A 137,000-nucleotide genomic window follows, 5' to 3' on the forward strand; every position below is an offset into this window, starting at 1 on the left:
GACCCAGGTGATTTCTTTTGAAGTTTTGTTATATAGCTTCTATTCACATAAACTCTTTAATAACATCTTTCACTGTTGATTCCGAACTTATAGACCAGATCGAGGCAGTCAACCACTTGGAAAGTCAAAGTAAGCAACCCTTGCTTTGAAAACTTTTTTTTTTTTTTTAAATCTATTTCTGGTTTCTAATTCAAAGATTTGTCTTTATCATGTCTGCTCGACCTCGGACTCGTAGTGAATCAAGGAAACGAGCTAGTACAACCGACCTTGCAAGTGACCAACGAAGCGAGGCCGGTGAGTCAACCAATTGCCCAGGAGGACCAAGCCATGCCAGTGGATCAACCGGGCGGGGGAGACCGCGGACCAGAGGTAAGAAAGTCCTCCCTATTACATCAACACCTATCAGATCAGCAACTGATCCGTTGATTGCAGGTGAACCAGGCCCATCAACCAGTACCTCAGCAGATTGACCCAGAGGTGACCTACCTATGGACTTCGCTGAACGCACAATACGTGCGTTGGGAAGGGGCCAGGTGTTATGAACTGGTTCTATTTCACTTGAGTGACATATTCACATTACATGTCACAAGCTCGAGAACCATCTTATAGTTGTAGATACATTGCCTGTACAGATTTTCCCTCATCCGACAATCCACATAGGAAGACTGGTAATAGATACAAATCCTCACCAGAACTCCCTTGACCCTCGTCGCCAAAAACCCCCAAGTCTGTCCATAACATATTGTCGGATCTATAGACGAGACTCAAGGACTATAGATAGATCACCAAGAAGAAACAAGTAGAATTGACTTAAATCGAAAGAAAACCAAACCTCAAGATTCAGAATACTAGCGAATCTCGACCTCATTAGAAAACCTTATCTAGATCTCAGAAATTCAAAGTTGAAAAGACCCAAGAAACTATTCGAAATCGAAAACCTTATTAACTAATCTGCATACGCTGAAACCGAATCCACCAGAACCTTATCTTACTTACTAAAAACTCTGTCGATCCCGACTGTGATCCCTGGACTAGCAAACGCAACCACGTCTCCATCTTACCGTGCTCCTTTAGAGGAGGAGGACTCTGATAGTGAAACTCCGATCCCTTTTCTCGACGCCGATTCTAGCCTTACCGGTAGCGAGATCGATATGTCTGACACCAACATGACCTCTCTCGAAGACATACAACGCAAGCTTGCGGAGCTTTCCACCTCATTGGCTGAAGAACGCCTGATGCAAGGACAAGCTGAAGCCAGATACCAGCAGTCCGAAGCTCGTTTAGCGGCGTTGGAATCCCGAGGCCCATCTGCACCTGCTGCAGCCACTCAACCACCCACTGCGCCACAGCCACCACCAGCTGAACCGGTCCTGAAGGGCCCCAAAGTCTCGACGCCCGATAAATTCAACGGCGCTCGAGGCGAACCCGCAGAGATCTTTGCGAGTCAAGTCCAGCTCTATATGCTGGCACACCCCTACCTCTTCCCCGACGACCGAAGTAAGGTGGTTTTCTCGCTGTCTTACCTCACGGGAGCAGCCAGCAGTTGGGCGCAACCCTTGACAAAGGAGTTATTCGACCCCGCTACCGCCCACCTCGTAACCTTTGAACGCTTCGTTACAAATTTTAAAGCTATGTATTTCGATACTGAGAAGAAATCGAAGGCGGAATGCGCGCTGCGAAACTTATCGCAGAAGACCACCGTGGCCGCGTATACCCATGAATTTAACATTCACGCAACTTCTACTGGCTGGGAAACTCCGACGCTCATTAGTCAATACGAGCAAGGTTTGAAAAAGGAGATTAGAGTGGCAATGGTTATGACGCAAGAGGATTTCACGTCAATTGAACAAATCACTAATTTAGCTATCAAGATAGACAGTAAATTACACGGCGCGACCAACCCAACCTTCCATACGCCAAGCACGAGTGCAGGAATCTCAGACCCCAATGCATGGACTTATCAGCCGCCTACGTTAGATTGTCCGAAGAGGAACGAGCACGACGTATGCGAGCGGGTTTATGCTTCCGCTGCAATGGCCAGGGTCACATCTCCAGCGCATGTCCCGATCGTAGAGCTAGTAGGAAAGGGAAGGGTCGAGGTGGTTATCAATCAAAAATAGCTGGATTGGAAATTAAAGTCGCAGAGTTGAGTAATCAGAGGGTGAATCATACCAGTAGTTTAGAAGGAGTAGGACGAGCTGAAACTTCAAAAAATGGAGAAGCTCAGGATTGAAGGTTGTGCCCATCCTGAGCCACCTGGAGAATTTGTCATCAATTAATGTGGGATCTAGTAGAATGAACTTGTGCAATACAAACGACCCGCGCATTTTTTTACACACCACATTATCCATGTCCCAAATTCCCCGAGCCACACCGTCCCAAACATTTCCCGCTACGTTCCTCATTGATTCAGGTGCTACGCACGATGTGCTCAGTGAATCATTTGCCTACCACGCTGGCTTGATAGCCGGTGCTGATCGACATGACCAATTGATCACTGGATTCGACGGCTCTGAGAGCCGATCTTCCTTCAAGACCCACCTTTTTATCAAATCCGACCCATTACCGACCCCATTCATCATTACAAGACTCAAAGACTCGTACGACGGCATACTTGGCATGCCATGGATCAAGAAAAACTTTCACCTGATTGACTGGAGTAAAAGTATGGTACACCCAGCCGAGACTCACGTTGCAACCACTTCATTGGTTTCGTATTGGCCGAAAACACCCTTATCTGGCCACTCGTTGGACCCCATGAGGGACGCTAGGCACAATTACGAGGGGATGTGTGTCAATTCTGACACGTTAGCATCCCCGCAATGTGAGTTCGAGAGTCCAGTTAATCCTAATCACCTTGAAACAGATGACAACCCTCTATCTCCCGATAGTTCCCCCCTTATCACGATTACACCCACCACGAACAACGAAAACCACGAACACATCACGACACAAGACCCGGATACGAGCATTGCGGCCGTAGTGAATACGGCCTCGTCCGTCCCGCCACAGAACCCCGACGATCCCAAGGAGGAGCCTCAGGGGCACGCAAGGAACAGTGACGAGGGGGCTAATGTCTTTTTAGATATATCAACGCCCCCGCAATGTGAGTTTATTACTGATTCCAACCCATGTTCAACCCGAACAGCTGGCAAGCCTGTTTCTCCCTTGAATAACACATCAATCCAGGTCACAGCAGCCAAGACGTCCTGGTCAACCTCAGCACGACTCGCCGCCGACAAAAAGAAACTCGAACCCGTCAAAGCTCTAGAGGAAATTGTCCCGTCTAGGTATCATAGGCACTTACACATGTTTAGGAAGTCCAATGCCCAACGCCTACCCCCGAGACGCCGCTACGACTTTCGTGTCGAACTGATACCGGGAGCTCAACCGCAGGCTAGCAGGATAATTCCATTATCACCAGCCGAGGACGCTGCTTTGGAGGAATTGGTGAATTCAGGCTTAGCCAACGGGACTATCCGTCGAACCACTTCGCCATGGGCTGCCCCTGTGTTATTCACAGGGAAGAAGGACGGCAATCTGCGCCCTTGTTTTGATTACCGTAAGCTCAACGCCCTAACCGTCAAGAACAAATACCCACTACCGTTGACTATGGACTTAGTCGACAGTTTGCTGGATGCCGAAGACTTTACCAAGCTTGATATGCGCAATGCGTACGGTAATCTTCGAGTAGCAGAGGGTGATGAGGATAAACTGGCCTTTATATGCAAACAAGGCCAGTTTGCACCTCTGACTATGCCTTTTGGGCCAACAGGCGCCCCTGGTTATTTCCAATACTTTATTCAAGATATCTTATTGGGACGTATAGGTAAAGACACCGCGGCCTTCTTGGATGACATTATGATTTATACAAAGCCTAAAGTAGATCACGAAGGCGCTGTTGATGGCGTACTTGACGTCCTATCCAAGCATACACTCTGGCTGAAACCCGAAAAATGCGAGTTCTCGAAGAAGGAAATTGAATACCTTGGCCTTATTATCTCTAAGAATAAAATCAGAATGGACCCGACGAAAGTGAAAGCCGTCAAAGAATGGCCAGCACCCCAATCAGTATCTGAACTCCAACGCTTCATTGGATTCGCCAATTTTTACCGACGTTTCATCGACCAATTTTCAAGAACCACAAGACCACTTCATAATCTGACCAAGCTCAACGCGCACTATGTCTGGGATGAAAAATGCGAAAAAGCCTTTGAGAGCCTGAAGACCTCCTTCACCACCGCACCCGTACTGAAGATAGCCGATCCATACAAGCCGTTTACTCTGGAATGTGACTGCTCCGATTTTGCATTAGGAGCAGTGCTATCACAACGCAGCGAGGACGATGGAGAACTCCACCCAGTAGCTTACCTGTCCAGATCACTAGTCCAAGCTGAAAGGAACTACGAGATCTTTGATAAGGAACTACTGGCGATTGTCGCGTCTTTCAAAGAGTGGCGCCACTACCTGGAGGGAAACCCCAACCGCCTAGATGTGATAGTCTACACGGACCATCGTAACCTGGAGTCTTTCATGACAACCAAGCAGCTTACCCGCAGACAGGCTCGATGGGCGGAGACACTGGGCTGTTTCGATTTCGTGATTAAATTCCGACCCGGCAGTAAAGCTACCAAACCAGATGCCTTATCTAGAAGACCGGACCTGGCGCCTACTAACGAGGAAAAATTGACCTTTGGCCAGTTGTTAAGACCCGAAAACATCGGCCCAGACACGTTCCCGGTCGAGCTTGCTAGCGTAGAGGGGTTCTTCGAAGATGAAGTGGTTGCACTCGACAATTCTGAGCACTGGTTTGAGGTGGATGTATTGGGCATCGCTGAAACTGACACTAAGGCACCGGACATTCCTACGGATGATCAAATTATACAACGAATCAGAGACGCAAGCAAAGAGTGTGACAGGATAGGGGAACTGATGAACGCAACCTTGAACCCGATATCAGCCAAGACGAAAGCAGCTTTGAAGCATTACAAAGTACAAGATGGTATCCTCTACAACCAAGGTAGAATAGAGGTACCTGACGTCGACGACATCAAATACTCAATACTAAGAAGCAGACACGACTCATTGCTTGCGGGCCACCCAGGTCGAGCAAAGACTCTCGGATTGGTCAGGAGAAGCTTCATCTGGCCATCTCAGAAAGCGTACGTCAACAGGTACGTGGACGGTTGTGACTCTTGTCTAAGGGTTAAATCAACCACACAGAAACCCTTTGGGACTCTGGAGCCATTACCGATACCGGCTGGCCCGTGGACGGATATCTCATATGACCTTATCACCGGCCTCCCTGCATCAAACGGCTACGACAGCATATTAACCGTGGTGGATAGATTAACGAAAATGAGTCATTTCATTGCTTGTACTGAATCAATGTCGGCTGAAGACCTAGCAGATCTCATGATGAAGAACGTATGGAAGCTTCATGGAACTCCCAAGACGATAATCTCAGATAGGGGTAGTATTTTCATTTCACAGATCACGGAAGAAATTGACAAACGCCTAGGTATACGCCTTCACCCGTCAACCGCTTTCCACCCACGTACAGACGGTCAAAGCGAGATCGTCAATAAAGTAATCGAACAATATTTACGACATTTCGTTAAATATCGACAAGACGATTGGGAAAGTCTACTGCCCACAGCTGAGTTCTCGTATAACAACAAAGACCATGAATCCACGGGCATTTCACCGTTTAAAGCTAACTATGGATTTAACCCATCATTCAACAAAGTACCATCAGCTGAACAGTGTGTGCCAGCAGTAGAGAAGAGGATGCAAACACTCGCCGAAGTGCAATCTGAATTAAATCAATGTTTAGAATTAACTCAAGAGAAGATGAAAGAACAATTTGACAAAAGAGTACAACAAACACCAAGATGGGAAGTAGGAGACCAAGTCTGGTTGAACGGACGAAACATTTCGACAACTAGGCCAAGCCCAAAATTAGAAAATAGATGGCTAGGTCCTTTCTTCATTATCCAAAAGATATCAAATTCTACTTATAAATTGAATCTCCCTCTTTCCATGAAAAGCGTCCATCCTGTATTTCATGTCTCTGTACTCAGGAAACATAACCCGGATACAATACATCAACGAAAACAACCCCCAGTCGAACCAATCATAATACAGGATGAAGAAGAATGGGAAGTCAACGAGATACTAGATTGTAGAAGAAGGTACAACAAGAAGGAATACTTTGTGAGTTGGAAAGGATTTGGCAAGGAAAACAATTCATGGGAACCCGAAATCAACCTCAAGAATAGTCAAGATTTAGTTAATGAGTTTAATTTAAAATATCCCGACGCAACAAATAAGTACAAAAGGAGAAGGCGGAAGAAGTGAGAGGGCTATGCTTTTTCCCACTGGGTTTTTTAACGCAGCCCGTGGAAAGAATGCAGAGCTTGCAAGAGGAAGCTTGGGCATTAAAGGGGGGATAATGTTATGAACTGGTTCTATTTCACTTGAGTGACATATTCACATTACATGTCACAAGCTCGAGAACCATCTTATAGTTGTAGATACATTGCCTGTACAGATTTTCCCTCATCCGACAATCCACATAGGAAGACTGGTAATAGATACAAATCCTCACCAGAACTCCCTTGACCCTCGTCGCCGAAAACCCCCAAGTCTGTCCATAACACCAGGGAGTTAGGGAAGGATCACCCCGACGCCAAGAAGATGTGGAAGAACGCCATCTTCGAGGCTCGAAGGATCTGGAAGCGACTGATGTTTCAATTCAGGTACCCAGACGAAACAATCCACAACCATATCACGAGATGGTTTCAACCGGGCACAACCTCATGGAGACCGTTCTGGATCGATCCGTTCGACTTCAGGGTCTTGCCAGAGGATCAAGTTCGCATGCCTCAACCTCAAACAAACCATCCCAAGCAGTTCAACAAGAGAACTACCAACGGTCAATCCAATCAATGGGACAACAACCGCAAGAAGAAGTCCTCGATTTCGACCTCCAAAGCTGTAGTGAAAGCCCAAGTAGCCATGGGTCAGTACCTCATTCGTCAAGAGACTCGGGAGCGTTTCGGACGGGGTCATCAAGGCAACTGACTCTAGAGGATGAACGGTTAGTTCACCTTTTTCATTCTATTCTTCATCATGAATTGATTCAACCATGGACTAATCAGATTATATCCACTTTGCACCCTGTAGTCCATAGGTTGTCTAAAGATAAAGAACAACTAGCTTATTTCAGTGAATGTGTTAAGAAGATGCATGAGAATATTAAAGTTGTTCATGGTAAACTTGGATTTGGTTTAAATAATTACAATTCAATCTTGTCAGACCTTGTCCACCATCTTGAAATACAACACAATGAATTGATCAGTGAGAACCAAAAGTGCCACAGTGAGTTGATTGAGTTATTGGATATTAAAAAGATCCCTTTAGACAAAGAATCTCTAAAAGAGATGAGTGATTTAGTGAGTAATAGAGTACAGAAATTACTCGAAGAAAAAATTGAGTCTACTCTACAAAATAATAATACCTTGAGTGTAAAACAAGAACCTTACAATTTTGAAAAGAATTTAGACGCAAAACTTGATCAGAAATTTGATCAACTCTTTGAAAACTTGAGCAATAAATTAGAAGCAGGTATTACAAACAAAGATCTGCTTACGCAACAATTGCAAGCTGAAAGAATTTTACATTCCAGGTTGGATTCTTTGGAAAATTTCCTTAAAGATATGGATCATGAGGGACGGATTCAAAGAGAAAAGATTTTATCTGAAGTTATACAGATCAAAGAAACTATTGCGGCAAGTCCGTGTGTAGAAAAAATACAACCTGAAGTAGTAAAGCCACTGCCCCTTAGGGACTTTGGAAGAGAAAGTCTTTTAAGAAAAGACATTGAAATGACTGTTTCACCAGCACCTGGGAAGAATCCTGAGGATGTAAGACACTTACTCAGTGATCTTAAAGAACAGATTGCAGCCCTTGAGCGTGGAGGGAAAGAACAATCAGTAGTGGTTAGAGAAAACAATGACGCACTTGAGTACAAAGAAGCAGTTAGTAAAGCGTTACGCAGAGACTGGCCTAAAGATTGGCCAACTTTTGATGGTGGGGGTGAATACAATCACCATGAATTTATTGATTGGGTTGACAGAACATCCAAAACTATGCAAATACCTGATGAACTTATAGTAGCCAAACTGGGCATTGTGTTCCAAGGTGTAGCCCGACAATGGTTCATAGATTTGGCCAAAGACAAAGATCTTCGGACTTGGACGGAATGGAAAGCAGCCATGCATGAAAGATTTGGTAACCAAGCATGGAAGAACAAAATGCAAAAATTATACATGGCTGACCACTTTATACCACGGTCAAACGTGGACTGTGTTAAGTGGGCGAATAAACAAAAGCAGAGAGTACAGGCCTTCCTGCCTACAGCAACACAAGAGGAACTTGTTGAAAAAGTTATGTGGCAGTTACCAGGTAACATGCGAATTTTTGTCACGAGCAAACTCAAGGAGCCAGCCAGATGGACTGACTTTTTATTAGCTTTGGAGGACATTTGCAAGACACTGTCGGAAAGAAGGAATACACAAGTGGTAAACAAGGGTAGACCCTTCATTCCACGGACAGCAGAGCCTCCAACCAACAGCAGTGCAAAAGCGACTGTTGGATCAACTGATAAGAAAAGCAGTAAAGCATGTCACACATGTGGGAGTACAGATCCTACACATGTGTGGAAAACCTGTAAAGGCAAAAACAGAGCTATAAATGAGGTTGATGCAACGGAGGAGACACATGATCAAGACATTGCGGAAGTAGGCATGGAGTTTGTTGAATATGTTAGTGATGAAGAAGATATCTTTGGGTTACTACAGGACGTAGAAGTGGAAGTCATTGAAAGTAATTTTTGCACTGACATAGATATTTCTCAGTTACAAGCGGAAGCAGACATGCCCATAATTGGCCATACTAAAGACGGTATACAACACATCTCAGATGCTAAGTTGCTCAAATCAAAACCATCAGCAGGCAGAGCTCACACATTAGGCTTCCATAGTCTTACAAGAGTGATTGTCGAAGGTGTAGAAGCGGAGATGCTTTTGGACAGCGGAGCATCTTGTTCTGTGGTGGGGAGCATTTATTTGGGCACCATTGTTCCTGATTGTAAACACAAACTTATGCCAAGTAATGATAACATGAAATTCTCCGGATGCGGAGGAAGTTTGTTTCCTTTAGGTGTTATTAACTTGAAAGCAATATTTCCCCATAAGCAAGGAGGGGTCCGCATTGATGCAGAGTTTGTAGTTATGGAAAACTCACACACAAAGTACTTCATCCTTGGAGATGATTACCTTGGTGCGTATGGTATTGATATTTTCCACAGCAGAGAAAAGTATTTCACCATTGGAAATGATGTTAAGAAAAAGAAGTTTGGACTACCACTCCAAAGACCAATTTTAGCAGGACTAAGGGTCACTCAGTCTGAAGACCGGCCGGAAATTGAACCTGTGGGGACACAGATGTCTCAAATGCAGAAGGTTGAAGAAGGAATCAAAGAAGCAGCTTTCTCACCTAAGCTTGAGCCAGAGCAAAAAGGAAAGATTGTAAAGCTTATTCATGAGTATTGTAAAGAATTTGGGCTAGGAGATTCCCCTTTAGGAAGCATCAAAAGCCATCCCGTCCATGTTCAACTCAATATTGAGAAGCCTTACCCGCCTATTCTGAGGAAAGCAGCTTATCCCGCTAGCCCCAGGAATAGAGTAGAGATTGAAAAGCATATTGAAGAGCTGCTGCAATATGGAGTTATCCGTAAAGTAGGAGAGGATGAAGAAGTAGATATAACTACACCAGTCATAATAGCCTGGCATAACGGTAAATCAAGGCTATGTGGTGATTTTCGAGCATTGAACACATACACAGTGCCAGATAGATACCCACTTCCTCGTATTGAGTATGCGCTCACGAACCTTGGAAAGGCTTTGTATATTACACTCATGGATGTAATGAAAGGTTTCCATCAAAATACAGTAGCAGAATACAGCAGAAAATTCCTGAGAATCATCTGCTATCTAGGTATTTTCGAATATCTGAGGATGCCATTTGGAATCAAGAATGCACCAGCATTTTTTCAGAGGATGATGGACATAGAGTTTTCTCAAGAATTACGGGAAGGCTGGGTCATCATATACATTGATGATATCATCATCTTTCATGATAACTGGGAGGATCATATCAAAGGAGTACAAAGGATCCTACAGAAAGTACGAGAGATGGGTATGACTATTTCCCTTAAAAAGAGTCATTTTGGTTTTAACAGTGTAAAAGCTTTGGGCCATATTGTGTCTGGTTTATGGATTGCCATAGATCAGAACAGAGTAGCAGCAGTTCTGAACAAACAATGTCCACAGAATATTAGTGAACTGCAAGCCTTTTTGGGATTTGCAAGCTACTATAGGAATTACTTGCAAGATTACGGGAAAATCTCCAGTAGTTTATACAAACTTTTAGGCAAGGGTGTTGCATTTGAAATGACCAAGGAAAGGACAGAGGTGTGGGCCACTATTAAACAGATGATTAGTAGTGCTCCGCTATTATTGCAACCAGATTTCACTAAACCTTTCAAACTCTATGTAGATGCTTCTTTTGATGGTTTAGGAGCAGCACTTCATCAATCCAGGATCATTGATGGGAAGTTGCAAGAGGGACCAATTGTGTTTATATCACGCAAACTGAAAGACAGTGAAACCAGATATGGGTCTCCACAACTTGAAGCTCTGGGATTAGTCTGGGCGCTTGAGAAACTCCACTATTATTTGGATGGAGCGTACTTTGAGGTCATCACTGACTGCACAGGAGTCAGGTCTTTGATGAATATCAAAACTCCAAATAGGCATATGCTTAGATGGATGCTTGCAATCCAGGAATACCGGCCTTATATGACCATTACACATAGACCTGGGAAAATGCACAACAATGCAGATGGATTGAGCAGAATGGCTTTACCCAATGATGAATCCAATCCAGCATGGGAGCCTGAGGAGGTAGAACTTGACATCCCAGTGATGGGATTGAGTTTGGCTGAACTTAGTGATGAATTTTTTGAAGAAATTCAGAAGAGTTATAATAACGATCCTAACACTACAAAGTTGATTAAGATTATGAGTCAAGATAAAATAGATATGTCTTTAGTTACCAGTTTGGATTCTCCATGGAAGGAACTTTACGCTGAAGGAAAATTTTCTTTGCAATCTGGATTACTCTATTACAGAGAAAAGCATACCTCCGTAATAGTACTTGTGGATAAAGCTCATAAAGAACAAGTGCTCAAAGTATGCCATGATGAGATACTTGCAGGACACATGGGTGAAGATAAAACACTAGAAAAAGTTTGTACTACGGCATGGTGGATCAAGAGAAACCTGGATACCAAGATGTATGTTAACAGCTGTGAAAGATGCCAGAAGGCTAATAAAGCTACTGGAAAGAGGTATGGCCTATTACAACACATCCAAGAGCCAACATACCCGTGGGAGATAATTAATATGGATTTTGTCACAGCACTTCCACCAGCAGGAGTAGAGAACTATAATGCTTGCCTGGTTATTGTTGATAGGTTTTCAAGACGAGCTAGATTTCTGCCGTGTTACAAGGAGTCTACCGCAATGGATATTGCCCTTTTGTTTTGGGAAAGACTGATTAGTGATGTGGGACTTCCTAAAGTCATAATCAGTGATAGAGATCCAAAGTTTACTTCAGAGTTCTGGAAAGGACTTTACAGTATAATGGGGACCAAATTAGCATTCTCTACGGCACACCATCCACAAACGGATGGGCTTGCAGAAAAAATGATTCAGACCTTATCAGAAATGGTAAGGAGGTACTGTGCGTTTGGGCTAGAATACAAAGACAAAGACGGGATTACGCATGACTGGAAAAGTCTATTGCCTGCTTTAGAAATAGCTTACAATAGCAGTATACACAGTAACACCAAGAAGAGCCCTTTTGAAGTAGAGAGAGGATTTTGTCCTAGGCTTCCCAGGGACAAATTTCGTAGTAGGGATGTGGATATTCACCCTACCTCGCTAAGTTTTGCCACACTGCTGAACAGAGCAAGGGAATATGCTACTAAGTGTGTCAGAGAATCAGTAGAGTATAACAAAGAGAGATGGGATAAGTCACATAGAGAACCTGAATTTTCTGTTGGAGAACAAGTACTGCTTTCCACTGTTAATTTCAATAATATCCAGGGACCAAAGAAATTAAGAGATCAATTTGTAGGCCCTTTTGTGATATCAAAACTAGTTGGCACGAATGCAGTGGAACTGATATTGCATGGCGAGTTAGAAAGGAGGCATCCTGTTTTTCCAGTTTCCCTGATTAAGAAGTACACTCCTCCTGAGGCTAGTGATATTCGACAAACAAGGACGGTACCAGTAGTAGTCATACCTCCATATGAGCCAGAAGGAGAGAAGAAATTTTTGAAGATACTCAAAGATAAACGGGTTAAAGATAAGGATGGTAAGGACACCATCTTATACCTGGTCAGGTATAAAGGTAAAGGAGCAGATGGGGATGAATGGCTCCCAGGAGATAAAGTACCTAACTCAAAGGTGACTCTTAGAGCTTTTTGAGCATCTAAGAGGGATACAGCAGTTCAGTAGAAGGATAACCTTCTCTGGTGGTGGGGAATGTCAGCCCTGAGCCCTGTGTACAGGACCACGGACTAACAAACACACATGTAAATATATGTAATACATATGTAATTATATGAAACTTGTCTAAAACCCTAAGAATTACAACTCATGGCTCAGTTTCAAGAGTCACTTAAGTAACAAGACTTACTAGGACTTAACTAGTAATAGTAAACCTAACCCAAACCTAACTCAAAGAAAAGCAAACCTAAGCGCCAACCACAAGTTGACGCCTAGATCTGGAATATATAAACTCCTCTTCTTCCCACTCTAGAAGAAGGACCAACTTATTATCATTCCACAATTCCACATCACAACTTACTTGATTCTTACCAAGAATATTGAGTATAGTGATTTTATTGTACTTGATCTTATAGTTCTACAACCTTCCTCAAGCCCTTGTAAGCTTTAAAGCGGTGGTTCTAAACTAGTGGGACTATATAGTTATAGAACCAAGCTTTAGAATTGCATAGGATACCTCCTGAGTTGAGTGTAAAGTATCCGGCGGAACCTTTGAGCAATCAGAGTGTAAAGTTCTGCAGGCTCTATCCCCAACAGAGCTCTTGAGTAAGCTCCTTTGAAGGATTACTCAGCCATCCCACTGGCTTTAAACCCTCTTCTTAGAGGTCAACTAACTGAAGTCTTTACTTGTTTATACCAAGTAAAGACTTTGTTAATCTTTATTCCACCCTTACTTCACCTTTTTTAGTGAAGAGTCAGCCAAAAAGTAGCTGACCCCTCACAGTTACTGTCAGGGACCTCCCGGTCCCCCATTGTTCCCGGTTGTTTGAGAGCTTGGGCTGCTGGGTAGTCCACACTCAACCTTGCTGAAACCCAAAGGTCATGGGTTTCGTGAAGGGAATAATCTGTACATAGAATAGTTCTACATCCTGTAAGCATTGATCTAAGATTGATCAATAGACTTTTGAGATTGTAACCATCATTGTCAATCACACTCAGTCTCATCCAAGATTCAAGCTATTTGAGCAGAGCAACAATCTCAAAGACAGCTGCTTGTCTTGACAGCCTTTAGTGCTGCTCCATACTACACCTCCTATTTACAATGTAGACCACTGACTGTATGGAGCAGCCCTGTGCGCTCCGGAAAACAATGGCTCAAGAAGGTTTTGGAATGAAACAATCCACATTGGCTTTACAATAAACTTGGAATGAAGCCTCACATCTTCCTTAAATTGATGGATGATCTTGAAAGCAGAGGGCTACCAAAGCCAAGTTGAAAGAATTTGAGAAACTCAAGACACCTTGGTATTGGCGAGAGATCAGGCTCAGACTACCAGCTCTGGGCACTGTAAACAAAATGTGACACACCTATAAAGGTAATAGTAATGACATGTATAATAATACACCTTTCTTCCCCAGTACAACTGGTGAGATCCATTGCATCATTGATAATGTTACTAAACTTTGCCCAGAAATAAGGCTCAGTCTACTGGTTCTAAACAAAATAGACTAAATATAACACACCTATAAAGGTGATAGCAAATGACACATATAATAATATAAACAATGTGATTATACTAATATTTCCGTGAAATGAATAAATGAGAAGATATGAGAATAATAAGAAAGTGCTTACACATGTTTCTTCCTCAGTACAACTGGTGAGGGAGAACAGTATTTGTGGAGATTGTGATCTCATCTGAAGGTGATACAATGATGAGATATAGTTAGGTTTTAGAAGATCTGGGTTAAAGATTTTGTACCGGTAGTTTTTGTATCAAAATCTAGGTTAGACAAACTGTAGCAGAGAATTCTAAGTTGATGACTGCTGTGTTTGAGATTCAGTATACTTAGGGCACATTAACTCAAGCAATTTCTGGAAATCACATTCTGCAAAATTTAAAGTGTCTATTTGGTGGTGCATGTTTCAATTTTTCATTAAAAATTTACAGCATGTGATTTCTGGTCAGAAATTCCTCAAGTGGACATGCCCTTAACATACTCTGAAACAAGTCTATGGAAGTAGGCAGGTCAAACTGCCGGAATAAAGAAAAACAGCCAACCTGCCGGGTTGACCAATCTGGCTGCTAGACCTGTGGGGCATGCACTGCACCCTTTTTGAAAGAGTTTGTACTAAACAGTGTAGAACTTGAAGCTCAACAAGAATTTTCCAGACATCAAGAGGGATATTCTACTAATATAATTAACTAGTAGAAGTTGCCTGAGGACTGCCTCTTTGGAAGAATCGCCACGGGCTCTGCTGACCTCTTTATTATAAAGCACCAAAGAAATGTTTTAACACTTGCTACAAGTATTGTCTCCGTAATTCAACGAAATAGAAGCAACACCTGCTATAAGGTGTTCACTAGGGGGTGTCACATGGTAATTTTTACACCAAAAAACTGCAAAATGGGAAGTTTTTTACATTCTATAGCTGTTCCAACAAGGGTTGATTTATTTTTTTGAGCTCCCATGCAAAACTTTGTTTTTTTTGCTTTTTTTCTTTTCACAAAGCATGAAGCAATATGGAAGGAAAATTATCCTCCAATGAGTATGTCCTTGTGACCATCCATCTGTAGATTGTTTGCAATACACTTGCTAAATACTTGATGATTGTTGTTCAGCTTTTGTGGCTAGTGGCAAGAACATCATTTTCTCATAAGTTGGTAAGATTTTATCACATGGCCACTCTGTGGCCTGGCCAACACACCAATCAGGTGTGGTTAATTTGATTCTAAAGAAAGCTGGCAAAACCTGTTACAGTTGTATTATCTGCTGCGCTGATGAATTGTTTACAAAGTGGTGATCAAGCATTAGGGGGGTTCAACTTCAAGTCAAGTTTTTTATGGTATTTTTATAGTACAACAATTTGTCCAAGACTGTAAAATTTACTGCAAACGTTGTAGAACTCCTACGCTGTGGAGCGTAGGCAGAGCCTCGAGGGGAAGAAACAACTCAAGTCGGGTAAACCGCCAAGAGCCGTAACTGAAACGCCGTTAAGCTGCCCTCAAAATACAGTGAGACACTTCCCGCCAACCTTTCTACCACCAGAATAAACTTTCCAACCTTGATTATCCAATCTACAAGCTTTAGTTCAGCTTTAAGAATCCCCGGAAAGGTCCTACGGTTCAAAAACAGATGTAAACAAGCTGTTTTTTTACTACGTTCCCCAATGCAGTTCTCCAAAAAACTTTCCCGCAGCAAGCAAAAAAAAATAACAGAACTTTGAAAATCCCTCCAAAACCTTGATTTTCAACTTCTACAGGTCCCAACAATACCCTACACACCCTGGTACCTTCAAAACCCAGTTATTTCCACCTGTAACTGCCCAAATACCCTTACTACCTTAGGACAAAACCCCTAAATAGTTAAGTAGGATATTGAAAATAAAAAAAATAAAATAATAAATCCAGAATTCAAACTCCCAGGAATAAGGGTTTGAGGAAATGACACCGATAACACTCTTTCTCCAACCCTTACAATTAATAAAAGTAAGTCTTTTTTTTTAACTCTTGTTTCCTTCTACTCGCGACTTCAACTATCAATATGATGAATCAAAGAAAGAAAACTAACACTCTATACAGCCTTTTTCTGCTTTCTTTTCTAGAAATCAACTCGATAACACAAAAAAAGAAGTAAAAACTATAGTGGTCTCGCTGCGATAACTCGATAACGATCAAAAATAGAAAAACACACACTCTCACAATAAGACACACAAAACTTCCAATTCAATCACTCCAACACTCCCTTTTATACTCCAGTCCTTCAAACCTAATTAAACCTATTGTAAGTTCGATTTTTTTGCTTTTATCATCCTCATCTTCTAATCTATTCTGATTTCTAATTGAACTGATTTTTCTTTCTAATTGATTGTTTCTAGATCTTTCCAGTTGTTTCAAGGACTCGGATCGGTCTCGATCGAGCAGATAGTCCTTAATAGAGCTATCGATCCAGTCCTCTCACAATCACCTCCCTCTCATTTCGCCACCAGCTTCATCTTATCTACTCAATCAAGCAATCTCCTCTGCATTCTTCCTCTTCAAGCTGTTCCTTCTACAAATAAAAAAAAACTCGATTTTTGAATCCTATTCTTTTGGTAAGTCCTTGATGTGTTTTCTGTTTTATTTATTGATCTCTAATTTTTCTATAAAGATTTTGATTATCTTCCATCCCTTTTAGCAGCCTTAATGAAATTCTATTTTTCAAACTAATCATAGGTGAACATAAAAAAAGAATTGAGATCCTGATTAAAAGATGGTGAAGTAATTGAAGGAGATAATGGATCACTAGATTGTAGGATTAAAACATTTGTATTTAGATTTTTTAGATTTTTGATTTGATTATTTTTGATTGTTATTGTAATTTATGTGACTTTATCAACTTTGAGTTATTTTAAACAAAGTAAATGGGATCCAATAAAATCCAACACTTTAAGATAGTGTAAAAAAATGAAGTAGAAGAGCTGTAAAGTTTGTTGTTGTTGTTTTTTGTTTGTTTTGTTTTTAATTTAGAGTTTTACAGATTAAATAAAAAATTAAGGGAAATTGATTGAGTTTGAGAAATTGAAAATGATAATCAATTTGATTGATAGGTGGTAACCTTTATAGACACTTGAAATGAATATTCTATTATTCTCAGTTTCTTCCTGAATTGTTTGGTTGATTGTTTGAGTTCTTTGTTCCTGATATTTCTTGTTCTTAGTGCAGATATTTTGATTACCACAACGTAAAAATTTGGGACACCTGAAAAGGTGTCCCAAATGCCGTCAACTGTATATTTGCAGAAAAAAAATACTGTAAAATGTCAAAAACTTGGTCCATTTTGTGAAGGTTTTACGCAAAGATATCCTAACTTGAAACCCCCTATTCTTAGAATGGCCGTAATCGCAAAAAATTTCAACTTTTTATAATCACCCGTAAAACACGATTTAAGCTTTTGTACACTCTTCCCTTGGCCATCGACCTAGTAATGAGAAAAGTACTGGTAATAGGATGCAAGGTCCTCTTTGCATCCCCTTGCATCCCCTTGCATCCAATATCAAGCAGTCAAGGTGAGGTCTTTCATTTTTTGTTGTACAATTTATGTAAACTTATGCTACAGCGGGAAAGTTTCTTATGGTAAGAACCGTAAAAAGTTCCAACTTGACACCCCTTACTGTTTTGTTTGCCTCTATCCTGATTTTCCGGTACATTTCAGAAGCCTACCCACCCTTTCCTTCCCTGGTATTCCCGAATTTTTATATGCAAAAGGCCTATTACGTTAACTTATTTGTGTGATCCTCATATTTCAGTTTTTAGTTCTTTTTAGTTATGCTCTTCTCAAATTTTATATTTTATCCTTTTTAAATTGGGTTTTCATTATCTTTCAATCTTTATTTTTCTGTTTATCATCAAGCATCCTATTGTACATTTTTTATATTTTTATATTTTGTTAGTGTTGCGTGATTTTTTGTTATTTTGTTGTTTCCGCTACCACCCCGTAGGGTTGACAAATGGCTCCTTTGGCGCAGAACTCAAAACATCACCAGAAGAATTGCGAGTTGAAGTGCGTACACTCTGGTATGTATCTGCAGAAGTTTTGGCTATGGTATTGTGTCCTATGGTGACTGTAATTTGATCATTGTCCCGTGTCGCGTCGAAGACCTCGATGAAGGCACCCCGTAGCTTATATACTATGGCAATGTCATCGCAGTTTATATCAGTGGACTGTGCAGTCGAGACTATGTTCTTTGTCTTTTGTCTTGAGATATGGCGTCTGCGGTGATCTTCTACAGCGTATGCTGTCGTGCTATATAAGTCGAATCTTCATGAGTAGGAGAGATAGTTTCTGATCTATCTTTGATTCCATAACTTTTTATCTCTGCTTCATCATGATAGCTCATAAGTCTTCTCCTAACCAGATTTCAGGAAGAGTGTTCATTTACTCGGGCTTGTTAATTACTCTACTGCTTCAGATATCAAAGTGTAGTGAGCTTACATTGTTATATCCACCACCAAGGAATAATAAATCTGGACACAAGAATGACTTCTGTGGAGGATAGTGAGTCCAATTTATTGCTAAGGACTGTTTTACAAAAACGTCTTGTCCAAACTTTCACTGAGATTTATATCTCTTAAAACAATTCACTCTGTTCGCCAATCAGTCTCGCAGCCTCCTCACACCGTACTCAGTTTCCTCTCTCTGGAGCAGCCTCAGTCATTGTTGATGTAGATCATAATCCCGCAAAAGTGGCAATCTCCTTGAGTTTATCACCTGATCCTAAAAGTCTCAAAGATTTTGAAACAAACGGTCAAATGAATTATCTCTTACCATTGGGTAAGAAAATCATCACTTCTTAAAAAAATCTACCCATCTCACACTACAAAACAAGCCCTAGCTGATAGATTTCAAAAAATCAGTTCCTACCCATGGTGAGGGACATTATTGCTTCAATGTTGATGTCTCTTCACTACCCAAACTTTCACCAAAGAATGGCACATTGGCAACATTACAAGTGGCCATATCTACTCACCACGGGCGCGAGTATCAGTGTACCGATATTATCTTAACAAAGGAGGCAAACACACCAAAGGTTTTACGTTGTTCCAGTAAGTATTTTTTGTGATTTGTTTCTGTGATTGAAAATTGAAGTATTCCTGAATTATTCTAGACCCTCCTATGACCGGATCACCTATGAGTTCTGACTCAATAGCAGAAGCTTGTACATTCAAACACTTGTTTCCTGAATGCTCACGCCCAAAGGCAAAATCTAATGCAGCCGTTCAGGATATGATCTCGTATCTAAAGATTGTAACTGGAATCTTGATTTGTACTGCAATCTTGATTCAGTGATTATAATACAACTACAAAGGCTCATTCTGGGGTGAAGACGCTATGATATCAAAACCTTCTTGGTTTGATGCTTGATTGATGTTCAACAATATCTGTTTTTCTCTGGAAAACATAGGCACTTTCATCACTTTCTTTTCCTAATGAGCAAGATGTAGGGGTTTTCATCAGGTTTTCATCGCAATCCAACATAACAGGTCTCTCTCTGTAGACTTCACCTCTTTGTTTGGTTTCTATATTTTCCTCTTTGTTTTCTTTTAAGTATGGTGTTTATTGTGAATTGAGCTAGTTATGAGTAGCTTTCATCACTTCAATGTTGGTCTTCTCGTTGTTTTTCTTGTTTTCTTACAAACATCTTGTTTCTGGTAGATCAACATAGGGCTAGTTTTCAGCTATCAACCAAGGATTTTACCTTAGTTGCTCGCTTTGAGTGCCACATGTAAGCCAATCCTTGGCCCTTGTCAATGCCTTGGATCAGCTCCTTAGATGCTCTGTTGCTTGAGGCCTAAACCCAATGACTCTTTGGCAAATATCTTGGCAGGATGTATGGCCATCTCAAAGGAACCCAGGCATCGAAACCTGGGTATAGCTTGAGTCTAGGTTGCCGAGTCTTCTGTATGATGCCATACTTTGTAGCATATTTTGTTCGTAATTATGCTTTTCATGGAGGCGAACATGTTTTTCCAGGTTTATCCTTAGAACATTCAGCAATGCCGCATCATGATCTGAAGGTGACATCATCTTTGTGTCAATTTCCATGATTAATGAACGACATGTTTTGCACTTGCTGGTGCCGCAAAAAGGAGAACCCGATCATAATGTATGCCCTTCACGTTATTCTGATGCACGCAGCAGGATCCATGAGAGGTCAATAGTTATCGTCATCAACTTGATTCGTGGTCACATCTCCTCGAGACATGTTTCTCTGATTGCCCCTTCTCTCGGTTTGAGCATATATGTGTACAGACAATTTTTGAATGTATCGACCCGAATTGAAACGATCCGGACCCACTTTAAAGTTTTTTTTTGAATTTCGATTTCCGAATTTCAAAAAAACTTCCTGCAACCCAGCAACTCTCATTCTCAACTCATTTACGATTCACTTCATAAAGGTAAATTCTTTATTTTCCTGTTAACTCTATTGTTTTCATCCTCATTTCCAATATAGTCAATGAAGCTGACGGATAGTTTGTTATCTGTTCTACTCCAATCTAAGCCTAATTAGGATAAGGTAGGCATCGTTGACCATCTTAAGCTTTGTCGATCGATCAACAGCTACTTGAAAGACGCTCCCAAATAACCATCACTAATCTTCTCTCGTCGCCAGTCACAGTATGGCCAATCGAGGATGTTACAATTGCGGGGAGGGCACGTTACATTTCTTTTTCATACGTTTAAACCAGTTTTAGTGAATGTCATACTAATCTCTGCACTTTATAATTTTGTTTTTTACACTATCTACTTCACTGACTTCTTTTGTCGATCGGCCTAACTTACATCTTTTTACTTGCAAACAATTCGCATCAATGGTCGATATCTGCTTACCGCAATAAATCAAAATTCAAAAAATAAACCGCTGGCGAACACATTTTGATCGCGTGTGGTGTTGTGTCTTTGATCGGTTAATTTTTCGGGCGTCGATGTTCTGGGCATGAATTGCAATGTTCTGTGACGGCATTTATCATGTCTCTTTCAAAAACACTCATGCTCATCTTCCACAATGCTCCCTTTATGCATTCCTTGTTACGTGTCGGTGGTTGAATTGATCTTTGTTCTCGTACCTTGTCGTGGGGAATCGTTTGGGGGTTGGTTTGGAATGATGGATCCGTGGATGCTTGTGGTGTTGGTGGTCGTGGTGCTATGATGGGGGTTGTGGTGGTGTGTCGTTGTTTACTACTCCTTGAACATTTCACCCTTTTTTGTGTTTTTCCCCCTGTCCGTCTATCATTCCACGTCACAATCATGATCTTGTGAATGCAAATGTTTCCAATCTCTACTTCGATCATCCGATACGCTGATCTTAATTTAACAGTGGGTCACATGGCTGCCGCCTGTCCCAAAGCCGGAACTCCCAGCTGCTACAACGTATGTGATGGATTGCATTGATTGTTGGTAATCCCCTGGGTCCAACTGATATGATCCTGCGCCGTGTAGTGTGGAGCCGATGGTCACATCTCTAAAGATTGTTCTAGCGCCCCCGTTCCTAAGAATTGTTACAATTGTGGCGAGAGCGGCCATATTGTGCGTAAATCTTGATTGTGTTAGACACTCATTGACCTTCCCTTCATTGACGCATACAATTTGGTTTCTAGAGCCGTGATTGTCCTCAACAGTATCATGGTAACTCCGGTGGTGGTGGTGGCCGCGGTGGCGGAAACGGTGGTGGTCCTCAATGCTATAAATGGTCTGCTTGACTTCATAAAAGCGGTTGAACCGCACTTGGACCTCGTGATTCAACTGATTGCCTTTGATTTCTCGTGTGTAGTGGTAAGGTTGGCCACATCTCTCGCACTTGCACTCAAGCTGGCGAAAATTCAGGTGGGAGCTACGGAGGCAATTATCAATCAGGACGCGGTGGTGGTGGCTACAACAGTTTCAACAACGGTTACGGTGGTGGAGGCGGTTCCACCAAATCCTGCTACGTTAGTCTTATTGTTCTGACTCTACTCTTGACCTAAATCCTCTCCGATCTTATGATAACGTTTTGTTGTTGGACTGACATGACCTTGCTATACTTGAATTAGACATGTGGTGGAGTGGGCCATCTATCTCGAGACTGCGTTCAAGCACAAAAATGCTTCAATTGCGGTGAAGTCGGTCACGTCAGTCGAGATTGCTCCCAACCCCAATCAAAGACCTGTTACAACGTAAGTATATCCCGTATCTCTGTCCAGCCTTGGCTGTGAGACATCAATTCTTGAGCTAATCGAAGCAAAACCTCACCTCCCCTCTCAGTGCGGTGAAGCTGGACATATCAGCAAGGATTGCCCAACTGCACCTTCTGGCGATACTACTGCTGCTTAAAATCATACCACTTGTTAAGTATCCTACCTTACTCGATAAAAAAAGACATAATGTCTATCATGTGTAGAGTGAAATAAGGGAATATCTTGAAGAATCAACTTGGCTGAATTGATGTCAAGGATCTTATTAGTTGAATGTTCATATATATCCAATCTCTTCTTCACTCTTTTCTTATTCCATGTGCTTTCTCTCTGGTCAATGTCCCAAAACTCAAGCAATTCCTTTTTTGAAAGTACATCAATTCAAAGCAAATTTTAACCCATACTCTTTCATGATGTCCTTGGCATTCAAAGCTTATGCTCATTGTTGCCATAGTATGGTACACTACCAGGTTCAGGGACGACTAGCCAGTCCAAAGAGTGAGTAAAATAATGAAGGGTGCATGAAAAAAGAGATCCCATCTCATATACTAAAGTGCACCAAGGCTTAGGGCATGGGGTACAGAGATGACTATGCTGTTTGTTTTGAGACCTTGAAAAAAAATGAAATATCAGCTTGTAATGTGACTTGTGAAAAACAAATTACATCACAGGTGGGTTCTGTGTCTGAGAATTGCCAGACACAGATCTGAGAATGGCTAGGTCCATATACACTGGTGTCCATATAAGGGTTGAGGACCTCCACCAACACTGAAACTTGGTGGCCTGTGGCCCGGTATCATTCAGGAAGACTTTGGCGCACCCAGCTTGACAGTCTAGCTGGACCATCAGATCATTTTTGACCACAGGCAGACCACCATTGACTGCCCTGGGTCAAACCAGGAGATATTCCCCAGGGCCAGTCCCTCAATTCCCAAACTTATTTTTTGCACAAGTCACCAATCTGCAAAAAACACTTGAAGGACCCCACCAACACAACTTCCTTCATGTAAGTCACCAGCTTCATAAACCACCCACTCATAAAACCCTGTGAATTTTACTGACACAATTGTTCAGCAGGCATATCCTCACACCCCCAACATCATGTGCCAACTAGATACCAATGCAGTGTGTGTAAAGGTGGACACAGCATGAGAATGTTGTAATCTCATGAGTCATGTGGCATCCAAGTCCCATCTAGACACAGTACAGGAATTGCCTGCTCAAGGGGTGGAATATAATACTTACCACCAGCAATTAAAAATGCTAGATCACAATCTCCATCACCACAATTGGACAACATCAACCACCATTTTGACTTACTCCCAGCCACATAAAACTTTCTGATCCACCTTCCCCCCACCATTCCCCTCACACTCATCTGTGGACTTGATCTCAATTAAGCCAAGTCATTTGACCTTGGCTGGGGTGAAAGATGGAGTTTGACAGGCTGTGTCAGCCTGAGACCTAAAACAGGTGGCTTTATGAGAATCATAGCTGAATAAATGTGTGCTTGCAATAGTTATTGAGGCTTTGTTACAGTATCTTACTGAAGTAAATTCAAGCCTAGAAGGTGAAGGTCAGTATTATTTGCACAAGGAGTGCGAATAGATTAAGAACCTAGTACTCACAATTATATTTGGTGATATAATTTTTGGTCTTCTTCAGACGGGTACGTTAGTACACCTGTCTCAGGGTAGATCTACTTCTACTTGAATTGATAAGTGTAACTTTATCAAAATAAGATCTGTGAAGATGTTCAATGGAAGGTTATAGGTTCAAATGTGATCATTAAACAGTGAGACTTTATATAATCAGAGCGATAAAACAATAACGGATTTTACAAGAAACCACGGTATACATGAAAAGAAGAAAGGTATCAAAGATGCATTTCTAATTTAAAAGTGTTTGGCTGGGGTTGGTTGTAAAAAGGTTATAGAGTTTTACGGTCTAATGTTTTAAAATGCGGGTTGGTGATAAGATGATCCTCTTTCTTGAGATGTGTAAGAACCACTACTTATATATCATTGTGCATACCTCTTTGTGATCTAACACACGAGGGATTGTTGCATGCGTTCATAAGGGTCCTTTTGTAACCAATGCAATGCTACTTGTTTCTGATCCCTTAGTCACATTCTTGGAATGTAACTAGGATCAAGGACTCAAGGAAACCTTCTTTGGATCAGGGTCTCCTGAAGTTCAAGTATGTCATCATGGATTCTTTCAAGCTGATGTACATATGTATTGATATCATAACCATCAACATTTACATAGGCTATCTTTGTTATGCCCGAGTCTTTTTGGATGATACTTATGACTGCCAATGGGAGTATTACCAAAATACTACTCATGGCTGACAGGCTGTGTCCAGCTTTTGCAGCACTTGCAAATGAAGTTGACAATGAACAGGCCCATGAATGCTTGGATGAAAAATGTCTTTAAGAAGACATTGCCAAGTATTGAGTCCAAGCTGCTGCCAAGTGGTATCAATTCCAAAAATTCAAGGTCAGTTTGACAATTACTTTTGTCACTCTGTCCCAGTATACTAAATTTTTAGAATGTGACAACAATTTTTGCTGCCTGGTTGATTAACTTGGTAGGGGTTTTTATTAGACCCTTCTTGGTTAGTTAAGTTTTGAATATATGAATTTTAATGATCACTAAATCCTCTTCGTCAATACCTTGTTCAACAAGGGTTTGACTAAGTTTTGATGTTTTTTTATCCACTCTTGAAACTTGAGTGTGAGATGTGAGGATCTTTCTTGTAACTTATGTGCAAGTTTCAAGAAAGTATATAGTGATTGTCTTTTAAATATCTTGTCTATCTGAGGAGTAAGTATGTTTACTCTCCAGGTTGACAATAAATCTGTACACACCTTGCAATGTGAATCAGAAATCATATGCCAGTAAACATCAATGTCATTAATATAATTGGAAATAATTGACAAGGGAAACATAAGTCTTCATTGTGTAATTAACTTCTAACAGGGTGAATTCAGATAATTAGTGTTCTATCAAGCTTATTTGTGACAAGAAGAGGTTGACATGGCTGCAAAACTACTGTGTACCAAAGCTTCCAAGGGTGTCCAAGTGCAGGCAGTAGCCAGAACAGGAGAATTTTGTGGAGGTTCCTTTTTACAGATCTTGAGGCAGGGATGCAGTGCTGTCCAAGTTTGATGCACTAGTTGGTTAAAAAGATTGTTTGTAATATGATCTCTCTTTGGGAGGTGCCTCGTGAAAATGGCAAATTTTGTTGTAAACGTATGTTTTGCAACTGTTGTGGCATGTGTGGTCTGCAATTTCATATCAAGTGGTTGTGCACAATGGTTTCAAAGTTTTCTTACAACAAAAACTTGCTGTATTGTTTCTCAAAGTTTGTGGAGGAAAGTGAGCCAGAACTGAGCAAATCAAGTTTTGACTCAACTGCAAAGTCTTGAGCAAATTGGGTGTTTGCAGGTAAGTTGTGGAGCTGTGGGGCTGTGGCAGGCATGCCTAAATGCTCTCCAGTATTACAAAATAACATAAACATACTGAAACAAAAGAATATGAATAGCTGCATAAGTTTACAGAAGCAAAATCAAATCTCAATGTTTCCTCCTTAAATCCCCTCTCTTATCCATGTTTACAACATCATTAAATATATACTTGTACTTCATTGAGCCATATCACTGTGCCCTTCTCAACCCTGCCAAATTTCATTTGCCTGTTTTGGCATTCACAAGAAACTCACATTGTCCAGACTGATAGACCTGAGTGATGGATCATTCCAATAAAGGTAGAGTAATTTTTATTCCAGATGAATTTTGACATGGAGTGTTGACCAAGTGTACTATTCAATTCAGCTGTGTGTTTTCTCAAACTGTTGAAGGCAATTTGAAAGTGCCCACAAGGTGCCCACTCAGCTGTCTGCTATCCTGGCAGGCAAAAGCTCAGTGGGTGAGCAGAAGGCCACCCATCAGTTCAGGGAAGTAGACAGTCTTCAGGCCAACAAGACCCTCCCGTGGTGTAGAGGTAAATGCAAATTCAAGGTATGTAGAAGTTCAGGCAGGTATCATATTTTTGTGTTGTGCAGTGGATATCTCCTGAAATGGGGTTTGTCCATGTTCTTCCATGAGACTATCCAAAGTATGTACAGTGTAATTGCAAGTGTATGCAAGTGTGAGTGTATGGTTTTTTCCTTTCTTAAAAGACTTTTATTCCAATTGTCTCTCTGTATTCTGCAACAATGATCAACTTTAACATTTTGCCTTGACAAACTGGCTTCATCACCTTCATTCACAATCACACTCTTGTAATCTTGTGGCACATCTAAACATTTCCGCTCATTAGGAATAGAGCTAGTAGGCTGAATTGTCTCAACAGTAGGGGTATGGTATTAGATCTTTCATCACTCCCATCAATCATGCCATCACAAAACATAGGACTTTAAATGAGGCACAAAATGTGGAGCTAGTCCACAAAGGTGTGCCTCAAGTAGCTGGGAGATAGGTTCAAAAGCGAAGTGTTGATCAATTTCACCAAGAACAATTAGTGATTCCCTTTTGAGCACCAATTAATCAATTAGCTGAATGACTTACCTCACTCCTGAACCAGAGTTCTGTGGATTGGAAATAGGAGAAGTTATAAAAGCAGCCAAGGCCTAAGTGCTTGTCCAAATTCTTTTCCTTTGCCTTGTCTATTTTTCATTACCCACTTTCACAACTTTTGCTAAACCTATCAAAGTACAAATCACCGATCTATCTTCCTGTCTGATCATTCTTTAGAGTCTGATCCAAGGATTAATTAACAGATTTAAATCAAAGATAGATTAAATTTTTATCCATCACTCCCTCCCTACAGACCTGGATTTCCCCCCCTTATATGGAAGAGTCTGGCTCCTGCCCACGTCTTTCTAAGAGGCTCCTCCCTTGAAGTTCTGCGATGGGGTAAGAAAACCCCCATCTGAGAACAAAGAGCCACTTGAACTAGCCATCTTTGAAAGAAAGATAAGAGAGGACTAGTGGACCACATCAAGTGTTTGATTTGAGTATTCATTCCTTGCAGCTTCGAATTCTCTGTCTCTATGACTTTCTTGCATCTCGTTGGGGCAAAGAAAGAATTCCAGATTTTCACGCATCTGTGACATCACACACAACATCGGCACTCCTGGGTTCATGTTTCGCAGGCTGGGCATCTATAGAAAAGCATGTGAAAGGCGTGCGCCTGTACCTGACACAGTGTGACAGGCAGTGAACAGACCACGGGTTTTATTCGGAAAGCAGATCGAACCCCCATTTTTTTGGTTGCTGTTGGACTTCCACCTTCTGCCAACTCGCCTCAGCCGAACGCTATAACTTGAAGATATACCGATAGACCAACTCCCCCGGTATACCGCATCTGGCCTTTCAAAAATCGATTCCGATCTCAAACGACCCTGATCTGCTTTGCCGGAACAAATCATCCTACCTAGCGAGAATGATTACACCTTTTGTCTTGAGAAGGGCCTCGTGCAATGTCTATGGCGGCATTCTTACTCGCCGGTCCGTTGCTCAAAAGCGTCAGTCTATCTCTGTGATAATTGTATCGTGGCGTTCACTGCTGTCTCATCGCATCCTGATATCTCAGCTCTTCTTTTTTCATCTTGACAGCATTTCATAGCTCTACGTCCCCTAGGGCAATTTCACCACTTCGGATGCCAGCTCTCTCTCCTACTATGGAAAGTGGTCAAATTTCGAAATGGAACCTCGACCCAGGAACAGCTTTTAGCGCTGGTGACATCCTGTTGACGGTTGAAACGGATAAGGCGGAGGTGGATGTTGAGGCTCAAGATGATGGTTATATGGGTCAACACCTTGTACCGGCCCGTACGGCGGTCAAGGTGGGTGAAGTGATTGCAGTATTGGGTGAAGAGGCGGAAGATGTCAATAAATCAGTTGAGGTGCCAGAGGCTTGGAAATCGACTGGTGATTCCTCCGGATCCATTAAAACAGAAGATTCACAAAATAAGATCAAATCAACCGGAACGTCCGACGGTGCATGTGCTTCAAGTTCATCGGACAACAAGAAATCCGCTGCTGAATTTGGAAATCTACATCCCACTGCAAAGATGCCGCTGAGTCCAGCTGTGTCACGCCTTCTGATCGAAAAGTAAGATTATATCACCATTCATGCACTCACAGTCGTTAATATTCCTCCCCTGTCATCACTGTAGCCAGATTAGCGATGCCACCGAGATTAAAGGTACAGGGTTGAATGGTCGGCTTACAAAAGGAGATGTTTTACTCCACCTTGGTAAAGTCTCTTCTCCTGTCGGCTCAGCACAGAATATGATAGACGATGATGCACGCTCAAGGGCCTTGGAGAAATCAAGCCTCTCTTCAGCCACGTCCACATCTGATTTGAAGCCTCAACCAGTTCAGTGTTCCTTTCTCGGCTCTAAAGTCTGAACTTTGAGTTGACAATGTTCCTTAATTTGCGTAGCCAATTGACGGACCTACACTTCGTCGACTCATTACTGAGGGTCTGGCACTTGTTTCTCAATCTACAGAAACTCCTATACGTGAGTCAAATATCTTATGATGCAAGATTGGTCTTGGTTACATAAACTGACATGTTATTGTACATTGAGGAATAGCTTCAAAACCCTCTGCAAGCTTCTCATCAATTCTTGGAGATTACCATTCTATGATTCCTTTATCTACTCCCACCTCTTCTATCCCACCTCCGCCGACAAGGGATACATATCTAGATGGACTCAGTTCTTAAATAGAGTTGACTTTTGGGCAGTTTACAACCTTGAATTTGAACAAACAATTGACCAGCTCATTGCGAAGCACCCAAAGTATAGCGGGTTACATTCTTGTGTATACCCTTCCTTTTTTGTAATGTAACATTCATTGATAGGCGATTCAGGTAGACTTATAGGATTAGGTCTAGTCGAACTGCATTGCTGAAAAGCATTCACAGTTTTCAATCCTGATATTAGACATATCAGCTGTCTATCGACTTATCACTCAAGATTGATCCTTACGTAGAACCCATGAGGAGCGGCATGTTTAAGACCGAAATGACCCTACAGTCAGTGACTTACAAAGTTCATCACTCTTTCTATACATTGCTTGGAGTGCTTTCGAGCCGTAGGACTATCAAACAATGGTCTACGTACTGTATGTGCACCTGTCCGATACAAACCCTGGCTGTTGGCACAAAAATGTCAAGCTGAGCTTGATGGGCTTGGTGCCTCGGGAACGTAAGATTGTATGATTTAGATTGACCTTGCTGGGTACTGTCTATCGAGGAAGCAAGTGATGTTGCAAGCCCTCATGCAAGGTACCCGAGATGGGATGAAGATGGTCACGATTCTATGAGCGTGCAGCGAGTTCCTAGCAGGATTCATCGACGACTTCAGTTGTACAAAACGTACAAATTCGTAGTCTCTGAATAATTGAAAGTATCCTTTTCAATCTTCTGTGCGTGGCTAATATCAGTAGACTATCTAGCTCAATAACCTACCCTTTGACGAGGAGAACCGGCCTTGGATCTTGCGTTGCTTTGCATCAACTGCCGCTACCTGGTAGGACCAACTGCATGTCGAGGTGGATAGCATACTCGCAACTCTTGCCGACTTGATACCTTCGTAGCTCACCAATCAAGTAGTCTTTGCAATAATATGTGCGATATAAATTTAGGTACAGCTAACTGGCCAGGTTATAACACCTTCGATCAGGGGGTTTGAAATAAAGACAACAGCTGATCGAGCTTCACATCCTTGATAAGAAGCGCACGATGGTCGCATTTTCGCTTTTACACTAAGTTGAGATCAGAGGAGCTTCAGAGCTTGCTAGTTGAGTGGGCCGATAGATAGGCGACCCCAATCAACCCTTATCACATTTCCCCAAAACTCGCTTTCAACTGACCAACAAAATGGTCGTTTTGCTCGATATAAAATCAGTATATAGCCCAAGAGAGTTGTGGGATGCCTGAGTGTCCTACACCCACTAGATCTAAGACCATCTACACAACAACGTCACCCAATCTTGGTCTCATCTGAGATAGACTTTCTATCGTGTTGGAATTATCTTGTCATGATGAATCGAGTGATCAGCATCGGCTTATTCATTTCATTTGCAATCCTTTGCGAGTATCAAGTCTCAGCTCTATGCCATGCACTTGGTCCAACTTGGGGAACTTTTCAACAAAGAACTGAATTAGATGATATCTTACCGGAAGTTTGTCGTCAATTATCAGGAATTTATCCACCGGAATCTTCGGCTTCGAGATGTATCAAAAGTACTATAACCGGGTATAGAAGATACGACTTTTATTGGAAAAATACTATGACGGAAGAACGTGAACTTGATTATAATGAATGTATCGAATTCATTAGATCTGATATCAGATTTTGTCCTAGAGGTGCTAGTAACTTTAGGTCACCTGATTGGTATTGGATGTCAGTTTCAAATTATAAAGCATCCTTTTTCTTTCTTCCCAATCCCAAAAAATTCTGAAGATGAAAGAAAACAGTCCCACTCGTTTTAACCGCCGAAGCATTCATACTACTCACGCTTGATTGTGTGTTCTGCTGTTTCATATAAAATTGGACACGAATAGCTCTGACCCGGCTGATGGAGATTGCGATTGAATGTGGAAGTGGATGACATTACCTTGGACGTGGGAACATACTCGGTATATAGACTCACCTCTCATTAGCTATATGTACGCAATGAGCCTGACTTTCTTTGTTACTTTTGTCTAGGTATCATCGATGTAGCATGGTCTGAATTCCTGATAGCGTGGCCTGCCCATCACAAGATTAGTGCAAACAATGATGAACTCTGGAATCACAGTCTATGTAGTAGAGTTTGTTAATCATTACAATTTTTGTTTATTTCTCTGAATTTATATCATTCATATGATGTGTTATATCTCTCTCTTTAAGTCTACCTATCTTTCTAATTTCTTCCAAGAATATGAGGAGAGGTGAAGTTGCAGTCATCACTCAGAATGCATACTAGAGAATCCAAATTTGATAGTCAGCTGAGTTTGAAGGAGTGTCATTTTCAATGACAATGACATGATTATGGAACTATATCTTTTCCACTTTTTAGGATATAGAAGTCATGTCATTCCAGATAAATCAGGATTTGTTTGTTATCTTCTGGGTTATCAGTCAGATCAGTTTTCAAGGCGTTGTTGAGGAGATCGAAGAGCACAATCACCACATTCAAGCATCCATTCAAGTGCACTTGAAGGTCTCGTTTTACCTGCTCCCTTCCATCTGCTTATCTTCTTCACAAAAATAAATCTCTTTGATGTTGGTGAAGTAGTTTTGAGCAAATTCTCACATCACCAGCAATTACATCACTACAAAATCCAAATCCATTGTGTTGATTCCTTTGGTTAGCTCGCAATGATCACCGGAGCTTTATTGCAATGTGTCAATAGATGAAGGAAATTTCATATGTATTCCCACATCATAACATAGATTATCAAGTTGTGTCAGCTTGAAAGTAATGCCAAGACATATTTTCTTGTTCTTGGTTTTGTGGAAGACTACTTCTGATTGTGATTGGAATGTTGCCTGAAATTATACACAGTAAATAATCGAGTGGCAAAGAGGGACTCAATGCGCACTGATCATCAGACAAAGCTGGTAGACGTCTTGTAGAATAGCTAATTTTAACATTTCCGCTTCTTATCATGCTAGATATATGTGCACGTGGAGTCATGGAGACTGGCAGTCTGCTAATTCCATAACGAGCTTATCATTTAGTTTTAACAGCTAATGCAAGATATATAAGGATCTGAGATATCTTATCCATATAAAATTAAAGAGAATCAAAGTAATCTTGAATGTGTTGTATTCCAAATGCAGGATAGCAGAGACTGATATCACAGTATTTAAAACAATCCTTGAGCTTGAAGGTGAGGGGACACTTCGTCGAGCACGAGGTATGCGGTCAAAGAAGCGGGGTGCTGAGTTGGAAGGAATGGAACGCCTCAGCTTGCGGAGGTCCTCTTTCATAACTGCAAGGCTGAAAACTGAAGAGGAGAAAGTTGGCAGTTAAGATGATCAGTACATACCAACATAATACCTAAGATCCTGTAACTATGTATCGTATCTCTCACATCGGAGTTGTTCTGAGATGATCAGGATATTGCTTGACCTCAGCAAGGCGTTTGATCAAATTCACTTCAGTTAGAGAATTGATTTGAATATTCAATGCAAGTCTTCACTGAGTCACATTTTTACTTTGAAAGTGCAAAAGTAATTGCTTTTGAACTGTTTACTGTACCTCAGGAGATGATCCGTTGGAGAAGTCTGTAAGAAATTTATCCTTCATAAGAGCATTTGGATGAGATGATACTCAGAATGGCCTGAAGAAGCTCACACATTGTTCAGGTTTGTTTCCCTTCCTACCACGGCAGGCATCAATTAAAGTGACATACTGTTGACGGAATCATTCAATTTCAAAATTAATGTAAGCAAAAGCAAATGTCAGTCAGCTTAAGCTAAATGCCGGACCTTCTTTATACAAAGACATCGGATATCATTCTAGAGCTTTTGGTATCATGCTTCTTGAGTGGAACGATGAAGCACGAGCGGCAAAAGCTGCAGTAGTTGAAAAGCTCGGCTGAAAGGAATTACGTTCTGATTACCCACAGAATGATTGAACATTACGTCCTATGTTGGAAAAGTGTTCCATAAGAAACAAAGCGTTGCATTCAAACAAATCCCACCTAGATGAAATGAAAATGTAAAAAACGCCTGCAGTAAAATATCAGCTTTTCAAGGCAAACAAACTTTTCAAATAGGTGTGATCAGCTTGTCCGCTTTTCCCAAGTGCTGAAGCGATCCCCTCATTTATGTCTATAAAGGAGCTACCTAATAGGCTTCATGTTACTCTTCACAGGCATTTGATTCAATTCTATTCCTTGACAAAGACTTACACATCAATCTTGGGACGTCAATTATCTTTAACCGACCAACCCTACTCAAATTTTACGATACGCAATGGCACAAAACAATGAACAGCTCGACGCTAGTTACCGTCAGCTTCTATCTCGAATGGAAGCGCACAGAAACCGACTTGCGGAGGCGATGGCAGGTCTAGATACTCTCGAAGTCATGCCTAAGTATATAGCTGGTGTCTTATCCGGGCAGTTATTGGGTGCGGTACTGCAGACTCGGCCTGAAAGTTCACAATGGGATTCGACTGCCGAACTATGGTCTCGATGTTCTCATCACAATGAACAAATGCTTGACATTCTCGTATTGATTTCACAAGTTTACAACGTGGATATATCTTTCATTCATCATCTTCCTCAGTTCCGATCTGCTGAATGGCGTGCGCTCTTCATACTCGTCCGGCTCTTGTCATACAATGTTCGTGATTCAATATGCCCGCTCCCTCAACCGGACACCATCGGCAACGGCGACATGCAAGACGCGAACACTGATGCCGAGGCTCTGATTCCATACAATCCAGAGACAGACTGTCCTGTCTGCCTCATGAGTTACCCAAGATTCGTTGAATTTCCCTGTTTTCAAACACACAAAATATGTGAGAGGTGCCTCTTTCACATGGTGTCCCGGGGCCGGGTGGCATGCCCGCTGTGTAGAGCCGCCCCATTTGCAGATATGTAATTTCACTGATATGAACCCTTGTCTTTATGTAAATAGAATAATAGATGAATGAAAACAGATTTTTGCATGAGATTCTGCACAAGTTATAAAAGTCCGACCTGTTTTTATAATGACCACAAGAATATGTTTCGCAAATACAACCTTGAGAGTCTCTAGCACAAAGGCTTGCTAGACATTGCAAGCAAAAGGGGAAAAGACATCAGCTCATGCTTACACTTCAAAGACAATGTATTTGCCCACAGTGAATAACAATTGCATTATGGAAAAATGGTGAACAAAAAAATCTTTCTAAAATTGAGGGCTCAGTTTGGGCCCAAAATTCTCAAAAGCAGGTCTGAGGAGAAATCAATAGTAATTTGACCTGGTTTCACAAAACCCGGTCAACCCAGCTGACTTTTTGGCTGTGAGCTGTCAAAAAACGTCAACTTGATACACAAATTGACTGCCAAAAATCAACTGGTTCTAATGTGTTCTCTTGAAACCAGGTCTACTTTGAGCACCACTGATTCTCTTTGTCCTGGAACATTTTATTTCAAGTGGCTTGAAGCATCTTACTCAGTATCAACTCAGCAAGAAATTCCTTATGCTTTTTCTGGCTTTTTAGAGCTCACAGGAGTTCAAAAAATCCAGAAAACTCAGGACAGATCATGTATGCCCTTTGTGATGTGTGGGGATTGATTTGGATTCTTTGGTACCTTTGTGTTGAATAGATGTGAGGTATAACATTAAAAGTTGTTCTCCGTTTGCCCCATAAATTGCAAATGCATTTTGGGTCACAAATGCATCAAATCTTGACAGATTGTCTCTAAAGCATGTCCAGATAATTTCACATCCTTTGTTGTGTTGCAAAAAATGTTTTTGGGTGGTTTTGGAGTCTTGTACATATGTCGGCAGGTTCAATTTTATAAATCTTTACACCATGAAGTTTTGATACCCACACGTGATGACTTACATGCCAAGCCAGAAACTTCCAAAAAGAATGATTGACAAAGGTGGAATTGTCCTTTGCTTGTCAATTTTTTTTTAGATTTTTTTTGTCACTTTTGGAGGCTGGATTGAGTGAGAAAGTCCTGCATTTTTATGCAGTATCTCATGAAAAGCTTGAAAATCACCAAACTGGGTGCTTTGATTTTTCTACATCAGCCAACATCCTCCAACAGGAAGAACATTGCACAATTTGAACTACCTGATTTTTTCCAGATTTTCTGGACCAATATCAAGCATACAATTGCACATATCAATTCCTAGTTTCAATCATTTTTCACTAGGGAGAAATACACCATCCTTGCAATGTTAGTGACATGGTCCAATAAAAATGAAAGCTTTTTGTGGGTGTCAAACTACGTCTGGGGATATTAACATACTGTGTGCCATATACAAGAAATATAGAATGTTCAATGTTCAATACTTTTAGGCAATGTTCACCGTGTCTGTGTAGGCTTGGCTAGTTGACAAGCGCACACCAAATGCCTTTGAGGCAGAAAGGGAAGTCGTGCGCGCTTGTCAACGAGTGAACACTACCCGGACACGGTGGTTGGTCTCTATGTCTGTCAACACATCCTTACAATCTTCTCCTTATGGAGAGGTGGCAAATGGAGTGCTTGCACCACATGTAGGGAAAGTGCTTCATTATGGTTGATGGTTGCAACTAGTATGGGAATCAGGGCCTTGTCACCACTGGTACAAATTGAAGGATATTGGATCAACTTGAGCTTGTGCGCTTTGATCAAATAAGGCATGGATCTGGCCTCTGAACTAGGGAGTGGTATGAGATATGTACTCACCCTGTCACAAGCAAGGTTTTCCACATCTCTGAGGTGTTTGTTATATTCTATGAAAGACTCTTCTACGCACTCCTGTATAACCAATTAGTTTGAGACAAAAAGAATCCACAGTAACAATACACATATTTGCAGAGTGAAACATTTTGTATGAACTGTTTTAATTTAAAAAAAATCAAAAGCCAGACTTAGTATGTCAGCCAACAGGCTACAGAAATCTCTCCATGTGGTGGCTTCAAAGAATATTGATACTTCATTCAAGTGGTGTACTTTAAGTTTTTTTCTAATGTTGACTAAGGGTTTTAGATAGGTCAATTTTGTCTGCAAGAAGATTACTGGATCTCACTTGTGTTGCCAAAAATTCAGAGGCTTTTGCAATGGATCCCACTATTTAGCGCCCCCTTGGCAGATATCCGGTGCCCCCCGGGTTTTGTTCAATACCCATGCGGCCCATTGATACTCAAGAATTTTGAGCCTAAATTTTGCACACTCGGACCTTGGGTGCTCCTTGAGGGCTCCCTAAGAGGGCACAACTTCACAGATGTGCCCTTAATCTACCTTTTTGATGCCCTTTCACCCTTGATGGGGCATCAAAAATCTTCAAAATCTTTGAAAGGGCGTCTAAGTTCTTTTGTGCCCGGACCGGCCCCATGACTGCACGGACATTGGCCCCTCAAGTCACTCTTTTCCCTTTTACACTTTTTCTGTCTTTCCTGTTCCCCCTACTGATAACATTTTCAAATTTCAAACAGCCACCTTCAACACATTCATCCAGCTGCAATCAATATAGCAGTTTCTCCTTGATAAACTCAAGCTTGTAAAACCATGGATTCTAAGAGCACCCACTATGGTGGGAGTGTTTTATCGTAAAGTTTGCGTTCCTGAGCGCGAAGTTTGATCATGCGTGTTTTACCAAAGTTGGTAACCGCGTGAAATCCACTATGGGATGATTTATCGTCTGCTTTCCCTAGTTCCTACGATACATCAAGTCGTAGGCTTGCGTAAATCTGAGCACACGAAGTGCAAGACTTGACGCAGCCGTACGGACCGCAGGTCTAAAACAGGTCCATAGTGGACATGTTGGTATTTTAGCGTTAGGGTAACGCTAAATCACCGAGTTAACGCAACCATAGTGGGTGCTCTAACAACGCTGGGCCGCTGCGTTGCGTTTCACGCAACGGAGGGTTGCATTGCACCGCAGCGGTGTTTTTTTGGCTCAAAAGGCGCAGCGAAGCGGGCAATGAAATTACCCGATGCGTTGCGTGTTGCGCAACGCCCGCAACGCCCGCAACGGCGGTGATGACCTTCAAAACCTCATTATGAAGGAGTAGTGCAAATATATTGTTATTGCATTGTTTACTACGTGTGTTAATATGGAAAAGCACTTGTAAAAAAAATAAAAAAATCCTAAGTTCCACCTTTTCTGCCACCAAAAGCCTGAATCGCTTTGTTCACCTCGGTGTACTTGTGCGCTAAAGGTACCCCTTGACGTATCCAGAGCCTCGCACCCACACAACACTCAATGGTCTTTGGCACGAGTGAAACACGATTGGATGAGCAGACATCTGCAGCAGCCGAAAATGTTCTTTCGACTGTAGCCGACCCGCTTGGAAGACTCATGTAATCTCGAGCTAGAGCTGCTAAGACCGGAAATGCCATACAGTTCGTCTGAAGAGATCAAGATTGTAAAACATATAAACAAATTGAGTAAAGACGTGTATGAAATCAAATGTCCACATACCTCCCACCATGGCAGAATAGCCTTGCTTTCCCGTGCGTCATCGGTGATAGCCATTGGTTGTGATCCTTTCATATAGGCTGTAACTTTGTCTAGCTGAACTTCGGGCTCTTGAGCTTTGAAAAGCTGGAAGACACTAGTGGTTGCAATTCGTGAGTTTTCCTTGGGTGGTGCAGGTGTCTCCTTAGGAGTGGCTAATGTGACCTCTTCCTTTCGCTTGTTGAATTTGCTTCAAAATAGATTTCCTGCACGGACGGTGTGCGGATGTTGGGGTCCAAAAGCCTGTTCATAGAATGCTAGTCGAAAGAAGGGATTGAGGAGGCTTGCCATGACCGTGGTGTCACATCACAAAGCCTCTTCAAGATACTTGTCGACACGAGCTTGCATCGACATGATCATAGGTAAGAGGGCATCCCCAATCTGAAGTTCCTTAGCCCGATTTGCAAGGTGAACCTTCAGCGCATAGAACTCTGGGATTACCATGGATCCTGTCGGTCCATTGCCCTCCATACGCTTGGTCAGATCAAGGAGCGGCTGTTAAAACAACTGTTTTAGAACACATGACAAGGTTAAAATGAAAGTTAGACTACTTACTTCAAGTTGCTAGTAAATTCCTCAAGCGAGTCCCAGTCATTGGGAGTAAAGTAAATCTCATGGAAATATCCGCGGGTTTTTTAGAAGACCTAGCTCTTTTTTTCTTGCTTCTAACTCGTTCGAGGTCCTTGGCAAGAAGTTTGTTGACAACCTATAATACAAATGCACAGTTGGATAAGTAATGATAGGTCAGGTGGATGCTGTTCACCAACTGACCTTGCGTGCCTGCACTAAACAATTGAGTGAGTCGAATTCGGCGTTCCATTGAGTCGCATTATATCCTGGTATCAGCGGTAACAACTTCAAGTTTAGACTTTTTGCTTTTTGAGCAAAATGTCTTCTCCATGCCTCAGATCAAGCAACTCTGCGTGAAACAAAATTGGCCTAAAGTAACCAAAAGACATAGTCAGAAAAGTAACCATGGAACTGCAGAATGTGAGATAGGGGAGGGAGAGGATGTGATTACCTTACCAATCAGAATATTAAGCTCGTTCGCATGCTTCCTGGAAGCACTATTTTTGAAAACATCAAGATTGGAGGCTTCAGTCGACTTAATGGGATCATCATTGTCCATTTGATCCTCCACATCTTCATCATAGTCTGGAGCACAGGCTACCAGATCTTCAACCTCTGAATCATGATTGGTTTTGTCTTCTTCTTCTGGTATGACTTCATCATCATCGTCTTCGGCTTCGATGACAATCGTCTTCTCTTGGTTTTTGTCTTCCTCCTCTTCTGCAATGACTGGCATCTTCTCAGATATTGGAAAAACTCCTAGAAGTGATTCGCGCTGTTGGTCTCGTGAGGGTGTGGAGCTTCCTAGTTCGGCCAGTCCACCTTTGACGTGGATGAAATCTTATGCAGGAAACAGCGATGATAGTCAGTTTTTGGATCCCAGGTGTAAGATTGACCGGGAGAGGGTGTGATTTTGTCTTTGGCAATTTGGAATTGAGTGTGCATCTCCTTGCTCATGGTTTTGTTATTTGATCCAGAGTCTGTGACCCGGCCTAACATGTGATAGTAGTGAAGACGATTTGATTAGGCTCAATTTTTTAGATAAATTGATTGGAGAGAAGATGAGAGAAGAAGTGAAAAAAACCTATCTTGTAATGAAGCTTGTGCTTCTTCATGAAATGAACCAGCGGCTGAGCAAGCCATTTTCCGTTATGATGCCAGGCTACGAGTTTTAGAGTGAGGTGCCGAACTTGATATGTCCATTTTTGATCGATGTATGTGTTACAATTCTGTCAGAGCAGGGAAGATATGGTTCAGAAGCAGAACCTTATGACTATATCAATTCCCACGATATGAGTTAAACTCACCTGTCAGAGCAGGGAAGATATGGTTCAGAAGCAGAACCTTATGACTATATCAATTCCCACGATATGAGTTAAACTCACCTTTCACCCAAGATGTAAGAAGAAGATCTTGGATCAGTTTTTATTCCATCACAATTGAATAAAGAAATGAACAAGATTAAAGATGAGAAACATAATTCAATACATACCTGTCAGAGAAGGGAAGATATGGTTCAGAAGCAGAACCTTATGACTATATCAATTCCCACGATATGAGTTAAACTCACCTTTCACCCAAGATGTAAGAAGAAGATCTTGGATCAGTTTTTATTCCATCACAATTGAATAAAGAAATGAACAAGATTAAAGATGAGAAACATAATTCAATACATACCTGTCAGAGCAGGGAAGATATGGTTCAGAAGCAGAACCTTATGACTATATCAATTCCCACAATATGAGTTAAACTCACCTTTCACCCAAGATGTAAGAAGAAGATCTTGGATGAAGAAGGGACACTCAGATCGCTGCTCTTTGAGGTTTAACATGAAACTTCTGAAACGGTACATAGGTTAACATTAATGATAACAAACAGATTGAAACCTAAACATAGACAAATGATACATATGTAAATGATTAAATGAGATTGAAATATTAAGTCCAAACTTGAATGTCAGTTATGTGATATGTAAATTATTACAGAAGTGATATGAAAACTTTAACAGTATGCAACCAAAACCCCTAAGAACGCATGAATGTTGTTTGCGGTTGTCCAACCGTCGTGGATGAGGGTACATTGGCCCTGGTTGCCCTACGTAAAATAAGAGTTCATTGTTAGTAAAGGAACTAATGTTATTAACTTGATGTCATTGTACATCAAAACTTACAACTATTTCTTTCAACCCAGTGTCTTGAAATGACATATACATCCCAGCTGCCTCTCTCGCGACCCATGTTCGCCCAAAGACCTTGATGTCGCGCCGGATGTAGCGGAAGGCAAGTCATAAGTAGTGATCTTCAATTCTGCTCCAAGGGAGCGCTCCAGTAAGAATCCAAACTGTTAGAATTTGATTGAGTGTGGTGTTGTCGAATTTTTTGGTTTCCTTCATGTCAAAAAACTCGGTCATAGAGTGCTGGTTCTTCTCATCGGCAGTCTTCTTATGCTTTTCAAAGGCTGTTGGTGGCAGGTTGCCTCCGGCGTCGATGGCCTTTTGGCGGGCTTTACATACAGGTCAAGTTCGACCTTTCTTGCCGACGTAACCGTCTCAGTGTGACTTAAGGTTGGAATAGGAATCGACTGAGGCTCAAGCCACAGTACCACACCATAGGCACTCATATGAAAGGGGTTTGAGTGTTCGATCCTGGTGATTCATTATTAATGTTAATAAATTGCAATAATATTGATTTAATATTACAAAAGGAACTTACACCACCCTGCTTATAGGTAGGTTCTGCAAAGTAATCTTGAACCTCATCGTACTCCATTTCCTCTTCGGATTGTTCTTCTAAAACCTTAGCTCGCTTAGTTTTTTGCTGATCGGTTAAACCGTCATCGGAATCTTGGTTCATCTCGCCCTCCAAAGGAACATCTTCTTCATTTGGCTATTTGAGAAAGTTGTCTTTGGTTAGCAAGTGGTACTCACAAAGCGATGAGTAAGATTCAGATATGAAATTCCAAAGTCACTCACTGCTGATGCTCTTGTCGGGCGTTCCTTTTGTTTCTTGGTTTGGGAGCCGTTGGAAGTCGATTTGTTAACTGAGCTTTGGGTTTCCTTGCTCCCACCTGCCTTCTTGCGCGATGTAGATTTGGACGATGGAAGAGCAATTGAAATGCGGCTATCAGAGGAAGGTTGAATCATGGTAGATAAGTCTTTATGAGGTGTTGGTGGACAAATGGAACGTCAAAGAGGGGTTGAAGGGACAATTTGAGTCAAAGATATATTGGTCTGGGAGTGAGAGTCAGACGGAGGAGGATTTGGATCATCGACTGGGCTACTAGCCATACTGAATGATGTGGAGAAGAAAAAAGTATAGAGTAGATGGAGAAATATGTCAAAAAAGACAGTGAAAATAGAAACTAAGTGGAGAAACAAGTAAACTGGGGCGAGTGATGGAGGAACTTGAACTGGAGTGTCCTGATGAAAACGGTGTTGAGATTGATAACTGATAAAAGAGTTGATTTGAGGGAGAATCCATGGTTCCGACCATCCAATACGAGCCATGGAATTACACAACGGATGGCCTGCTTTTGGTGATATTTCTTGACCTTCTGGGCTAGCTGATTGAGGTGGTTTCATCTTGCAGGTTGGTCCAAGCCGCATTGGTCCAGATGAGTCAAAGTCGATGAGTTGGTAATCTGATACATTGGTTACCAACAATATCAAACCCTTTACCCTAGTAAACCCCCGGCCCGGGCTGCTGCAGGGTTGCGCTGCGCGGTGCACCGCTGCATTTGCAACACAACCCCATGGGTTATGGGTCTTGAACCCCCAACGTACCGGGCATTGTAGTGACCTGGTGCGGTGTGGTGCGTTGCAGGCTAAACCCGGTGCGGTGCATTGTGGTGCGTTGCGCCTTTTTTGCAGCGCAGTGGCCCGGCGTTGATTCTAACAAAGGGTGATTTTCAGTTTCAATCACTCGCATTCCATGGCTACAACTACTAACTAGTCGGCAAGTCAAGGAACTATCTGACTTTGCCTGCTTGAAGCTTCACGTTGAAAAACTTGTTTATTTCACTCACGGATTCCTTCAAGAAAATTCATTGATAAATCCAAATTGTCAGGTTATTGAACCATTGACTACAACCGCAAAAGTGAAACAATAGCAACATCAAGCAACACAACAAACCACAATCACACTTGTTCACTATAGCAATCACAACTCGACTTATCACACTCACTCTCATGTCCTCAAACTCAAACTTAACCTCCTACACACTTGCTTTTGCTTGTCCTGAAGAAGCTCATTTAGGAACCACATAATAGGTATGATTCATGAGATCTTGTTCAAGGAATTGGTGATGGATTTGATCAAGCTGGTAAATTGTTTGATCATGACTCAATTAAATTATGTACTTGTGGATTACGGTTGGTTTTGAAAGAAGTTTATTGATTTTGTAGTACAAAGAATCTGTAAGTCGGGAAACAATGGTAAGAAAATCCAAAAGAACAAAGATACAAATTGCAAACTTGATTGTGTCATACAATCAAGTTTGCTCTCAATGAGGTGTCAAGATGATCAACTTTTACATAATCTTTGGTATCCTAGATGTTCTTCACATCATTATATCTTGATTGTTTTTGTAAAACAAAGATGATACTACATATGTTGATACAAAACAATTTGTAGTCAGTTTGATTTTTTCCTCTTGATGATTTAAAATTAGTTTCACCTTTCAGGAAGTAGATAGTATAGTATTGGTCGGTTTAATGATCAAATTGCTAAGTAATGGTCTAGTCCCAAATGTAATCAGATGTAATGACCAGATTAATGTCTTGGTGGAAATTGTCAAGAAATTTGCTGTCAACATGATGAGCTTAGATTCGATGATTGTGAAATAATCTCATGAGGTTTGGTTGGTGATGACAATTGTGATCAATTAAAGGCAAAGTTTTATGTTTACAGGTGTGTAAAGAGAGGAAATCTGTGTGAACAAGCAAGTGTGAAGGATAAATTGGGGACATGAAATAAACGACGTGTGGGAGCCCCTTGAGGAGCCCCTTTGAGGAGCCCCTTTTTTAAAAACAGGCGCCTGATTTGTTTGTAGCCTGGTGTCCGACCCAAGAGGGGGCGCCGGATACTGTTCCAAGGGCTCTAAATAGTAGGCAATCAAGTTGGATTGGACCTCTAAACCCATATTGCTGGGTACAGAATTTGCTGAAATGCGCTTCACACCTTGTGTACTTGCATGTGTGCTACACAAGAGGCAATTTTATATTTATACCTTTTCTGTTTGCTTTATATACAGATTTAATCACATTACCTGTGATCATTTGCTTTGACAGGTATTCAACAAGAATCTGTTGGCTGATTGCAAGAAAACACAATTTTTCAAGGGGACACTCATTCATCCTATTACTAATGACACTGACAGCATTAAAGAGGTTCCCAGATGAGAATATGGGTGCTAGGGACCAAATTCCCCTTGTGCTACTGTTAAACAGCTCCATGAATATTTCCCAAGTAGCCATTGTGATATATGTAGCCAATGTTTCAAAATGTGTGTCTCATCTGAACAAAGTTACAGAATGTATTGCATGTGATTAGCTTATCTAAATGAGCAGATAACTGAGTGGACCTGTGTGTAGCTGATAGCTAAGGATCTACTCCCCACTTTGCACATATGTAGCATATGCTTTGTGGCTCAGATGTACAGTGCAAGAAGATTTGATGACCCATTATACTCTCAATTGTGTTCCAGCCCAGGTCATATTCTCACCAAGGAACCTGTTCAATGCTGGCAGTGTGAATAAGAAGTGATTGAGGCCCTCAACAATATATTAGAGGCGTGTCCTCTTCTTTTCTTTTTTCTTTTCAATATTTTTTCAATATTGACTGTAACTTGTGACAGTTACATGTCATTGGATTCAAACACATGTAGGGGGACTTTCCCACTGGAGCTATGGTTCTTGTCAAATATAATTGATTGAAAATAGCCCTCTCACACCAAAACAAAAATGAGACCTCTCAAAGACATAATTGGTGTTATGTTAAATTAATTACACCTTGATCTAGATGGGCTCAGTAATGCAAGGCTTGTATACCTGCAAAGGCTTTGCACCCTTCATATTGACTTGCTTTTTTTCACGAGTTTCATTTGGATGAAAAATATAATGCAAAGACATCATCAACAAATAATTTGCTTCTTCATTGGAACTGCCAAGCAACAACAACAACCTGCACCATCACCATCCAATACTCCAGTGATCCCTACTGTTGGAGAAAAAAATGACTTCAATGGATTTACTGATAGTAAATCCTGTGCAAATAGCCCAAGGCGGAGAGCTTGAATCTCACTTGGCAGGTCAGCATAAATTTGCCAGAACAAAGACTGCTAAATTGGTGGGCAGTAATTATATAGTTACCTTTCATGAGCTTTGATCTACTCTGACTAAATTGAATTCTCATGGATTGTAACAGGAAAACCAAGCTGTATTCCCAGTATTTGCCAATATAGGATCATGCAGGGGGGGATCATCAAGCCTACCCTTGTCATCTGTGAATCACAGAATTTGCAGACTCCATGGAAAATACAGGGTGCATACAGGGTGCCCCTGAAACCCCTGGAGTAAGCACATTTGCCTGACAATCAAAAAGCAGATATGACTCTTGAAACCATGACAAATGAGGTTGTAGTTGTTTCCCAACACGTACAAGACCATCAAGCAAAACGTTGAAATGCACTCCTCAAAAAATCCCAACAATATACTAGCACAACTCATTATAGCAAGCTGTTATCAATTTTGGGACAGATTCATACTTCAAACCCTGTAAAAGTTTACATTGGCCCCAGATGCTGGAAATGTGTTCATCCCATTCTATATCCCATCATTGGCCGTCTTTCTGGACTGGCCTGTCCCAATTGTCCAAGTGACTCTGCTAGTCAAATACATTATGTTGTTCCTAATGTTCCTTATCCAGGAAATATGAACTGGAAGGTTAGTATACATGATTGATTCTCTTTGTCTCTGTCTTCCTCTCAAGTGTCACAAACCAACTCAAAAACAGACAGCAAGCCTTATGTTTGAAATCTCAATATGAAACATCTAATTAAGTATAGGTACCCAAACAACAAACTCACTTGCATAGAACTTTTCTTTGCACACTTGGGTTAGTGTTCAACAGGTGGATAAATTGATTGATGGACTATCTGGAAGGGTAGGCAGCCATCACTGAGTTTTTTCATTATACAATTTGAATTTATCTGCTGTTGAGCATTGATGTGGCAATATTTCAAGATGTTAAACAAGGCCTTCCAAAAACCTCCAAATAGTGATGTATTGTGTGTGGGACACTCACAGCTAGATATTTGTGAGATACAAAGTAGAAACCTGGAACTTGTCTGAGTTTCCCAACTTGTACTTGGCTGTAGTATTTGGGTTGCCCGGTTTCCCAGTTTCCCAACTACAGCAAAAAAGTGCAAGTTGGGAAACTCAGAGGATCTTGGGGTTTCTAATTGTATCCCATGATTGTATAGGACTTTGAGGTGTAGTGAGCAGGATAGAACTTTCAGAACAGACTACCACATTGAATGCAACACCTAAGAACTTGACCATGTCTTGAGTGAGTGATGTCATGATTTGGGCATCATGGGTGTCAAAAATCAAAATGGATGTTTTCAACAACATTGTTAGGATGTTCTGCTCCTTGTTTTTTGGTCCTGGTTCCATTTTTACTATTACCATGTCCAGTGTTCTCTCTTTCAGCCAATACACGTAAAATGAGGATGTATGATGAAACATGTCCAAAAGAAGACGGCTTCCCAAATCAACTGGTGCTCTTCAAGAGCTTCAGGATGGGGGCACAGCCTTGAAAAAAGAGTGCACACTGGCATTTTTTTGTGAAAACAGGCACATCTAGGCACCACTGGTGCATTAGGCGCGGCCCCCACAGTTCAAAACAAGAATAAAAATGGAAAAAATGGAAAAAAGTCCAAAAATTGCATTTTATCTAAACTTTGAGCCACTGCAGTTGCTGATGAGGTGGGAGATAGAATTTTTGAAGATTGAGTTTTACTTGAAGCCATAGAAGTTGAGAGACAAGCAAAATTGGAACCAAATAATTTTGAAGTTGATTCCCAAAGGGTATTGTTCACACAATTGGCATTGTGATAATTGAGTGAAAGACAAGGAGGAAACTTCATGAAATGGATTTTGAAACAACATAGACACAAGGAAAGCCCCACTTTCTCACTATGGGGCGTGGAGGCTTTTGGGCACGCCCACCTTATTTTCAAAATTTTTGGGTGCACCTGGCGTGTTCTTCTTTTGCGCCCTCATCCTGACAAGAGCTGTGTGTATAACTTTGTATGAGTTCTGCCTGTTCCACATCCGCTCAAAAACTTCCGCACTTTGCACAGGCTCCAATTCTTTGATGCAGGGCTTGTTTCACCCACCATGACCAGGTCAGTCTGTTCACGCAAGTGGCCTGAGGATCTTGTAGACCCCAGTGGTGATTATGGTTGGAGCTGGTGGTTAGATCCACAGCTTCAGAGATCCACTCTTTAAGAATCAAAAGTCAGGTGCAATAACCCAGAGTACCAGATTTTGGAGCTCTGATGTTATAATTTGAGCTTATTTTCAATTTCATTGCAAGTAGCAAGTGACATGTAAGTGTTATCAGATCTCACATAATTACTACACGGCATCAAACTTAACTAAGTCCCAACGCTGGACCTAACCACCAACTCCAGCAAGGGACTTACACCTAAAGTCAATTTTTTGGCGTGAGTTCTGTTGGGGCTTTCCACCAAAAACTAATGGCCTTATGAAACTTTTTTTTGTGATTTTAGCTTGCCTTCACATTCATTATAAATGATATGCGCCTTGAATCTGTCTACATTCTCCAACTCCAGGCTTCTTAATACTTTGAGTGGCTCCAACAATATCTAGAAAAGTTGGTATTTTGATGCCACACCAAATTTCAAATTTCAGAGACGGAGCAGTCCAAATTACTGTAAATTTTGCCTTTGGGCCCTATACAACTTTCATATTTATCTACAGAAACAATTGAGATAACAAGAAACCAAGCGTACGGGGTTGTAGAGGGAGTTCAGGCGCACAATCTTCATAATGAATGTGACACCGTGGGAATTATTGAGTTCAAAACCCGATTGAGCAGAATTGTGGTGTCCGAGTCTGCAACTTGTCTCAATCACAGATCTAGTTCACATTACGTTCAAAATACGTTCACAAGTTGCCCTCGAGCTGTAATCACGTGGGCTGACAGGCCAAGGACGGGTCAGGCTCCCTTGCCATCCTGACTCCATTGGATTTAAGGATGCCACAGTCATCAAATCTGGATTTGCCAAACATTCTTGAAGGCATGTCTATGGCAAGCGTAAATAGCGAGGACAGGGAATGTACTATGAAAGACACTTGTCGGTCTGAAAGGGGCCTTTGTATGTCTCACAACAAAGGGTTATCAGAAAAACCCGAGGGAAACTTGTGAACATATTGTGAACATACAGCCGTTCCAAGAAAGGTTGACAACTTTTCTTTGGAGAAAGTTGTCTCCGCAGCGGCTAAAACCAAAGACAAAACTTGGTTACAGGTTTATTATTTCCTGTATTCTTCCAATTAGCGGAGAGACAAAATCAAGTGAGAGACAAAACCCGGGTTTTGCACATTGGCGGGATTTCCAAAAAAATCAATCTTTGTTGGAACAGCTGTAATGTGAACTAGATCCACAATTGAGACAAGTTGCGGACTCGGACACCACAATTCTGCTCAACCGGGGTTTGAACTTAATAATTCCCGCAGTGTGAAGGCACAGCCATTCCGATATTGCTTGTCGCACCTGTTTGAAAAAGAAAAAGTTTGTGAGCTTGAAACCTAAGTTTTAACCGGCTAAAACCTGGAATTTGGCTGTATTGCCTTGAATTACAGCCAAGTTTGAAGTTTTATTGAGTAAAAACAGGTAAAAACTTAGGTTTCACTTTTTCTTTTTCAAACCGGAGCGACAAGCAATATCAGAATGGCTGCAAGTTTAAATCACAAAAAAAAGTTTTATAAGGCCACCAGTTTTTGGTGAAAAGCCCCGACAGAACTCACGCCAAAAAATCGACTTTAGGAGTAAGTCCCTCGCTGGAGTTGGTGGTTAGGTCCAGCATTGGGACTTAGTTAAGTTTGACACGGCATGCTCTCTTTCCTCAGCTCCATTTGAAACACGAGTTATCTCAGCTACACAACTTCAATCACACATGACTGTCATCAATTAGGTGGAATGTTTTGGGATTGATACTCAAACCTCAAGGGGTGCGTGATGTATGCAGGGTTCGGAAAAAATCAAGACAGAGATGCCTGACATATGCAGAATGGACGAAATGCGGCGGAACTGGTTTGCCATCATCACATGATAATTTCAAAGTCTTATCCGAGAGTGAGCGAGGAGCGCATCATTGACTTCATGCCAAAAATGGCAGAGTACCAGATCATGACTTGGGTTAATACATTCAAGCCGGTCAGAATACGCTCATACGGTGGCGTTCCGGGTAACCGGGGCGATATGGGGCACGGGCAGTGAGGTAACCTGGTGTAATTGGATACAATCTGCCTATCAGATTGGATTCTAGAGCATAAAGGTCGAGCATATTCATATTATCGAAGCCTACATCTGAGCCAGTAGTGAAGATGATATAATGGGGCCAACTCATGATGCCTTGGCAGCTCGTGTGGCTTTCAAGGTGCCTGCTTTGGCGAATTTCTGGTTCCTGTGATGATAGCAAAATTCATTAGGTTAGTCGGGCGTAGCAGCATCGCGCCTTCGAGAAAGGCTAACCTTCGGAACTTTGAGTCAACCTAACCATCACAAGGAATATTTCAAAGCCAGTCAGTCAAATCTAGTTAGCGAATACGGATCTTGTGGAGGTGGACACGGGCACACACCCCTTTGAGAGAAGGATACCGGCCAGTGGCGGGTCTCTTGATCCCATTCTTGTGAGCCTTCTTGTTCTGGTTGTGACTGGAAGATGAAGAAGCATCAGTCCCTGGTCGTCATTCCGGAGATCTTGTAGATTCTAGACAGGGAACGGCGTGCAGCCCGAAACGGGTGGTGGAGGTACAAACTTGGTGTGGTTCTTTGATTTTGCCATCGCAGATACAAGGGAGCTACTTGATCGTCAGAGGAAAGCGTGAAGGGTGAAAGATGCAGACAAGTCAGCGCTTGGACCATCATTGTCTCACATCAAGGCACATAATCAATTTGGAAGCGTGAGGTCGGTCGGAAAATCATTGATCGTGTCTTGCAGTGATGTCAAAATTTGAAGTAAATGCCATGATAAGTGCATCCGAAACAGAAATTGCGGCCAGGTCATTGATTGTGAGGTCGTAGATTGTTCGATAGACGGGCTTGCGCTTGACGAGGGGTTCATTCGAAAGGAATAGATAGACAGAGCAAAACGGTGCTTACTTTGACGATTGGGTGTTGAGTAGGGGTGTGTTTCGACGTTACGGGGCGTGGGCGGCGTGATGCACACCTGTAAGGCATAATCGGTAGGTGGTCGAGACACCGGTATCATCAGGCTTGACCTAACCTAGCTCAACCAAACCCCCAAACTTTGCCAGGACACTCGGCCCAACGGTGTGTGAGCGCTCAAACGCGCGCGGCATTTGTTGGCTGCGTTTACCGTTGCTTGAAGGAAGACAGCATCCGGGGTACCTATCTGTAAGGACAACACGAAGTGAACCAATCCTGACCAATCCTTTCATTTTCTTTTTATTGCGTCTCACTTTTTGCGCTTTCCAGTGTATCTAGGGAAGGCTGAGCACCTCAAGTCGAGCAGCTTGTTGGGTTCCTGCCTTTTCGGCTGGGAAAGTCGTATGATCCATTCACCCACCCAGCTAGCAAACTTATCAAAGTCCCTAAGTTTACTCAGCCCGGCAGTCGAGGAGAACTCCTATAGCACAGGACCGTAGGTGAAAACAACTTGCCAGAGCTGATTGCTGCCAATCATCATACCTTGCATGCCCCTCATGCCAGGAAGGCGTATTGGGCAGTGGAGGGAACCTCGCGTTCTGTATATTTTGTGGCATGTATCACTCGTAATAAATGCTGGTTGTCTCAAAAACATTTCACTGAGAAATTGAATTCCTCACCCTTTTTACTTATGTGCCAACTGTTCGAATATTATTTTATCTTGCACGCTATCGGCATCATTTATCATGCTCATTACAGCCTAAGCAAATGCTTACGAGAGTCTTTTCGAGGGCAATACTTGTAACGTCTGGACCTTCGTTAGGGCGAGATGCCCATGTTCTACTGGATCTCGATTTGATAGAATACTTTTGGGTGGATTCATCACATCATCATGGCTTTCGTGATCATGGGGAGTCCGAGCCAGACGTTGGCGCCCGTCTTCAAAGTTCTATCGAATGGGTCACCGCTTTCAAAAACCATGTCATCATCAGTAAGTCAACATTGAATTTACAAGTCTGTGGAAGAACTCTGATTTCTACTCCCTGTCGTGTCCACCCAGGTTCAACGGCGTCTTTTTATATAACAGGCCGGCTGCTTGTTCCCAGTCACACTTGTCTGAGGCGGCCTGATCCTTGATTACTTTCCAACGGATCAAAGACGGATCTCTGGCCCCAAAGGCCTCAAACAATGGAGAGAAGGCATTTTAGGTAAGATTTTGGTGAGGAAATGGCCAAAAATGTGTACCACACACTGGAGGATGGTGTACAAATCACAAGGATTTAGGAATAAGAACCTACAAATCAGAAATGAGCAGAGTCGCCCACAACTAATTCCGAAAATTTGGAAAAGATATATATGTTTGTATGTTCTTCTTCATCTTGGGGGTCTAGATCAAAGCAAGGCCCATGCAAGTCATCATCAAATTATCCTGACCGTCTCACTTAAAATCTTTGTCACTGACAGGGAGCTGGAAATTGATATCTGATATCTAAATCTACACTCTATCTGTCTCAAGATGATTGTGAGTCTGGTACAGACCAAACAGTTTCATACCAAGGGCTATATCATGTGTACCTTAACTGAGTCCCATCTGCTCTTGAGCAAGCGTTGGAAAGCAAAGGGATCAAGATGTAATGATGAATTTGGTGGTGGCAAGCTCAATCACCTTTTGGTGGTGGACTTCTACTTGTACTGAAATCTTTTTGGCCCTCATTATGAAGCTTCTTCTTCTTCAACCATGTCATAAACCAATTTTTTACCAAGCTTTGTTGCTATTGAAGATCTCTTTTTTAGATAAAGACAAATTTTTTTCCTTCAGCTCAAACAGAGCATTGTTGGAATTTCAAGTGCTGTGATACACACACAATGTAAGCTGATGGGGTCCTTTTGGCCTCAGGAAAAGAAAGTGTGGCAATAAGCTAATTGAAAACATAATCAAAGGATAAGAAATCCCATCACTGAAAGCAAAAAAGTTCTATTGCACATACTACTCCACCACAAAAACTTGATGGTACTTGACTCCACCAAATTCAACAATACATATCCCTCCCTACTTAACTACCATGTAGTGAATAGGTAGGATCTCTCTTTCTTTTAGGAGAAAACTTATATTTTTGATTTCTTTAACAATAACAATCTTGTAAGTAAAACATAACAAACATTTTTAATAAAGAGAAAAAGATGGAAGAGAAAGTTCTGTTTTGAAGAGTACTGTGTGGCAGTGTGCAGCTGAAAGAAGGGACTTACTTGCAAAGTGGAAAATAGGGCCTGATATATGGCCTGAGAATAGATCTGCTGGACTCTTTTGCCATAGACTGGTCTCATCATAAGTTAAACTTGCCTCCACATAATGGGAATCGTATGCCTTGATCCCCTCATAGCATCCTGCTCATGTGTCCCAAAACCTCAAGTGATTCTGTAGATACATAGGAAACTTGATAGTCCAATTTTCAAAAAAAAATGATATTGAGAAATCAAGAGTGAAAGGTTGTAGATGGCAAGGTGCACAGTTCTCATCATTGTTGTGGATGCAAGTTCAAGTTGTAAAAAATCTCATGAGGTGACCAGAGTTTGGCAAAAAGGCCCATATAGCTCAGGCCATATTGTCCCAACCAAAGAAAAAGTTTGTTGGTTTGCTCATCCTACACCTGTGGTCAGGGATGCAGGAATGAGTACCAAGTATGAGTATATACTCAACTGATACTCACTTTGTACGGGTTTACAGGGCCAAAAATAGGCAAAAATACTCAGTATACTCAATAATACTCACTTTACTGAGTAAACTCATACTCACTCCTGCATCCCTGCCTGTGGTTCCTCCAAATCTCTTCATTGTAATCAGGAAAGAACTACAGAAGATCAGCCTCTTTTGCAACATCTCAGCCTGCCTGGTGCAAGATTTTGACAGGTTGGTCAGCTTTCTCAAGCATCACAACATTTTTTCCAAACCTCAAACTCACATCAGTCTGCAAACAAAAGGATGAAATGAGAATGTATACACATGATTGTGTGTAGGATAAGTACTAGTAGAACCAGAAGTTTCTTTGGTCAAAAGGACTTTTATCAATATGACAAGGAGATAACGGGAATTGCAAAACTCCCTAGTCAAGCCCCCACAGGCTCACACAACAGAAGTTGCGGCACCTCTTGATCATAATTCTTGGGTTTCAAACTGGCTCAATATATTTGTGCCCCAGCACCACCCAAGCAATCAAGTGATTACATAAATCACTTGGAGAGGACTTAAAATTGTAGTATTTTTTTGGCCAACTTGAAAGCTGTCAAATCTTCCTAAACTAGCCATGCTGATGGAGCTCATCCTTTCATTGCTGCCTGTTTACATCATGGTAATCAAGAGGTTTTGTCTATAGCTAAACCACCCAACTGATTGTCCAGAGATCACAAAAGGCTCACATTTTAGATTGGTGGACACAGACACCAAAGTCATTTATCCCAGCCTGTCTTTGAGAACCTTCATGGACACCTCTCATTTTTTAAAGTGTATAGTTTCTTAATAGCATATGACACTATCTAACTTCTTCCAGTCTCCACAGGTGACCCTTGCAGAGCCTGGCCCCGCTAACCCCCATCCGCGGCGGGTCTTGATCACCAGCCTGCCCTCTGGAGCCGTCCGTATGCCATCGCCGGATAGACGCCGGGTCGGGTAGTGGATTCAACCCAGCAAGAATGTATGCAGGTTAGCTGATCGATCATGAACAAAATATTCCTCCAATCCTCAATAACTTCATCACCTTTCCACGTTCCATTGCGCGGCCGAGATGCATCTTTATAATCTCACACTCTTGCCACCGTCCGCCATCACCTGCGCTACTGTCGGTTCATTCTCAGGGACTCGCCAGCAGGACATATGTATCTGTCGAGGTGGCACCCGACTGGAACTTCTCAGGCCGGATGCCTCCACTGGAAAGATGAATTCGGTGATCTCTTCTGATGCATTCGGGACGATACGGTCGCTCACGTCTTTCAGGCTAACCGGAGGCACCAAAGATTACATTATTCTTGGATCGGATTCTGGAAGGATTGTCGTGTTGGAGTTCGATCCGGTGTTGAACGCGTTTGTAAAAGTTCATCAAGAAACATACGGAAAGTCTGGCGCACGAAGAGTCGTACCAGGACAATATTTGGCCACGGATCCAAAAGGTCGAGCTGTGATGGTTGCCGCCATGGAGAAAAGTAAATTGGTGTACATCCTGAACCGAGGTTAGCCAAAGGTCGAATGCATGGCTCCGTTTGCAAAAGAAATTCTCGATTTATACTCACCGATACTTCGATACACTTTTCACGTCCAGATTCTGCTGCAAATTTAACTATCTCATCTCCTCTGGAAGCACACAAGTCCAACGCTATCATTCATCACATTGTGGGGGTCGACGTCGGATTCGAAAACCCTCTCTTTGCTGCACTTGAGGTGGACTATGGCGAATCAGATCAGGATCACACAGGCGAAGCCTTCAATTCAGCTGAAAAGGTAAGACTCTCATCCGGCTCCGCTTGGAATCTAGTCACTGATAGGTTTCAGTCTGAACAACTAAATTTACTTGGCTATAGATGTTGACTTACTACGAACTCGATCTAGGCCTGAATCACGTGGTCCGGAAGTGGTCCGAGCCCACAGAGCCTCGGGCAAACATGTTATTGCAAGTTCCAGGTGGACAGAGCGCTACACACGCTGATAAGTTTGATGGACCCTCCGGGGTGCTGGTATGTTGCGAGGATATGATCATCTACAAGCACCAGAATGTGAAAGAGCACAGAGTGCCGATTCCCAAACGGAACACCCCTTTCAATGACGTAGAACGAGGTGTTATCATTGTGGCCGCAGTGATGCACAAAATGCGGGTCAGCTCTTCTTATACATTGGGATCACAAATAGATTTTACCTCATGATATATTCTTCGGCCTAATCTCTTTGATCCTTTTGTAGGGGGCCTTTTTCTTCCTCGTGCAAACCGAAGAAGGGGATCTATTCAAAGTCACAATTGATCATGAAGACGAAGAAGTACAAGCTTTGAAGATCAAGTATTTCGATACAGTTCCCGTTTCTTCAAGCCTCACAATCCTCAAGTCCGGGTTCTTGTTTGTTGCTGCCGAAATGGGCAACCAGTTCGTTTTCAATTGCCTTTCTAGTGGCGGATTTGCTTTGAGTGATGATTTTGTTGCATATTAATCGCATACTTACTGAGTGTCTTGCTGTCGTCATTCAAATAGCTATCTTTATCAGTTTGAAAAATTGGGCGATGACGATGACGAAACCGAGTTTTCGTCGGAGCAGTATCCCGACAATGGTTGCAGCGATGAACCACTACCCAAGGCTTTCTTCAAACCTCGCCCACTACAGAATTTGGTCTTGTCGGATGAATTGGAATCCCTGGCACCAATCATCGATGCTAAAGCTGCAAATCTTTTAAACACAGACTCTCCTCAAATCTTGACCAGCTGTGGGAGGGGCTCTCGCAGCTCTCTTCGAATATTAAGGCATGGCTTAGACGTGTCTGAGATTGTTACATCAGATCTTCCTGGACCCCCCACCAACGTATGGACTACCAAATTGAACGATGACGATCTTTTCGACCGTTATATAATTTTGGGCTTCTTGAACGCCACCCTTGTGTTGTCGATTGGTGAAACAATCGTAGAGGTCTCTGATACGGGCTTCCTGACCAACTCCCCCACGATCTCCATTCAACAATTGGACAAGAATGGCCTATTACAAATTCATCCCACGGGAATTCGTCATATCCATTTGAATGGGGGGGTCACAGAATGGAAAGTCCCCGCGGGACGTAAAATTGTTGTGTCCACTTCAAATCAAAGACAGGTCGTAGTGGGATTAAGTGGAGGCGAGCTGATCTACTTCGAATTAGATCTGGAGGGTCAATTGAATGAGTATCAAGAGCAAAAGGAGATGGGCTCTACCATCACAACACTGTCTTTATCTGAAGTGCCGAAGGGTCGACAACGAACTCCATTTTTGGCCATTGGACTCGAGAACCTGACCGTCCAGATCATTTCACTTGACCCGAATTCGGTTCTGGAAACCATCAGTTTACAAGCCTTGACCTCGGTCCCTAGTTCAATTTGTATCGCCGAGCTATTGGACTCATCGATTGACAAGAATAATGAGACACTATTTGTCAACATCGGTCTGTCAAATGGAGTGCTTTTACGAACTGTACTAGATTCCGTTAACGGTCAACTCACGGATACTCGTACTAGGTGCAGTGAACATTTCATTTGCTTACACTTAGATTCAAATTCGAGGCTTTGTTGGACTGATGGCACATCGGCTTGTACACTACTATTGTTCTCGCCTCTTAAAGGTTCCTAGGCTCTCGGCCTGTCAAGCTTTTGAGAGTCAAGGTCGATTCAAAGACCAGTGTGATTGCACTCTCTTCGCGCACGTGGCTGAACTATACGTATCAGAATATGTTACAATTCAATCCTTTGATTTACGACTCTATCGACAACGTCCACAGCTTTAGCGCTGAGCTGTGTCCAGAAGGGTTGATTGGTATTGTGGGAAGCTCTTTGCGGTATGTCACGTTATACAAATGGCCCGATCCCTCCACTGATGACATGAGCTGACATTGGCTACGTTGTGTCCCGTTAAGCATTTTCACTATCCCCAAATTGGGGATCAAAGTCAAGCAGGATTCGATGCCTCTTTCTTACACCCCCCGCAAGATGATCTTGGATCCTGTCACCAAGCACGTTATCACCATCGAATCTGAACACCGAACCATGTCGCCCAGCGTCAAGGCGGAGCGGCTTGCTGAACATGTAGGTTGAATGTTTGCACCAAATTGCTGGGGTGCTGTCAATCCACAGCCTCACTTTTTAATTTCGTTTTTCTTGCGTTGTTTGCACGACTAGAAAGCGCAAGGGTTGGAGTTTGACGAGCACATCTTCAATGACGAAGTGCTTGGACTGCCAAGGAGCGAACCTGGACAATGGGCATCTTGCATCAGGATCAGCGATCCCTTGGAGGTGAGCTTGTTTGGTGGCTTTTCGCCGACTGGCTGTCTGTTCCCTTGTGGCTGACACATTTACTTTAATTAACCCGGACACGACACATTTATATCACTGTAGAAAACTACCTTGACGAAGATAGAGTTGGAGAATAACGAAGCTGCTACTTCCGCGGCCATTGTCTCGTTCGCCAATCAGGACTTGCAAGGGCCACTCTTAGTTGTAGGGACAGCAAAAGATGCATTTGTGCAGCCGCGTACTTGTCGAAACGGATATCTCAGCGTGTTCAAGTTTACGGACAATGGGAAGGGCTTAGAATTGTTACACAAGGTCTGTCTGTCTAACAAGCTTGAATCTCTATTCACTGGTATCATCATCGGACGGCGATTGCAAACTGACTCCAGACATTAATTTTCAGACGGAGGTCGATGATATCCCTACTGCTATCATTGGCTTCCAAGGACGCCTTGCAGCTGGTATCGGTAAAGCATTGCGGATATTTGATCTGGGAAAGAAGAAGCTCCTTCGCAAAGTCGAAAACAAAACCTTTTCAGCCGCAATATCATCCCTATCAACCCAGGGTCCGCGATTGTTAGTTGGTGATGCACAAGATAGCATATCCTACGCGGTTTACAAGCCTGCAGAAAATCGTTTGCTTGTTTTTGCAGATGATATCTCTCCACGTTGGACCACGTGTGCAACAATGGTAGACTACGATACTTGGTATGTCTCGCATATTTCTTCGCAGATCGATACATTATGAGCTGATCAATTATTTCCTGAAGTGCTGGAGGAGACAGGTTTGGAAACGTGTGGGTCAACCGGATACCAAAGACTGTATCAGATGAAGTTGATGACGACCCCACTGGTACGTAGTCCCTGAAGCTCCTTATGCTTTACCCTCAGACCTGGCTGACTCAGGCTTTGCTATGTATACAGGGGCAGGTATTATGCATGAGAAGGGTTATTTGATGGGTGCTCCGCATAAAGTCAAGAATTTGGTTCATTTTCACCTCAACGATATCCCTACCTCGATGGAAAAAACTTCTCTGGTACCTGGTGGTCGTGAAGTCTTGCTCTACACCGGGCTACAGGGCACAGTCGGAATTCTTATACCGTTCTTGTCAAAAGAAGACGTAGACTTCTTCCAGACGCTCGAAATGCAGTGAGTGCATTGGGACACCTATCTGCTTTGTTCCACACATTGCACGCCTGTTGACGTCGCTTCTTGGTCTGTTTCCAGCATGCGGTCAGAACTACCCAGTCTGGTTGGTCGAGATCATCTAGCTTACCGGGGGTATTACGTAAGTTCCACAGCCAATGATAGACATTTGAGATCTGACGCTAACAACACTCGTGTCTCTCCGCTGCTGATCATCTCACGTCGTTGACGCCTACCTAGTTCCCGGTCAAAAACTGCGTAGACGGTGATATGTGTGAATCTTTTGCGCTACTACCCATGTCCAAACAACAACAGGTCGCGGCAGAGCTGGATCGTAGTGTTTCAGATGTTCTGAAGAAGATTGAGGCTGTGAGGGTTTCAAGCGGATATTGATAGAATGTAAAAATATATGAACCGGACGTGTATGTTTTGCACCTGTTTAAGGGCGCGTACCTCCTCAAAATTTAAAAACCAACGTAAGAAACTTGCGTCTTCGCTGCATGCGAGCTGTAGAGCCCGAGAACATCTCACGGGTCGCTCCGCGTATGTATCAATACCAGACCAGACATGATGGCCAGTTGTGTTGCAGCCCATGTACTTTCTTGAAGCAACACTGCATCCTCATAATAACCTGTTGTTTCTTGCACCTTCTTGGGTGTGTAATCTGCCAGACTATGGGACAGTCGAGAAAGGCACCACCTCATGTCACGCATGGGCTATGGATGAGACCATCCCTCATGAGACGGTGAGGTCGTCAAGAGATCATATAATAATGATCTCTCTCGTTGCCCCTCTGGAAGAAGGGCATACGCCTATTTTCTCTTACCCGAAGATCATCCTCGCCGTTTTCCCGTTTTTTCTTCCTCAGCTCCCTCTCGCAAAAAGTCTCCTTTTCAAATTCCTCCTCTCGTGGTACTTGCCCACCCACCCTGTGGGTTTAATAGAGCTCTTTTCCCCACTCTCTGTCCCACCTGCGCCAGTCAGACGTCTGACTGGTAGAGCTCTTCGCTTGGAGCACCCAAACGCTTTGAACCGCTCAAAGCGATTTAAGTCCTCCTCGAAGCTGCTCGAGGCGCTAGGGTTTTGACCCGCAGCCAGCAAGCCTCTAAGGCCTTCCTCGAGGCAATGCAACGTCACCAGTCACCTAGTGTAATGGAGAGTTTTATGCCTACTAGTTATTGAAACACCCTTAGTGAATTGATACACTTCCGCTAAGGACCCTTTCTCTCTAGAAAAGCTACGAGAACAAATGGATGCCGGTCTAGGTGGTATGCAGCCAAGCCTTATGCTCACAGGGCCAGCACTTGATTGGGCCCATGATCATTGCTGCTAAGCAAGCCTCTGTGGAACATCAGTATACATTTGGGAGTCATGGCTGTGAATGATTCTGCCTCACACACGCATTGCAGTTTGTAGTTTGCACACTCAGCTGGGGGTGCAAGACTTTTTTCCTTTCATCCTTCAAACTGCATCTGTCACTGTATACATGCTTACTGGTCGAATCATAGCGAGTTCAGGTTGATCTAGTGAGCAGACCAACTCACAAAGGAACTTCAATATTATTCAGTGGACTTCTATTTACAGACAAAAAGCATGACACTCAGTGAATTTTAATTTCTCTTATGCTGACATTTTGTTTGCTCGGTCTATCTATTACTCTTTGGAGCTGGAAAAATTCCAAAAGGATGAGATTTTGATTTTTATCTACATAAACAGATAGATAAGCTTCCATCATCCTTGTGACATTGAATTATGATTTGCCATCACTTGCGTATTGATCTGATTTGTTGTGACACAACCGAGTTTAGCTGGTGTTCATTTGGTAAAGTCGCCATCAATCCATACATGTTTTGTACTTTCTTATCCAGATTTGTCATGGCAATTTGTATGTTTACTAATTACAACTTGAGCTGATGAAGCATTGACTATCTTTTCGCCTTCATTTGCTTATTGTCCAAGCTGAAAACTATTGTATGTAGTATGAATGTTGCAGTCGGGTTGCTTTTGCCATCAATTGGAATATTTTACCAGGGAGCGATCTTTTGAGGGAAAAAAGATGAGACAGAAACCCTTCGTCTTCAACCGTTGCTATATCACACCCTCCCTTTTTGCTAGCATCATCATCGAATAACCGCTTCTTCTAGCTTCAAAACTAATATCACAATCCGGTCGAGTAGTTTGAGAATTGTGTTCAAGATACAAACCTGTGTCAAATAATTCTTCGGCAGTTGGAAAGAATGGTTTGAAAGTGAGCGATCTATTTCGTGATTGCATCAATTGATTCAACACGTTCTGAGCGCAGCTAGAATCAGTTGCCAACCCTTCCGGAGCAGCCACACACTCAATCTACACACGAAAACAATCGGAAAACAAGAGTCATCAACAAGGCTTTTCAGACTAAAGCCAAAAGGTACGCGTCCACTGGCCTCAAGAATTATCCAAGGTAGACTCGTGCTAGAATTGCTAGTACCCTTGGTAGTTAGCTTCCCTATTCTTATCCAATAGTCGGGTTTCATCTGGCTTGCGAAAGATGGCGAATCTTCATCGTGTTTTACGTTGTTCAAGTTGATAGGGGTCGAATACAAACCCCATATGACACCGTTGATGAGAGTTGCGTGGGACCGAGGAACCCAAAGCGCCGGGCCAGGTGGACCCTGTGCACTTATAAGAGTATTTGAAAGTAAATGTTCGAAAGACTCCGGGAAGCAGGCTAAGGATATTCGAAAATGTCTCGGGGGCTCTGGCGGTAGATCAAGGAAGCTATCGTCATCTTCAAGAAGTGCCTCGTGGGCAGGTGCAATGGAGCTGTCGATGTCTGTCGAAATGTTGACGGTGGGGTTTTGAGCAGATACCGAAGTCGTTTGTCCCAAGGGATCTTTGACGACACTCATCAGGTTAGAAGCTTCAGTGCTATGTGAGATGACAGCAGCATTGCTATCTGGAAGTTGAACATTCAGAGAGCCATCGGAAGGAATAAGCCGCTTAGCCTTGCGTTTCTTCATCTCGATTTCTCTTTCCTTCAGCCTAGTCCTCCAACTTGACCGAGTAGGTGCATTGACATCCTCTACCATTGCTACCAATCCGTCGGGGCCAGCCGAATTGCGAACTGTGTACATTATGCGTTGTCTAGAACGACTACCGCTCTCATTCACATCGTCTCCTGAGTCCTGCCGTTCATGCGAGTATGACCCGCTGGTAAAGATGCCTTGGAATGACTGTTCAACCAATGGCGGTGTGGGCTGGCGATAACTTCGGATGTTAACGGACCATCGAGTCTCGGTCAAGAAGGCCTGTCATTCCAGGCGCGCAGACTCAGCAGGTTCAATCAGTACACCAATGCGCTGCACTGGGGCCAGCAACTCTGAGAGTTATCCAGGACGCACCTGTCGATTGCGATGCAAACGCTCCGTCAAAAGCTCGAAGATATCCACCCCGATGCCATCAACCCGCGCAACTACGGTTCCTCCCATAATGTCTGATGATTGTGATGTATCGTGAGTTGTATTTCCTGATAGGATAGGATAGGATAGGATAGGACGATATGATATGATACGATATGATATGATATATGAAGTGAGAGCTGAATGAGCTGGTTTAATGACGCGAAGTTCGATATGCATGTTACACAAGCATATATATGTACAAGTGAAGCCTGGCTCCCCTGTATGTACCGCTCGTATATAGCCCCGACCCTACGCGAGTTTATATCATTGTCAGCATCTCGCCCCCTCACGGTTACTCTTTATCAGCAACTCATACTCCAACCGCTCTCCAGTCGCACCCCCGATACCAAATTCACCTTCCCAATCAACAAAATGGCTTCATACGGTTATGACGGTGGGGGGTTCCTTCAAGGTTAGTTCGGGCGCCTCGTCGTCGGCGCGTGCATCTGTTTCCTTTCCCCTTGAAGCTATGGTCCATTTGTCCGAGCAAGCGTGATTCAATATGGTCACGATATGTCGACAGGATCGCAATCAAACACTCAGTCTCCTGGGGGTGGAAAGGCCAAAGCAGAAAGTACGCTCCGCCCAGTGACGATCAAGCAGGCCATGGAGGCCCACTTCCCACACTCGGATGCATCGGCCTACATTCAGGATGTCGAAGTTGCTCACGTGCGCAGCTCGTTTCCCCTCTTACCTCCAATTCGCATTTCTAGTTTTATGAAACGGAAACTACCTTTAGGTTTCGTTTTGCGCTATTGTCCGAGAAATTGCTCGACATGATAGCAATGTCTTATTCAGGATGGAAGATGGTACCGGCACTGTCGAAGCACGGAAATGGCGGGAATCGAATGATGGAGAAACGGAGGGCTTGGACCCCGAAACAGGAGTTCAGTTGAGTTTCAATCTGATGATCATGCCCGAGCGAGCCGTGAACGTGATTCCTACAAAGTGAAATAACATTTTTTCCTTGGCGTTTTGGTACAGGGAACGTGATTGGGTGAGAGTTGTGGGAAAAATAAATAACTTCAACTCCAAGAGATATGTGAACGCGTCTCGTATCACAAAGATCACGGATTTTAACCAAATCAATTATCACTATCTAGACGCTATGCGGGTCACTTTGGAATACGATAGAGGATCCTCAGTAAGTTGCTAAATCTTAGCGACATGCCACGTATTTTTCATCATGTCTCCGGTCTACTCTGACGTGGCTCATGATGAACTCTAGGGTGGAAATTATATGGCAATTGACCACACCAATGGAGGCGCCTCCAATGTCGTCAAGCCCTCCGACCAGCACAAAAACTTGCCTCCCAAACAAGCAAAGATCATGTCCTACTTAGAAAGTCAAGAATTGCCCGAGGCTGGTATGCATCTTGAGGACATCGCTCACTCTTGTGCTATGACACTCGAAGATGTCACGTACGTATTATTTGGCCTTGTAGATCCGCAGAAACTTAGCCTGACTCATGATCAATGAACTGCTTCTGATGACTTTTCTCAGCGACGCAACCAATCAGCTCATAGCAGCCGGGGAACTGTTCACAACATCTGATGATAACTAGTTGAGTTACAACATCATCCTTTATGTTATGTTAACCGTACTGATTGTTACCGTCCACAAACCCCCACAAAACAGTGTTAGACCCACCAACTGACAAGTCAAAGTGTAAAAATATGACATAAATTCTTCATTCCTTCTGGATCATGGCATCGTTCCATAGCATCGAGATATGGCTCTCGATATAGTTCCTGCTTGATATAATCCTTGTAATATCACATTCCGCCTTGCAGTGCTGCAATCCTATATATATGAAGGCAAAACATTGAGGTGTAGCATTCCTGTGAGCAGCTGTGCCAATTGAAGCTCAATTTTTGCACTCCGAGTCTTGATGAGTGACTCATGAGGATGGCAGCTAATCAGGAGTATGGCAAGTTGAAAATAAAAGCATAAAGCTAGAAAAACAGACAATTGGAGGATAGAATTGTAGTTGTTGGTTGTGAAAAGTGCAATGGCCTTATCACAAATTTAGGACTTTGAAGCCTGTAAGTTATCTTACAAAGATCAATGGGTTCCTGCTTCTGTAAAAACTAGATTAATTATGACATCAGACTATCTTGAAATTGTCGGTTCTGATTATCGGTGAAGGTGTTAATTGCAGAGAATTTGGAAGGTGTGACTCTATATTTCCAAGAACATCTAAAAAAAAAAACCTAATCAGGTGTCAAAATCAGTCTTGAGCTTGATTATTTTCTGGGTTGAAGGATCACCTGGAGAAACTCAAATATGTATCATAGGAGAATATACATAAATAATGTATGTGTATTCTCCTCCAGTCACACTTGACACTTGACCCCAAAATAAGGTTTATCAAGTATTGATCTACCACTGAGTCTTTGATGGCAATCTATTTGTGATGACCACTCTAATATATACTATGCTTTTGACAGAAAGAGGTGTAGAAATGCCTATTCATACATCCTAACCACTATGACCTGCTAAAAGTGGTGACACCCAGGAAGGCAATGTCTCTAACAAGACATGTCAAAAATTACAAAGTCTACTCAAAGGATGATGTAACAATTTTTCAATGATCTTTCATTGTTTGCAGTCATTCCGCAGATCATACATGGCCCACTCAGCAAGTGACAAAAATTGATTGAATTCACACAGTCACATTTACTGATATATGTCACCAAAGGTTTATCTGATGGTCTCAGTGATAGTATTGGGTATAAAATCAGATAATCTAGGTAATTGTGGGGACCTGGGGATCTCTCTTACGCACCTACAGTGCACTGCACAAACAGTCTGGGAAATGCAGCATATTTGATGGTATAACATGGCCAAAAAAGCTGAAAGAAAACCCTATCCTCTTCAGCTTCCTGTGATCCATCAGCCTGTATGTATTTTAATTACCACTGGCACTACAGATCTTTCCTTTCCTTTACATTTTCAAGTCTCATATTCTGATTACCACCAAATTTTCTGTCATATCAGAAACTCTGTGCCCTTTGTTCCTATCTCATTTCAACTCAGTATGCAGAGCTCAAGCCACCAGGATTTGGGAACCCGGAAAACAGGTTAGGTCTTCATCCATTTCCTTTTAGCACTTGGTACTAGTATCTGGTTTTCTAATCTTGACACCAAAAATCTTTGACACAGTGGTTGTAGACCCTTCAACTTCCCTGTATACTGCAAGGATTGTTACAAAGACCTCCCTTGTTTTCAGGTGGTCTGACCAGAAGTTCATAACCATCTCATTGTATTTAAAGAGGTATTGCACCAGTTGTGTGAAGATGTGGTTTGAGTCAGTAAATCAGTCATATTGAATGAAAAATCTTATCCTGGACCTGACCAAATGCATATACAATGAGCAATACCATTTTGTATTCCTAGGATGAAAGCAAGTATCAGCAACACCTTGAGGCTAAATTGAGACAAACTTAAATCTGGTGTAAGACTTGTTTTGGGGTCTTTGTTTAGCTCCTTTGATCTGGATTCTACAAACAAAGTTGTGGATTGTTTGAAGAATCAAATTTTACTCAAAAAAAGAGGTAAGCAAAACTTCCAAATATCACACAAGTCTCACTTCACATTACAATTATTTCAACATCCAGCCTCAAGGTCATGCTCCTACTCACTTTCACACTGCATACAGAATGCTTTTGCTCTAGAACTTTGTTCATGGGCTTATCCTTGGTAATCTTTGAATACAAGATATCCTAGTTGCTATCATACAGATGTGTGTGCATGTGATGAACCTTCCCAAAGATGGTCATACTAGGGTATTCATCTTGTGGCATTTCCAAAAGGAATTTTTCAAGATATCCCCCAGTTCAGTGAATAAATTTGATTCCAAAGTGATTTGCTCTGATGCATGTCCTGATAGTAGCACAAGTATTTGATAGCTGAAAGGCTCCAGACCCAGTGTTGGGTTGTTCATCTAGAACTGCATTGGGTACAAAGGGGGAAACACAATCATTATCTTCTTTGAAAAGATGAAAGCCTCACTGGTATGTAAAAAAGTTTCAACCTCAACCTCCTGATCATAAGCTTGAGTTTGAAGAAAAAACCAACCTCTGATGAATACATAATCCTGAAACCAGCAAGAGACCATAGAGTAGATGCACATTCTTTTCTGAAACTATGTAATTTGGCAGAAAATACTATGTGCCACCTGATGACAAGTATATCCCAAGCAATGCATAACAAATTCCTATATGATAGAGGTACCTTGACAGGGAAACCATGAGTGATGTTTCATCAAGCGCACCATGTATCAGAATAATGCCATAGATGTCTAACAAGATCCAACTTGCGCTTTCAAAGACATTCAACAATCAAGCTTTTCAGTTGCAAGACCCAGCTAGTTTGTAAAATGTCACCCTTCTTCAGGTGGTGAGGGTTATTCCAATTTCAAAGATACTAGTAATGAAGCTGACTTACAATGAATCACAATTTGCAATTTTTACCAAACCCTTCTCAATGTGAAATGATTCTCACAGTGTCCCACTAAGATATTTTTTGAGTGGGAATGTTGTATCATCTTGCAAGTGGTAAGGCGGTTGAATAATTGGTTTTTATGTGGATTGAATTCCCCTCAAAATACAGGTAATCAAACTGAGTTGGTCCATCTGTTCAGACAGCTTGATATCATCATAGGCTTATTATAATTTACTTGGTCCATCAATTTGCAGCCAAGTGAAGATATCTCGGAGTTGAAGAAAGTGACAGGCTGAGGAAAGACAAAGACAATGAAAATGAAAATTAAATCAAATGGTGAATATCTCTGGAGAGAATGATGTTGAAGTTGGAAACATAGTCTATTTATTTTTCAAGTGCTGGATCAATGCCATAGTTGATCAAATTATCAAAAATATCACCATTTGAAAAACAGCTACTTTGCTGATGGCCATACAACTTAAGTTGATCTGCAATTAACCCAAGATGCCTCGGTTCCAAAAAAATGGTCACAGCTATTAAATGTGGAAGATAATTATGACCTGGGTTCTGAACCCAAGTAGGTAATTTGGTCTGCAAGTGTTGCAGCATCTCACAGCCTGAGACTGAGTCAATGGTGCGCTCAAGAGCTGCAATTGAAGCTCATGAGGTCAAGGTCAAATGAGTCTCATGCAATTCACATCAGGGGATATTCCTCAGACTTTGTGCAAGTGCAAGTATTGTGTTGGGAACCATGATGCAATCATATGGTAAATAGAAGGATTTTAAAGGCTGATTCATCAATAGCAGCACAACACTTCAAGAACATATTGCTAGGCAATGATCCATGGAATTCATACACCAAACAAATCAAATACATTTTTTTGTATCTAATTGGTGTATGAGGCTCATGACAGGATCTTTGTAGATGTGAAAGTAATTTACACACGGAATTTATAAAACACTAATTGACAGGTTTCTTTTTAAAGGAAAGAACCAAGAGAAGGTATGAAATGCACACATCGGTTAAGCAGTATTGCAGAAAACAAAAGTTGAAAATTTCAAGTCTAAAGTAGGACCCTTGACATGTGAGATGTTTAATCAAAGACTATTGACCATTTTTCAAGATCTACAGTTTGACAAAACACTGATAGCCCATTTAGCCATGAGTCCATGAGTAAGTTTTTGGGGGTGATTGGGAAGATAATACTATGAGAAAGCATGAAGATCATCAGTAAAGATCATTTAGTCTGGATGATTTGAGAAGCGAAGTACTTACGAGGTAACGGTCTGGATTTCGACATGCACCAGCCGCACTAGTGGCACTTTTGAGACACGAACCAGTGGATTGGTATCTATCACATAAAGAGTATTATTCTGTCAAAACTGTGGGTCACGTGTAGACTTGGTGAGCGATATATACTTACCCAAAAGCGCGGGGAGCAGCTGTGATAGTAGAGTAAAGGGTGGTAAAATCAACATAAGCAAATTGGATGGATGGATTTTTGGTCTTGAAAGCCTTTAAACCAGTCCATATGATATTGTTGAACTCGGTCAATGGTTCAGATATCATGGGGGGTGCTACAAGTCATTCCGGAAAGAGTACATCAGACTCAAGAAAAGTGAACGACTGTTTGAAGTGGTGACTGGAGTTAAAGCGTACAAAGAATGACTAAATTCCGAAACCCAGCTTGTACGAGGCGTTCGGTTTGACGAAGAAGCTCTAAGGCTGAACTGGAGAGTTTTGCTCCACGTCGGGAGGCAGAGGCCCAATCATTGATTCCGTACGAAATCAAGACCATCGAGCTTTTCACGAGAAGAACTTATCAGTGGGAAACCCAACCTCCATGCGGCCCGGCGAAAATCTTCATGACTCACGAATCTGTGTCGATGTGATTATGCTGGCCCAAGAACGTTTGGACATGTCCAATCATGTCTGTTTGCTGAGTCTATAGTACGAAAAAACAGGTTGAGAACATTGAGCCAGACTCGCAGAACATCAGAAATGAAGGGTTGCCATTTTACATCGGTAGGCGAGAGTGCGCTCGAGACTGACGCGCCACCGGCTGCATAATCCTTTACGAGAGCGCCAATCTGATGGCCAAATTGTTCAATCCATACTAGGCCATTCGAAGCCCGCTGACTGGTTATTAGACAACTTGAGTGCAATTCTTTTCGGCACTTGTAGTCAATCACTTACCCGTATTTCGGGCTACTGGGATCATGTACCGCTGGTGGTGGGTGACTTCCGATGTGTTGTCCATTGCTCATGTAGCTATCACCAAATCCATATATTGTCTGAAGTAATCATTTACAGAAGGATCAGCTCCTAGCCTCTGATTGGCGCGTGCATCATAAACTCAAGGATAACAGACTTTGATTCTTCTCAGGTTGATCCCTGTGTTGAAATTGTTGAACTGAGACGAGCCAAGGGTTCCGCACTTTGGTTGAACTGCGAGTCTGAGTGGATATGTGTCGATTGATTGCGCGGCTCCATTGGAAAGCATAGCCATGAGTAGGAAAACACCAGAGGAGAACATCGGGCCGGTTAATTACTTTACGAAGCCGAAAGTTTGAAAGCTATAAATGAACGAGTGGAATTTGGGAACGCGATCAGAGACAGCAAAGGACAGGTTAGGTGCCTCGACAGACTTAAAGGTTATTCGTGAACTCTTGAGCGAGTCCCCATCTTGACTCACCAGAGATCCCTTTGGGGCATTCTGCCGTGACTCTGGACCCTGCAGGGCTTGCAAATATGGAAACTCAAGAAGGTTTCCCCGGGGAGCCCTAAAATCGCCCCTTCATCATAGCGAACCCACGAGACGGATTAGAGAAGTATGATCACGTCGTGCGTTATGTGTCAAATCTAAAGCTACAACTGTATTTCGGGAAACGGGAGTGGACTGGAGTGGACTGGACGTGAACATCCAAAATATACTCGCACCAGTGGCAGCCGCTTAAGTACATGTCGTAGACGGCGAGCAGCGATTGGCGAGAGATGCGCATGTTTGAATTGTCAATGGGCATGGGTACAAGGCTCACAAGTCAAAATCACACTTGAAATTTTCAAAACCCTTCGTAATTTGTAAATTTTAAGAGAGAAAGATCTTGGAAGGGGTAAGGCTGGCAAAGAAGCTTCCTAGACACAACTGGACCACATTTCTTTCAATAAATAACCTCCTCACTCCAAAGCCAAATGTCAGAACTGAGATTCCTCTCAATCACACACCTTTTGAGTCAATTGGGATAATTTTTCTAGACAAAGAAGTTGCAAAAGATAAAGATAACAAAAACCCGATGATAATGAAATGTGATAATCAGTACGAAATTCAAAGAGTCCATCCTTGGAAAAAATGTAGAAATTTGTATTGGAGACTTCCTGTAAAGAAACAAAATTCTAGCCAGAAGGTGAACCAAGTGGTACTTTCTAGCAATAGCAATGATGACTAGAGACATGAGGCCAAGCAGATCTTGTGATTTACAGGTGTCAAAAATAGACTGATGAACTCAAGTGTGATGATTCTTACATGAAGAGATCACTTTCAAAAGAGTCCCATTTAGATAGGATCAGAAGATATTCCTTGGATGAATGTATTTTTGTTGTATGCAACTTTCATGTGATCATATAGCAAACCAAAAATATCCAAAAACTGCTTGAGTAATTACAAGAAACACAAAGCTTCAAGAAGGCTTTACAAGATGTCTTCATATGTCAGAATCATGCATCGAAAGTATTAAATCTACTTGCTTTGTGGATCCAATTGGTGTATGTATCCTGCTCATAGAAGGGTCTTTGTATATATGAAAGTGATATATACACGTAATCTATCAAGCACCGTAGAAATACTCACACCTGGTTTCTTTTGAAAGCAAGAGCACAACAGGAGGTATGAACACCACACATAAATCAAAATATGTGGCAAAAAAAGTTAAAAGTATAGATCTTTGACCTGTGAGATGGTTAATCAAGAACTATGTACTTGATAAAACATTCAGCCATCAGTCCACGAGTAAGTTTCTGTGGGCCATGGGGGATGTACTCCTACAAACAAAATCAATCAGTAATAAAGAAATGAATTACTGATGAGGTAAAGGTCTAGATTTTCACAAGCACCAACCCTACTATTTGAGCTTTTTGAGCACAAAACATTAGGTTGATATCTAGAAAGCTTTGATTTGTCAAAATAATAGGTCGCATGAAAAAGTAATGTTGAACATGCTTAACCAAAAGATTGGAGAGAATCTTCGATAGAACTGGCAGAGAAAAGCATAGTGAAGTCAACATGAGCAAATTTAAACCTGCAGTCTCTACAGGATAGAAGAATAAAAACACGCTGAAAAGGATACAGTCTGACCTGCGCAAATGCATACCCGCGCAACTGCATAACCCGTGATAATGCATAGAAAAAATCCTAAATTTTGATACTTTTTACTGCCAAATTTGACAATGGAATTGCATAACCCGTCAAAATGCATAGCGAAAGCCTTCCACCCAAGTTATGCATTTGCGCGGGTTAGACTGTAGTCAAAATCTGACAAATGTGAAGTCTTTGGAAAATATGATTCAGCTGTGTAAGATAATGTGTTTGTATGAGTGCTGACATTCCGACCACGCAAGGCCCCTCAGCTTGTCTCACGAACCTTATTTCTCCCAGTCAAGCAAGTTCCCAGACTGGCGCATACTGCACCAGATGATTACACATCGTTGGAACTGGGAATGGACTGAAAATGGACATCCAAAATACACTCACATCAGTTTTGTACCAACGAACACCATCACATTGTATAGACAGCCCGCAACGACTGTGAGGAGGTTTACGCTTTTGATTACTTCACCAAATCTTAAGCTTAACCAAGACTAGCCATATTGCCAAATTGCAGTAGAAATGGACAAATCATATCTCTCAATGGCTAATGTTTAGGACAAATGGCTACAACGCTGCCAGTCAAGTCTCAGCCCATGGAGAAGTACACGATTTGTGAAAGGAAGACCGAGAAGAAAATGGTTTGAAACATAACTTGCCTTGGAAATGTCAACATTTGGATCATTCGAGATCTGTTTCGAGAAGACTTGATCATGAGAGGCAGATCACGACTGTGCATGAGACATCCATCATAGCCTGCAACGCGAAAGAAATCTAGTCCTTTCACCTGTGTCCCACATATTCATTGCAATGTATGTAATTTACCCTATACATACATACATACATACTCCATACAAAAGAAGAGCCGCTTAATACAGTGATACGTGAATACAATTGGTCCACACGATTCTTCGTAGTTTGCCTATCGACAATATCTTCAAACAAATACAATCGCGTCTTCCAAGAGCCCTAGGACAGTCTGATATATTGCCCAAGTTTTTATCCATGGTGTTCGAACATGCAGTCCTGATGGCCGGTTGCGAACGTCAAGTAACTAATGTAACAAAAGCCATAAGTGACGTGTCAAGGCAAAGTATGGATGGAATAAACCGACTTCAACATCAAAGATCAAATCGGCGTCAGGAGGGATTTCAGGCGTGGCTGGTGTTGAAGCATTTTCTCTGCATCAGTTAGGGTACGCACCTGGTTTAGATGATTGGACTTGAAAGACAAACCTAAATCATTTCCAAACTCAGCATATCCAAGAGCTGATGGTATGTTGAGCCTTCTTTTCTCGCCAACGCACATCCTATAGGCCATGCAGTGGCAGTTGAAGTGTCAGAAGTGGCGAGTTTTGTAAAATATATCAAAAGCAAAAGTGTGGCCGATTGGTTTCCGAGACAAAGGGAGTGACAAACCCTAAAATCCCTTGTTCCCATCCCTAAACAAGTTCCAAAGGGGTTTATCAGAAACAATAACGTCATGTCTTGGGCAATGTCAAGGGTGCAAGATGGTGCAGATGAACACTACACACCTTGATGACTTGATGACTACCCAAGACAAACTCAATCGGCCTGATATAGAAATCAAAATATGATACATCTCGTCAGATTATCGAGGAAACAATGCCACTTCGAACAGAATGCCCACTGAACTTTGAAGGATCTGATGCTGAGTCAAATTGTTGTCCATTCGATGCTAGTCTACCGGTATACAAAAGACTGTCGATCACACAGATATTAAATCGTGGGGACGTAGTATCAACGAATAGATCAGAGAACCAACTCACGCTACCTTGTCACCTGTCTCAGCCGCGATAGGGCAGCCTTCCCAACCCTCCTCCACAATTTCGATGCCCACTTTTGCTTCTAGGACTGGCGGTTTACGATTCAATATTTTCAAAAGCTACACTGACCAATCCTCTGGGCTGATGATCAGACCATCAAGCAGTAACAAGAGAACAACCCATCAAGCACCGTGACAAACCCATCTTACCTGCACGTCAAATACTAGAGTGGAATCTGGTGGGATCTCAGTCCCCGCTAACAGGTCACACAATCGAAAGTTGAAGAACAATACCCGCATCAGCCATACGTTAAAATCGAACCACCGGGGCTGGTATTTAGCTAGGGTGATCGGGCCACTGACCTCCATGCTTTCCATAAGCCAAAGCAGAAGGGATGGTAAGAGTCCGATTTTCGCCTTCGCACATGCTGGTTTCGGGATACAAATGAATGAAAGATGCAGTCAAAATCAACATTCGTTCATCTTCAAGATAGATTACCCCTGGGGATCACACCCTGACTGAACTCGAGCAATCCCTGGTCCCATCCCTATTCAAGCCAGAAAATAATGGACATAAGTTTGCTATGAGAACCGACCACGACAAAGGATAAGCAACAGCTCGACATACTTTGATGACCTCGCCAGCACCGAGCTTGAATTTGAAAGCACTATAAGGTCGCCATTATGTGAGCATCGCGAATCCAAAGCTTGTAACAGGCTGCGAGCCTTTTCTAAAGCAAAGCGCACTTTCTGGGATCCTCAGTCGCATCGAATCGGACGCCATTCGAAGCCAGCGTTCCTACGTAGAGCATTCTGGGAACAACTCAAGAGACCTTGAGACTCTGTGCATCCAAAGACTGTAACGCGAAGGTCACTGACGCGAGTTGATCACCTTGCTGACTAGTGATTGGACACGAGGACGGTTTGAAGGTTGTCTTGATATCAAGTTTCTCTGTGGGTGGAAGGCCGCCAGCTTGAAGTAGTGGTAAGGCCCAGGTGAAGGCAAATGCATAGGAACGTGCAATCATCACTAATTCATTTGAAGGTTTGTTGTTGAGGGCGCGGAGTTCCTCATTGAAGGCTTGAAGTTGCTCTAGCCTGTCACAGAGTCTGTGCAGATATGTAGCACGAATGTCACGTACAGTTCATTGAATGTGAAACGGTGAGCTACTATTACCAAACCTAACTCATTCACAACCACAACTTCACCCTCGACCTCGAAACATCAAAACCAGCTGAGCGATGCCTTCTCCCTCTCCTCATCAACGCATTCCTCCCTCAAGTTATGCAGCCATTCATCTCCTGGTGCGATGATATGGCTGCTCATGATCTCAATGTGAGTTGTCCCAAGATTTCACTCTTTCCTCAACTTCTCTCCCTCGCTTGACTCGCACTTGGTCTAGGATGCTATTACAAATGTATCAAATCAAACTAGAGTTTCTGATTTTGTTGGGCTTCATCGCTTGACGCTGATTGTCACTGCATAATCTTCTCTCTGAGACCATCAGATCTATTGACCTCTCCTTCAAACGTGATGAATTCCTGACGCTAACGATTCGTGACTGTTGCCCGGCCAGTACCATCTACATCCCTAGCCTGCTATATATTTCGACTCGACAAGAATTAAATGCAAGAGGTCAGTTTGTAGTGGTCGTATCTTACTCCTTTCCTCTCCTTGAATGATGATCTTGTAAAAAATATGGAATTACCGGCGGAACTTTTTGCTTGACCCTTGTGGCAAGCTCTTGCTTGACCCTAGTGGCAAGCTCTTGTTTGACCCTTGTGGCAAGCTTGCGTGTCGAGAACAGTTGCATTCTTCTGACCTTACCAGTGGCTCACATTACACATCTCCGGGGCTCAAGAGTTCATTACTGACGTACTGCTATTTCTTTGACTGGACGAATTTAGGTTATCGCCACTCCGATCTACGCGTTTGAGTCAAGTTCCAGGTAGGCGACGTTTCCTCTGTCTCTTTTCACCTTCTCAATGATGAGCATTTCCATTATCACGACGGTCTTCGTAACAATTATGTCGAATTTGCCCGCCACTAAACCATTTTAACGGGCATACTCTGAACCTCACACCCTCTTCCACTCTCTGGTCGTCAATTGCTAGTCGCTGATTGATATCGTTTCTTTTCGTACTTGACAGTCTTCATTTAAACCCGTGCAAGTACGATGTATAATTTTCCTTCAGCAGAACACATCTTGTAACATTGATTCATATGTAGCCTAAAACAATGAAATGACAACCTGCTTCCCTGATTAAACTCCCTCCCAATGAGATCCTTCTTTTGACACCGTCCTCTGATAATCAGAGCAGAGCAAGGCCTCGCTGCAACTAATTGAACTTGAGCAAGCCCCTCAGGGCGGCGTCCGCCGCGCCCCCGTAAGGGCTAACTTCACTAGTCCCTCTTCAAGGCGCAGACATCCTCTGGCGCCGGCGGAGGAGGGTTATACGCGCGAAACGCAAGTTCCTGCGTGATAGAAGTGCAAAATTGTCTCAACATTTCCTCTTCAACGTGTACATATGATTCCCAAGTAACCCTGCATCATTGATAAAAAAGTTGTAGAGATGAAATGAGATTGAATCAACGTAACTGGTGGATCTCTTCATTGCATGACTGTGTGAACAATTGGCTCACACAAACTGGCTTGACCCACATGAGTGTGTAAGATATGTTGTTGCAGCAGATCTGTGAATATCTTGACTTATTCAATAATCAATTGGCTTGATTCTGGGGTTCTGGAACAGTTCAGAAGAATCTGAAGAAGGCAAAAGAGATGGAAAATTTCCGCATCATATTTCATAAGAGCACCTTGAAGTTCTGGATTGTGTGAGGTGGTAAACTTGATGCCCAGAGAGAGTCACAGCCAAAGCAAAATCCTATCAGACTTTGGGATATGTTTAAGCCACAAGCCCTCTGCAGGCTCCAGGTGACATCTCTGTGATTGGTGTGGCTTGTGTCAAGCTAGTTGTAGAGGCACTTACAAGATACAGCAGACTTGCATTTTTGGTGGAGAACTTCCAAGAATCAAGTCCTGTTATGTACTTTTGTCAACTTCCCTTCTAAACCTCACCACCAAAAGTTGCAGGATCCTTGGGTGTACTTTGCCAAATTAATCTACATATCTTGCTACAACACACTGGGCAAAGTGAGGTCATGTAGTGAATACAGGTTGTGTGGTCATGTTGAAAACAGAATATATTTCCACACCCTTGGTCATGTCACAGCTACATGACATGTCTTCATGTAGCACACCGCTGCCACTCATACAAGTGAGATGTGTGTGGGGCCTACAAGAATAGTGTGATACAGATTGTGTGAGTGACATATGGGTGTGACACATGTACCCTTCAGTGTGTACTCAAATACATGTGATTGGTATGAGTGGTACAGAATGCGCACAGGATGAAGAATCCTGCATGCCTGACAGGTGCACCCAATATGCATTCAGGACCGCACAACCTGTATGCACTGCATGACTTCAATTTTCCCAGGGTGCAACTTTCAATGCAAGCAGACCTGGTGCTGTGACCTAGCCCTGGCCTCAACTGGCTGACTGTGCCCACTGCTTGTCTGGAAGCAGACAGTACATACCCTGACACACCACAACCAGCTTGATAGGAGTCCTAAAAGCCCTGTGGGTACCCTGGCAGCACCCCTCATTTTGTTTGCCGTATATTCAAGGAAATTGCCTTCTGAGTGGGGTCCCATAGTTTCAAGCTCTGAGCAGGCTAAAATAAGTTTTATACACAGTTTCATACACCTGTATGTGCAATAACAAGAATTCTGCCCTTTGGTCCTTTTTAGCTCTTATAATCAATTCAAGGTGTGCCCCTGTGTGCCCTGATTTATTTATGGACCCCAGAAAGCCCCCCCCCAACCAAGTGACACATTTGGTATGATTCCAGTTCTCAAGATTTTGTCATGATACCAACAAAATTGGTATGAAAATGGCTGGTTGGTAAATCAACTTACACACATGGCCAGTATGATTCTCAGGAGCCTTTTTTGGAAGTACAACATACCAGCGTGTTTGGTCCTGGATGGTATGGAAACATTAGGACCCTGGATAGCGCGTACAGACCCTCCTAACAAAATGCACTTTTTGGGTATTTGCTTGTGCACACAACACTCCACTACTTATGGAGGTGCACAGTAGCTCATTGTGTGCGGGCAAAGAAGGGCTATCTTATGATGCCAGCCTCGAGTTTTTTGGAGTGCTGGTTGAGGAGAAAAATGCAAAAAACGTGACTGATTTTTTTTGATGATCCTGAGCAGATTCCTACATACTGGGGCTGGGTCTCTACATCGGGTTTTACCCAAAACTGCTGCTCCTACTCAATTGAAAGTATATGTACTAGAAAGATACAGTCTTGTTTAACCTGTTGCAGTTTTCAAAACTCAGAAAATGATCATGGCCGCGTGGGAAAAGCCCAAAACCCGACAAAAACAAAACTCAGGTACCAATTAGGGGGGTGTATTTGGGCTCTCCAGGGTCCTGAAACATTGCTTTGTAGACTAAAGCAATTTCAATCAGCCTTCTGCTTCTGATTCTGTCAAGTGTTGAAGATTTTAATGACTATACCTTGAGCATAAACTGCAACAATGTGGTCTCAAGATATGTGAGAGCACACACCATTCAATCAGACCAATAAGCCATGCCAACCTGATGGACCACTGTGGGCCATATCCATCAAATCTTTTGAAACCTACAATTATTGTGATTTGGGTGTTACCAACATGCCTGGGGTTTTCTTTTCTAATCTTGAAATCTTACAAAAAAATGGTATGGAAGTTCCAAAAATCCAAAAATTCAGGTTTCATGTTGATTGATCCAGGGGGAGCTTTCTGGGGTCCTGTCCGCCCAGGGGTGGGCAGAGCATCAGAGCAGCCAGGTCACCATTGGTAATCCTGATCTTATCAAATTTTATGTCATGGTTACCACAGTCAACACCCAACCCCAGCACAGGCCAGCACAGAGTGTGCTAAACTGCACTGTGCCCAAAATTTCCAAATTGCACATACCAACTGCGCTGCACTGAGTTACAGTTACCCAAAATCTTGGAGACCCCTGTGGTGTGCTCCAGAATTGGTAAGCTCAGCACAGTGAGCCAAAAACTGTAATTTTTTGCAGCTTTTTGTAAATGGCAAGTGCAATTTGCTGATTTTCAAAAGGAGAGAATCTGTGGGAGTAGATAGATCCACTACACTGTGAAAAGGTACAGTGCCATGGTCAGAAATAGAAAAGGGCCTGCGCTGGTGAGTGGCACAGTCACGAAATTTTCAAAAATCCCAGGACTGAGCCTCAGCGCAGGCACAGGCTGTGCTGCAACTTGGATGTTTCTATAATGATATGTGCATTATGGCAATGCTGCCACAGTTACTATACTAGTATCAGTATCTTGCAGTATAGTATCTTTTTGAAAGTATAGTATCCAGATACTTAGTATTGGAAACCAGATACTATACTCCCAGGTGCTGAAAGACAGTATCTTGAAATTGAATACTAGTATCTGATACTCTCCCAAATGTAGATACTAAAGATACTTGGTATCTGCTCAAGATACTATTGGGTATCTGGAGATACCTGAGGATACCCGTGAGTATCTGAAGTATACACAGGAGATACTATACGGACCCTGAGGGTTTTAGGTATCCTGGTTTTGGATACCGTATCCAGTATAGTATCTTTTTAGGATACTATACTGATACTTTTTTTTGCAGTATTGCAAAGGAGATACTATACTCAGTATCCCTGGTACTATACTAGTATAGTAACTGTGGCAGAGTTGATTGTGGTGCAGTTACTGTTGTAGATGTACATCCTGTGTTATGATTGGATATTTGTCTACCAATATTGATAATCTCTGTGTGATATTAACTCTCATATCACATGTGCTATATTTCCTATCATCAAGTGTCCTATGTGTCTGCACCAAGCCAGAAATTCATCTGTTCAAAGTTCTTTCTCTTTCCTCACAAGCTAATCATTATAACACTTGTGAATCTGTGGATGACTCATAGGTATGTTTCTTTTTTATATCTTAGTCATATATCACTCTTTATGTCTTTTTTGTTAGTTTTGTTTATGTTTGCAAAATAAAAAACATCACCCATTCAAAGCCAATTATCTTTTGTTCACAAGCTAATTGTTGATGCGCTTGTGAATCTGTGTATGACTCATACTTACAGCCCTAAGCAGCCCACTCTCCATGGCTTGGGCATGGCATAAAAAAGGGCCTCACAGTGGTTAAAGCCAAAAAAAATGTAATAATACTGCCTGCAAAAGTTTCTGAGTTCAGAATTTGTGAAGTTTTTTTTTGAGGAAAAAAAATCATTTTAGCCCCCAATGTTAAAGGGTTTGGGCCTTCTTGGGTCCCCTGGAAATGGTAGCAGCACTGAATTACAAGACTTCTAGGGCCAAAAAGGTTCAATTTGTTGCCATCAAGATTCAATGAGGCTTGGGTTGTAAATTTACACTAATTGCGCGTGGTGGTAGCTATAGCAATATTAGCATCACACTCAGTACCTAGCTAAGCAGTGAATTTGGTGCTGGGTCCAAACTTTTTTTTGCCTGTTAGAATTCACATGGATCTAGAGATCAGAAAGGGTGACTTCATATACAGTTGTTTTCAAAAAGCTTGCCGACATTTGCCCGCAAAACTCGAGCAATTTGGCGGTGAATTAGCGGCAAGCTTTTTGAAAACGACTGTATAACTGAGATTGAAGTAGGGTGTATCAATCCTGATACCTGGAGTTCCTGATACCCATAGTGCGCCACTAAGTAAAAGCATGATCTACAACTATAGTGAGTATGGGTCATAACACTGCCTTTTTTTCAAAAACACATATTTTCAACATCACCTTTGAATATTTGGATCAAGCTCAGTGAGTAGATTTCAAATGTGCAAGTATTGTAAATAACAGTGAATTTGAATTGTGCATTATCCATCCAACAAATGAAATTTTATTTTGCAAGTAAGATTGTTACACATTCTTAGCTTTACATATGGCCTGTTATGATGGCCCAGGACAGCCTAAACCTCCTGTGTATGTCTCTAACAAAATTTGAAAGTATAGAAATGGAAATCTTACATTTCAAAATCAGAGTACTCACTTTCAATTTAGCACAAACCAGCATATAAGGTACCAAAATATGTAAAAAGATCTAGAGAACAACTTACAAGAATCCAGTAACTTTTTGTGGTGAGGTTTAGAGGGGAAGTCAAAAAAATTCATTCCAGAATCCTAAGTCCTCTGCCAAAAATTGTGAGTATGTTGTAAGCCCCTCTTCAAGGGTGCAGCAAACATTATTGTAAGGGGGTGAGTTAATTTTAGCAACTAATACACTGCTCTAGAATTGGCCTTGAGATCCCTCTGTCCTTACCAGGCTTTCAAACTGTCCTGTGTTAGAAATTTGGTGTGAGACCAGTCAGATGATAGGTGCCTTTCCTATGACACCCATTTTGAGGCCCTCACTCATCAAACCTTACCAGAGAGCCAAATCAAAACTGTCACAACAGACAAGACTGGCTTAAAATTGTCATACAGGGACAGTTAGTTGCTATGGAAAATACAATTGTGACCTTGACATGAGATGTGTTAGTTATCTGTACATTTTTTGTCTTGTTTTGATGTTTTATCTTGGTGTATTGAGGAGACTAGTGACTCAATATTGGCATTAGAATTCGTTTTTTGTTCTTGTGGTCATTGTCTTCATTCTTTTGTGTGATACTAACTGTTGACTGTGTTTCTCTTATCACTATAATATACCTATGATGAGACATACCTGAGTTTGATCCTCAACTTATTTAAACCCTTTTTATACTTTCACTTATCAATCAGTCTTTAATAATACTTATGAAATGACATTTCTTGGTTGTGCAGGGCTTATAGGTTCTTCTCTCTTGAGTAAATCCACATTTTATCAAAATATGTCACTCAACTTGGTGTGGGATTATCAATATCCCACTTCACTGCTTTACTATCTGTTGACTTCATCTTCTCCTGCTGCTGACTTGGTCCTATCTACTGCCACTGGTTTACCAACTGAATCTTTGGTTCCTAGTGTTCTCACTGTAACTCAGCTGGAAATCTTTCATTCTTTAGAAGACCTCCTGTCTCAACTTTGAACTTTGTCTCCTCTTCTTCCTATCAAATCTTGGCATAGATAATCCTAATCCCAGCAACAATACTATCTCATATGCTAGGATATTTCCCAACTGGAATAAACACTCACATTTCCCCCTGAAAACTAGAGGTTTGGATCAGATGCTTGCTTCAGATTCCAAAGCCTACAACTGCTGACAAATTAGCCCATATTGTGTCCAGAGGCACATCCTTGTCAATCTAAAATCAGGGTCCAAAATGAACTCCAGATGTCTCAAATTGACATCACAACCAGCCAAAGGAAATTCTGGAATGCTCTCATCCAGAGACAAGCATAGCTTTGTGGACAGAATGAATGAATTATTTTTTTCCAAAGAATCAATTTTGATTGTCTGTCCAGATTAAATTTATATCCACAACCTTTTCTCATGTATCAAGTTGAAGGGAAGAAGAATCTGAAGACCAGAAGCTTGTGAAGTTGAGAGAGTAAGTCATACTTGACTTGAATGCCCAATAGACATTTTTGCTGAAGAAGTTAAATCCCAAGTCGGTTGAAGGAGTCTGGATTTTGACCAGACATGGCTAATTGATTGAGTATTGAAATGATTTCAAGTTGGTGAGGACTTGCTTCCACACTTCATCCCTCAGGTCTCAACCCTGATGACTTCTTTGGGTGTGTGAAAAGTGTCTTGACGCAGTAGAAATATGTCATATTCCCTTATGTGTTTAGAGAGGTTTTATAAATACATGAATTTGTGAATTTCTTCAGTATGAATTCGATTGTTGATAATATTCGAATCATGACCACCAAGGATGCTTCACTAGATTCATTCTTAGATATCCTAGCTCTAAGACTCTCATCAGTTCCATTCAATGAACTAACTCAACAACAACAACAACATCAACCCCAAGTTCCAGATCCAATCAATCGATCTACAACCAAACCAGTCACGATATCTTTTGTTGGTAAACTAATCAATCCGATCCAATCTTTTAATTCACAATGGATCACTTTTCAATCCATTGTTCCATTTTGTAATCAAACTTCAAAATCTGGTCTTTTACTTCCTGTTATCAAACTTAGGAATACTGTTGTCAAACCTCATGGAACTAATCATGATGAACTTTCGGAATGGTTAATTGTCTGTTATTTACCTTTTCATACATATCTTATCTTGATAGATCAGTTTAACTAACTCATGATCCATTCTTACTCCCAAAAAATCTATACAAAACAGTCTGGTGATTTATCTATGATCGGAGAACAACTCACAATCGTAGCTCAAAGTCTATACATCCTCGAACCCAACCAAATCCCATGCGAAAGAATCTCTCAAATCTGTGCCACAGGTTTACTGGCAGGTATCGTTCAAAAGCAACATACTTTTCACTTCAGCTCTCATCCGATCAATCACGATTCCAAAGTCGAGTTTGAAGATCTAGAATGGGATGATGCCAATATCTGCGATCGATCATCGATCACTGCTGGAGCAGTTACATGGTTTGATATTGGAGTTGGATTATCTCGAAGAGAAGAAAACGATCCACATGAATGGTTAGAACTTAGACACGCGATGGTTTCGATGAAGTGTAGGAGATCTACTTCAGATACGAAAGATAACGATCGGGTATTAGAAAACCTAGAACCTGTCACTATTGTTGGTCAACTAATGGAATTGAATTTAGAAACTCAAGAATTCTTTATTCAACTCTAAGAACTCAAACTATAGATTTATTAAACTTCTTTTATATTGATCTTGAATGATTAGTGATTTCATTTTGTTTCTTGAATTTGTATTACTACAAGCTTTCATTGCTTTGCCTTCTTGGACACATAATCTTGATTGACTTGTTATTCATGTAACTCATGGATTTTAATATCCGGATAAGCTAGTCACTTCTTTGAGACGAAGCGTCTCTTACTGGCATTGAGTGTGTAAATCACTTAGTCGCGGCCTCTCAAAAACACGTTGAAGGCTGAGTTCATTCCAGGTCAATTGACAGTGGTAGTGAAGAAAATCATTAGATTCATTTGAGTCTGATCGATGCGGGGTTTATTTTTATATAACAAGAAATATATTATTTTGATCATAAAAGGAAGAGGTTCATCATACCAAGAGACTGTCAGTTGATTCAAGGAAACAATCAATGAGGAATTGACTGAAACTTGAAGTTATGGAGATAAGTGTATCTAATTGTTAATGCAGCTACTTGAAAATATCATCAAGAGATAAAATCGCTCTGTTTGTTTTATCTTCTCCTCATCTTCCATACTAACCAAAGTAACAAATATCTCTTCATTCAACACCTCTCAGTTTTTCTGACTATCGCTTCATCAAACTAATCTGAATCAATCTCTTTCAATTAACATTAGATAATTTATTCCAATCAAACAATAAATAATCCAAACACCTATCTCCTTTCCAACCTATATGTTCATTGAAAGATCCCACCCCAAAAAAAAACAAAACAAAAATAAAATAAAACAACAAAATGAGAGTAAAAGATGAGTGTGATGAGTAAGATACAAAAAAATCAGAAATAAGTTTTTTTTACATTTTCCACATGAAATTCAGACATATATATAGATATCTTGATAGATAATCAATCATTCTTGGAAAAAGGATTAGTCAATTAAATGAAAGTTTTGAACGAGATTGATGGATTGATTGCTAAGAGATTAGTGAAACGATAAGATGATTAATGAAAAAGAAGAAAACGTATAAACACAATTGATTGAGAATGATAAAAATGATAATAATGATAATGATATTATATTCTGTACTTTTGAGTAGTAGTAGTACAATAATGAAATAGAAAAACCCCCAAATTTCGAACCCAAAACCAACCTATTTAAGTGATTCAGAAGCATTCAAAACAAATCTAAACCTCGGAATCCAAGTTTTCCATTCTTTCCTAAGCTGATCATCAATAAACAACAAAGAGATCAAAAATGGAAAACTAATCATATAAACCGATTGAAAGGATTGATAATGTCGTAGGTATCGATGATCGATTTGAGAAGTTGAATACCATTGAAATCCAGTTCCAATAGCAGCCAAGGTTGATAAAAATAACATCTTCAAAATCAAATGAGTTCCAAAACTTGAAACTAATTCTTGATCTTTCCTTTGACAATGTTGAATTAAATAGATTATCACTGCAATCACTGTTTGGGTGAGAGATTAAAAGTCAGATGATTTGTTGGTCTGTTGAACAGATGATCTATGTACTTTCAGAAAAGAAAACTTACTGGCTAGAATTGCAACAGACAAGAGTTGGAATAATGAAAATAGAACAATCGTCTCATTCACTTGTTCATTCGAACTTGCGCAATGAAATTGATATGCTAAGAAAAGATCATCCGACTTTCATCAGCAGACCAATCAAGCACACACACACACACAGAGATACAGTGAGAGACAGGTAGCCAAAGAGAAATCAATTCTTACCGCGTACTTCTTTCCAATCACTCTGAGCCAATTTCACCAATAATAAAATCACCACAGCCGAAGAATTCACAATAGGAATCGAAAAGAGACAGATACCAGGAATGGTACATCTCTTGAAGATTCGAGATCGATATCTTGACAAATCTGATTTAACACTAGAGCTTGAAGTTGATGCTTGATCATTAAAGATTTCCAAACCTGATTCAATCTCAATTTCATACTTGATCTTTGATTTGATTATTGATCCTGAAGATTCTTTCTTCTCTTTTGTCATCCTTCCAACATTGATCAAGACCCTTAAGACTTCTAAAATGAATGAGAAAGAAAACCCTAATGGGGAAACAAGTGTGAGAATGACGCGTTGAGGTTGTTAAAGATATAAGCTGGTCCCTACCTGGTATCGCGGTCCAAACTGTGAGCCGAAGAGCAAAAGTTGATCAGTACCATGTGATTGCAACGAAGAAATATCTATAGTCGGACTCACATGCTGATGTTATGATCGCGTCCGCATTGCACACGCGTCTGACTGTATCACAGAAACCAGCAACACATAGAAGAAAGACATCAGTAACGTTCTAGTGATGTGATTGAAAACAGGTTAATCACTTGTATACTAAATCACCCAAACATATATTTAAAAAGGAAGGTGAAATGAGCATATATCAAGGAAAAAAGAAACGCACGATTACTTGATACTAAAGTCGATTTGAAATGAAGTTCTCTAAAATTTAAAATTAATGGTATCATCGCTTGCCAAGCGGATAACCAGGAGAGAATCAAAAAAGCCATCACCACTGCGTGTTTATTGATTCTTGCTCTATAGATCGCAAACAAAATTGCCCCGATGAACCAAATTGAGATAATCTAAAGATCCTCAAATGAAATGAAAGTATCAAATTATATAAAGTAAACGTTAGTGTTGAAAAATTTTGATGAGAAAGATGTTGAGAGAGAGAGAGAGATATGATGACTTACTGCGAGAGATTGGTGTAAGATGAAAATAAACTCATTCCGCATGATAGAGTATCCGGACTTTCAGAAAAAGAAAAATGAAAAAAAAAGATGAAAAATAAAAAAAAAGAATAAGGAAAGAGAAGAGAAAGATATTTTTTTCAAGTTAGTAAACACGTTAAAATCATTACTAGAAAAAAACAATGAAGAATAAATGATGATGATGATGATGATGATCGTATATAGTATGATAGCAATCGACTTAAAAGACTTGGTTGTTCTTCAAGGGCGAATTCTCTGTCTCTGTCTCTCAAAAGAAAATAGGTTGTTATAATACAAAAGTTGATATGTATCAAGATTTTCGAATGATCTGGAAATGAAAAAAAGATAATCCAGATAGTAGTTCGCTTCAAAGAAAATTGATTATGATTCTTTTGTACAACGGATGTCTTTAACAAACAAAAGAGAAGGATAGAAACAAAGGAGTATTTTTTAATGACAGAGTTAATCCTCACCTGAGCTACCTTCGTATCTGAAAACTATGAAGATCGATTCCGTTGTGACGATTCATCAACGGATCAAGTCTCATTGATCGAGTATCATAGGTTGATCTTGGGGTGTAAAGAGTGAGCTGTTGTAGTTCGGCCTATGATGTCAATCAACGACTCATTCAAGGGATTGATAAGTTGTAAGAAAACTCAAGTAGACCTTCCATATTTGAATTCCCTTTAGAATAAGAATCTAGACACGCGTATTTGAGTGCTTCTAGAGCGTGAAAAGAACAAAGTAAACATGGAAGGAAGAATGATGATACTACCATCTTTACGCCCATTCATGATCTGAGTGGAATATCGGATGGATTACTTCCGGGGTACTTGAGCATATTCACTTTTCTCTTGGCCTTAACACCCGTAGGGACGGCCGGAGCAGATAGTATTTCAAGAAGGAAGACCAGGAACTATTGGCTAAACTATACGTCTCTGGGTTTGGAAGCCGCGAGTTTCATACAGCCACAAGTCATACCAAATGAACGCACTCACGAATTATATTGCCCCACCCAGGTGTCTTCATCCCCCACATTCAACACCACCTCTCACTTAGAAATCACCGAGTTGGCAATTCGGAAAGGTCTTGTTGATGATAGTTTTTAGCAAAGTTTCACTCACATGTAAATTGTAAAACAGCCTAAGGAAAGAAGTTCAACTTGGGACCAAAGAAGCTAAAGCCAGCAAGCCTCAGAGTAAAAAGTGAAGAACTTGATTTCTATTTGAACAATCAAATTCATTCTCAACTCGCCGCACATTCATACCACCACATAAAATCTTCCAAGAATTTCTATTCATACAAATACACCATTTATAGTTTCCTTGATTCTCAAAACCTTAAAAGCGTCCCAAGTTGATTGATTCTATCCACCGTGTATAGGCCAGTTCACTTGATGATATCAACAACACAAAAGAGGAAAAAAAAACCCAAAAAAATAAGAGAAAGAAAGAAACCAATCAGACTTTATATCTCATGACTATAAATCTTTCATAAGGTTTAGTAACATTAAGAATCTCGAATCCATCATGTTTCCAACCAGTAAATTGATCAAGTGTTCCTTTAACTTCATTCCAATCAATCGAAGGTCCAATCTAAACTAACATTTCAACTTCTTTCATCATTTGAAGGTATTTCTTCATGACTGATTCAATGGGTTTTGGGTAAACAAAAAGCAATTTACGTGTAGAACTAAAGTTGATCATCGGTTCTGTATCCCATACTCCTCGAAGTCCTATAAATTCTTCGCCTTGAAGGTATCGGTTCGTATGTGTTTCAAGATCGATTCCTTTTACATTTATTCCATTTTGAATCATATATCTTTCAAGTAAACCTGAACCTGATCCAACGCTAAGAACTAGATCAGATGAGTCTTTGGAAAATATGTTTTTTAATGCCGAGATAAGAGGCGTCGAAAGCGAGACACAGCATGTCGGTAAGCATGTCGGAACGGATGTGAGTGGCGGAAGTTGAACACGATTAGTGAAGTAGTCATATCGCTGGATGATATTCATCGTTGGTTGTCAATCGCGATCAGGAACTCAAGACAAAACCCAGCGCACACAATCTTTAAACATGAAGTGGTTCAGATTCAATTCTAGTCTGTCGAAAATGTACGAAACGGCAAATATATGCAAGACCCGTGGGCCGTGGGTCGACCGAGCTTTCGGATCCGGTCACCGGTACTCCCTCAAATCGGGGTTCACAGACAGATGTCAAATTCCATGGCAGGTCTCGATTTTCACTCCAGATTCGCGTTGAACAAAAAAAGATCAAACCATTGTTGTACATTCAAAAGATATCATTTCGAATCAATTCCTTCAAGTTCTTAATCCATCACTCTTCTCTCTCCTTCCTATACATTGTACATCTATCAATTCTGAAAATCTTCTTTCTTGCCCATCCATGCAAACATATAATATCAGAGAAAATAAAAAGAAGGATTAAAATACAAACTAACATAAAAAATCTTATTACAAATTCTCAAACAAATTTTATTTATTTATTGTATATATAAAAAACTTTAAAATCATCCTCTTAGATAGATCACAAAATTCAAAATTCAAACCTCAAAACCACAACTTGCCTTTGCAACTTCTTTAAATAATATAAAAAAAAAGAATGAATCTAAAAAAGAACACTAAACAGAATCCTTTCAATCTTTAATATTATATATATAGATATAGATATAGATATATATCGTGTTTAAATTTGTTTTTTAGTTTGTCTTGCACCAAATCCTAATCTTTTCATCACATCTAAAACATCTTTTTTTCCTACTGGTTTACCTAACAAAGCAGCAAATAAAGTTCCTTCTGAATCTGATGGTGCAATTATATAACTTTCAAATGAAGTGACTGCTACGATTGGTGTATGAGCATTAACGTTTTGTGTAGATTTGATCATTCTTGCTGCATCTTGTCCTTCAACTGAGATTCATATCAAAAAAATCTCATTAGAAATTAAGCTTTCAAACAGGTTTTTATAGAAAAGGCTTAACTGATTGGCATCATGAGATCCATAAAGATCACATCAAATGCAACATCTCCCATTGCACAACTGATTGCTTCAGCTCCGTTAGGTACCACCACACATCGACATCCAAATCGAGTCAATATTGTTTCCAAGACCTTTTTTTCAATCACACTTTCTCATCAGTCACGGATAATGGTCCAAAATCTCGAAATTGATTTCTTACCTTTGAGCTAATCGGATTATCTTCAGCAATCAGACAATCCACTGTGCGTTCTTGTAATTTCGGTGGCGAAGCAATGGGTGGCAATAAAGGTTTGAAAGTTTGACCAGGTGAGCTCATCGTCGAGCCAGGATTATGAGAAGCTTGAACAGGTGGTGGCTGTTGAGGCTGTACAGTGGGTCGTACAGTAGGTACAATGGGTCGTTGAACAGCTGTTCCTTTACCTCCAGCTTGTGTACTACCTGAGAATGAAGCTCTTCTGATTCGAGAAGGCAGACTGTTTCTTCGACTAGGATCATCAGATATTTCATCAGGGATGAATGAATTAAAATGCTCTGATGGACGTCGACCATGTGAGAACCCAGCATTTTGACCTGATGAAGGTCCGGCTGCCAGTTTCGCAGCTGAGGATAAGGCAGAGGATGATGTCGAATCTGTCGGTGAAGAAGGGCCAGCTCCACCCATATTGCCATGAACACCGATACTAGCCTATCGGAGGGACAAATGTCAGAAAATAGCTTGTCATTCTTTCAAGTTCAACTGAGATATTACGTACTCTTCCGCTCAATGATAAGTGTCGGGGGTGACGAGCTCGATCAGCATGAGTGACGGTGGCCTGATCGCCTCTCAGTTTACGAATGACTTCCTCATTCGCTCGTTCAAGTACCGGTAGGTTTTTGAAATTGAATGTCCCAAAGTCGTCCGATCCTCTCCCACTACGTGCAGTAACTTCGAGAGGCTTTTTGGTATCTCCTTGGGTAATCGATTGTAGGGTGATGCCTTCTCCTGGTGTTTTCTCATCTTCAGCACCTTCACCTGTTTGACCTGTTTCTTCATCGTCATGAAATACTTGAGTAGCTCCACGTGGATCAAAATAATCGGTCGACTCAGGATCTGTTACTGATGGAACAAAACTAGCTTCATTTTTGAATAGATTTGCCCAATCAATTTCAGCTAAGAATGGATGAGCCTTGACTTCACTGGCTCCATTGGCTCCTAATCTTGCTTTTGGGTCTGTACACATCAATCGATCCATAAAATCAATCGCTTGTGGAGATATATCATCATCTGCTTCTGGGAACTCTAATCGACGTGACAAGATCCTATCAAAAACTTTATCCGGTGTCGAATCATGGAAAGGAGGAATACCGTAAAGGAATCTAGAAATAGAGAAGGCCAGAACAAGATTTGTAAGCTTGGACGAATTTTAAAAATTAAATCTAAGACTTACTCATAACAAACGACACCTAGAGCCCACTACAGGATTCGAATAAGATCCCACGCAACCAAAAAAACAATTTGTGATCAATACATTACTCACACATTGGTGCACATCAGTGGAGGTTTGAGGCTTACCCAATCAACCATTTCGTCCATACCGATACCCAATATACTCTCAGGAGCCAAATAATCAGGCGTCCCCACGAAATTTTTGTGTTCAAGATCCGATTTTACTTGTTGACTACTACCACCACCACCAGCACTCGATTTACCCATCGCAGACTGTGATGCGTTTGTCTTTGGATAATGAAATTTACGATGCGCATCTGAATCTTTTGAAGTATCACTAGGAGTATTGGTATCTTGTTCAGCTTGACGGGTAAGGAAATAAGACGAATGAAGTGCCATCGGTGATGTATCCGGACTTGAATAAGCTGTTGAACTAAGTGTGTCGAGTCCAGGTGGTAAACCTCGACGACGCAGATTGCTACTGTCCCTTAAACTAGTCGATAAGCTAATACCCGATCGCGGTTCAGCTGCTTGTCGTCCTAACAATCCAATCTTCGATAATCCGAAATCGGTAAGTTTCAAGTGCCCACGATGATCAATGAGCAAATTATCTGGCTTCAAATCACTAAAGACACAAACAAGTCAAGATCACTTCTCAATTCTCTTGTCACTATAATAAAAAAGAAAATCTTACCGGTGTACAACCCCAGTGGAATGCAAGTATTCTAATCCCATAACGACCTCAGCTACATAATTCCTAGTCCATTCCTCTGGAAGGTTACCTAAAGCTTTTACCAAAGCAGCACAATCTCCACCATTAAGGTATTCCATTACTAAATATAAATGATCTCTAGATGAAAATGTATAAAATAATTTCACCACAAAATCTGAATCAGCTTGATTCATCAAAATCTTTCGTTCAGATTTCACATTCATAATTTGATTTTTGGCAATCATATCTTGTTTCTTTAAAATCTTAATCGCATAATAATCTCCTGTTGTCTTTTTCTTTGCTAACCATACTTGCCCAAAAGCTCCTTTACTGATCGGTTTCAACATATCGAAATCTTTGATTGAAGCTGCTGATTTTGATTTTCCTGGTACAGCTGAAGGAATCCTTGGTGAGAGTGGCGTATTGAGTGGTCCACTGGAAGCATCAGTCTTTTGTTGATTTGAACCTCTTCGACTTACACTGCTACTTGGAATATGAGTAAAGCGAGGTGATCGAGGTGGTGTTCCAGTACCGGGAGCAGAATTATTATACCCACTCACGTCACCGGTTTTCAAATGAAGTGGAGCTGCTCGAGGAACAACCCGAAGGGAAGATTCTGGCATGATGGATTGTATAGAAGTACTTTTTCTCGGTCCTGAGGCCGGCTTGGCTTGTCGATCATCATCGTTTTCAGGTTTTTGTGAAGCAGGCTGATGCCTAAAGGAATCTTCCGTCGAAATTGATGGTGACATGTCGCAAGCTTTACGTTTGGAATCTTTTAGACTGGCTTTTTGAGCCTTGACTTCCCACTCCATTCGAATCCGTTCGGCATAAAGAATGGTGTTCCTCATTCGGTTGACTGCATTTGATTTATCATGTGCAGCTTGCAGTACGTCTTGTGCCAAATGAATCAATCCTGGATCTTCTACTTTCTTAAAGGTCCAGTTCGTGATCTGCAGTAGTTTTTGCTCCGAGTTAGGTGATAGTAATTTGAGATGTTCAATGTTATCTTCCGTAATCTCCTCATTAGATGAAGGTGTAGAGATATCAAGTGCCATGTTCAATAACTCTTCAATCTCATCTAATAACACCTTTTGAGTCGCTCTGAGGGAATTATGATGAATCAGTGCCACATTCGTAGATCGACCTGGATTCAATGGACTGAGATTTGATGCCTGTGAGGATAAATGGGTCAATAGGGGAACTCCGTCATAGACAACTTCGTTGGTCAGTCCTCTTTCGATTCCGATCCTCAAGTCTTTGATGGTATCCTTCAAATCCGACAATCGTTCATTACATTCGCTCACTTGCATCTCAAGTCGATGAGTCTCTGCACAAGTCTCATTATGACGTTCAAAGTAATAAGTGGGTAACCAATGTTCGCAGATCCGACACAGTAAAGGTTCGGTGGACAATGGTGCTGGTTCGAGAATAGGAGCGCCCGGGTCACTCTGAGATCGAGAATGATGCTGTCCTTTGGTCTCGATCACAGCTCCGGTTTTTTGATCGACAGTTTGTCGTGGGTTGAGACGGATGACCCACATTGAATGTAGTGCTTCACCTGTGATCCGATCCATCATTAACATCCCTTTACCCGTCATTGGCATGAAATGATCGCGAGTCTTCACACCACTTTCCTCTTCGTCATCACTATTCTCGAGTGTGATCCTAACGGTGAATTGCAGCTCGATTGTATTTCCAACATCCTCCAGCAATTTACGATTTGCCTCGCTGAATAGTTCATAATTCCCATCAATCAATTCGCCAAACGGTGCACCCACCACGGACTGTGGATCAAGTCTAGTGTTGAAAGACATATCAGAATCAGATTGTTATACTCATAGACCAATGGAGAACAAAATGACTACATACCCCGTGACTTTCGTCCAACCTGGACTCAGATATAAGATAGTAGCATCAGCGATAGCAACTTCAGCCAAGATAGTCTCCGTGCGAGCAAGATCAATTGCTGTCTTGAAATCTTGATTCAAGTTTTTCTTATTGACCGTGGTATTATTATTGTCCTTGACTTTGTGCCGAAGATGAAGAGGTGAGTTCGGTGCAGTTTTCGAACTAGCATGTACAGGTGACTCAGTTCGCTTCTTTTCGTCCTCGTTCAAAACCAAAACGATATCCATCGAATCGTTGTTCGGTGCATTCAACAAGCCTTCTCTTGTAATAGATGCTGTTGGTTCGATTGTCACTGGCTGTTCTCCTCCAGCCTTGGTTGCAAAAAATTCGATTTCTTCTGCATCATCTTCGTCTTCGGGCTCAAAATTCCAAAACCCTTTTTCTGCATCCCACCATTCTAAAACTCGACTCAATCCAGCGACAGCCAACAAAACTCGGACTATGTCCCACAAAAGAAAAGTCAGTTTCAGGAAGGAAAAATGGGAGGTTCGTTCATACAAAACTACTTACCATACCAACCACGATGTGGCCAATCTAGGTTCACATCCCAGCTTCTTCCAATCTGTTGAACTCGGTAGATAACCTCGACGCAAGCATGCGACTTCGATGTCAATGCACCAACGGGGGTATCTAACATCTCAGTAGCAATCGAACTAATCTCTTGTAAATTAGCTACAAAAGTGGAACTATAGAACAGCTCATCACTAGCTACCACAGGTCCGGATGATCTTGCCATTTCTTGATCGGGATTGCTTTGGTCTTGTTGAAATAACGGTGAATGTCTTCTGACTGATGCCACATGCGTTGGCAATGGCGATCTAGACCGTGATGGAGACCTAGAGCTACGTCCGCTACGTCCAACTGATTCCGAATACTGTGTTGAAACACTTACACTACGACTTCCACCTGCACCTGCACGCATAGGTGATTCCAAACCTCTACCGATACAACTTGAACCACCTGCGACTGCTCCACCTCTTCTCAAAACCACCGATGGCCGACGTAACGCTCCACGAGCAGTCATATTGGATGTGGGGGGACCAGTTGGCATTGGGCGTCCGCGACCTGATCCTCTTCTACTAACGGGAGCTGATGTCGCGGCAGACGAAGTCTCAGACGTGTCAGAATTATGGGTCGAGATCGACCTTTGATGAAGTGGGATAGAGATGTTGGATGGTTGATGAAGTAGATCAGATGGAATTGACAGTGTTCGGTTCAAGCTTTGAGACGGTGACGTAGTCGGCGTAGTGCTGAACCGTGAGATACGTTCATCGCCTCCTGTGGGATTGAGATTCAAATTCACCTGTGAGCCTGTATCGGACTCAGTTTCATTTGGAGCTACGTCGGAACCGACTCCAGGCTCTAGTGTTGTTGGTGATGGGTACCATGAATTAGATCCTGCAGCTCCCTGTAAAGCTGCCGAGCTAAGGGCCAATTCAAGTTGTATACGATCTTGCTCTCTTAATCCGCGAGCCTCAGTTTCAACAAAGCTAGTGATTTCGTCAACAATCACCTTGAGTGCCGTATCGCAGGCTGTCTTAGCCGTCGCCAATCGATGTCGAATATGTTCCCGGATAGTATGCATTGAGAATGTAGGCGTCTGAATATCTTGCGTCGCACTACTCATACCACTCTGACTTGCGTTATGATGCGGATGAGTACGGTGACCAAAAGAAGATGGATAACGTGATTGTCGGGTTTGGGTCCGAATACCAGTATCAGATTCAATATTTGAGGTGGATTTAGGGACTGCTGATGGGATCAATGAACGAGGGCCAATTGTCCCGACTGCACTTGCTGGGCCACCACCGGGCACGTCAGGCGAACTGTTACCGACTTCCATCACATTACTAACGGAGGTACTATTGGACTTGAATGGATTTCCGAGCACCAGGCCTGGTGTTTGTTCCCAGAGACGACTACCAGTAGGACTTAAGATAGGGGTAAGTTCTGGCTTTTGAAGGGCAGCCAAGAATCCCAAGTCGTGAGCTCTTTGATGTTCGGCTGACAGTGGTTGTGAATGTGTGATAGCTGGACTTGAGACCACGGCCCTCCCAGGTGCCTCTTCCCCAGGTTTCAAAAAACTTGACACGGTCGATTCAGGGTTCGAACTGACTTTAGGATCAGCTTTGCGCTGATCACTTTCACTCATCTGATTGAACACATTTGAGGCTCGAGAACATGTCAAGGGATCTAGGTTAAGCGTGAGATTAGGATTCCGTCGACGTTCAGGAGGCCCCTTAGAGCCTTCACTACTATGCGACGAACCGCTATGAGCAGAAGAAGTTCGATCTCGAACAGTAAGTCTTGGTATGGGAGCCAAGGCGCCCGTTGGAACGATAATCGATGGCTCTTCAGCTTGCCTAGATTGAAGAGGCTGGTGTGTAGTAGGCGCAAGGTAGGGGGTAGTGATAGTGGGCTGATTGAACACAGTCGGCTGCGTTGGTTTGGTATTTGTCAACAGATCGACCGCAGATGCGACCGAGCGAAGTCCAGAGGATAACTTATTGGTGTTTCGATTTTTCTCATATGTCGTCAATGGACTCGCACTCACTCGCCGGATTCCCTTGAGTTTCGGAAATGGTTGTGAAGCAAGATTACTCCTATAATTCGAGCTGGTATCACTACTAGAAGATTGTTTGTCATCCGAATTCAGGGTAAAACTAGATCGGACAGCATTCCACCATTCATCAATCTTTTTTCCGAGATTGAAATTTTTCTTGATCTTGGTTCCGCTAGGTGAAAATGTATCTACGAGTCGAGGCGTGCTAGTAGAAGGCCCTTGGTGAGAAAGTGGAAGATCCGACTGAGGTGTAGGGTGAGGTTTCCCAGATGATGGTCGTAAGGAACTTGGCATGGAGCTGGATACTTTCTGATCAGCTAAGCTGAGGTTGTTGGTCTTCGTGCTCCTTCCGATGATAGACGACACGCTTAGCCTTCGTAATCGAAGACCGTCAAACATAGCGGGAGGCGAGGGCGGAACCGGATAGTCAGGTTCCGAGGCTGGCACACCTATTATATCTGCCCTGTTATAATGATCCTCCGATGCGGATGGATTCTGAGAGTCACCAACTATGAAGAAGTAAAACATGCAGTTAGTTAATCTTCAGTTAGCCACCTCCTAGAGAAAGTACAAAAAACTGACAAGCTCTTTCGGGACCGTCAGAGGCATCTAAAACTCCTTCAGTGACAGGAATTGATTCCAACTTGGATTCATCATTCATACTAAGTTCCTCGACTTCTTCAACCTCCTCCATGTCATTCTTCTCTGCTGTATTCATCTGAGCTTCCTTTTCAGCACGTAACTTGGCTTCTTTCATCCTTCGATAATCGTCGAGCCAATCAACCCATTCAATCTCCTTGAACTGACCAGGCTCATTCACATCACCACTTAGGTCGCGCGGACTGAATCCTGAATGAGGATCAAGAAGCTCATTCGGGTCCACAGAGGTCGACAGAGCCAGTTCTTCACCAAGTCGATTGGTTGTCCCAATCGTCTTGGTTGATGATGATCTTTTTAAAGCATTCGGCCTTTCATAATGCTCTTCTTGTTGATCCAGGAACCCAGATGATCTTCCTTCGGGTGATGCAGAGAGTGGACCAAAGTCAGGAATACGTTTCCGTTCGGGCAATAGTCCCGGTAGAGGACGTAAATATCTTGAATCAAACTCTCCGCTTTGTCCAGGGCGAGCAGTAAGAAAATTCGATTCCGACTCGTGTGATAGTCGTGCCTCAGATGATGATGATGGACCAATTTCAGGTGTAAGCTGTTGAAGAGCCGATTGTGAGCTTCGAGCAGGTAACGCCTGAAAAGTATCTGGGAACACTTTTTTGTGCATATGCTGTTGTTTCCATTTGTGAATCTTGGCCGTACGCGATTGAATGATGATCTTGGCGAAATCCTCCGTTGAAGGTCCTGGGCCTGAAGCGATCGATGTGCGGTGACTGCTGGCAAGACCTCCATGCCTGGAAGAAAGTGAGCTCGATCCATGTCGGACAGATCTCACCGGACAACCGTATGGATATGATGTGCCTGCGCCACCTAGTGAACGATGGGTGATGGATGACTTGGACTGATGTTTTCTATCAGCCTTGGTCCCAAGTGAGGGGTTAGAATACCCGCTCAGACCGGTACCAGTTCCAATTCCGCTCCCAGATCCACTTGCGGCGGCGCCAGAGAATGATGAGAGGCTCGGTTCATCACTATGATGACTACTACCTGTAGCTGTACCAGAAGGGAGATGACCGCCACTGGTAGTAACAGCTCCACCACGTGTCGGTGCTCGGCGAGAATATGGGCCTTCTTCACTAAACACGCTGAATACACTCGTCGACCTATCGCGTGATGCAAACTGATCGATTGGTTGACTGGGTGAAGAATGGGGAGTTCCAATGGCTTGAGCGGTGATCGGATGAGAAGTCGAAGGGCTCGATCCCGGCATAAAGAAAGGTGAAAAACTCGTACTCATCCTTCGACTGTCTTGACTGCTGCTATTACTAGCAGCATCAGCACCTGGTGGAGCCGTGGGCGATGGGAAATTGATCGGAGAGGCCAGAGATGGGACATTGCTCAGCATTCCCATGCTCAGTCTGGGCCCGCCTCCACTTCTTCCACTAATACTACTGCTTGACCAGCTGCTACCCGCTTCAGCTACACTTCCACTTGAAACACCAGTTGATTTGAGGCCTGGTATTAAATATCCACGCTGAGAACTTACCTCACTGGCCATCGAGCCTACTGGACTATTATCATTTAGCGGGTTCGGCATTTCAGAAGCCAATACTGAGCCAGCAATGGGGGGTGAGAATGCAGACGATAAAGAGGATGTGAAATTGTTGCTGCCACCAGGAATACCCACAGGAGCTGGGATGGATTTGGACGTCGTACTACTAAAGCCAGGTGTAGGAGAAAATGGATTCGAACTGGTAACGGGTGAACTCGTGACGCCCATGTGTACCGAGCTGGACAGTCGTAAATCTTGCGCAGTTCGAACGGATGTTGGCACCCGTTGTATTCTGATGGCCTCAATCGGTGGAAAGGGAGGAGCAGAGGTAGAGTTATTGGCTAGCGCGGCGGACAGAGCTGATTTGTTATGATACTGATAGTTGGGCTTGGTAGGAGAGGCAGCCGGACCAGAGGTCGAGGAGCTGGTGAATACCAAAGAGTGCCTGCGAGGCGGTGAGGACGATGAGGTACCTGTCGATTGATTGGCGCTGCTAGAAGCGATTGACGGCTGACGGCCATGCTGAGTAAGTTGATAGTGTGGCTGGTATGGTGATGCGGGGACGTGGGGATACGAACTGGGATGATTAGGGTTGGTGATATTTGAGGTACCCATAGTACTAGTGTTGACGGCTGAATAAGCGGCCTTGACGGATGAAGGCGTTGCGAGGGATGGTGATGAGTGATGATGAATAGGTCTAGAACCATGGCCTTTGGCAGTGGAGCCAGGAGAGGAAGTCGACGCGGCTCGAGAGGTGTGAGTGGGCTTGGATTGAGTGGCCTCACGTACATGAGGCGTGATTCTCTCGTGGACTGACCCTCGATGGATGTGAGAAATGCTGCCTTTCGAGCTTGGATCTGGGGGCACTGGTAGCACCGATGACGAGGCCGAAGCTGGAGCACTTACAGATGATGGGACGGAGTGAAGGTCAAGTGGCGAGATTTGTGCAAGGTTTGTACTCAGATGAGTACCAGCTGAGATAGGATTCAAGAGCGATTTGTGTCGGCTGATTGGAGAATCGGGAAGTAGCGGTGTAGTACTTGATAGTATGGGAGAAGAATGCAGGCCCAGCGCCGTGGAAGAGGGACCAGGAGAGATTATTCGATGCTTGCCCAGTTGAGGTGTAAGTGAGTCCGATCTGATTTCGGCATCCCGATGAGTAATTGACTCACTTCTTGATCGTTCGATCGATGTGTCGCTTGCAGATGTCGGACCAGGATCTTTCGATGAAGAGCACAAAAAGATGAGTCAGATAAAAATACAAGCTATTGGAAAATCCAAACGGAGCAGGTTAGTATCATACCTAGATGTGTGACATGCCTAAGAGGACTGCCCATCCGCACGTTCTCTTTCCTGGCCAGGGAGGGGCCTGTGCCGGACTTGTTGAGGCTATTTTTTCGATTTGAAGTGGCTTGATAGGGTTGCGATTGGGGATGGGTTGAGGTTTGTATGCTGTTAGAAACTCTTGACGTGTGCTCGGGATCCGAATCATCAGAGGTGCGACTTGCACTGCGACCAATTAGACTACTGGTGACGGTGCTATGTGTTTCCCGTGTGCTGCGCTCCAGCAGACCATAGCTCGAAGAATGATCCAGAACGTCTTCGTCTTCGAAATCTTTGAACTCTTGATCATCGTCGTCTTCCTCCTCGTCCTCCTCCTCCGACTGGACACTTGCTTCATCAATACTGCGAAGGGAGGCCGGTCCAGGCAACAGACGCTGAGGGCGCCTGTCGTCATCAGACGCCGCTTGTAACTTTGTCGGGTCGCTTTCAGTGACATGATCGTCCTGATCATCTGATCCGTCGTCATCATCAGCACCGCCCACTACAGGGCTTTTGGCCAACGGTGAGGAATAGAGCGGAGTTGTATTCATTCTCATGCTGAGAGCTGAGATTGTGGGATTAGGCATACAGCCAGAAACTAGCGTGGGTGAATGGCCAATCGATGTGGGAAGGCTAGCAGACCCTGAGGCGTGAGGCGGTGCTTCGACATTGCCTATTGAAAGATAAAGATAGTCAGAAACATATTTCGATCACTCGAGAGTATGAAGATGAAAAATCACTATGCTTACGACAGGTAGCCTCATAAGAGAGAAGAGCAGAAGGGGATGAAGTTGAGGAGGTAGATGAAGATAAAGATGAAGACCTTGTTAGATTTCCGCGTGAACACGTCGTAGCTGTGGTGACCGGCGCTGCAAGAGCAGACACCGAGGCAGGGGGAGGAACTGGCTTGAGAGTTGAGACCACGTGAGGAGAAGAAATTGTGAATGGTAAAGAGGTGTAATTAGGGCTATCGGTACTAGAACCAACTTCGATCGAATTTGGAGTTGGAATTAATGGAGTGGACAGATCGGTAGGCTGAGTCGGTAAGGTTGGTGATAAGTTGACTGTTGATGGTGGCGGCTCTACTACTTCTTTCGAATCACGATCAACGTTGGTAGGAAGGTTATCATGGTGACTATTTGAAGCACTGTTCGTTGAATCTGATTGACTTGATTCTAACTTGGGTTGTGAATCCATGTTCGTTCTGAGATATGGGTGTAAAATGATTCTCGATTGTCGATTTGCCAAATGATCTGAGTGGGTCTCGAATGAGCCAATCGTTTGATTTGATGAATGATCCTAATCGAATGATAGTTGATGAAGAATGATGATAACTTTGAACCAAGGCTGAACTGATTCTGAATGATAGAGTGAATTGCTTGCAGCCATTATGTCGAGGTGATGAGGAATGTTGTCTCCTTCAACTACTCTTCATCGACATCATCGTCTTCATCAATCCTTCCGCGTCTCGATCTCGTACTACTGAGTCCTGGTAAGTCACTTCTTTTCGGCCTTCTTCCTCTTCACCTTCGAAGTCTTTTTGTCCAATCGAAGTGAGTTATTTGACCTCTCGGCTGGTTTGCAACCTTTTAATTTCTCATCGACACCCAAAATAACTCATATGTGATTGTCGAAACCTTAAAAATTCAACTACCCAGCATAAACCTTGTCAAAATGTGTCTCTTGAGTCTTTATAAAGCCCCGGCCCCGGAAAAACAAAGCCCTGTGGCTGTGTAATCACTCTCAGCGTCCCGAATGATTGCAGAGCAGTCTGATAGAGTCTGATGGTATGACTTTCAAAACTGGGAAAGAACTTTTACCATGGGTGAACTATTGAGATAAGGTGATAATTTCTGCTAGCCACTCATCCTGACCTCCAATGTGATTGAGTGAGAATGACTAATTTGGTTGAAAGGTTGAAACTTGCAATCTTCTCAATGCAACAAGATAGTCATACCAATAGTTCTGAGTTGATTGAACACAAACTTATCAATTTATGAAGAAGATGTATCTTTTTCCTCATGAGATGCATTCCAATCATATACTTTTCCAAACTTCTATCAACCAAAGCTCATGGCCATAACATAGTAAGGGAGTGGTGATCAATTACAGCTCTGAGCTAGTCCTAGATACTATATAGCTTGCTTTATTTTTGAAAGAAAATGTGAGACCACTTGGCTTTGTTGCGACAATTTCACTGAAAACCCAGATCAAGCCGGCACAATATAGTTCTTCAAATCCCTGGTTTACATAGCAGCAGCACCAACTCCGCCATAGGAGCACTCACATGTCAGTATTAGATCCACAGTCATGAGGTCATTTACCCTTTTCCCTCCCAAAACCCAATTTCTTGACTCTCAGCTTGGGATCCACTCTTCAGATCAATGAACAACTTGACATTTTATCCTTCCAGAAGTTTACCCAAGGGAAAACCCTATCCAAAAACCTCTTTTCCTTCATTTTCCTACATTGTGCTCAATTTATTTCATTCAAAATTCATCACAATGAAAAATGGGTTGTGCATCATCATGCCGCTTCCTCCACTCCTGAAGATTTTTCTTTGACATTCATGGAATCAAAAATGGTCAACTGGACCAGACAAGCTGATATCCCAGCACTTTCCTTGGTTAACAGCCTTCAAAACCAGTGGAACAAGTCTAGATCTGAAATCCAAGATCATAACCCAGGACAGTTTTACTGGACTCTGTTGACGCCAATGAATCCATTGACTCCAGTGACCCAATTGACCCCAAGCAATCCATGTTGTAAGTCACATTTCTTATGAGGACTCAGAGTATGTGTCTGTTTGGTGTACTCTTCACTGAGAGTAGTGTAGAAAAGTAATGGTGTGGTCTTCACCTTGTACACCCAAGTGAAGACTGCGGCTACTTGACCTCTCAGAAGAGGGTTTGAGGAAAGGAAGGAAGGAAGGTAAAGGGCAGTAAAGAACTCACTGTGTCTGCCAGATGAGTTCTCAATGTTGAGATCATAATGTACTACAAAGGGGCCCCTTTTTAGTGGGTCATGTTCTCAACGTCAAAACCATCTCTGGTGGATGTGATGGCTATTGTGCTTTAAACTTGTGAGACTGCAAGAGGCAGCCTTCACAATTTTGTTATGGTCTGCTTCTGGGGGCCATGGCTTGGGGGACAGAGGGTGGAAGGGTGCTGTTGAGTATATATGATTATTGTAGCATAGAGAAGAAAGAAGAGTAGGAGGATGTCTGGTACAATTGAGGTTCTGGGTATGTACCTGCACCGCCAACAAAGATACCTTGGATTAGAGACTCCAAGGTATCCTCAGATGGCTATAGCCTTGGACACAATGTCTAAGCAAATGATCCAAGGCAATCTTTGAGGGCAAAGACAGCCTTGGATAAATTCCTTGGACACGCAGTCCAAGGGAATGTATACCCAAGGATACCTTGGATTTTACAATCTGAGGTATCTTTTCCGGCAGTGCTGTCACAGGTTTTGACAGTCTAGTGATCTGTGAATAGGAGCATAACACTATCCCCCCTTTACCCCTGGGCTCCCTGTTGGGGCCTGCGTCTCCCCAGGGCTGGTATTAAGAGCATCCACAACGGTCCACCTACTTTGCGAGCCCTGGAACAGACCCCCGATCCTGATTTTGTGGATGTAGGGGGTCAAAAAAACAGGTGTCCACAGCGGTGCACTTGAAGTCAGGGGCCAGAACTCGATTGAGTGATATGGTATGCTTGTACCATATCATCTTGTTTCGAGTGCGGTTTGAGACATGACTATATCGGTCACGTGGAAGCAGTGGCACGTGATATTGGGAGCCCCTATAGACCTCGCAGATGTGGGGGGTCCGGATGGAAATCTGGAGGCCCCCGACGTCTCACCCCCGATTGTGCGAGCTCCGTTGGAGCGTTTTTTTGCGTTTTGACCCCCTACATCGCTGGGGGCCCGCAAAGTAGGTGGACCGTTGTGGATGCTCTAAAGAGCCCGGTGGGAAACAACCTGACCCATCATTTCATTTTCCTTTTTCTTTGGTGATCTTCTGACACCTTTGGAAACCTTGAATTAAACTTGTCAATCATTTCTTTTGCGTTTATGACGTTTCCGTCCAGCAACACCTGAATTGTGCCGCTTTGATCCGCTTTCTGGCGGGTTTTTTTTGCAGCAGAACGGTTTTCAGCTTCATAGGAAACCCGCTATCAATCCACTGTAAAAAAAGGCCTGCTACAAGTGTTGTGTAGCACAGCGGCACTTGGAGCTGCTCTTGCTCTGCTATGTCAAGTGTTGAACAGAGGAAGCGGGCTGAGGTAACGGTTATTATTCACAATTATTTTTAATATTCACAATGCAAGGTAAGTATATGTACAAGTTTGATCAAAGAGAAAAAATCAATCACAGACTAAACAGTATATGCACAAGTGACTTGCAATATTAAAATATGATGAAACAGTAAGAAACAAGATCAAAGATACCAAAGAGTATATGAACAAGTGACTTAAAATCTCAAGAGACAATAGAACAGTAACAAACCAGAGCAAAGTTGAAAAAGCTTTATAGCATGATTTGGATGACTGTGTGCTACAAACCACAATAATCAATGAGAAATCAAAGAGAAGAAGAAGAAAATGAAATAGGAGAGGCCAAGCCACAAAACCTAACAAACACAGGATAATACCAAACCAAAGGGATAATAAGCAACAAGAAGATCAAAGAAGATGAGACAAGAAAAGATTCAAGGAAGAGGGCATGAAATCAAAAACAACATTAGAAAAAAGGAGCACATTTGAATAGACTTCATTTGTGTATGGCTTTCAAATGAGGCAAGATACATAAGGGAGTCAAAGAATTTTTGTTTATTGTCAGTCATGATACCAGCTTTGAGCCATTATCTACATCCAACTGTGCAAGAGATTGTCTTTGGTTCTAACAAACCTTGTCCAGGAATCAAGGAGAAAGTCTGTTCTGAAGCACACAAGGTAGCCAAGATTGAGAGGTAGTTGTGTGCCAAGGAGGCAAGAACCTTGAAATTGGATTCATTTTGTAAAATAAAAGTGTAATTAGTCAGACAATCAATCAGATGGGAGTGAATGGAATTTGAAACAAAACTTACATTCCACCCAGAAAATTCTGATTGGCCAGGCACACTCAGGTTGCTACCTTGTATGACTCAAGTTCAGAAGCCCTGATTGATTTGGGAGTCTGAATTATCACAAATGAGGTGAACAAGTCAAATTGATCAAAACCTTCATCTGGATCGGCAGTAGGAGTGGGAGATAGGGTGCAGGCCGGGGTTTCTGGCCAATTTTCCAGAGAAGTCTTTCAGACTCCTTCAATTAGTCTCTTAGCTCATCCAGCATGATCTGATTAGTGCAGTTCAATGAAGCATACTTGATATTTAGGGTTGAGAACAGTGCCCAAGATCACCTCATCAGAAGCCAAAGTGTTGTCCTGGTAAACGGTGAGCTGGCTTAACATGACTGCAACCATGTGCGAGGCTTGATGGCATAGTTTTAGTACGTAGTTCAGTGAGAGACTATTTCACTCTGAGATATTCAGAAAGCAACATTGAGCTGGAGATGGTGTTGCCTTCCATGCGCTTGGTTGAAAGCCACAAGACCTAAGACCCAAAGTTAAAAGACAATCCAAGAGATTATGATACAAGAAAAGAAAAAATGTGTTTACCTCCAAGACCTGTCATAAAGATTCAACAGTGTCCCACTTGTCCATCAAAGTCATGATGCCATTGTAGTGTTGAGTTTTCAGATTGCCAATAAGGATTGAATCAAAGACCTAAAACAACTTGGCATAATTGGCAAGTCTATAAACTTGAGAACTGAGCTGATTGAATGAATACCAAATATGGCTTACATTGTGTGCAGCCACAAGGTGGGGATACATTGGCAGATTAATCTTCCGCCAAACACCCCACCCAGAAATTAGACCTGGTCTGCAATATCCCATCTTATCAGCACACACATGGAACTTGCCTTGCCTGGTGTTGCTCCAGGGAAGCAAGGCATTGAAATCCTTCAACTATGAATTGAATGTGAGAAGAAAAAGTCAAAGAGGTGAAACAGAACCTTACCTTCATTGTGCCTTTGACAACAATGCAAGCATCAATTAAAATATCTTCATATGATAGACCATCATCAATGTCATCCTCATGAGTTCAGTTCTCTGTGTTGCAATGAGGTTGTGCATTGAGGATACTGTGCTCATTTGCAGATTCATTGAAGTTGATGGCATCTTTGGTGAGATTGTCATTCAAAAGGACCATTGGAATTGGAATCAAGGCATTGAGAGGAGTGGAGGGAGTCAGTTGACCGGCTGCTTATAATCCTAGCACTGTCAACCCTTTCTTGACAGCCAACCCAAGCTTAGGGGCAAAGCACCAAACAAAATTTGTAGAGGAATCCCAGTCAATTGAATCATCACATTTGGAAAACATTGCATCCATTTTGCTGGCCATGGTATTTTTGGATGAGCCAGAACTGGTGGTTTGTCCTAGCATGCAATCAACGGAAACAAGATTGATAAAGTTGAAAAAGAATATTTGATTGAAAAGGAGGGAATAAAGAGTAGGGGAGACTTATTTTTTGGTGTAGACCATGAGCTATCAAGGATTGTGCCACTGCCACTGGTTGTGCCAATAGATACCCAAATTTGTTCCTGTTGTGATATACAACTGTTGATCCTCCAAATATGGTCAAAGATCATTATGCAGTTCTGAGGTGGTCAACGTTAGGAAAGCGAGATAGAGGTGTTAGAAGAGTATTTAGAAGTATTCATGATGGTTGGTTGAATTAGTGGTTGAGAGTGAAAAATGTGCTAGTAAAGAAAGGGGTAAAAGTTGTACACAGGGGTGATTGTTATATAAACTTGTCCTCTCTTTTCTCTTCACGTGTTCTGATTCTTTTCACTGTCAAAAAGAATCAGTAAGTGGTTGTCTTATTCAAATCCCTAGTTTTTCATCCTCAAGTTTGTGTTCACTAACATCCTTTATTTCATCTATGTTCTTTTCTCTTGTGATACTTTCTCAGACATCATTTTATTGTCTGTTAACTCTTGATCCGCGTGCTGCACAATTTTGTTTGAGCTCGCGGGTAAGTTCTGTTTGTGTTGTTGTCAAAAAAGCCTGAAGCTTAGTCTAACCAACGTACCTGTGCCTCAGCGTACTTCTGTCTATTGTTGACTAGCTTCTTAGGTGTGTTCCTCTTGGATCAGAACTGTTTCCTTCAAGGCACAGAGTAAAATTAGAGTTCCAATCAACTAGCTTAAAGCTAAGGTGAATTGATCTGTAGTACCAATTTCTGTTGATATAGTTGGCCAAAACACCAATAAGGACATATCTATTGCCTTTTGTGGTCCAAACAACATGGACCAACAAGAACTTGCTAGAGTTGGTCTGTGGTATTTGAGAGCAGAGTCAGATTGTTTTTAAGTTTGAAGATTACAGATACTAAGCTGATGGCTGCTGAGCTCAAGCAGAGGTACAACTCCGTGGCCCTGCCAGCAGCCTAAGTGAGAGTCCACAAAGCAGCATGGTAGTTGGCCAGTTTTAAAGCCGCTCAGAGTGGTAAATTCTAGAACTAATTGAAGGGAAGCACATGTTTGAGAATCCACATCACCAGCACAGTGTTGCATAAGTCAACACTCAAGGTTGCTTGTGACAGGAAGAAGTCAAGAGTTGGCTGGCCTTTGGGTTGTTTGAAGAAGTCACAGCTTGGGCTGAGCCCAAGTGAGTGGCAGGTCAGCACCAGCTGCAATAGATAGAGCTTGTCGAGGGCAGGCCAATTGACCCTTGGCACCATTGCCATGGGCATAGAGGTTATAGTGAGTGCAGAGACCTCATACATATGTAGCCTTGCACCACCAACACTTGAATGATCTGGGGTTGTCACTGGTCTATGTTTAAAAACAAGATAGAGAGAGAAATGAGGGAAGAAAAGAGTAAGACAGGGTGAGAAAGAAAACGAGGAAAACAATCAATGACTTTGATGTAGAAAGAAACAAAGTAGAGATTAAATAGAGACTTGCGTTGCCTTTGATGTGAGTCGGAGGATGAAAGAACTTGAGCAACTTGGAAAACTGTCCAAATTTGGCTTGTCAAACACCTGGTGTCAACCACCTCCATGTCGGAATCCTGATTGACTTTGATGAAATCATGAATTCCAGCCTAAAATCAAATCAAAAGGAAAACATGTCAGTAAAAAGAAAGAAGAATAGGTCTGATATTGATCATAGTGACTTGCAGATACACCAATAGATTTCTTGGGCTTCTGTGATAGCCCTCAAGTCAAAGTTCCCACAGCTTTGGAGCCCCTGGGACAAACCTGCCCACACAAAGGCTTTGCAGGCTTCACCTTTGAGCCTTTCTTCTTTTTTTCAGGTAGCATCAATAAGAAATCTTCTGCTTGGGTGATTTCTACACCTGATTTTCTGATAGAGGTGGAAGGGTGTGGTGTAAACTTTTTTGGTCCAAATATGTATATTACCCAGGGACCATGATTATTACATCAGGTAGTTTTACACAGCACTTGTCTGTGTAAAATGTTTGGTAGAAATTTCAATGTCACAACTGGGTTCCCCTATATTACACCACAACTATTTCACCTCTTTTTTCCACTTTGTTGAAAAAAACAAAACTGGTGAAAAAATGGTGAATTGCATGGGTAATTTGTACTTTGACACCTGCAAATAAATTCCAGCGACTTACCCTGTTTTTCAATGCCCTGGTGTAAAATCCTCCCACCCAATAATAAATCAGATATTAGTGGTACACAAAGTTGACAATCACATAAAAAACCCACATGAAACCAAATGGATTTTTTTGATTTTCCCCACAAAAACCAAAATCTCCATGTGGTTTTCTCATGTGGTTTTCAATTTTGGGTACCACTATTGTTTGTAAAATTTGAATTCTGCTTTGGTTTATTTGATTTGACACCCCTTTTTTCTCACACACCAAGTTGAATGTCAAAAAAGAGTTGCAAAGATTTGCCTTTTCAACAAGGTGAGCTAGAATGTTACATACATTAATTCATGCTGTAAATTGTTGTGATTGATCAAAATTGAAAATCAGGCTTAAAAATGAAGATTAGGGGAGCTCAGGCTAAGCCAATTTTTTTGCTTTCATGACCATCAAAGAGGAAATCCCAATTTCATAAATTTGTGTGTAAATTTCATGAAATCAGGATTTCTTTAGGAACATCTCAAATGTTTATGAGCAGCAAAATTATGTCAATTTACATCAATTAAAAAACCCAAATGACCAAACTCAACACTGTGAACAGCATTCAACTTCCCCAAGTGGGAAGGGGAACCCAATTGGGAGTATGATTTTTCATAAAAGGATCTATCACCGCACACCTGAGCCATGGCACCCACACTACATATGTGTAGCAGGCTGAGTGAATAGGTGGCTACCACGTGCATACAGGTTTGCTCAGTTATGTGCTCATATGGATATGTGAATCATATGTAATACATGCTGTAACTTTGTTTCAGCTTGACAAAATCATTCCAAAAATTGACTACATACACTGACTCATAGATTTGGTGTGATTTTGTCAACTAAACTTTGTGTAACACCCTTTTGGTGGATTGCTGGGACCATTTTATCCATGGCAGAAAAGTTACATGATGTATCACATGTGATTTATTTAGTCAGATGAGCAGACAGCTGAGCAGACCTGTATGTACATTTTTTTTTTTTTTTTTTTTGCATTGCTTTAAGTGCTTTTTCAACTAAGCCTACTGCACATATGTAGTGTGTGTGTTATGGCTCAGGTGTGCAGTGATGGATCCTTTTATCACAAACTACACTCTTAATCATTCTCCCCTTCCCACTTGGATAAATTGAATGATGTTTACAGTGTATAGTGCTTCAGAATTTAGGTTGTGGGTGCTGTCAGCCCTGAGCCCTGATTACACAACCACGGGCTAACAGTAACACATGTAATATTATATAATTGTATAAATCCATAAGTACATCTCACAGCTCAGTGTCAAGAGCCACATGAACACATGTACATAATGTATTAAATACGGAACAAACCTAACCCAAGCGCCAACTACAAGTGAGACAAGAATCACACGCCAACCACAAGTTGAGGCTTGACCTGTGAATATATAAACCCCCCTTCTTCCCTTGATTCATCCCCCATCTTGAAACACATCACAACATTAGAATCACATTATACTTGAAATCCTATAGAGAGGATCATTGAGTATGTGATTAGTTGTGTAGTCTAAAGACCAAACTTGAGCATCACAGGTTCTATTGCTGAGCACCCCAGTATTGATTTCTACAAGCCTTGGGCCATCATATCCTCTAGAAATAAACCGTAAAGCAGCAAAGCTTCCTCCCGTATACGGAGTATAGAGTAGCCTTCAGGATCTTTGGTTCACCCAAGTGTAAATCCTGCCCCTCACAGTTTCACGAGGTTAGAGCGTACTAGCTCTTTGCTGCTCTTAATCCCTTTCTCTCTTCCTCAAATCCTCTTCTTAGAGGTCAACTAGCTGTAGTCTTCACTTGGGTGTACCACGTGAAGACCACGCTTTACTTCCCTTATCAATTTCTGAGTGAAGAGTATGCCTAACAGACGCGCACTCCTCACAGGTGCAGTACAAAAAAACACGCCTTGGAGATGCCAATTTGTGGGCAGGCCTAGGTGTTGGGGAAATTGACAAAATCAGGGTTGGTGTGCCTTTTCAAAAATCACACCAAATTGTAGTACATAGTTCTAAGTCCTGTCATCAATATTGGTGACTTGGATACTTGCTGTAAGCTTTGATGACATCTCTTTTTAGATTTTCTCACTTTTACAAGGCAATTTTGCTGTGGTGGACCATAGATAGCTCTAGCAATACAAACATAGAATAAATAACAATGAAAAACAACAGTTTGGCTATTGGTGATTTTTTTTTGTAAGAAAACACACCTAGACACACAACAACCAACAGAACCATGCCTAGGCACACCTACAAAAATATGAGCATGCCCACAACCTGATTAGGAATGGTCTGAAGCACTATATGTAGCACTACACACAGCACCATACAGGACCATAAGGTGAGATAATGGCAGAGGCCATTGGGGCCCAAATGCAGGAACACTTTGCCTTGAGCTTCAGCCCATCCATTGGATCTTCCCTTCTCTTTAATTACAATATATTCTAGGTCTTTCTTCAATTAAATACTTTACAATTTAATAATGAAAGCTTTCAGCACTATGATTTAGACTTCAATCTCAACTTACCCTCAAAGCTACAGTCTGTAGTTGGTTCCAATCATGACTATGAACTCAAATACTCCTTGAGAGCAAGATGAATTGGGAACTTCAATAAGCTGATTATTTGTGAGAATAAAGTTGGTAATCAGATTACAAAAAAAAAGCAAAATTTGTTTCAGAGCAGATGAAATTAACAGACTTGTGAGTTACTGAATATTCTTTTTGAAATGTATCTTTATTTTGTGAAAGTGGTTATAAATTGTGTATTTTATAAGCCCAGATGGACCCTGAATTTAACACAAAGTATTAAATCTGATAGCACACTATAATGACCCTCCAAGAATTGCATGAAATGAATATAAAAGAGTGTACTATAGAGTGAAAAAGTCATACAAAAGAATGGCAAATAAATCGATATAACACACCAGAAGATCACCAGAAACAGAATGTTAAGAACACATCAATTGTGTAGCAAATATGAAGAATCAAATTGTAATAGCAGGAGGCAGAAGGAAAAGTAAAGTGAACTGTGTTTCAAAAACACATGGTTAGCATGGAAAGGCATGCAACAAGGCCGGTTGAGGTAAGAATGTGCTTGATAAGAGTGTACATCAAAAATAAAACAATGTATATAAGCTTAAGAAAAGGTGGGTTTTAACAAATACTCAATTGTAATAGCTCATTTGAAAGACTCATGGTGGTAAATGAAAGACAAAAGAATGTATGAATATCAATCTGGAACAGAAAGTAAATATCCAAGAAAAGATATCATTGAGAAAATCTCAAGTGCAAAAAGCTTGTGTATTCTTTCAAGTCATTCATTACATTTTTTTAAAAAAAACAGTCTGAATAGACAACCAGAAAAATCTGATACATACAAAACTTTAATGAATTCACCTTCAATTTCAATCATTTTCAATATCTCAAACTTTACAAATCTAGTGAGTTATAAATTAAACATTTTTCATTCAAACCCAAACCCAAAAGTAAAGAAACATACAACCTTTTCCATCATCAACATTTATTAACTTATTTCTTCTTTTTTTTACAAACACAAAACCATAAAGACAAGTAAACTGACGAACCACATACCCAAACCCAAACCATTTGAATCTTTCCTCAATCGTCCTTTTCGAGAATCCATTCTACTTTATTATAACTTATACCGAATCGAATCATGATTAAATTCCTTTAAGATCAATGCGATCTGACCAGCCAATTTCTCAGGCACTTCTTGAACAACCAAATGTCCAGTTCCCATGATCCTAACAACCTTCAAACCTTGTGAATTGATTTCATCAATATAATATCTTAGATGGTTTTCATCCAGAACCGAACGGTTTTCATCAGCAAAGATATACGCGATCAAAGGTTTAAAATCTTGGTTTGATCGTAATAAAGTTTTTAATTTTTCGTATGCTTGGATCGAATGACGAAACGGATCGGCAAAGACAGAACTTTCGTGAATCGGTTGAGTCTTTAGTCGAACTTCATTCGAATCACGTGTTTCATGTAACCCAAACTGAAGATATCTTTTCAAAACAATCGGATCCCAAGTTCCAAAGAAACTTTGGTTTTTAAGAAACGATCGTTCAGCTTCGTTTCTACTGTTCCATTTCGATCGTCTATGAACCGATAAACTTGTTCGATACTTTAGAATCGTTTCTGTTTCTTGATCAGTTCGAAGGGCTGGATTTATTACTGGATCTATTAAGATCATCGAATGGATCAATTCGGGTTTAGTCGTCATTGTGATGGCTGAGGCGAATCCGCCTAAGGAATGTCCGATTAAACAGATCTTCCGGTCACGCCATTTCATGGGTTTTGTGGGTGATGGGGTTCTTGATAAGTTTAAAATTGATGGGTTTGGTAAGACTTGTTGTGATAACATTCTGGGGAGGTCTTTGGGTTCATGGGTGGTGGTTTGGCTTTCAGGTAAGTAAGAAATGATAAATTGAAGTAAATCTCTTGATGTATCTGCCCAATAAACTTGAAAAAAAACAATAGATTCATTATAAACCATGAGAAATTGGAGTTGAACCGAGACAAAAAGTTAGACTTACATCTTTCACCTAATGAATCTTGGTTTAGGATCGCACTATCACCTTGATTTATACAATCTAAACTCCAAATCTCATGAATCAAATCAGATTGAGGTGATTGTAAAAGATACGAAAGCATAGGTTCCCAAGTCTAAAGCCAAACCCAAACGAATAAGTAGGAAAGAAAGCACATAGAATCCATTAAAACTTTAAAGCTTACTTCTTTGTGTAATCCATTGGCATGTGAAAGGATCAAGGTAAGTCCTTGATTCGAGTGGGTAGATGAAGTTGAAATGGTTCTGAAATATCGATTCACCGAAACGTATAGTTGTTGTTCATCTACTTGATCTACTTTCATTGTATGATTCAGTCTTGGACTAGTTCGATTAGCTTCATAAACCATATGAGCCATTTGGTTTCGGTCTTCTGATCTGATCAGTTTAGTGGATGATAAGTTCGGTTGGTTGGGAAGAGATGATCCCTTGAGGGTTCTTGGATAGGCAGCTGGAAAGATATGGTTCGATAAACTCCATTGGTTTAGTTTGGTGCCTACTAAATCTTGAAATGGTGATCGGTTTGAACAAGTGATGGGTCTTGGAGGTAGGTTTGGTAAGGTGTTGATGGTGGTGCTGGCTGGTGCTGGTGATTGGTTTGATTGGAGTTAATGGTAATAATTTGAAGGATTGATCTAGTTTTTGGGTTGATGGCATTTGGGGATGGTGATTGTGATTTATCGAGAATTGTGAAGTTGAGAATGTGGTTGGATGGAAAGAGAAATACAAAAGTTTCAAGTTCGGTTTCCTGAATACAACTTCAACCTTTTTCATACTTACATACTAATCCTACTTTCTCACTCATTAATGGGAATATCATTTTCAGATTGATTGGTCTATCTTCATGGATATCACTCGGATAAAAAAACAAGCAGATCAAGATCCAATTAATCTTATTCAACAAACCCACGCACTTCTATCAATAACAAACCAACTCTAAAAAAACCAAAAAAAAATAAAACAAATCTAGCAACTCAAGATCGGAAAAGATCGACCCATTTTTCCCCAAAAAAAGGAAATGATTTTACAAACTCTTAATTCTAAGGAAAGATATATTAACAAAAACAAAAAGCTTTCGGGTTCAAGGAGACTGTTCTTCGATCCATCTTCTTTGTTTTTGAGGATTGATCATCTTGTTTTCAGTATGAATTGAGTTTTGATAAATCGGTAAATGATGATGTTGTTCCAACGAATTTGAAGATTTCCATAAAGATCTTAACATATCAAAAGATGATGATGATGAAGTTGATTCTTGGTTTGGGTTTTGGTTTGAATTCGAATGAAATCCGTAGTTTGGAAAACATGATTTAAATCCTACACATAAACATGAAGAAGAAAATGCAACAAAGAAAACTAGAAAAGAAAACCATCCGTTAGCAGATTTGGAACATGGTTTGGTTTGATTGGGTGAAAACTTACCAAAGTTGGTGAACCGATGACGAAGTTTTGGAGAAAAGATGAGTTTTGAAATAGATGAATTGATGGATCTGATTGGTCTTGGAATTCGTTTTGATGGTTGTGGATGAGTTTGGTTTTTTGTATTTAGTTTTGTGGTGGTAAAGAATGAGATGTTGAAGGTTTGATTTGATTTTTGAGAATTGCTTGGGGAAGAGATTAATGAACTCATTCTTGATATATCTTCTTGATAGTGATTGATAGTTTCTGGGATTTTTTCAAAGTACAGAGTATCTTTGAAGTGATCCGATCCGATCCGACCCTACCAGTACTTTACTTACTCCGCCGCAGCTGACTGTCAAACAGGACTCCAGGAGTGTGATTTGATGAATCACGTGATATACATACACCCTGTAGTCATATGTAATGAAAAAACTCTTGAAAATCTTTGTAGGGCTAGCAAAAACATGCGCACCTAGTGGGGTAACATTTGTGGGACAAGAAAAGGTTTGAGAAATCATGAAGTACAGGAGTTTCCAAAAAAAACAAACGTCATCCTCCTTCATGAACTGTTCTTTTAAGCTTGCACTGGATATTAATGATGTAGATTCTACTTGATAAAGATTCATGATTTGGTTAAGACAAGAACAAAGTTTATAGATTGAGTGCACTTTATTTCATTTTTCAGGATCTTTCAAAAACTTTGCGCACCCTTGAATAAGTTGCTTGTTTTTCAAAACAAGAAGATAACTCAAGGGGTGGCATTCTTGATTGAAAGTACTGTAAATTTATTCAAGAAGAATAACTCAATGAAGTATAGTGGCTCTGGAGTTCCAATTGAGTCATAACCTGTCAAAGCCTTTAAATGTGATTTTGTTTTATCAAGTTTGCCCTGAAAGCCACATTGCGACTATCCCAAGCTTCAGTCTGCTCAATTAGAAAAAACTTTGCCTATTGCCACTTGCCATACACAATCAATGTGTGTGTGAACTGTTCATGCAAATGACTTGGTTTCTATTTCTACTGATTGTTTCTTTATATCAGCAAAAACTTGCTTGTCTTAAGCTATCGTTTGGATCATGGATTTCTAGCACACAAAGGGTTTTTTTTACCATTTGCTGTGGAACAGAAAAACACACCAATTGTTTGAAAAACAATCAATAGAAAACACCATAAGAACCTTTATGACTCTGAGTATGTATTTATTTGGAAGTCTGGTTATCTTATCAACAATACTCATGAAGATGCTGTTGAAGATCATCATCTGATCAAATGGAATTTCTGTAGGTCATCAGTGGAAGCACTACATTTTGTCTACAAGACATGGTTTACTAAGATGAACCCTTCACCTGGTGATTGGTTTCTTGGATATCAAGACAATTGAAGTCCATATAAACTGGAAATGAATGCAAAATCAAAGATGAATGGAAAAGAAGTCAAGTGAGATGGAGGGATTTTTCTGCTCCAAGTCAATAGGCTAGTAATTATGGGCTGAGGCTTGGGTTATGCTCAATGGGGCTTTCATGGGAATTGTCATGTAAAAAATTGCATTTTGATGGTTTGACAGGTTTTGACTCATTTGTGGCTCCAGAGCCACCATAATGAAGTCATTTATAAGAATTGGCTCTTTGACCATGGACATGGTAAAGCGAAATTGTTGAATCATTTTTGATTATTCCTAAACATGGATTTATCAGTAAAGATTGAACATAACAGTGGATGAAGCACATGAGGGAACTTCCTTGCTCGCTGCCATTTCTGCTTTTGACTTGATTAAATCCCTCCCACAGCAAAAATTCCTGTCAGGATTTGGCAAGTCGGGGCGCATGCTGTGCTTCCCGAAAAGCATCGGGCAAGCCCTCGTGGTCTGGCCCCAGGGTGTGTTTAAGATTGTATCACGTGATATACATATACCTAACGCACATGTCGCGTTTGAAATTGATTGGTGTCCTATTCCATATCCACCACTCTTTAACTTTCCTCATCACTTTCGATCGATCAAAGCCAACATCAAAATCAACAGAACACTTTCATCTCAGCATTCGACTCAAATCAAATGCCCAGAGAACTCATCACCATCTCAGCTGGTCAGGCCGGTAATCAAATCTCATCTGAATTCTGGCCACAACTTTGTGCAGAACATGGAATCTCACCTACCGGTTTACTTTCACCACCACCCATCCTGTCTAATCCATCAAACACAAGCTCACTTGATTCAACCGCACCAAACGATCGAAAAGATGTTTTCTTTTATCAAGCAGATGATGATCATTATGTACCAAGAGCGATTATGATTGATTTGGAACCTAGAGTGATCAATACGATTCTTTCAAGTGAGTATAGTAAATTGTATAATCCAGAAAACGTTTATTTGAGTAAGGATGGAGGAGGAGCAGGAAATAATTGGGCAGCAGGGTATTCATCTGGTGAAAGGATTTATGAAGAAGTGATGGATATGTTGGATAGAGAAGCCGATGGAAGTGATTCATTAGAAGGTTTTATGTTGTTACATTCGATTGCTGGAGGTACGGGTTCAGGTTTAGGTTCTTATTTACTTGAAAGACTTTCAGATTCGTATCCTAAAAAACTAGTTCAAACTTATTCAGTTTTTCCAAATAGTCATGATTCTTCTGATGTAGTGGTACAACCTTATAATTCACTTTTAGCTATTAAACGATTGGTCAATCATGCCGATTCAGTAGTTGTTTTGGATAATGCTGCATTAGCTAGAATCGTTTCTGATAAATTACACGTCTCTAGTCCGACTTGGCAACAAACAAATCGATTGGTCTCTACAGTCATGTCAGCTTCAACCACCACACTTCGGTATCCTGGTTATATGAATAATGATTTAGTAGGAATGATTGCAAGTTTGATACCCACACCCAGATGTCATTTTCTTATGACAGCTTATACACCTTTCACTAGTGATCGAGATGGAGTAGAAGAAGCCAAGAGTGTTAGGAAGACGACGGTTCTAGATGTGATGAGAAGATTATTACAACCAAAGAATCGAATGGTCTCTACCGGTGCAACGATTAACAAATCGGCTTGTTATATCTCTATCCTTAATATCATTCAAGGTGAGGTCGATCCGACGGACGTTAGTGATTTAACCTATCTTCAAACTCAAACCACTTCTCTGGCATTGGTTGACATAAATCTTGAGAATCATCATACCCATCTTTCTTTTTTTTCTTCATTTATGCTGTTTTTTCTTTGGATCGGGTTTGGACTTCTTATCCTTTCTTCCCTTTACTCTTTTTTTTTCTCTCTCTCTATTCAATTCTTCACCCCATAACATAGGTTCATAAATCACTCTTACGAATACGTGAACGACATCTTGCGAACTTTATACCTTGGGGTCCTGCTTCAATTCAAGTAGCCTTAACGAAAAAATCACCTTATATTCAAACACCACATCGAGTTAGTGGATTAATGTTAGCAAATCATACAAGTATCACTTCAGTGAGTACATTCATCTCTTCTCATCAACTTATCAAAACATAATCATAAAACTCATTACAAAACTTTTCTGGAAACAATAGCTCTTTCGACGTACATTAGATCAGTATGATCGATTACGTAAACGGAATGCATTCTTAGATCAATATCGTAAAGAAAACATCTTTGCAAATGGACTAGAAGAGTTTGATGAATCTAGAGAAGTACTTCAAGAATTAATTGATGAATATATTGCAGCTGAAAGTCGAGATTATGTGGTAAGTGATCCGATTTTCTTTGTTTTTTTAATCGGTCCGATCTCTGATTTTCGATCTTTCATCTTTTCTTCTTTAGAGTTATTCTGATGGACCTAAAGGTAGTGGGGATGATCATCGAGCTCCTTCTTAATTGATTTGTCAATATTCATTCTATCTTGTTATCGAAATTGGTTTGATGTGTTGTTTGTTTCTGTTGTTATCTACCTACAAGGTTTTGTGGAGTTTTATGGTAAATTATGTGGGTTTGGTAGATCCGTTATATGAACAGTGTAAATGATTCTTGAATTCAGTTAGTAGAAGCTTTATGACGATTTGCTCACTTTGTGCAGTGACCATAGTGGTGGAATATGCTTACTGGCGTAAATCGTACGACTGGAAACATTGCACAGGATCCCGTGTGAAGGTGACCTTTCGAGTGATTTGTGTCCTTATAGTTCATGAATTTTGTTCATTATGAGATCAGATATGAGCCTGGAACTCCCTCATAGGGGCTGACTAAAACCAACAACGCGGGCAGTGGCCATCCCGAAAGTCGCCTACCCGAGCACCAGACCACCATGCCCCCGACCTGTCCAGTCCCCAGCACTTGAAGTTCCTCATCTGGTGAAAGAAAAGATAGGTGAGTTAATGATAGTATCTTAGCTTATCATAATCAGTGACATTATCCTTACTGGTATCATCTGGTATCATCCAAGGCTCTAATGCTGTACAAGCACTTGCAAAAAAAGACACAACATAAAAAAAACATTGCAAAGACCATCAAAAACCAATTGAAGGTGTGACACAAAAGAGAGAGAGAGAGTACAAGAAGAAAGACTAAATACAAGACCAAAAAGAAGAGAGACAAAGTACGACACAAATATCAGGAAAGAAGATGTCTACACCATCATTTCTCACCAGCACGGTAATATGGTATTATTCAACTGCATCTTGTGAATGCTATGATATGCCGAAGGGTGCATAAGCTCACTAGGCTCCAGCAGAAATATGTTGGCACAGACGGTAGTGATGAAAGATATCCATGCTTTTTGATGACCAGGACAGTTTTTGAGGGAATCGTTGCAGAACTCATATAACAAACACCAGAAAAAATTGAACTTGAGATGAGTCAGGGTAAACCGTCAACCTGGCGGTTTTGACAAATGCACCATGCTTACATAAGAATTGCACCCGGGTTTTTACAAGTCATAATTGGCGCTGTAGGAAGACTTGTTGAATTGTGGCGTCTGGGCGCTCAATTGGTAAAAAAACATGTCTCTGATAAGCACGCTGCACTGATATTTAAGTAACAGTGATCATGGAATACGAAACTGATGAAAATCACAAAACTCAGCGCTGACTCTCCGGTCGTCTTTAATTATCCATCGTTTTAAAGTATGTAAAATAAATGAAGAGAGCCGATTGAATTTTCTAGAATTTATAAACTTCTCGGCGCATGACCCGATCGCAGATACGATTGGTGGAAATTTAGACAAATGAGAATATCAGATCTACTCATACATATATCACCGCCCCCAACCCACTTCGGAAAGACAACTCTCAAAGGCGCAAGCAAGCAAGCAAACATAAAGGAAACAGGTAAGTTTCATAAACTTCAACAATTTTCAACGGGAGTGTTTCCTTTGATACCTATATCTGATTAAATTGCGCAAAATGAAATGTGATTGTGAGTCATCTTCAGCGTTCATCGAAACAAATGTAAAGTACAATGTATCATTTACGTACAAAAACTTTTACAGAACAGTATAGGAAAGAACTCGAGAAATTCAATTTGGCAATTGATATGATCTTCATGAATGGGTCTATCGGCCTTAGGAAGAATGACTTTAACGAGACCCACTTGTCTAATTTGACTCGATCTTTCGTCTTATCGATCAGTCAAAACACCCAAAATTCTAATTGTAAAGACTCATTGAAAGTCCAAGAGACCATTTCATGTCTGTAGTTGGTCTCTTCTGATTTTTTTTCAGATAACATTCCACCTGTCTCAATTCCTGAAGATTGAGTTTAGTACGTAGAAATTATGTAAACTCGGATCAACATTCCAGAAAATGAGGATGATGATGAAATTTTAAGAGTTTGAATGATTTACTTAAAGTTCAGCAATCATGACCAGACTGACTTTACTAGTTGGGTATCCCCTCTCATTTCACTTTCAACCCTTTATCAGCTCATCGACAAAATCTCTCTGCCTAAGAATCAAGATTTCTTTATTTCAATCACCCTTTCCCGCTCACTTCATCCTTCGCTAGGGCTTGGCCAGACGACTTGTTGATCAGTTCAGTGGGTGAGGTCAATTCACTAATTTGTTTAATTTGCCGATACGATACAAATCTACATCAGATATGATAAATAACTAAGTGATCAGATCACTACTCTAGGATATCCAACTCAAACGAGACTAGTGAAGCTTTTGGCGCGGTTGTTACAGTCTCGAGTGATTCTACTCAGCGCGTGGTTCATGGTTGGGCGTGTGAAAAATAATTAGGTGAGGTGGTTCGATGATGATGGATCCATGAAGAGGAGATGCAAAACTAATCAGGCTAGTGTTGACGATTTTTTCTTCAACAGTGTTTTCTTCATGAAAGCGAAAAACTGAAAAGCTGAAATTGAATATATCAAGGAAAATTTTCTTCATTCCCAACTTCTTCCTTTCAATCAAAACATCATTTAGATCGAACTTGAACTTTTCTCACTTCAGGAAAGATAAACACAAAAATCGTTGTAGTGCCCTAAATTTAAATCTCATCACTTCAACCCACAAACACACTATAAACGTAATAAAATCTAGAATATATCATCTCAATCTCAATCTCATTCCAGCCAAATATTCAAATTCAAGTTAAATTCATCTCCAAATTGTTTGAGTGAATAAATCCTTTGACTCTCCAAAGGTGTTCAATCTTCACAAACCGACTCACTCGGATTCCACAAGATTCATAATTCAAAAGACTCCCTCAAGATGAGTTTTGATAGTAAGATGATCAAACCAAGAATTAGAATTCCACTTTTAGGAATCTTAGATTTAATGAATCATCAACAAGTAATTATCAAGAACAGATCATTTTCACATTATTTACCATCTAATTATCATTTACTTGTGATCTGTTTTATGATTCAATTCCTTTTAATCTTTCATTCCACCTTTCGCCAATCTTCAATTGGAACTTGGTTCAAGTCTTGTATCATTTTATTCTTCATAAATCAATATTTGATATCCAATTATCATTCATCATCAGAAAATTTAACGTCAGATTATATACCGGTCACAAATTTTCACAATCACCATTATCACCATGATTTCAATGACTTCACGGATGGCTACTATTACCTCAATTACTTATTGATCATCATCAACATTGCTCAACTTATTTACAATCCAATCCGATCAGTTTACTCAATCATTGTAGCTAAGCTTCAATTTCATCAATTTAGAATGGAACCAGATCAATTCATCAAAGATAAAATTCAAACCACAAACTCATCATCACCCAATATCTCATTAAGATTACCAAACTTAATCCAAAGTTTTGCATCAAATCCACCAACAGATGCTGGTCTACAGTCAAAAGCTCATTCAAGTCCATCAAGCGGAGGTACCACTTTACTTTTCTCAGATCATTTAATCCGAGCATTATATAATACACCTTCAAATTCAGGTTTGAGTTATCAAGCATTTAAATCTACCTTATATGAACATGTTTTTGGGTTTTCTAAATTTGCTTCAAATGATTTTGAAACTTTAAAAGAACTTGAAAACCTACTACATACTTCATTGAAGAATTCAATCACATTAGAAAAATTAACATCTAGATATTTAATTAATTTGGAAAAGTCTTTGAATCGAGTTCAGATCCATCAACCTATAGGTTTATTTTCTACGATTTATAATTTAGTTTATATTTCATCTTCAATTTCGTTTTTTGGTAAAAAGTTCAATTCAAAAGAAGCTTTAAATCATCTTAAGATCTTCAATGATGGGTTAGGTACACTTTTAAATTTAATTTCGATTCCACATTCGATTTTTTTACCTTCTGGAATCTTATCAAAATTGTTTGCTAGAAAAACAATCAAAGCTAGGAATGAATTAAGGGATTTGTTTGTTGATTGGTTAACGCATAAAGATAGAAATCATGAGAATGAGAATGAAAAAGATGAATTTGATGAAGCTTGTTGTATTGTTAAGGATTTGGTAAGGATTATGAATAGAGCTGGTTGGTCTATCAATGATACTGCCACGAGTATGATGGTTTCTGTGAGTTATTTTTCAACAATTTTAACCATCACTTTCGGTAATCAATCAAATACTCATCTGGTTTTTTTCTCTTTTTAATTCAAGTTTTTCGTCCTTCAGGCAAATGCAGCAGACGGAGCAGGCTGGTCAGTTTTACATTTAATTCAATCACCTAAAACTTTGAATTTGATAAGAGAAGAAATGAAAATGAAATTAGGAGATGATCGAATCTCAAGGTGGAATTCAAACTTATTATCACCCACCAACATTCCATTTTCAAATTCAATAATCGACGAAACATTGAGATTAACAACGTCAGTGTTCAGTATGAGAATAGTGGAAAGTAGTAATGCAACAGTCAAATTAACAAAAGATTTCGAAGTGAAGAATGGTACAAGATTAATCACAGTGAATCGAGCAAGTTCATTAGATATCAATATTTGGGGTCCAAAAGATCCAAAAGTTTGGATCCCAAATCGATTAAATCATCTCAATCGAAAATCTTTATTACATTTCGGTTCAGGTCAAACTAAATGTGCTGGTATGAAATTTGCTCAAGTTGAATTAGTTTCAATCTTATTAGGTTTTTTGAATCGATTTGATTGTCAACTCTTAAGGAAAAATGGAAATCAAATCTTGATTGATGATCTTGATGATCAAATCATCGGATTCTCTCCTGGGTTTTTACCTCCTACTGTTGGTTTAGGTGTTGTCATGAAACCTAGAGAAGAAGTTTGGGTTAACTTGAGATTGAGGAATTTGGAGAATTGATGTTTGATTTTCTTTTACGTCAGTCTGTTTGCTTTGTTTTATGATATTCTTATTTTCATTCTTTCAAGTCGGATAACTGATTCTTTCTTTCACATTCTACTGTTTAGTTTGTATGAGAATTGATGGGTGTGTTGGGGAGTTTTCTGATGAATTGGTTGGAAAATTGATTTGATTTTATTGGGGGTTGCCTTTTGGAGGAGAAAAGTAGTTAATGTATGATAAACACCGGTCAATTTGATTGGTAATGATAATAATAATGATAAAAAAAGCTGACCAGCTTTAAGAATTTTGCTCTTAAATTGTTTCCAGTCAAAGAACGTTCTAAGAGTTCTTCATGAGAAAACATGACCGAGTACTTGACATGATATGATGCTCGCACGATGATTCTCTTTGGGTTCTCCGTACTCTTTCTTGCCCGGATTCCCTTGGGATTTCAGAGTAAGGAGGTGTGCGGGGATGTGAGGGGAGATGGATTCCATAGCACCCTTTTGCGCTCCGTCAGAAACTTGCAGCAATTCTCTTTGATCCTTTGATTCAAGGGTCCAGATGTTTAAGCAGTCGGGATCAAAAATGACTTTCAAAGATGAGTCAAGTTTACACGGGAAAATTGTGGTTGATTGCAGACATTATATATGCCAGAGTTCAACGTTCTGAAGGTTCAAAGAATTGCATTTGGAGCATTAAAGCAGTAGGAACCGTTTCTACTCGTCTGTCATCGAAATGCTTCAGCCAGTAAATTCAATTCATGTCTCATCCTTCCTCCTCTGAAGGGAGAACCTTTGTCCGCTACTTGAAGTTAGAGTGCCGGCTGGATCACCCATGTCTTGACTTCAAGCATCAAAACTTGTCGTTATCCTCAAATTTTCCTTTCTACAGTTGCAATCAAAGCTTTGAAACCGTTTGTTATCCTCGACACAAATAATTACAAATCGTGCATGTTATTCGGACTCAGCCCGGATCGCACTGCACCGCATACGGCCCGAGAAACGTCGGGGCGGTTGCCACCCTTGGTGTATGCTCCTATCTTGTTCACACTGCACTTTTGTTAATTTGGCTTCAACTGTCTCCATCAAGTTCAACTCTTAGATTCTACCCCTCGAAGCTCAGCATACTCCAATACAAACAAATCCTATCGAGCGACCCTTGGAGTACGAATAAACTGAAGGAAGAATGGCCGCGCGAGATGACCAAGGACGACATCGTTTCAACTCATCTAATGCCTTCGAAACACACGGTCAACCCAGCGGCCAACCCATCAGCCAGTCCACATACATACCTCATCACTCTTCCGGTGCCGCAGAAGGTCCATCTTTTTCGAAATTATTATCAAGATCTATCGCACCTCTTTACAAATCGAAATACTTCCCCTCAAATCACTCCGAAGTGCCGTTATTCTATTCCACTCGGGAAGGTTACGAAATAGGTCTGAATGAAGACGAAGATATAATTCCCAACGAGAACGACGACCGACTTCAGACTCGAAGCCATGCGAAGGGAAGAGGAATCGATGAGCAAGACGATGAATCAGAAACATCTAGATTTCTCTCCAGCCCTCAGGAAACAGTCATTCAAGGCCAAGTCCACGATGGGCGTCAGCTGCTCGATTCTATATCCCAATCAGATCCTCAAGCTTCCTCTTCCGGAGTGCATACGGATGAAGATTATGCAGATGCTGGAGATGACGGTGACAGCCCTTTCTATGTAGAAGACGAGCTTGACAGAGGTCATCTTCAACAGAGCATCAGTCATCCCGTCATGCAGCTTCCAAGGCATCTTATGGCGTCACATGCTTTGTCGCATCTTATGGCATCCGAGATTGCCTACGGAAATCAACATCTTCAGTCTTCATCTAGTCATTACGCCGCACACTCAGCCGATAGATCATTACATCAACATGACCAATCATATGCCAATACGAATCATCATCGACAATCACCGCAAGTTCTCAACCCACCAAGTACAAGTGGTTGGAAGATGTATCAGAGTGTAGATCACATCGGCAATGATCGCTCACCTCGAGGTCAACCACACTTCGAGCAAGCAGTGAATCGTGGAGCAAGTCGGCACCTTCCTCTACAGACGCCGTCCGATAGTATCAACCTAGAACCTGGACTCACTCATTCCCCAAACAATGACCAATCATCCAATCATGCTATTCGCTCAAACTATCCGGAAGATCTATCCCGGACGACCTTGGACATTCCCAAACATCCGCTCATCAGACCAAGGCCACCGGAACGACCCGCACCCATTCAATCACACCTTCGAGACAATGCTACACATCCTACAGCCGCTTATCCGATTTCACAGAATGCGTTTCTTCCAGATTCATATGCACCTACGCCTTACATCTATCCATCAGAAGCTCGTGACATCGGTTCGGATGTCTTAGGTCATCCAGCTCTTGGCCCCCAAAGCTATCGCGATTCATTCTGGATGGCACTGTGGCTTGCGTCTCTTCTCTATACATTTTTGCAGTCCCTTTGGGTCATTCTCTTCGCCACTAGTGAAAGATCTTCTTCCAGCCCATCTTCACCATCAAGTCATTCGAATCTGATGAAAAGCCTTCCTGTCTTGGCACTGTTAATCACACTAACATTTGGGTTCTGTATCATATCGTTGAGCTTACTCGTGATGGTCAAGAGATCAATAAAACTCTTGGTGTATGGAAGTGTAATCGGTGTGCCCTCGGTTTTGAGCATGATTGGCATGTGGACTTGGTCTGAATCACTTTCAGAGACATCTTTGACGGGCATGGGATGGATCAGCTTCGCGACCTTCATTGCATCATCAATTCTCGTTAAATTGATCTGGGATCAGCGGAAGCGGATTGACCGCACAATCAAGGTGATCGAACTTTCGACGGGAGTGATCATCGAGCACCCAAGTCTAGTCTTAGTCTGTCTAGCCACTACATTGGCCTGTATCGTCATGAGTTTACCGTTCATCACATTGGTATACAAGCTTGTATCGCTAGGGTTTTATGACCATGATCAATGGGTCATTGATTCGGGACCAATCGCCCAAGTGCTTCTCACCGCTTTTATCTGGTCTTGGTCCCTCAATGTGATCCGAAATTTGCAAAGGATCGTCATCTCTGGGGTCGTTTCACACTGGTATTTCAATCGACATTCGCCAGCTGGTCCTACTCACAAGGGATATTCGACTATCGAGTCAACTTATAACTCTATCAGTCGTGCGATCGGGCCTTCATTGGGTACAGTGTGTCTATCCAGCTTCCTTTTGACTTGTTTCGATAGTACGAGACAGATGCTGAAGTGGAGCAATAAACTCACCTCAGCCAGACAATCGAGTCCAATGACTCAAAGTGGCGAAGGACAGGGGTTGATGAACTTCATCTTCTGCTCCAACCCAATTGCTCGTTTAGTACTAAATAATGTACTTCTGGTGATAGCACCTATCGTAGGATTTGGTTGTCGGATATTTGAGTTCTTGAGTAGCTATACCATCATCTATTCGGGTATCACTGGTTTTAGCTATTGGGAATCGAGTCGGAGAGTCACTGGCTTGATAAGTCGCAATGGCCAAATTGGATTAGCTCATAGTATGTTTCTCCTCTCACCTTGTAATACATCATTCTTGAAACAGTCAGCTAAATGTTGGAAATTGCCTGCTTGACATACATCATTTGCCTATCAAGATCTAATGGTCAAATTGATCTTAAATCTGGTGTCCTTAACCATCAGCTTGACACTTGGCTTGATCGGATATACGGTGGTGATTGGTCGGCGACAAGGCGCCAACGATGAAACACAATATGCATTCGAACCTTTGATTTTCATATTGTGCGGAATTATGCCATTCTGGATCCTTCGTTTTGTGACAGACCTCATTAGTAATTCGGTCGATACACTGTTGAGTCATCTATCATATTTTGCGTTTTGCGTTTTGAGCCATATGCAACCCACTTGATATTATCTAGACTTGGCTTCCCTGAACTGACGGTCAAATCATCATCTCATAGGTTCTGTTGTTGGAACATCGATTTGGACATCGGAACAAATCATTCAAATAAAACGGAAGAAGCTGTTGAGTTCCTACACGCTTCTATTGATTTGATCATCCTTCGATGACGACTAATGCGAATGCTTCCTAACATGTTCTTTTCAACTCAGTTCACCGGCCGGAATGTCGCGCAACCGACCATCTAGGGATTGAACCTCATCTTACATTCGGATGAATCGAATCGAACAATTAACTCTCCAACTCAAACCAGTAATACTTTTAGAGCCAATGTATCATCAATCCTCGCATCTTCAACCGGCTCAACGCCTTATGGCACACATTTTACACGCATTAGTCATTATGACTATCGAAAGCGAGCTATTCCAACGGCTCCAGAAAGTCAAACGATTACATGCGCTAATTTCCAACTGTTTTTTATAGTGCATGCAAGGTTTAGCAATCACGCAAACATGAACTACTGCTTGCTCCTCTTCAGATTTCTTGACGTTTGTATGTTTTACGCGTTGTACATTTGTAGATCTGATGTAATTCTCCATTTTGTAAAAACCAATTTTATTTGGTTTGGTATTGGTTTCTCTCATGTGTTCAATGAAAGTGATAGACGTGTATCTTGTACATGGACATCTTGGGATATTCAAGGTTGTACAAATGTGATTTCTTCTTTTTTCTTTATCTAGCTAGTTTCTTTCTTCTTTTTTTACTTTGGTCAATTGATAGTCAGATCATTTGTCATATGTATCTGGGTGGATTGAACCTGCCCCTGGCTACACCCACTCCTCAGCTCAGCATTCCAAATGGGAAAACAAGGCTATTATTTGGCTCGGCAATGGCAATCAAACCATTGCATAGGAGTGCATAAAGTCGCTTTGGACAGTTTTCACACAGAAAGAGGATGATGTTGATCATCATCATCAGAACAATAAGAGTGGAGACAGTTTGAACAAGAAAGTTCTAATTTATAAATTCTATAGCTTGATCTGAATCACAATTAGCTGGGTTTATTGAAACACCATGCAATCATCCGCCTTTCTTTTGTTGACCGCCAAATATACTTTATCAGTGCCTTGACCTAGTATACTTACTAGCCAAGATCTTCATGTCCAAAGGCAACTTGGAGTTACAGCTGTTTCAATAAAGATTGATGTTTTTTTGAAAATCTCATTGACACGCAAAATGTTTAGTTTGATGTATCACCCCCAGTTGTCCATCTTTGTGTGTGTGTCACGTTTCAGCTCTCATTGTACTATTCATTGCATTTTATTTCTTTTCTAAACTTGTCTTGCTGTTCTTTCTTTTCCAAGCAATCACTATGTAGGTTATCACCTTCATCAGGTTCTAACCCGGTGTGTGGGGGGGGGCCGTAGGCCCGGGACTGCCTGTCCGAGAAAGGGTTTTCGTGGGCGGGGGCGGGTGGGTGGCCCATGAAACCTTGACTTGCTGCTTACTGATTTTCCTGTTTCCTTTGTTTTACTTACTTTGTTCTCTTGTTAGACTTCTTCTTTTTGATTTACCTTGTATTCCCTTCCTATATTCTGTCGCTTATCTTTTATTGCTCGCTTGATCTTTAACGCCGCCTTTACGTTCGCATTTGTCCTCTATCTCTCTGTAGGGTGGGAGGGAGGGTTTTGAAAGAAATAAACTATATGTTTCTTTGCGGGGTACAGCGTAAATCTTGTAGATTTGCAATTCGAGTCTGAAGGTCTTGAGTGATGTAGCGTATACAGAACTTTGGGAATAAAATTTTCCCAGTTTGTATCGCTCTCTCTCTCTTGGGCCAGGTATTGTCCCGGCCCTGGGTTCGGACTCATACACCGCGACACTTGTCTCGATGGAACTCACTAGGTAACGTCGTACCTTTGGCCACCTGTGCCAATCCATCTTTGTGTGTGTGTCACGTTTCAGCTCTCATTGTACTATTCATTGCATTTTATTTCTTTTCTAAACTTGTCTTGCTGTGGTTTCTTTTCCAAGCAATCACTATGTAGGTTATCACCTTCATCAGGTTCTAACCCGGTGTGTGGGGGGGGGGGGCCGTAGGCCCGGGACTGCCTGTCCGAGAAAGGGTTTTCTACCTCCCAATCTCTGGACAGGTGGCGTCCTGAGCCCGTCGAAAACCCACTTACGGCAACAGTCCAGGCTGTACAACTCTGTATTTGCTCGCGTAAGATCTGCAATTCAAACTCCACAAACTTTATTTCACCAATTCAACTTCCACATATTTTCATTCTCTTGCCCCCATCCCCTTTTTCCTCTTCTCCTGAACCTCAATCTTATTCATTCACCTTCTGACCTGCAGGCAAATATATTAATGAGTGTCTCTTTCTTTTTCCCTCTCATTTCTTTTGACAAAACTCACTTATGCTTCTGCCAGTCTTCGAATTCCAACAATTTCCACAACTCTCTCGTTTCTTTCTTTTCGTCTTGGTTATACTTCCTCAAGTATAGTTGATAGGCTTTTGATTGCCATCTACCAATCGTTGTTATTTCTTCTATTGGTCTTTTTTCATTCCATCTTAGGGTCGCTCCTCCTACTCGGAACGAGTGGCCCGACAGGTGAGCGGTTTCCCCATTTCCTTTCCATACTCTTTTGAAGATTCCCATCAGTTTTGATTTCGAAATGGTGCCTCTCGTTCCGTCATCCTCTAGGTATGAAAATAAAGGATCATTCGGTCCTGTTTTGTTTTCTCTAACCATCCTTTCTATCGCTATCGTTGCATCTAGATACGAGTGTTGTCTCTTGAGTTTTATATATTGGATTTGGCCTGGTTGTGCTGTCTTGGCGTTGAAGATCGCAATCGTCACTTTGTCACCCTCGTTCGAGCAGGACACATCTTTTTGTCTTGCTAACTTTTTCTTTTTATCGTCCGATGCTAGCTCTCCCAACCGTGCCATTCCCCAGAATGCCACCAACGCGACTGTTAGGGCTACCTGATCTCTCTTGCTTCCTTTTGACAATTCGCGTAACAATTGTACTAAGTGCCTCAACATTATCGGCTTCTTTTGATCTTTCTCCGACTCTCGTATCACTGCTTCCGCTACTTTTGATGATTTTAATAATACAGACAGCTTCAAGGTGTCATATTTTGGGTATTCTTCGTCATGAAATAAATGCCAGCATTTTATTCCGGTGAGGTATTTCTTAAGAGTATCTACTTCGATCGTTGCTGATAGTTGATTTTTCTTTTCCGACTTCCCGTCTGATTCCAACTTCTTTCCAGCCCATACTATGAATTCATATAATACATTATTTGATAAAGGTAATAAATCTTTCTTCCGATAACCTTTTTCCACAGCAAACTTCATCAACTTTGACACTCCACTATTATAATTTACTAACGTCGCATCTGCCCAGCCTCCTGACAGCATATGAGTCTGGACCATGTTCTCTCTCCACTTTGACTCTCCTTTTGCATTTTGTAAAAATAATTTTATCTTGTTTTCGATTTTTGGAGATATCATGCTTCCTCCAGTAACTGCCTCAGATCTTCCGGTAAAACTATGTTCAATCTCGGTCCGGATTGGTTCAATTTGTCGAGGCCTCTCGATAATCCGTCTGCGTCGTTATCTCCTGATTCTACTCTCTCTTCAGTAATGTCGCACTGTAATCTGAGAAGTAAGTCCTGAATTTTCTTCCACTCCTTGTTTACCTGTTCACTTTTTGATCTTCGCTTGTGAATTGTTGACTCAGTGGTTGTATTGTCTGTTTTCACCCAGAAATTTCTTCCCCTTACATCCATCGATATCTCTAACATCAACAACCCCAGCCTTATAGCCGCCGTTTCGGCCCAAGCTATGTCTTGTCTTGTTTCATCTTCTTTCAGACCGATCGTGGTCCAATCTTCTCTCAACTTATAACGCACCCAACCAAACTTTACAATAACTCCGATTCCTACTCCGCTCGCATCTCCTACCCAGCCAACCCTTTCGGGCTCAACTTCTGGCACGATCCTCCTAGGTTCGAATTTCTGCAATGCATCTCTCCAACTTTCTAAGTCTAATCTCGCCGTTCGTGATAAGAACCTTTTAGCGTTCGTCTTCTGCCACGGATTTAACCACGCATATAGTCCCCTCATGTATGGTTTCATGTTTGGAACTATATACATCAAGTGAGCTATTTTCCCTATTATCGAGTCTGCCTCTTTCATCTAGCATCCTATTTATTGAATCCAATCTCTCCGCCAGTTTTTCGTCGGGCAACCTAACCGTCTTATCGACTCCATTAAGAATGAAACCTAAAGATTTTTGTTCATCGGCGAATTCCCTCAATTTCTCGAAGTTAGTCTTTACACCCATCCTTGTACTCAGATTCACTACATCTTCTATCCGTAAGTCATCTTTTTCTAACTTCACCACCATGTTGTCATCTACCCATCTGAATATTTGATCTATTTTCAGATACTTCAGCACTATTAACCTCCACGCATCGGCTACCTTTCCGAAGGTCCCGCACCCGGCAACTCCTCCAAAAGGCACCGCTATGTCCATCCAGATCATGTTGTAGAAGTCCTTAATTGCCAGATACCTCCACTCATCTTCTTTCGTTCCAGCCTGCCAACACGCCTTCTCCCAGTCATAAATGGCCAACTGTATAATCTCATCAAAGTGTTTCCTGAAGTATCTCTTCACCGCGTAAAAATCATCCCAAGTTGTGTCGAAATTATGTTTATCTACCAGGGAATTTACGGATGGAATCTTTTCGTCTCCTACTGGCCAAGATAAGTCGTTGATCATTCACAACGAACCATCGTTGTTTACAACACTCCCCATTGGGTTTGTTCGAAAGAAACCCCATTTCTTATACATCTCCTCGTGAGTGAATGGTCCGAAAACTCTCCCTAATTTTTTCTCTTTGTATAGATTTCTCATGATTTTTTCTTTTACCGCTAGTGCTGAGCTATGATTGTCCGGAGTCCACCACCTTTTGCTTCCTAGGTAATGTTCCGGGATGCCTTGTGTGAACCCTTCCACTAGGCCTTTTATTACCTCATCGACTTCTTTCTCTACACCGCATTCCTTCGCTAGTTTCCTCCATTCACCTATGTTCATGTCGCTCTTGGGGTCTTCCGGCCATTTCCCGTTTCGTCGTGCCGTCTTTACTTTCGGCTCTTCATGCTGCGCTTGTTTATCGTCGACTTGTCCTCTCACTTCAGGGTCTTCGACTTGTCCTCTCACTTCAGGGTCTCTATCTTCTTCGTTATCTCTCTCTCCTCTTTCAGGTACTACCCTGTTTCTAAAACGTGCGGCAACAGGAAAATATCTCAGTCTCACGGTTCTCACATCTCACGGGGTTACTCTCTTAGGCATGGTATCTTTCATTACTTGTTTGCAAGGTACGCCAGAGGGTAGAAGGACATAAAACAATTTCTCATCTACTTACGGCTGGCCTGTAGCTCCATTTCCGTTAGTTCCCGCTTGGCGTACCGCCTTCACTGCTTCAAATGCACCCGGTCCGAATTTCGGCACTACCACACCATTTACCACGGTTGTTGGTGGTGCAGCTGTGGGTCTCTGTCCTCCTCCTCTTCCGTTTCCTCCCCTGCTGACTCCTCTTCCTCTTCTTCCCCTTCCTCTTCCATTTCCACCTTGTCCACTACTACTTCCTTGATCTTGATACTCATTAAACATATGCTGATTGGTCGTATTCAATCCATGATTCACTCCTTCATTATACGTTCCTTGTGCTTGATGGTGGTATTGCTGGTTCCTCCCGTTTGGAGCTAGGTGAGACAACATCCGACCTCCTGTTACTGCAGTTATTTGTTTGTCGCTATTCGATAACATGTCCCAGCCTACTTGGTATCGTCCAGTCCAAGGATTCGTATGCTCTAGGGCTCCTCCTATGATATAGGGGTTGTCGAAATACCGGTGGTCTCCGTTAGCTTTTGAGTCTGTTATTGCTTGCTCTGCCAATTCATCATCTCTAGTTCCGACGTCAGATAAAGTTCCATCCGGTAATAAATGACTGAATACATTTGTACGGTGAGTGATGTCATATCTCAGAGCCGGCGCCCAAGCATCGTGATATTTCGTTTTCAGAGCTAACACTATCTTCCTGTGCTCTTCTAAACGTAAAGCTATATCTTCTCTATGGTACTTTGTCCTCCAATATTGTAGATAAAGGTTGAACGAAGTTGACCACATGAGGAAACTTTGGCGCCACTCGCTCGGGACTCGTAAACCCGCATATGATACCACATCTGAACATGAAGAGGATTGTTTCCGTCTATTTGCCATATGTGTCTTATCGGCCAATAACCATGCAGGTACAAAGATTGTTAGAGGAACACAACCGAAGCAAGCCGTCATTCTTCCATCCCAATAAGATGATATGTCTATCAAGCGGTGAGTTAGCGTCGTTCCATGATTCATCATCTTCCCTACTTTTGCTGGTTTCTCGGAAGGTTGACTTTTTCCTTTTCTTTTTGACGAACTTAGCTCTGTTTCTTCCTCTTCACTTGAGACCTCTAGCATCTCTATCATCTTCGGTTTTGATTTAACCTTCTCGCACCATTTATGATACGCTGTCTCTAGCATCTGGAACTTCCCAACTTTCCCTTTCGCATACAGCTTTAGCAGTTTGTTCTTGTATCGTTCATGTTCTCTTTCTACATGTGCGTCTTCTTTTACGAAATCTGCTTCATCTCCTGACACACAAACAAAAGGACCCGATACACGACGCAACAAAATCACACGTTAGTGTTTCATTCCACTTAATTCTCATTGCCAAATTCTGATATATTTCTTATACGTTCTTCCTAACACCTGGTCCACCCGTGTGGTTCCAGTATTCAAGCTTAGACTCATAGTCTTAAACGTCTGACCCACCTGTGTGGCAACAGAACCATTCGTATGTATAACACGTCTTACTGTTCCACCCGTGTGGCTACAGAATCATCTCTTTTTTCTTATCACTTCTAACTGATCCACCCGTGTGGCTTCAATTCTTTTCTAGGACTTTTATTTTACGAATATTTGTCTCCTTTGGATGGCTTGGTATATAACGATGACATATAGAGAAATTTTTGTGACTTGGAATGTTTGGATGAGAGCTTACCTAGTGAGATGGTATCCTCTTCCCCTTCATCCTCACTCCTTCCTTCTTTACTCATCACCTCGTTCTCTTCCTCTTCTGTCAAATCACTCCCAGGGATCTTCCGTTCTTTCTCCTTCTCGTCTTCTTCTTGGTTCTCTTCCTCTTCATCTACATTTTCTTCTTCTGATGTTTGATCTTTTGGAGTTCTTATTTTACCTTTTGCCGTACTTCTTGTTTGTCTACCTGTTGATGCTCCACCTCTACCTCGTCTTCCCCCTCTAGCTCTTCCTTTCGTTGCTTTTCCTCTTCCTCTACTTGCCGCTTCTTTTTGATCTTTTTGTTTTTCATGTTCTGATAAAATTTGTTCTACGTCTTTGCTGAACATTTCTGAACCTGTTGCATCTTGTGTTGCCATTTTGTTTTCTTGTGTTTTGAAAGAAATAAACTATATGTTTCTTTGCGGGGTACAGCGTAAATCTTGTAGATTTGCAATTCGAGTCTGAAGGTGTTGAGTGATGTAGCGTATACAGAACTTTGGGAATAAAATTTTCCCAGTTTGTATCGCTCTCTCTCTCTTGGGCCGGGTATTGTCCCGGCCCTGGGTTCGGACTCATACACCGCGACACTTGTCTCGATGGAACTCACTAGGTAACGTCGTACCTTTGGCCACCTGTGCCAATATTTTACAAGGTCCACTGCAGCAGTTTTTTGTGTCTTGGCTCCCTATACCATTGATATCCCCCACACTCCGGGCACCAAATATTATGTATGCTCTTGTAGGATTCTTCTGGAGAGGTAGTACATATATTCTCAAAATAGATTTGGAAAACTTACATCATCTTTCAGAAGATAGATAATGATCAAGGTATTAAATGGAATGCTTCAACAGTTGCAAATGTCCTCCTCCAAACAAGAATTGTCTGATGGTAGGAATGGTTTACAAGAAAAATTAGTAATACCCTAGAAAGCTTTTCTGAGACACACCCTAACAAAGGTGTCAAGATCTTCAAACAACAAAATTAGATCCAAACAGCATCATCTCCTTACTGAGCCTCCATTGAAAAAAAAACACTGCATTCAGATACGACAAGAGAATCTATAATAACTATAAACCTGGAAGAATGGAATGTTGATACAAATTAATTACATAGATTCATTGAGGTTCCACATCCATCAAATTCATCAAATTCATGCCACTAGTGCCTGAGATCATTATATCTTGTGAAACCATTGTAAAATCAACATGCAATTTCAAATCGTTCGTGGATGAAACTTAACCCATAATCCATCTTGAAAGCTCAAAGTCACAGAATGGACTTCTTTAATATTTTCCCTAACGGCTGATTTACCTGCTAACTCAACTCTAGAGAATTGATGAATTAATCTAATCAATGCGACAGACGTTTGAATATAAGCTGAAGAAGCAAAAAAACATTCTGTGTGAGTTTAACTTTCAAGAGAAAGGGGTTTTCTTTTCTTTTGAAAGCAAGAAAAAAAACTTACCAAATTGTTGACCAAGACAAAGTCTTGGACCTGCACTAAATGGTTGGAAAGTAGATGGATTTTCACTTTGTAAGACTTGTCTACCATCTAACCAACGATCCGGTATGAATTCTTCTGCATCCTATGCGTATTTCAAAAGGTTATCAAATCCAAGCTTCATTAGTTTCACAAATGTATCAAGAGGTTTTGTTTTTATTACTGACCATACCCCATACTTCTGGATCTCGTTGGAGGTCTTTGTAACTAAATCGACAATCAGTTCTAGATGTTTGAGTAAGCAGTTGATCAGTAACCGTCAATTTCAAAAGATATAAAGATGAAGTTAAAATGTGAAATAAGTAAAATTGCAATCAAGACTAACCCAGCTGGAACAAATATACCGGATGGTAATACATCATCTTCGAATGCACCGCGTAGGTTACACCAAACAGGTGGATGAAGTCTGAAAACCAGAGAAAACACATCAATGATGTTGATAAGGAGCAGATGTAAAAGATTGGATGAACTGGAAGCACAAACCTTAGAGTTTCGTTAATCACTGCTCTAAGTAATTTACATTGACGGATTTGATCGCTAGAAATTGTAGAAATTTGAGCAAGATGACTCGATTCTAATTGAAGTCGATGCCAAAGCTCATCCCGGCCAGCTAATTCGTAAATGCAACTAGTGATTAGAGAAGCAAGTGTATCTCTTCCGGCAATTAATATATTGAGAAGTTCATGACGAAGAAGGCGAGTTGAGCAACCTGATCGACGTATGCCATCGAGTAGGGTTTCAGGTTCTTGTTGATCATCTGATAAACTACGCTCTTTGGCTACATTCTCTATCAATACATCTACGGCTGCCGAGACTCTCTTAATGGATGGATCGGGTGATAATTTTTGAAATAATCTGACTATGAAAGCTAGGTAAAAGAAGAGGAAGGGGATTGGTGAAAGTCAAAAGCAAACTTCCACAAGACCGAAACAAGGTGCTTACATGGTATAAAGATATATGCTATACAATGTGTTTGGGCGTCAGCAAAGTCGGTGGAGAAAGCTGTTGCATCTATAGCACCTTCTTGTAATGGTCTATCAAGTAAGAGATCATTGAGCACATCCACACAATATCCAAAGAAATGTTGGGTAGCAACCGTGAGGGCTAAACGTGAAAAGACTAAAAAAATCAACAAAAAAGCACATCAAGTCAGTAAATCACAAGTTCATCGATAGTGACGAGAAAAATCGGACAAGTGAAACGGATCGTACGATCTTGAATATCAACAGAATGATCTGAGCCATTTTGAAATTCAATCCAACTAATCAATCTAGAGACATGTTCTTCACAAGCATCCACATCAGAAACTCTTTGTTTTGTAAAATGAGGTCTACTTAATGTTCTATGCCAAGACCAAAGCGATCTTTGATCAGAATTGAAGATACCATCATCTAACAATGGATAAAGAGCCTCTTTGAAACTATTTGATTTACCCCAATTTTGAAAGTTTTTAGATAGAATATAATTAACATCCAAATGTGAGAAGGTTTGAATGATTTCGGTTCCAAAGACATTAATTCTGATAGCTGGGGTTACTTTTGAATGAGAATTGAGGTAAGCGAATGAACTTGATGGATCACCTTTTAAAAGTGAAGTGATTTTATAATACAAGAATTTCAAATCAAATGGTATTGTACCAGTCACTAAAGGTGCTATTTTACTATTTAAGGATTTTGCTTTTGTTTTATTAGAGTGTTCTTCAACTTTCCATCTGATCTGATTCATCAAGTAAACTAATAAAATCAATATTACGAATTGATCCAGAAAAGTTAAACTGTTAACATTGAGATTCGGAATCATTGATGATAAGCCGATTCGATCCGATATGATCAACTCCATGATGTAGGTCGTAAGAGGCCGTCAGATGTGGTTTCAATATGTACGATTATAATTTGGTATGGATGGATTTTGGATGTATATCTACAGAAGACAAAAAGGACAAGATGGAGAAGTGTTCAGGGTTATATAACAGTCATTTCACAAAACATTGACCAAAGTTGCCCGGACAACTTTAGCAAATTGGCGGGGAACTTGAGTTTTTCTGAATTGACTGAAGTTGCGACAATTGCATAAAGTCCCCCTGAATTTGGTCGAGGTGGACTGGACGAAAATTTGGTTGCAATTGATTTCATAGCTTCAATCACACTTCATATTACATATTGTGATGGATATCCCAGAGGGTTTAAGTAGTACGCTGCGATCTGTCATGGTCAGTGTGATGTTTTCACATTTCCGGTTATGATCATAGGCGCTTTTTCTGAAAGATATGTGATACGTAAAAAATGACCAAACTTGAGACCCCCTATCAGCCGTCTACCGTAAACTTAACAAAGTCCCAGAACCAACCTTTGAGAGACGAATCAAGGCAGAGGGCAGCCAGTTGCTCGTGAAAAAGATATGTACATTGCGGAATCCTCGGTAGTTAAAGGTGTAAAAGGATTTTGAGGACAAGCAAAAGGCTCAACGGGGAGTCTTGTGTTTGTGCAGCATTGCCGATAAGTCTCGATAACTCCCTCGCAGGCTTGGGCTGTCGCAAGCGAAAGCTGACTGCGTGGGACTTTATTAAGTTTACGTCTACCGTTATCATTTGACTTAGATAAGGGGTGTGAGAACTTTGCAATGATTTCTTTGCAGGCATTGACTGGCTCATTGAGGGTTTCAAAAACCGATGTTTGTGAGATCCTTTTTGCCCCACGCGATCTTTCTGAATAGTCAGTACATATTTCCTCTTTTTGAATCGGGATTCGGAGATCGCAAGAGCCTATGTAGTGACTCGTGGGGTTGTGTACCCCTTGGCATGTCACAGCATCCACAGTATATTGACGAGGGTGGCCAAAGGCACGACGTCACCCAAGAGTTCCATCGAGACACGTGACGTAGTGTTCAGGATGGGGGCGCGGCCTTTAAAAAAAAGACGCGCCCTGGCGCGTTAGGCGCAGCCTCTCACAGTGCAAAAACAAAAAAAATGGAAAAGATGGAAAAAGAATCAAAAAATTGCTTTTTAACTAAACTTAAATACACTTTAGCTACTGATCAGGTAGGTTGAAGATGAGATATTTGAAGGTTGCATGTTACTTGAAGCCGTGGAAGTTGAGCAACGAGTGAAATTTGAACCGAATGGTTTAGAAGTCAATTCATAGAGGGTATTTACATGATTGGCATCACCAAAATGGAGTAGAAGACAAAGAGGAAACTTCATAAAATGCCGTTTGCACAAAATAGACACAGGGAAAGCCCCACTTTCTCACTACGGGGCATACAGACTTTTGGGCGCGCCAACCCTGTTTTCAAGATTGCTGGGGGCGCCTTGCGCCTAGGCGCGTGGCACGTGCCCTGGCGCGTTATTTTTTTGTGCCCCCATCCTGACGTAGTGTATGAGTGTGAAGTAATCAGGGCCGGGACAATACCCGGCCCTGTGAGAGAGAGGCTAGGCAAACTGTGAAAATCTCTTCATCACAGTTTGACACGCCACACACCACTCATACACCTCAGATTTGAATCATCAAATCTTTTGCTAAATGCTTCCCAAAAAGAAATAAAGTAATTTCATTTTGAAAACATCTTGGAAACAAAAAAGAAGAAATGGCAGCACAAGGTCAAAGCAGTTCCAAAGTATTCACAAAAGATGTGAACAAATTATGCA

General features: G+C 41.5%; 21 protein-coding genes across 21 annotated transcripts; 11 read left to right on the forward strand and 10 right to left on the reverse strand.

The window, feature by feature from the left end:
• Positions 1–18,510: 18,510 nt before the first annotated feature.
• On the forward strand, positions 18,511–19,472 carry MELLADRAFT_110160 (uncharacterized protein; the record flags this gene model as incomplete). The annotated part of the gene is made up of 4 exons (XM_007414238.1): positions 18,511–18,680; positions 18,784–18,956; positions 19,040–19,228; positions 19,291–19,472. 4 exons carry the CDS (start codon positions 18,511–18,513, stop codon positions 19,470–19,472), a joined length of 714 nt encoding a protein of 237 aa, XP_007414300.1.
• Positions 19,473–21,449: 1,977 nt separating this feature from the next.
• On the forward strand, positions 21,450–22,493 carry MELLADRAFT_110161 (uncharacterized protein; the record flags this gene model as incomplete). Its single annotated transcript, XM_007414239.1, has 6 exons — positions 21,450–21,554; positions 21,624–21,710; positions 21,735–21,873; positions 21,955–22,111; positions 22,214–22,336; positions 22,364–22,493. 6 exons carry the CDS (start codon positions 21,450–21,452, stop codon positions 22,491–22,493), a joined length of 741 nt encoding a protein of 246 aa, XP_007414301.1.
• Positions 22,494–27,661: 5,168 nt separating this feature from the next.
• MELLADRAFT_117566 (uncharacterized protein) lies at positions 27,662–29,303 on the forward strand (the record flags this gene model as incomplete). The annotated part of the gene is made up of 5 exons (XM_007414240.1): positions 27,662–27,887; positions 27,979–28,477; positions 28,542–28,743; positions 28,811–28,889; positions 28,965–29,303. 5 exons carry the CDS (start codon positions 27,806–27,808, stop codon positions 29,093–29,095), a joined length of 993 nt encoding a protein of 330 aa, XP_007414302.1.
• A 1,114-nt stretch (positions 29,304–30,417) lies between these two features.
• MELLADRAFT_123336 (uncharacterized protein) lies at positions 30,418–30,971 on the forward strand (the record flags this gene model as incomplete). Its single annotated transcript, XM_007414241.1, has 2 exons — positions 30,418–30,779; positions 30,941–30,971. The coding sequence occupies 2 exons, from the start codon at positions 30,418–30,420 to the stop codon at positions 30,969–30,971; spliced, it is 393 nt and encodes a 130-aa protein (XP_007414303.1).
• A 2,373-nt stretch (positions 30,972–33,344) lies between these two features.
• Positions 33,345–33,977, forward strand: MELLADRAFT_110164 (uncharacterized protein; the record flags this gene model as incomplete). Its single annotated transcript, XM_007414242.1, has 1 exon — positions 33,345–33,977. One exon carries the CDS (start codon positions 33,345–33,347, stop codon positions 33,975–33,977), a length of 633 nt encoding a protein of 210 aa, XP_007414304.1.
• Positions 33,978–48,757: 14,780 nt separating this feature from the next.
• Positions 48,758–49,199, reverse strand: MELLADRAFT_38616 (uncharacterized protein; the record flags this gene model as incomplete). Its single annotated transcript, XM_007414357.1, has 4 exons — positions 48,758–48,818; positions 48,887–48,906; positions 48,994–49,069; positions 49,174–49,199. The coding sequence occupies 4 exons, from the start codon at positions 49,197–49,199 to the stop codon at positions 48,758–48,760; spliced, it is 183 nt and encodes a 60-aa protein (XP_007414419.1).
• A 4,096-nt stretch (positions 49,200–53,295) lies between these two features.
• MELLADRAFT_44871 (uncharacterized protein) lies at positions 53,296–58,147 on the forward strand (the record flags this gene model as incomplete). The annotated part of the gene is made up of 14 exons (XM_007414243.1): positions 53,296–53,743; positions 53,833–54,011; positions 54,092–54,382; positions 54,468–54,646; positions 54,752–55,759; positions 55,864–56,076; positions 56,155–56,323; positions 56,417–56,530; positions 56,633–56,842; positions 56,931–57,235; positions 57,298–57,380; positions 57,452–57,677; positions 57,756–57,816; positions 57,915–58,147. 14 exons carry the CDS (start codon positions 53,302–53,304, stop codon positions 58,065–58,067), a joined length of 3,633 nt encoding a protein of 1,210 aa, XP_007414305.1.
• Positions 58,148–60,015: 1,868 nt separating this feature from the next.
• On the reverse strand, positions 60,016–61,144 carry MELLADRAFT_91393 (uncharacterized protein; the record flags this gene model as incomplete). Its single annotated transcript, XM_007414356.1, has 3 exons — positions 60,016–60,020; positions 60,097–60,964; positions 61,058–61,144. 3 exons carry the CDS (start codon positions 61,142–61,144, stop codon positions 60,016–60,018), a joined length of 960 nt encoding a protein of 319 aa, XP_007414418.1.
• A 302-nt stretch (positions 61,145–61,446) lies between these two features.
• MELLADRAFT_44876 (uncharacterized protein) lies at positions 61,447–62,937 on the forward strand (the record flags this gene model as incomplete). Its single annotated transcript, XM_007414244.1, has 7 exons — positions 61,447–61,529; positions 61,641–61,786; positions 61,857–62,008; positions 62,102–62,261; positions 62,346–62,539; positions 62,622–62,681; positions 62,757–62,937. 7 exons carry the CDS (start codon positions 61,490–61,492, stop codon positions 62,773–62,775), a joined length of 771 nt encoding a protein of 256 aa, XP_007414306.1.
• A 3,746-nt stretch (positions 62,938–66,683) lies between these two features.
• On the reverse strand, positions 66,684–68,074 carry MELLADRAFT_110168 (uncharacterized protein; the record flags this gene model as incomplete). The annotated part of the gene is made up of 8 exons (XM_007414355.1): positions 66,684–66,770; positions 66,841–66,916; positions 66,989–67,142; positions 67,225–67,367; positions 67,440–67,510; positions 67,587–67,704; positions 67,762–67,859; positions 67,937–68,074. The coding sequence occupies 8 exons, from the start codon at positions 68,072–68,074 to the stop codon at positions 66,684–66,686; spliced, it is 885 nt and encodes a 294-aa protein (XP_007414417.1).
• Positions 68,075–71,053: 2,979 nt separating this feature from the next.
• Positions 71,054–72,738, reverse strand: MELLADRAFT_38614 (uncharacterized protein; the record flags this gene model as incomplete). Its single annotated transcript, XM_007414354.1, has 5 exons — positions 71,054–71,234; positions 72,236–72,258; positions 72,339–72,378; positions 72,458–72,523; positions 72,590–72,738. 5 exons carry the CDS (start codon positions 72,736–72,738, stop codon positions 71,054–71,056), a joined length of 459 nt encoding a protein of 152 aa, XP_007414416.1.
• A 7,858-nt stretch (positions 72,739–80,596) lies between these two features.
• MELLADRAFT_78798 (uncharacterized protein) lies at positions 80,597–81,722 on the forward strand (the record flags this gene model as incomplete). The annotated part of the gene is made up of 2 exons (XM_007414245.1): positions 80,597–80,968; positions 81,065–81,722. The coding sequence occupies 2 exons, from the start codon at positions 80,597–80,599 to the stop codon at positions 81,539–81,541; spliced, it is 849 nt and encodes a 282-aa protein (XP_007414307.1).
• Positions 81,723–82,675: 953 nt separating this feature from the next.
• On the reverse strand, positions 82,676–84,295 carry MELLADRAFT_91397 (uncharacterized protein; the record flags this gene model as incomplete). The annotated part of the gene is made up of 8 exons (XM_007414353.1): positions 82,676–82,995; positions 83,080–83,175; positions 83,279–83,584; positions 83,673–83,690; positions 83,763–83,800; positions 83,885–83,891; positions 83,962–84,142; positions 84,254–84,295. 8 exons carry the CDS (start codon positions 84,293–84,295, stop codon positions 82,676–82,678), a joined length of 1,008 nt encoding a protein of 335 aa, XP_007414415.1.
• A 2,682-nt stretch (positions 84,296–86,977) lies between these two features.
• On the reverse strand, positions 86,978–98,564 carry MELLADRAFT_91398 (RIM15-related serine/threonine-protein kinase; the record flags this gene model as incomplete). The annotated part of the gene is made up of 15 exons (XM_007414352.1): positions 86,978–87,201; positions 87,273–87,402; positions 87,471–87,956; positions 88,024–88,627; positions 88,699–88,724; positions 88,824–89,322; positions 89,392–91,209; positions 91,282–91,759; positions 91,831–93,823; positions 93,875–94,392; positions 94,547–96,790; positions 96,862–96,910; positions 96,951–97,264; positions 97,348–98,040; positions 98,117–98,564. 15 exons carry the CDS (start codon positions 98,562–98,564, stop codon positions 86,978–86,980), a joined length of 10,524 nt encoding a protein of 3,507 aa, XP_007414414.1.
• Positions 98,565–109,734: 11,170 nt separating this feature from the next.
• On the reverse strand, positions 109,735–111,496 carry MELLADRAFT_110173 (uncharacterized protein; the record flags this gene model as incomplete). Its single annotated transcript, XM_007414351.1, has 5 exons — positions 109,735–110,000; positions 110,190–110,570; positions 110,645–110,774; positions 110,844–111,262; positions 111,457–111,496. 5 exons carry the CDS (start codon positions 111,494–111,496, stop codon positions 109,735–109,737), a joined length of 1,236 nt encoding a protein of 411 aa, XP_007414413.1.
• Positions 111,497–111,757: 261 nt separating this feature from the next.
• MELLADRAFT_91399 (uncharacterized protein) lies at positions 111,758–112,303 on the reverse strand (the record flags this gene model as incomplete). Its single annotated transcript, XM_007414350.1, has 2 exons — positions 111,758–112,029; positions 112,096–112,303. 2 exons carry the CDS (start codon positions 112,301–112,303, stop codon positions 111,758–111,760), a joined length of 480 nt encoding a protein of 159 aa, XP_007414412.1.
• Positions 112,304–114,082: 1,779 nt separating this feature from the next.
• On the forward strand, positions 114,083–116,103 carry MELLADRAFT_49835 (uncharacterized protein; the record flags this gene model as incomplete). The annotated part of the gene is made up of 4 exons (XM_007414246.1): positions 114,083–115,174; positions 115,378–115,539; positions 115,620–115,793; positions 115,870–116,103. The coding sequence occupies 4 exons, from the start codon at positions 114,128–114,130 to the stop codon at positions 115,921–115,923; spliced, it is 1,437 nt and encodes a 478-aa protein (XP_007414308.1).
• A 4,221-nt stretch (positions 116,104–120,324) lies between these two features.
• MELLADRAFT_75472 (putative cytochrome P450 monooxygenase) lies at positions 120,325–121,094 on the forward strand (the record flags this gene model as incomplete). The annotated part of the gene is made up of 2 exons (XM_007414247.1): positions 120,325–120,816; positions 120,906–121,094. The coding sequence occupies one exon, from the start codon at positions 120,355–120,357 to the stop codon at positions 120,796–120,798; it is 444 nt and encodes a 147-aa protein (XP_007414309.1).
• Positions 121,095–121,968: 874 nt separating this feature from the next.
• Positions 121,969–125,404, forward strand: MELLADRAFT_117574 (uncharacterized protein; the record flags this gene model as incomplete). The annotated part of the gene is made up of 4 exons (XM_007414248.1): positions 121,969–124,363; positions 124,460–124,673; positions 124,784–124,847; positions 124,935–125,404. 4 exons carry the CDS (start codon positions 121,969–121,971, stop codon positions 124,968–124,970), a joined length of 2,709 nt encoding a protein of 902 aa, XP_007414310.1.
• A 4,754-nt stretch (positions 125,405–130,158) lies between these two features.
• MELLADRAFT_110177 (uncharacterized protein) lies at positions 130,159–132,233 on the reverse strand (the record flags this gene model as incomplete). The annotated part of the gene is made up of 3 exons (XM_007414349.1): positions 130,159–130,574; positions 130,749–131,429; positions 131,840–132,233. 3 exons carry the CDS (start codon positions 132,231–132,233, stop codon positions 130,159–130,161), a joined length of 1,491 nt encoding a protein of 496 aa, XP_007414411.1.
• An 836-nt stretch (positions 132,234–133,069) lies between these two features.
• MELLADRAFT_110178 (cytochrome p450 monooxygenase) lies at positions 133,070–135,196 on the reverse strand (the record flags this gene model as incomplete). The annotated part of the gene is made up of 7 exons (XM_007414348.1): positions 133,070–133,233; positions 133,322–133,442; positions 133,525–133,582; positions 133,683–133,763; positions 133,841–134,225; positions 134,300–134,476; positions 134,569–135,196. The coding sequence occupies 7 exons, from the start codon at positions 135,194–135,196 to the stop codon at positions 133,070–133,072; spliced, it is 1,614 nt and encodes a 537-aa protein (XP_007414410.1).
• Between the last annotated feature and the right edge of the window lie 1,804 nt (positions 135,197–137,000).

This window comes from Melampsora larici-populina (genome assembly GCF_000204055.1).
Source record: "Melampsora larici-populina 98AG31 unplaced genomic scaffold MELLAscaffold_42, whole genome shotgun sequence".
Taxonomy (NCBI): domain Eukaryota; kingdom Fungi; phylum Basidiomycota; class Pucciniomycetes; order Pucciniales; family Melampsoraceae; genus Melampsora; species Melampsora laricis-populina.